The sequence below is a fragment of the Anastrepha obliqua genome, chromosome 5, assembly GCF_027943255.1.
Source record: "Anastrepha obliqua isolate idAnaObli1 chromosome 5, idAnaObli1_1.0, whole genome shotgun sequence".
NCBI classification, from domain to species: Eukaryota; Metazoa; Arthropoda; class Insecta; order Diptera; family Tephritidae; genus Anastrepha; species Anastrepha obliqua.
The window spans coordinates 44,477,114-44,621,292 of NC_072896.1; positions in this window are offsets into that span (position 1 = coordinate 44,477,114).

The window sequence follows — 144,179 nt, forward strand, 5'->3', positions numbered from 1 at the left end:
TTAACCCATTATCGTTTGGAAATAATTAGGAAACATCGATTTTATCGATTAATTGTTCAAAATTGGCCTTCTGTGACAAAGTGCGTACAAAATCTGAAAAGGGGATTCCCACATTACTAATTTTAGCGAATTCAGTGGAAAAAAGTGTTTGTTTGTGCGTAGTTGGCATTTTTGCTAGAATTGTTCCACAAGTTCGAAGTTTAGATAAATGGCTGGTAAAAGGAAAGTAACTATTTAGTTTCGGTGAAAGAGACATAATCGTTAAGCTTTGGAAAGAAGGAAAAACATTGCGTGAAATCGGGAATACCGTAGGAAGAACTCACTCTTATATTCAAAGAGTAGTTTCTAATTACAATTCAAGAGGTTCTACCGTTGCTAAGCATCGTTCTGCACGCCCTTCTAAGCTGAGTAACCGAGAAAAGAGGTTCATTATTAAATAAGTTTAGAAAAATCCCCGACTTTAATCTTCCCAAATAGCAAAAGATGTTCAAGAAAGGTTTAATAAGTTTATTTGTAGTGATACTGTATGCAAAATCCTCAAAAGAAGCGGATATCATAGTCAAGTTGCTCGAAAGAAACCGTACATATCACTTGTAAAAAGGCAGAAGCGAATTGCTTTGCCAATGAGCACATGAATAACCCAACAGAGTTTTGGGAAAATGTGATACTCGAATTTTTGGATGAGAGCAAATTTTGCATATTTGGAATCAAAGGACGTAAATTGGTTTAAATAACGAAAACTTAGTACCTACCGTTAAGCACGGTGGTGATGGTGTTATGGTATGGGGGTGTATGGCTAGTGGTGGTGTGGGCAACCTCGAATTCATTGACACAATTATGGACAAAAGATTGTATCTCGACATTCTTAAGGCGAATTTAAAGCAAAGTGCTCAAAAATTTGGTTTGGAAAATGTGTTTTACTTTCAACAGGATAATCATCCCAAACACACCGCAGAAATAATCAATCTATGGCTACTGTATAATGTGTCAAAAGAGTTGCTTACACCACCACAATCCCCAGATCTCAATCCAATTGAGCACTTGTGGGACTTATTGGAGCGCAGGATTCGGGAACACAACATTTCATCCAAACCCGACTTGTAGAGGGGCATTCTCGAAGAATGAAATAAAATTAAAAAGATTAGTCAAATCGATGCTGAAGCGATTAGCAGAAGTTCTAAAACGTAAAGGATACCCGACAAGCTATTAAACATTATATATATATATAATTGGCGCGTACACCCTTTTTTTTGGGTGTTTGGCCGAGCTCCTCCTCCTATTTGTGGTGGGCGTCTTGATGTTGTTCCACAAATGGAGGGATCTACAGTTTCAAGCCGACTCCGAACGGCAGATATTTTCCTTTTTATGAGGAGCCTTTTCATGGCAGAAATACACTCGGAGGTTTGCCATTGCCTGCCGAGGGGCGAACCAACGTTCTCTCTGTGAATTCTGAATGGTAATCACGCACTAACCCATTCGGCTACGGCGGCCGCTATTAAACATTGGTTTCCTCAATTTTGTGGTATTAGAAAACTCGTTAATTTTTTTGTACGCAAACTTTTTCTGAAGGGTTTTTTGCTGGTCATAGTCTTTTGTTATTTTTGTTTTTGTTTTTGTATTATTGGATTCAAAACTTTATTTGTTTTAAAACTGGATTTCAATATGTAAATAAAACCTGCTTTTCTGATCGAAATAAATTATTTTCAATCTACTTTTTAAATAGTTTAATGCCCAGTCTGCCTGTGCCCAAACTTTTTCTGACTAGTGTATTTAAAAATGTTGATTCATTCAGGCCTCACTATTTTCTTTTAAAATAAGGCTCTTAACAAATAAACGTGAACAATGGCATCATCGAACTGTCCACCAAAAGCACGACTAGAGGTAAAATTCGCTGTCCATTCATGAATGCCTAATTGTTGAGAACGTCGATTGTACAGCAACGTAGGTTGTACAGCAAAATTCTGCACAACAGCAGTAATACACCCCATGAAACAAATATAAGACCAACTAAATTTCTTATATTTTTATTATCAGCTTAGGGCTAACAATTTATGTTTTTTAATATTTAAATATGTAATGATAAATGTTTTAAAAATATCCAGGAATGATCACACATTTCAATAAGAAAATTAAAATCTATAGAACGAAAAAAGGTATAAGGCCACTGTTGTTATCGTTGAAATAAACAAATAGAATTATCAGGGTTAGTTTATAATTTGAAGCTTAGTAATTTGTGTTAACCCTTTCGTGCCGAATGGTACACATGTGTAGCACTTAAAGATTAAATGTCACATAGGTAAATGACTCAGTGAATTTCTGCTGGTTTATGCTATTCACCTAATCATCTCTACTCTTTTCTAAATGCATACGGATAAGTTCCGTTACAATTTTTGTTGTCTATACATAATAACGGAGTTAGTTTGTTTTTTTGCATTGACAAGCAGTGAAAATTAAAATCGCGGTTCGTTTTCGCGGTGTTTTTCTAAGATATTCAGTGCTAAGGTGCCAAAAATATAAAAATTACAATAAAATAAAGGTTCTTAAAAGTGTCTACAATTTGTGCATGTAAGTATTTATAAAAAAATATAGTTTTGCACTTATTTTAGCATAGAGTACTTATGTGTACCCCACATATGTACCACTAGTCTTATAAATACTACATAATGTGACTCTTCGTTTTGATCAAAATTTATATTATTCTTAGAAAATGGACTAGATATCCGGAAAATCCTGGAAGACGTAGCTGATAGTACCAGCGACTCAGTAGACTTCTCTAGGGGAAGCTCCGACAACTTTCTTCCAAGTTATTCCGCTACTTCCAGTGATAGCGAAACTTCAGTAGACGAGGAAAATGAGGATGCTGACGAGAGATTCTTACCTAGAGGCGTCTTGAGCTCTAACAGCGATATTGAAAGCGATATTGATGACGTCGCTTCGAACCCCGACGATGAAAATTTTGTACCAAAAAAAAACTGTTTATGGACTTCGGAACTGCACGATATCAAACCACATACCAAGGCATTGATGCATAGATCAGACACGACACGAAAGAAGTATTGGTATTGAGTAATTGTCACGAACCTTCTGTGACTAATGTTACAAAAACGTTGAAAACAGGAAAAAAATTCTAGTGCAATGTCCAAGTCATATAAAATTGTATAGGGAGATCATAGGAGGAGTCGACTTGGCTGATCAGATGTCTGGGCTCTATGAATACGATAGGAAATGGGATAAGTGTTGGAAGAAAGTGTTTTACCGTCGGATAATGATGACAGCACTGAACGTTTTATAACAACCTCAACCGGAAAAAGGTACCATTCAAATCGTTTTTAGTTACTTAGGCATTGATCCATGACGGCTTACAAACTACAGCCGTTCGTCGGTCAAAGCATGGACGAACACCACAAATTGCCAAACCCAAGGCAATACACCTTCCTGTTGAAGGTACTACACGACGTCGTTGTACCAATTGCAGTTCTCAAAAAATTCAGACTCGCACTAGGACGATATGTAAAGAGTGCCAATTACCGCTTTGCAAAACGTGCTTCACACCTTGCCATACTTGAATTTTATGTATAAAGATATTTTTCACTAAAATTTTCTTGAATAATATAACAATTAAAAAAATATATAGATATTTCACCCGGCTTTGAATCTCAATAAAAAAGGTTCATGAACCGATTCCACTAAAGGCGGCAGTTTTGAACCAGATAAATTTTCTGCTGGGAATAAAGCAAACAGATTTTGATTATAATAAGTCATTCAACCACTTTTCAAGCCAAGTAACACCATTGTTTATTGTATCTGTCTAGTCTTCATTCGTTGTCACTTCAACTATTCAAAACTATATTAATATTCGTACACTAATATTATGCAAAAGTCTAACGCCACGTGGCGCCGAGAATGTGCGGCTGACATTTTAACTAACTTGACGTGAACTGTAATGTTGGCACGACATTTGCTTTCTTTCTACTTCTACCACAATGCACGCAATGTGTACGAGGTGTGTTCAAAAAGTATGGGGATTGAACAAATTTCGCGATCAACGATTATATTTGCAGGTTCAGCTACATATATGGCATATTTCGGGTTTTTTTTTACAGATACCAAGGCTAGACGTTAGTTGGTGTAGTTGGCGATTTTCTGCTGTCTGTATGTATTAAAAAATCTGAAGTTTTTGACCAAAAATAACACCGTAACCTTGCCTAAACAGTACTACTCACTCGAATTGCCACCTTACGCGATCTTTTTCTCTTCCAAATAAAAAAAAGTGCGTTTAGCGTAATACTCATAACATAAGTCAAACTTTCAAGGCAGACAAAGAAAGAGAGAGAGACCCGAGAGAGAATGAGAGAGAAAATGACAGAGAAGGAGAGAGAAAGAATATATATCTAAATAAATTTACAGCATTTACAGAGAATACAAATAGACAAAATTTACAAAAAACGGGGAAGGGTCGACCGGTGTAGGTAAACGCCGGACGCAAACCGTTGCAACAACGCGCACCGCAACGGCACAAATTACCGCAAGGCAGTACCAATAAATCTGTCGCCGGAATGGATAGCACTTTATAGTACGCACAAGTAGTAGCCAGGAAACGGAAATAAGCGCCAAAAAGTAGGTACCAAAAAAAAACCCCAAAAAAATTCGGACCAAAAAACGCCCCAAACAGTAGGCACCAAGGAAATATAATGGGAAAAAGTAGGCCCCAAAAATTTATTTCCACAAGTTTTCACCAACAATCAAGCGCCAAAAAGTAGGCAGCGTTATTTCTCACTAGAAATTAGCAACCACAAGGAAAAACTCAGAAAAAAATATCTAAGATACTATATATATAAGGCATAGCTCTCTCTCTCCTTTTCCTCTACGTTATATCTTTTTTCACTCTCGCGGAACGAAAATGCCCAAAACGTTGCATGGCCTTGAAATTTTACTCTCCATTCTCGCTCGTCCATCGACGTCTAAGAAGTTTCACTTCAAAAACAAAACAAAGAAAGGAAAGAGATTAGCCGCGATGGTGGAGATAAATTTCGCATAGTTGGAAATGCTCAGACCATACGAAAGCGTTTTTGGAAAAAGGTGGTTCGAATATTAGTAAAAGCGTTGGAACACGTGTATTATATCTGAAGGGGATTATTTAATGGAACGAAATAAAGTTTGATTTATGTATGAATATTTTTCGAGAAAAATAAAAAGTCATTCTACTTTTTGCACCCTCCTCGCAATCGTAAGCACATACCTAAATTAGTTTATACATATTAATGTATTTTGAATTCAAAGCTATAGAATTCTCATGCTGGTAATACTTGAAAGATTACATCGTATATGTTATTGCTTGGAACCGCTCCTGTTCCTCCATCACTGTAGTACGTAGCTGTCATTCAACGCCTTCGCTGTCACTTTATTGTGTTATACTTACCTGCGAAAAGGCGAAATATTATATAATAGTTAGTTGTGTATCGTCAGTTGTTGTTGAAGCTTTGACTAGCTGGCTGCCCCAACGGAAGCGCAGAGTAAATGTGGTAACTCGACAGCAGTGTTAGCAAAATGAAAGATAACTCAAAAGCGAGTATGAATGGCGAGCCGACAGTAACATGCTGGGAGCGAGACAACAACAACAACAACAACAACAACAGCAACAACTACAAATCAAGTAGTCGAAGCAGTAATACACAGCCACTGTGAGTGTACCTCGACTGACAGCGCATAACACGATGAATTGCATGACATATCCCGCCACAAGCAGCCCCACAACTACTCGCATAAGTACAAATACATTAATTTACAGGCAACTACCACAGCTGGTTGCCATAGCCACTTGCGGCGAAATGCACACCTTTTTTTTGTTCAAATAACACGTGAGAAGAAAATCCAGCAAACTGCAGACAAATAATGAACGAAGGAACGCAGACTCGACAGGGGCAGTTAAACCAGCCGCCAATCCGTACCATTGACAGGAAAATGTGAGCTCGCTCACAACAATAGATTTTGATGGTAATTGCCAATGACATTGTTGTCAAGTCGGAGCTGAACTGTTGCTGCTAAGTCTGTCACGTCTGACTGATCCATGCGTATTATGATAAATGAAATAGAGTGTTGAATTAGGCGTTGCCGCGCCACATCCACGACTACAAATCCTGAACAAATACTTCCACCCAATTCACATGCACACATACGTGCATATTTGTCCATTTATTTATGCTTAGCAAACAAGAATAAATACAATAAAATTCTTAATTTATTTGCACCGAAATTCTCATTTTTATTTTCTGACTGGCAATCAAATTGCTTGGCATCGGATATTTCTGCTACGTAACTCTTCAATTAAATGGCATGAAATTTGATATTTTCCAACATTGTGCAGTGCACTAAGTGTGTACGCCCCTCTCTGCATTGAGTTTGCTGATGATTAATTAAAGTATAAATTTTCAATGACGCAGGAAATGATGATTAAATGCATTGAAGAGCATTTTTTTGTAATGACTGGTTGGGTTTTTTCTTCACACATTTTGAAGGTAAAATGATCGTTGTGAAAAGTGGAATGAGACATCGCAAATTATTTAGTGCCAGAAATATTTTTACCTGACACTTATATGTACATACATATGTATTTGTAACAAAGCAATAATTTCATAAAATTTTGTTTGAGGTTGTTTGGTTTGGAGGATTTTGGGCAGAAGTGGCAGCCGCTGAAGCCAACGCGATACTTAGAGCAAAGGTAGAGGAAGCCTGTTGTGAAGGAGTGTATTCCTGCGGCCTTACCTCACTTGTCCATTTACATCTGAAAGTTAGTGTTTGGCAACGATCGTGAATAGCTAAGCGCTAAGTGCTCAGGCTATCGATCACTGTTGTCATAATGTGCGTGCCGATAGACATAGAACATGAATTTGCGTGCGTACTCTACAAAGACAAGGACGATCTTTGCTTATAGCGGTTTAGGTATTTAGTTATTAAGCGCTGGACTCTTAAATTGGCAGGATGAGCTTCTGTGAAACGAGCAGAAGCAGTCACATTATTGAAATCGTATTTTAAACGTAAATATATGTAAACAGTGGGAAATGCTGCGGCAAGTGGGGTGCGATTTAATAAATTTTGATCCCTAAATAATATAATTAAAATTAAAATACTAATTAATTTAAAATACCAAGAAGTCTACATACTTACCCTACTTACGAGGTGTGTTCAAAAAGTGTCGCGAATTTTGAATTTTCGCAGGTTAAGTATATTCGAATTTCGATTTTTGTTGTTTTTTGACGAGTTCGGCCATTTTGAATGTTCAGTTAATTGTGACAGCTGCTTTGCTTGCACATGTTTCGGTCCGTCTTCGATTTTTTCTTATTCAAAAAGATGGATCAAAGAACCAGTATCAAATTTTGTGTGAAAAACGAAATTCAGTGCGCGGATGCATTCCGAATGTTGACTTTGTCACACAGAGAAGCTACTTTGGACCAAAGCAACGTTTAGCGGTGGTACAAAATGTTTTCAGAAGACTGAGAAGATGCGAAGGACGAAAAGCGTACCGAACGCCGGAGCACTTCAACAACAGACGAAAAAATTGATGAAGTGAAGAAAATGGTATTGACCATTCGTCGAATCACCGTTAGAGATGTTGCTGAGGACCTAGACGTATCGATTGGCTCATGCCATTCGATTTTTTTCAATGATTTGGGCATGAGACGGGTCGCCGGAAAATTCGTACCAAAACTGCTCAATTTCGACCAAAAGCAGCATCGCATGAACATTGCTAATGAGATGTTGGACCCTGTCCACGACGACCCAAATTTGCTCCAGAGGGTCATAACTGGTGACGAATCATGGGTTTATGGTTATGCATTGGAATCCAAAGCTCAATCATCTCAATGGAAGCTGCCGCACGAACTAAGACCGAAAAAAGCGCGTCAAGTTCGGTCGAATGTAAAAGTTTTGCTTACCGTTTTCTTCGTTTGCAGCGATTCCAGGCTGTTGTGCATTATGCGTTCTTGCCACAGGATGAAACGGTCAATAAGGAACATTGCCTGCAAGTTATGCGCAATTTGCGGGAAGCAATCCGCTAGAAAAAAGAAACGCCCGGATTTGTGGAAGAACAAAAATTGACTCTTGCATCACGATAACGCCCCTGCTCACACATCGTTGCTTGTGCGTGACTTTTTGGTCACAGCCACCGCATTCCCCAGTTCTGGCCCCCGGTGACTTTTTCTTGTTTCCGAAACTGAAAAGGCCGATGAAAGGACGACGCTACGCTACGATTGACGAAATAAAGACGGCATCGAAGGAGGAGCTGAACCAGATAAATGATGATGATAATGACTTTTGCTGAAGTGCTTCGAAGATGACAAAAAAGTATCTCGTGGGGATTATTTTGAAGGGGAAAAAATAGATATTAATGAATAAATAAATAATTTTTGAAAAAATACCAAATATGCGATACCTTTTGAACACACTTCGAATGTGTATAAGGATATTATATACCAACTGTGGTCAGAAGCCTTAGCTTGCCAACATAAAATTTATAAAACGGAAAGGTACAATTTATGTTTTTACGGAGAAGCAGTTACTTTAAAAGTGTCTCGGACGTGCACACTATCCGAGAGGGCGCACACGCCTCTCTGCAGAAAAAAGGGTGTCGAAGATTAAAGACTACCGTCAATGCACTACTAGGACCTTATTTGCATGAATTTAGACCTGGTAAATTAACCATAGACTACATATTCACAATACGCTAAATTGTGGAAAGAACCGCGAGGTTGGACTCGATACACACTTCTTTATAGATTTCAAAGCCGCCTGGCAGTCATAAATTTGCATAAGTAGCGGACTTCGCTACTTGGAAACTAGCAGTGACAACGACAACAATATCAGCCTTCGACAAGTGCTCCTTGGACCAAGTAAGCAACTGAACATTAAAGTCCTTTTGACGAACTAATATCACGCCTCTATAGGCCGCCGTAGCCGCTTGAGTTGGTGCGTGACTACTATTCGGTAGTGCACGAATTCGTGACTCGCTCTGAGCACGATAACCCAAAATGATAAAAAATTTATTTTCTTAAAAGCGATCGTTCAAGTGTGTTTCTGCCATAAAAAAGCTCCTCATAAAAACCATCTGCTGTTCGGAGGCGACATAAAACGGTAGTTTCCTTCATTTGTGAAACACCAACAAAGGATACGCGCGTCAATTAAACATAAATGCACAGCCCCTCATCATCCCCGTTCTTTATATGGCACAGAAGCTTATACGATGACAATATCGTACGAGGTGACCGTTGCAGTCTTTGAGAGAAAGATTATGTGGAAAATTTTTGGAACTTTATGCGTTGGCGATGGCGGATATTCTCGACGGTAAAACGATGAGCTATACGCATACATGGATATAGTGCAACAAAGTAAGGTTCAGTGGCTCCGCTGGCTAGGTCATTGAAATGAACAAAAATGCTCCGGCTCTGAAAGTTTTCGATACGATGCCCGAGGGTGGTAGCAGAAGAAAGTGAAGGCCTCAACTGCGTTGGAAGGACCAAGTGAAAAAGGACTTAGCGTTTCTAATTGGCGTCAGTTGGCACGGGAATAAGGCTACAATCGCTTAGAAAAATAAAGAAAGGGAATACTGCCAAAATAAAAGAAATAAGTCCCTTTAACAATTTTCGTCTAAACAAGTAGCAACCCCCTGGTATTTGATAAGAAGCTTCATGGTCAGGAGGCTCCCGCGGTTGACCCCTGCTAGAAAACCCGTTTTTGCACTTGTTGTGTCATGGCCAGCGTGGGTTTCGTACCCAGACTATTCCGAAGGGCAGTCGCAAATAAATCCATTAAACAAGAGTGACTCATTTATATACTGTATGTAGATTTATATGGACCCTATTCGCCTTGTTCTGTACTCATATTTACTATAGGGTTCAGCACTCGAAGTGTAACCAATTCAAAGTAAAAAATGTGTGAAAATAATACATAATTAAGAATCAATTTACTTTTGCTCGAAATGACCACCTTTTGCCTTGGCCTTCAGACGGTCCAGAAACGAATCGCAAGCTGCCCGAATGTGACTTGCAGGTATTTTGGCACATTCGCAGACAATGCCTTTTTTCTGCGCCTCGAAACTGATGAATATTTTATTTCGGATCTTCCTCTCCAAAATGGCTCAATGAAAAAAATCCATCGGATTCCCGTCTGGTGAATTTGAAAGCATTGGCTGTTATTGAAGTTCGGAACGTTGTTTTTTAGGTTCACTCGAGCTTTGTGAGACAGTGCCGAGTACTGTTGAAACGTCCATGGTCTGTCACCGAAATGTTTGTCCGCTCCCTCCAGGATTCTTTCTAGATAATATTTCGCATTTACCTTGACGCCAGGCTCGATGAAAACGATTGAAAGCGCCCATCTGAGCTTACAGCGGCCTAAACTATTACCTGTGGCGGATGCTGCCTCCTGGTGGCCAATCGATGACTCACATTCTCGTATGAACGTTCGGTCAAATAAACTCTATCGTTTTGGGAGTTTACGAATTGCTCAATTTGAAAAATTTTCTCCCGAGAAAACACAATTTGCGGTAATTGACCGCTTTCCGCGACGCAACTCCCTCGCTCTCTCAAGTCTGTCTTGTTGCTGCTTTGGTGTGAGATCATGCGCCTTTTGCATCTTGTAAGGCTTGACTTTGAGATCATTTTTAGTAAGCGGCGGATGCTACGTTCAAATATTTTCGGTTCTTTCGCCATTTGATTGGCACTTCATCGGGGATTTCGCTCAAGTCGTTCCTTCACTTTTTGAACCATTTCACGTGACGTTTCAGTCTTTTGATGACCACCTCCATGATTGTGATGTTCCTGGCCAATAAAGGGTTTTTCAATAAGGGCGGGTACGAGTAGATGTTGAAATGGAATAAAATGGCGTTTGCTGTGTGGTTCAATGGGGCCATAAGAAATTGGTTATCATCGTTGTGTAGCGCTCGCTGTTGACGGTGACCGCCTCACCAACGTCGTTTTCAAAAAAGTACGGACCAATGACGCCGCCGGCCCAAAATCCACACCAAACGGTAACTTTTTGAGGATGCATTATCACCTGGTGAACCTCGTGTGGATTGATGTCGTCCCATATACGGCAATTTTGTTTGTTAGCACAGCCATTCATCCAAAAATGCGCCTCGTCACTAAAGATGATTTTTCGCCCAAAACTGGGGTTCTCTTCCAAACGATTCGAAGCCAAGTTCTTGTGCACGGCGAGGAATAGACTGCCTCGGGTTCTGCTGTACACTTTCACGGACCGCGGCAATGTTCTCGGCAGATCTTGCGTTCCTTGAACGTATGGGTGTTGGCTGATTGTTTACTGACCCGGTCGTCTCAAATTTGGCCACCAACCGTTGAAGAGTCGACTTTGAAGGGCCACCACGTCTACCGAAAAGTGGGCGCAATGCGCGCAACGTTTGCGTTAATGAACACTTATTTTGATAATAAAGTTTTATCATTTGAACGTGCTGTTCAATCGTGTAACTTGCCGTGATGAAATGGCATAAACAACTGAATAATAAACAAAAGATTTGACAGACGTCGCCAAAACAAAATGGCTGCCACAGGGCGCCAAAATCGACCCGCGCCAATTGAAAAATGCAATCACACTATTACGTTTGAAATCCATTACTTTCTCCATTTCCATTTTCTTTTTTCGCGTTTACTCTCGACAAAATGCTTCCGCGCGTTTGTAAACAATACTCTGGACTGCCATTTAGCGAATTAACATACAGCTTATGCCCGTCTGAAGTTGGTTACACTTCGACTGCTTGACCCTGTTCACTAATGCCATTTCTGAACTAACCTCTAACTTCACAAGCCAATTTATCAAGTGCTTAGTGAACTCACAATCGATATACTCGTATGTAGGCCAGTTAAAATTTCCATTAAAATATTTTAACTGGGGTTAAAATGAGGCATTGCCAATATTTATTTATTTATTTAATATAATGAAATGTACTTAAATAATATATTACATATTTGTGGCAGCACTAGCAACCATGCCTTCAGCTGCTTAGTGTACATAATACATGCTACTATATTGGTATTGGTATAGATAAGTATAATTTGTATATCCCGAACTAAAGTTGATAGTTTAAGTTCATTAAATTTAGTTACTTAATTTAGCTTTGCTGATATATTTGAATATTCTTGAAATCTTTTCTGCAGTAGGGGCTTATAAAAACTCTGATGGCGTGTTCGATGAAGATATTTCTCCTCTGATCTTACTGAGTGCTGGGTATGTAACCAGGATGTGTGGTGTAGATGTTGATGCGCTGTTACAATAAACCCAACCTGGGTCGTAGAACTGATCTCCAATTTAGTAAATGATTATTTGTAAAATACTTTTTATTTTGGAGAAACGTAAGGAGTAGATGCCCTGTTGGTGTGCTCAGTAGACTCCCCTGAATCTTTAAATCAGTTTCTTAATATTTTTTTATTAATGGACTATGAATAAGTTCGTGCGGTTTTACAACAGATGGCGTAACTTGATTATTATTCCATCGATCCACATTTCCAAACATTCATTGGAGAGCTACTGTCGTAAGGCACAAACGTCAGTATAAGTTTTTTATTTGAAGCGTAAACAACAATATTTTTACCACACTTGAAAATGTCGAATTTCGTGCCAAATAATGTGTTTTTGCGGGGAATTCTTCTTCATTATTTTAATATGAAGAAAAAAGCAGCCGAAAGTCATCGTATCTTGGTGGAAGTTTATGGTGAGCATGCTCTAGCTGAGCGAACGTGCCAGAAGTGGTTTGCACGCTTTAAAAGTGGTGATTTTGGCTTGGAAGACGAAGAACGCGAGGGTGCGCCGCCAAAGTTCATGGATACCGAATTGGAGGAATTGCTCGATCAAGATCCGGCTCAAACGCAAGAAGAGGTTGCAAAAACTTTGGGAGTTGATCAATCAACCATTTCCAAACGTTTAAAAGCCATGGGAATGATCCGAAAGGTAGGCCATTGGGTGCCGTATGAATTGAAGCCAAGAGACGTTGAACGCCGTTTTATGGCATGCGAACAACTGCTTCAACGGCACAAAAGAAAGGGTTTTTTGCATCGAATTGTGACTGGCGATGAAAAGTGGGTCCATTACGACAATCCAAAACGTCGGGCAACGTATGGATACCCTGGCCATGCTTCAACATCGACGTCGGCGCAGAATATTCATGGCCTGAAGGTTATGCTGTGTATCTGGTGGGACCAGCTGGGTGTTGTGTATTATGAGCTACTGAAACCGAATGAAACGATTACGGGGGATGTCTACCGACGACAATTGATGCGTTTGAGCCGAGCACTGCGAGAAAAACGGCCGCAATACGCCGATAGACACGACAAAGTTATTTTGCAACATGACAATGCTCGGCCACATGTTGCACAAGTGGTCAAAACATACTTAGAAACGCTCAAATGGGATGTCCTATCCCACCCGCCGTATAGTCCAGACCTTGCGCCATCCGATTACTATCTCTTCCGATCGATGCAACATGGCCTGGCTGACCAGCACTTCCGTAATTACGATGAAGTCAAAAAATGGATCGATTCGTGGATTGCGGCAAAACCGACCGAATTTTTCACAAAGGGAATCCGTGAATTGCCAGAAAGATGGGAAAAAGTAGTAGTAAGCGATGGACAATACTTTGAATATTAAATTTGTAACCATTTTACGTCAATAAAGTTTCAAATTTCGAAAAAAAACCGCACGAACTTATTCATAGTCCTATTTTTTAAAGTTTCTTGTATTTTTTGAAATAAATATGCGTTAGTGCGATGGTTTATAAAGCATTTCTAATGGAAACGTTCACAATATTTAGCAAAAAAGCTTCACTTGCTATTATCGAAAATACTTCTTGAATGCTTAGTATTATGTAAATCTATGTATTAATTGACTAACAGCAAAAGTTTCAAACCAACAGAAAAATGTTAAAATATTGAAAATTCCTATTAAATTAGAAGAAAAAAAACCATTTTCAGCTTGAATAAACAATATTTTTAGCCAAAAGCAAGGGCCATAGGTTGGTACTCGTAGTATTCCAATTTTCCAAATAAAGCTTCCGGTGAAAAATTCTCTTCATGTTGCATCGGCATTAATTACCAGTTGCTTGGCGCACCACAAACATGACCTTTGACATCGCAATTTGTCTTTAGGAGATTTCATCAATTTATGCACGCAATACCGAAGCCAGGCAAAAACAATAATGCTGCCAACAATTACCACAGCAACTTGCAATCTACTGGTACTTAAAAAATGAAATGAAAGTCAAAATCGTTGACAGCTCAGTGGTCGGCAACGAAAAGTTTGCAACAGGATCAAATTATTTAAAATTCGCACAACAGAAGCAACCACACCAGTAGTCGGGCAACGTATCCTGCTGTCATTTGCAGTGACGGTTGATAGCAGCAACAACGGCAACACATAGAATACCAGTAGCACAAACAAAATTTTACAATTTCTAGCCAAATATGCAGTACAAAATATGCAGAGCACATACAAACTCGTACATATTTACTCGTACAGAAGCATTAGAAGTACCGCTGAAATGAGTGTATGTGTGGAAGTATCATCTGTGCTCATAGAAATTTATATCAACCAGACATTGACCGAAAATCGAAGCAATTTACGAAAATGCAAAAAATTCATTGAACTGTCAGAGTGACTTTGCAAAGGAAGGAGTCCATACGCGTGCATTGCACGAAGATGACCTGACTAAACAAGCTCGACAGTGAGTGCTGATCTTTTATTGAAATTGATTCTGAGCATTCATCTTTGAACTGTACTGCTTTGGGTTTTCGGAAGTGAGGAAGCAGCCGCGCACACGAGGGTCTGCGGCAGGACTTGGGAAATCGAGTTCAAGCTTACTTAGTTCCTCAATGTTTCTGGTACTCACTAGAAGGGGAGAAAGCTAGAGCAACTACATACTAACAGCACTAAATAATCTGGGCTTCTGCAGGGTATCCCGCTCATTTTTACCAACATTCAATGAACGAAAAATACGGTGTTCTCAAAATCGAATATATTATATATCTTCTCAAGGGACACTGGACTATTGGGCAAATGACAGCCATGTTCAGAGCCCGTGAAGACTTTTATAGGAAGAGCTCTCTCTGGAAAGAAGGATGAAGTAGAGTCCATCCGGCCATGCAGTGATGGGACTGGAAAAATGCTTCCACATTGAGTTTATATTATCCATTTAGTGAACTCTTTTTAACACTGTTAAAGCAAACCTAGGTTCAACTACAGCTTTGAATTATTAATAGTGTAAATATTGGCAGCCGGTGCAGCCGAATGGTTTGGTGTGTGACTACCATTCGGAAGTGCGTAGGCTTGAAACTGCGTGCACGAAACACGATTTCATAGAAAAAGTTTTTTCTAATGGCGGCCGCTTCTTCGTAAGCAACAGCAAAGCTCGGAGACTATTTCTGCCATCAAAAAGCCCCTCATAAAACATCTTTTTGCGTTCAGAGTCGGTCGGTAGGTCCCTTCATTTGTGGAACAATATCAAGACTTACACTACAAATAAGAGAAGGAGCTCGACCATACCTCCTGAACAAAGGGGACTACATAAACCAGTCAGCGAAGCCGCTGGATCTTTATTCATAGCGCAAGAATTTGTCTTAAAATTTGTGTTTTGAACGCGAATTCGTTGCAAATGTTGCAGAAAGCCTATAGCGAGTGTGCCTTATCAAATATATAGGTCTACGAGTGGTATAAAGCTTTTGCAGAGAGCCGTGCAGTCGTGGAAGATTTGCCCCGATCTGGTCGCCCATCAACGTCTTCAACGGATGAAAACGTCGACAAAGTCAAGGAAATGGTGCTGGAAAATCATCAAACCATCATTTAAATTTGAGGGAGGTAGCTCGTGTTCATAGCGTGTCTCACGAATCAATTCGCAACATTTTACACCATCAATTGGGATTGAGACGCCAAGACGCGTGGCGGCTCGACTCGTTTCAAGAGAGTTGAATTTATTTCAAAAAATGCTTCGGATGAAGTTGGCTGAAGACATGCTTGAACAAGTGAATTCGGACCCAACGCATCATAACAGGTGATGAGACCTGTGTATATGAGTTTGACGTGCAAACCAGCCAACAGGCGGCTGAATGACGCTATCCACATGAGTCGAAACCCAAAAAACCACGTCAAAGTCGGTCAAAACTGCCTGTCATGCTACTCCTTTTCTTTTATTAAAATACCAACCGAAGAAATAACAAATGGCTATGTTCCAATCCTTCAGTGATTTCTGTGGTAATGCATACGAATTTCCGTCAACTGTTTTGCTTTTAGGCGTAGTGAGCAACAAAGGACATGTCATGCCACACTACTTCTTTACTCAAAGATTTCGAGTAAGTTCTGCTGCATATATCAATGTTATAGGAGCAGTAGTGGAACCCTGGATTGGTAGTGTACGCGGCGACAGTTCACACTTCTTTTAACAAGACAAAGCGATGGCGACAACATTTCCATGATCACCTAACATCGAACTTATGGTAGCTTAACTACCCAGACCGCAATTTACTGGCTTAATACGAATGGGGCGTAGTTGAACGTGAAACAAATAAGCATCCTCATAACACCATCTCTTCTCTGAAGGCTGCAATTAATACCGTTATGGTCAATATGAATAAAACGGATTTGATTCGGGTATGCAATCGTTTTCGGCCCCGGATCGAGGAGGTTATTGCAGATAATGGAAATTTTATTAAAGTTAATGTTGTGTAAAAAATTAATGAACTTTCATTAAACTGTGTTCAGTATAAAAGCTAACTAGTTTTACTCTCAAGTTGTCCTCAAATACCGTACGCATCTGTACATGTAAGGCGTTTTTCAATAGGTGCGCTTCAACTTTTTTCCGATAGGGAGGGCGAACGACGCAATATTTTTTATTTTTCGCTTGTCATTTGTAAACTTCATTAGTATACATTTTATCATGGAACGCTACACACTTAAGCAACGATTGCAAATCATTGAATTTTATTATAAAAATGCGTGTTCTGTTAAAAAAGTTTAAAGTCGAAAAATCATCTTCAGTGATGAAGCTCACTTTTGGCTCAATGGCTTTGTCAACAAGCAAAATATGCGTTACTGGGCAGAAAGCAATCCACACGTGATTCATGAGGCACCGTTGCATCCCGAAAAAATCACTGTTTGGTGCGGTTTACATGCCGGCGGCGTAATTGGCCCATATTTTTTCGTTGACGAGAACGATCGCCACGTTGCTGTGAATGGAAATCGATACCGCGACATGATAAACGATTATTTTTGGCCGCAATTGAATGGTATGGACTTAGACGACATGTGGTTTCAACAGGACGGGGCCACAAGCCACACAGCACACGCTACAATTGATTTGTTGAAGAGTAAGTTCGATGAGCGCATTATTTCCAGAAATGGACCGGTCGAATGGTCGCCGCGCTCGTGTGATTTGACGCCTCTAGACTATTTTCTTTGGGGTTATGTGAAGTCATTGGTCTACAGTAACAAGCCGGCGACGATTTGTGAGCTCAGAGCCAATATTGAACGCGAAATTGCTGGAATTTCGGCCGATTTATGCAAAAGAGTGGTCGAAAATTGGGTTCAACGATTGGACTTCGTAAAACGTGCACGCGGTGGTCATGCAAAAGAAATTGAATTTCATACTTAAATGTATATGTTCAAACTCGATAATAAAAAAAAAATTAGTTAAAAAGTGAAACCGTTTGTGTTTTATTCAAAAAAAAAGTTCAAGCGCTCTTACTGAAAAACGCTTTATATATATTTTACTTTAACTCCGGTTGAAACGTTAAAGCCTGGTTTAAGTAATCAGTTTATTTCGAAAAGACGGGTGATTAGTCTAAATTTCCTAGCCCAAAAGTAGGGCTACTTCCTTGGTACAAGACGTTGTTGTTGTTGTTGAAGTGGTTGAGTATTTCCCCTGAAATAATCTTATTAGTGACCTGCACCGTTTTACTACCACCGTCCTCGTATAATGATGTTTTTTTGGTTATACTAAGTCAAATCCATTTAGTGAGGTCCAAGTATAGCAGCAAATTCTTTATCTCGATGTCTGAGATCTCATTAATTTGCTGCAAGAAAGGCTTACCAAAGAAGCGGAGTCGTGCCCTAGCTAGCCTCGGACATTCACATAAATAGTGGAAAAGACTTTCCTTCGCTCCTTCCGCTTGACAGCTTCTACAGATAGGATTGAAGGGTAGATTGAGTCCAGCTGCGTGATCCCCTACTTTCCAATGGCCTGTAAGGGCTGCAATGATGCGTGATATGTTTGGCCGAGAGCATCCTAACACATCATTCGTCCTTTGGATTTTGTATGACGGCCATGTGTTTTTTGTTGTAATACATGTAGTTAGTTTCTTCCATCTTCTTTCGGCTAAAGCATGATAGTGTGAAGCAATGGATGTTTTTATTGTGTTCAGTGAACCTTTTCTTCCTAGCTCATCCGCTATCTCATTACCCCGTATGTTCCTGTGACCGGAAACCCATATCAAAGTGATTTCACGCCAATGGATACGCGCTAGAATTGCTTCTCTACACTGAAAGACTAGTTTGAATGAAATCGAGTTCGAGTCTAAGGCCTTTATAGCTGCTTGACTGTCTGAGAAGATAGCTACTCTTGTACCAACTTTCTGGTGGAGTTTAAGTGATTTGCATGCTTCTCTGATCCCCAACAGTTCTGCCTGGAATACGCTGGCAAAGTCAGGAAGACGAATTGACTGAGATAGGTTGAGCGGCTCCGAATGTAAGCCAGCTCCCACCGAATACCGAGAATTATTCACTCGAAAAAAATCCAGAATTCATACCAACACCGACTTATTCTATTTACTATTTATTTCCTTCCACGGCTAAGCACCATAAAGCCACTTTTCAAGTACTTTTTTTACAATAATAATTAAAATAAATTTTCCCTTAATCTTTTTATGCATTTTATAATCTTTTTACTTAACAAACATATTTTTTGTTTTATTAAAACGTAACAAAAAACATTTCATAGTATTACAACTAGCAGAGCTAACAAGTAATATTTTTCGGTATACTTAACTGATAACATACAAACAATTAAAATTATGCAACATAATTATAACGCGTTGGCCACTAAGTCTCGAGGCTTGGTTCTTCGTAGCCTTCTTATGTATATGGCTTCTCTAAGTGCTGAAGCTTCGAGGTTTATATGCTCTTCTTGCCTTTTTTCTTATTCTTTTATATACCAAGGAACATGGCCATGCCTCTAAGCACCTTGTTTGCTTGCCGCTGGATGATTTCGATGTTTGATGCAGCGGTACTAATAAACATAAATAAAAATAATTTTGTACGTCTGCACTTTCAAAATATGACTGCCTAATTAGTTGGTTCAACGTAAGATCAAGAATGATAGAATACAAGGTTGCGCCTTCCCTAGTGCGGTAAAGTCAGTACTGAAAATAAACCCACAAAAAGAAGAGGAAACATAAATAAAAGTGAGTGGAGAGCCAGTAATATTTATAATAAATCGTTCACACATACACTCGCACTCAAAGTTTTGCTTATTCTCCGTACTGACGAGACTTAATTGTCCAACTCGCCAAAAATAAAGTAGCGAGTTTCGAAAAGCGCCACCTTCCGTATTCTCTACATAGTGGCGTATGTTTTTATTAGACTTTCTTCTCTTTTAGAACATTTTTATATTAAACTGAAATGCTTCGAATATAAATATTTTTCTAAAATGTATTCTAAAAACAAATTGTTAATCTCTTATTTATAATTGATTTATGTAATGACCGAAAACGTAAGAAAATATTTTTTTTTTCACAATATTATCACATATGTATTTTCCATAGGGAATCTTCTCTTAAAAACAGTCTAGAAAGAGTCATTAAACAAATATTTGAACTGATTAAAAATATGGAAAATCAATAAGCCATTAAATAAAGAGTCCTTCCAAAGACGCGCTTAGATGATGTTTTAAAATATTACAAAAAAATATTACAAATTTAAATTATTTCACATTTCACTCTTTTTATTCCAAATTCGAGTCTTTACAATTATAGGTATGTGAAAAATTACGTCATTTAAAAGCCCACCATGCGCACGCCCACCAAAAAAATCACGAATTTAGGGTTATGTTGTTCTTAAAGATCGGCTAATTTTATATTATAATAAATTTCAATAATTTTATTTTTTGTTTTATTGTGTAAAATTGTGCATCTGTCTGCTTGAAAAATAGCAAAGATGACACGAAAAAAGATACGGTATAGGGATTATTCACTACTAACGTCTAGGCGTCCCTTTTGAAAGACTCTTCAATTCATAAATAAAAAGCACAAAGAAAAGCTCGGCTTGGCGCCAACTGAAAATCGCTGCTTATTCTTGGTGAATTTGAGAGAAGAAGTGACGTTAGTACAAAAAATAGACTAACCCTTGTGTGCAAAGTGATTGTGAGCTTGGCAATCTGAGAGGGGCTGCAGATGGACAAAACTGATATTAACAGTCATATCCGACCGACTGTCGCAAGCCCTCCTGTCACTAAGCAGAAGGCAGTGTAGACGGCTGGCTGGACTGATGACGGGCCACTTTCGGTGGGCGAAGCATACGGAAATGGTGGTCATCTCAGACAGTGTACGCTGCCCAGCTTGTGAAGAGGAGGATGGGATGGCCGACTACTCTCTGTGCGTCTGCTCCGCCTTCGCTCGAATCAGGTTTGAGGTCTTGGCACCACAAGATCTACTCAGATTTCTTCGGAGATCGGGTAGATTTAAAGAAAATTAAAAAGGGAACCCGAGTGCAGTACAATGGACTTAATGTTGTTTGAGTGATTTACTTGCTAGGTGTCCCGACAAAAACAAAAAAAAGGCTTGTTTGGGAAACAAAATGATAAATACAGGGTGGGCCATATAGCGTTTGCTTTTTGAACCACCTATTTTTTTGAGAATGGTAACACAAATGACATGTCAAATGTGTTCATAATTTACTTAAAGGTTTGACATTTACGAAATGGGACGCCATACGCTTGAACAAAATTGGGAAATATTGAAAACCTATTTCCAAAGGGGTGAGTCTTCTTCTTCTTCCGCGGTTACAGTAAATGGCGAGCGTTACCGTGACATGCTCAACGAGTATTTGTTTCCAAAAATTGAAGAGGATGACATGGACGACATTTGGTTTCAACAGGTGCAACTTGTCACACTGCCAAAGTTACACTCGAACTTTTGGCTACCGTTTTTGAAAACCGAATAATCAGCCGAAATTCCGATATCAATTGGCCGCCTCGGAGCTGTGATTTAAGCCCGTTGGACTATTTTTTGTGGGGAGCCGTTAAGGACAAATAACGATTGATGCTTTAAAACACGAAACCGAAGTTGCCATTCATGAAATTGGAGCCCAAACAATCGAAAATGTGCTTAATTTTAATTGGGTTGATCGAATGGCCTACTGTAAAGCCAGTCGTGGCAGTCATTTGAACGATATTATTTTTCATTGTTCAATCTTCAAATTAAAAAAAAAAGTTTGAAAAAATATTGATTAGTTTTTTTTATAGCCGATTCAAAAAGCAAATTTTACATGGACCTCCCTGTATTAAGAGCCGCGTTTTGAATTATGAAATCACGAGTCATAGTTAATCCTCTAAATGCTGTTTTTCTCTTGGTTTGTACTTCTTTTCGTTTATACTTCCCCTTCACCCTGTTTATTTTGTTTCCCTGCTGACGTCACGAGCTAATATGGCGTTATTTTGTATTCTTTCATTCTTGACGTCAAGCCTTATTCATATGTGGATATATTTGTGAAGTGTACAAAATAATACTAACATTGCAAATAAACTAACATTACAACTAAATAACAGTTACGCACGCAACAAAGGCACCAGTGACTGGAAAACCAGAAGCTCCAATGGTGACAATAACGGTGTTGTCTCAGCGGGAGACATTCGGCCGGCTCGCACGTTACTTTGATCGCTTTGAGCCTGTCACCCGTACAATGCATGCGGAGTCGCCAAAGCCTCTTTCTACTCGTTGCTCTAAAGCCATATAAGTATGCACGCGTGTATAGGTGGTGGTAAGTTTGCTAGTGTCCTTACAGCTGTGCCAGTGACAGCGACAGTGACACCATTGTAAGTTGACAGCTTAACGTAACATAACGTCACCCAAATGTAACGAAAATGCAGAGAGTGGAGATTGAGCAAGGAAAGCGAAAGATGTATGAAAGTGTGTGAGAGGCTGTCCTGGTTAGAGAGAGGAGGAAGGCGTAGGGGAATAGACACAGTTGTAGGTATGTGTGCGTTGGCTCATTGCGGCACAACTTGGTGTGGCGTGACATGCAATGGATTTCGTTTTGCTGCTGTGACAGTGACAGTGACAGCTCTGACACTAGTTGAGTATGCTGTGCAAATTTCTATGCGCTTGTAGATAACTTAAATGTATTTTACGTACGATTATGTATGCTTGTGTGCCGAAATTAATGACAACACAACAACGCTGACATTTTTCGTATGCCGACGACGGATTGCAGCTGCAGCATGCGAGCTGCTCTCGCCGTTGTTGTTGCATTTTTATTGCTACTGTCACGTGATGCATGCGACGCCAAGTGGTTGCCTTGCTGCAGCCCCATTTGTTGCTGGCAAAAAATGTGCATCCATCCACTGCTCTTGTTAACGTTTTTGTTGTAAATACCGCTGCCTCTACTTGGACTACTGTTGCCACCGTTTCCGTCTTGCCAACGTACTAACTCACTGCCAACGAATGAATAAGCAACACAAGTCCGTACAAACAAACATCTCCTTCCATTCCCCTTCCATTGCGGCAGCACACATCCTCCTGGCATGGCATTCCTTTGCCATGACTGCACTTGAAATGTCATTTGTTTACTTTTGCATTTGGTATTCCACTCAGATTTTTCTCCCGGTGTACGAATGTATATCTTACTGTCAGGCTGTCAGCAACGCGCAAGGATATCATCGTTCTTTTTTCAGTTGCTGCTGGCATAAATGCACAACAGTACAAATGAAAACATTTCCAAAATTAATGACAATCTATGACTGTGATATACGAGCTTTACGCTTGCGCCGCACCCAACCTCAAGTGCCCGAATGTGTGTGTGTGTGTGTGCGTGTGTGTATGTGTTAGAGCTTGTTTGCTCTTTCAACTGATTGAATGCTTTTGTGTTAGCTATGCCATGCATTGTAGTCGTTCATGGACGTGCCAGTATCCTTGCTGCATAGTAATTTTGAAATGTTTGCTCGCTGCATTCGACTCAGCACAGTAATACATTTTAAGTGACATAGTCCAAATGTCAAATGGCAATATGTGGTGTGGGATAGTGGCCGAAATCAAAATTGCATTTGTGAGTCGGGTTACATTAATTTTAAAACCCCGTAAGTGAGGTGTCTGTCACAACAACATTTTGGAACCTTTGGATCCCCCCTAAGAATATTGAGGTTTTGTAAAGTCATTTCAATTCAGAATTTGTGTGTGACATAAAGCCTCGATCCACTTAAAGGTGGAGTGGAGGTCAATGCAAAATGCCCGCTCCACACAAAGAAAATCCAAATATTGGTTAAAGGAAGGAGGATGCCTTCGTGTGCAAAAGTCCATAGAAATGGGGATGGCTTTCGATTGCCATTCGTCGGCGAGTGGCCTCAAAAGTTTCCCTTGGTTACGATTTAAGCATCTTACAACTTTCTACTGATTTGGGTGAAGTTTCCTAGCAGCCTAATGGAAAGTGGGTTAATATGGGAAGGCAAACTATGGGGCCATCAGTATAACAGACTTCTAGTAAAAATCTGTCCAATATGGAATGTGTGCGAGGGAATAGTGATTGGGAGAGTGGGGAACTGAGGATTGTGGAAGTATTATCCGAGCTTCTGAGTGAGCTCGCTTTTAGGGGTTTATTGATTTGAGATTTATAGCTTGTGGGGCTTGTCAGCGCCCACTAGTGAAGCGTGGCTAAATCCTTATATATATAAGTAAAGGGTTTTCCAATAACAGGTGTTACAGGTGAATGGATTGCGCTATCATTGCGCTATCGAGAGATGATTAACGATTTTTATGGCCGAAATTGGATAGTATTGATCTGGACAACGTTTATTTTCAACCAGATGGCGCTACATGTCACACAAGCAACGACACCATTGATCTTTTACGGGAAAAGTTTCCGGACCGTGTTATCACTCGAAGAGGTGATCACAATTGGCCACCGAGATCTTTTGATTTAACACCTTCTGACTTTTTCTTTGGGGCCACGTGAAGGAGCCCTTTATTGGGAGCCTGACCGAGCTATGGTACTCCTCATTCTTTCTCAAATGCAGGGGCATAAAGTTTTAAGCCGACTCTGAACGGCAAATGGTTTTATATGAGGAGCTTTTTCATGGCAGAAGTACTATCGGAAGTTTGCCATTGCCTGCCGAGGCGCAGCCGTGGCTAAATAGCGTGTGCCATGTCTGTGGAGCCTTGTGGCTCGACGCACTCTTGAAAAAGTCGCTGTTAAGAGCAGAGGTTCGGGATAACCGCTTGTTTGACCAGTTGGTGCATTGTATGACTGTAGTATGCACGCTGTGTACGCTTTAACCTTAGAAAACTAAGGTGCGCCGATTATGACTCGCTTTTTCTCTTTGCTACGTGATGTAATTAGGAATAGATTTTATGTGTGATTTTGATCTTTATGTTCCTGAAAGATGTTTTTAAATCTGTTATCAAACTATTTAAGTTTAATAAAAATAATATTTTACTTCTTACGTAAAATATGGGTGGCACTCTAGGGTTTAACTTACCAGTTCTTATAGCATTTGAGAGATGCAGCGATCAGCTCGGAAAATGAAATGATAAACTATACATTATTTACCTATAGGCGGGAAGAAAATAACGCGAACGTCACTTAAAAAGTGAGATAAAAATCACGACGAAGAATCGCAGAGGAAGAACGACAAAAACCCCAAACTATGAGCTCCGTAAATATGGGCGCGCTAGAGTTTATGTAAGTGAGCAATGGAATCATTCATCTTTATGTCTTCATATATCTCTGGAAAGCTTTTGAAACCCAACTCATGATCAACAAATAAAAACGAGAGATCTGCAAAGTGACTGTGCATTTGGTTACAATACAAAGCATTATGAGATCTCAGGTTGTGTCATTAGCGACCGTTCAAATGGCATGCGCTTAACGCGTGTTCGGATAACGCGTTTCCTTGCATTTTGTCCAAGGTGTCCATTTGCTAAACCACACTTTTATGAAATAAATTCAGTGATAAGCCCATACATCAAATTTATAGTAAATCAGCGTTATTTACAAGTAAAGGCGAAATACAAGGTTATCATTATTATTTCCTTTATCTTCCACTACAGCATAGAGCCCCAATAAAGCATTTCCACCTGGTTATGTTTTTGGCTAGCAATTTTAGTGCATTTCACGATTTCCCGCATTCATCGATTTCTTTTTGTAGCGATCCCATCCATGTAGTCTTAGGTCGCCCCCTCTTGCGGCTTCTTTAGGGTTTCCAAACAAGAGTTTGCCGACTTCCGTCGCATCTTTTTGTAGTGTGTAACCTAGTTACAATTTTTATATAACTCATCGTTACTGATGACGTTTGGCTTCCACATTTTGAGAATACTCCAGAGACATCTGTTGACTAAACTTTGAATTTTTCGGGTTAGATGATCGGTGACAAGCCTGGTCTCGCATTCATAGAGCATTAGTGAGTTGGCATTTGATTTAAATAGTCTAATTTTGGTTTAGGAGGATATTTGTGATAAGTTCCAGATTTGGCGCAGTTGGGCATATAGGCCGCTTGCTTCATTTATTCTGGCCAGGGTATCCTTTCCCGTACTGGCTAGGTAGATAAAATCTTCGACTTGCTCAATTTCTTTGCCATGAAGCATAAAATTATTTCCTTTTTTGGTGTTCAATTTTATTGATTTCGTTTTTTCGATAACCAAATTTTAAGACCCAATTTACCCGACTCGGCGCACAGAGCGTCGAGTTTTGCTTGCATCCCAGAGTGCTATATTGATAATTAGCAAATGTCATCCGCATGAGCTAGGTCTTCCAGAGGTTCGGTGAAGTTCTAGCAGATGCGTCTTGCTAGTGGCGCTGAATTAATCATCCAATATTTTTTTGAATAACTTTTACTAGTTCGAAAATTTATCTTCCAGTTCAAAATATAAAACGAAAAGAACTTAATAAAAGAGGTTAAATTCAGTTCGGAGCGAACTTTATTTATTTTAGAATCAAACAAACTCATAGACATTCAGAGTTGTAGCTATTAACATCATCAGAGCGACAAACGGAAATTGAGTCTGATCATATGAAAGCGAACGTGGTTTTTATCCGATATCAATAAATATTATGAAGGATCTAAACGAGGAGAGTATACGAAGTTTGGACGAGTTTCACGGCATTTATCCAAACCAGTTCATGGCACCATGGTGAAAAATATTCAGAAGGTGTGGCCAATATCAGACCGTTAACCGGCTCTCAGCGACTTTGAAAGAATCAGCTGATTGGCTGATATAACTGGGATCATGACAGCGGTTCGTTTACGAAAAAACTGAGATTGTATGGGTGATATACGAAAAAAAAATCACCACAGTCTTCGCTCATATTGCTTCGTTGCGGTCGGAAGAACGACTGATTGGACGAGAGTGTGTGAATATGTAAGAACTGAGCAGGCACCGATCTGCTGCCGAGTACCTCGTGAAGTTACGAGCTCAATATCGTTTTTCACCACAGCTAAAGGCCAAATCTAGTAATCGAACATCCTTGCGTGGCACTGTAAATTGTTTTTAACTTTACTTGAGTCGTTTTTTTTAATTGGGTCCACCATTTGTAAATAGTGTAAGAAATTTTGTTTTATTTCTAATAAGTATATCGCGAGTTTTTCTCTTTTGTAAATTATCGTCAGGCTTCATTGCACGGACAGACGGGCAGATGTCTCAACATTCTAAGTCTTTTGGCTTAGATATGTCTGAGCCTAACACTATTCCTTTATGGAATCAAATTTATATGCCCGTCCCAATTTTAGTAAAATGTGATTGGACTGGTTGTTAATTTTTGCAAGTCAACCACTGCGTAGACCTACAAGAAAGGAAAGCATTTCTCCTAATATTTATTATGCGCGCGCCCAAATTGAATTTTACATGGAATGTGGGCGCTTATATAAAGTTCATTGCAGACCCAATCATGCACTTGCTTTCTGGTTTTTTCACTGCTGCTTTTTCTTAGTCTGAAAGGATCAACTTTTTAATTAAATTTCTTAGCTTCTTAGATGGTTTGAAATCTGGATGAAAAAAAGCGGTTAATCGCAAACTGTTTTTCTTTTGGGCAGTGTTCCAATTGTGTCCATAATGCGTCATTCAAGAGCCATACTCGACTATATACAAAATTAAACATCGAATTTGATTTTGAATCACTTTTTTGACTGAATAAAAAAGTTAGTTTGAGTGATGAAAATCATTATTTGACCTTTATGCGCTCACATTGCTTGCCTGTTTGCATACTACAGCTGTCGAGTTCACAAGTGTCAAATATGATTGACGTACGCCGCCATTTACAAAAATTATAAATCGTCCAATGGGGTGACTAGTTTTGAGCCACCTTATAGCAGCATTTGGCGAATTTAACACTAGTTTGAAAAGCAACTGCCAATGCTGTCATCTCCAGTTCTTCTATAGTAGTATGGATTGAAGTTTTTACCAACCTGAAAATAGCCGAATGGATAATCGAGAGGAGATGGAACGGGAAACAGATTGAAGTTTTCAGTGACAGTCAGGCTGCACTGAAGGCCCTGGAGAACGCGAAGCAAACCTCAAAGATTATTGAAGAATGTAAGGAGAAGCTTAATTCTGTCGCAAAACAAAACAGGCTTGTACTTATATGGGTTCCGGGACACTCCGGTGTTCAAGGAAACGAAATCGCCGACGAATTGGCCAACCGTGGATCAGCGGTGCCCCACAGGGGACAGAGCCAATAATCGGAATCAGTTACGCGGGAATCATGAATTGCATTAGCGATTATGTAGGCAATCTACATAAAGAGCGATAGTGCGGTCTAGAATGCTGCAGAACTGCAAAGTGTTTTGTGACAAATCCGAACAGAAAACTGTCAAACTTTCTACTAAAACTTAGAAGAAAGATATTCGGTACAGGACACAACCCATGGGGTCAGCATATGACCCCCATTGGAATTATTGAGGACCCAGTGTGCCTGTCATGCTTGGAGGAGGCGGATAGCACTAAGCACTTTCTCTGTGAGTGTCCTGCCTTTGCTAGAGCACGGTTACGAGTTTTTGGTTCCGATGTCATGAGAATGAGTAATATTCGTTCTCTAAAACTGGAGGATATTTACAGATTTGCCAAAGAATCTGGAAAATTCTCACAGGACTAAATATCTCCATCTCTGTCTCTATTCTTTCCTATCTCTTTCTCTTATACTTCTCTCTTTCCCTCCAGAGCTTTAAATACAATGGGCTTTTTAGCCTGAGTGTTGTACGAGCCACCAAATCTCCTGGTGCTCTTTGGCTCGACCTTTTCGAATTTCAATTTCAATGGATTGAGAATGCAGAATGAGCTAAACATGGTTGCCCAATCACCACTAGAAACGTAACAGCTTACTTAGAACCACTGGATTTCCCTGCAGGGTAGCTGCACACACATGAACGTATAAATTGAAGGCAAGTAGAAGTATCAACTTGGGAGACAGACATGCACTTTGACCGTCCTCGATTCCAACAAATCTCAAATGCCTATGTAATACAGTTACAGCATATCCTTCAAGAGGCATGCAACTCCTATGTACGTTTCCATATGCAAGTGATCTGCTACCTCTTCCTCTTACACACACACATACTTACATACACATATTTGTTGAAGTGGGTGTATGTGAGTAGAATCCACTGACAGGATGCCGTTGACGATGTGTCCGATGACTTTTCGCCCTAAACTTCTCAACTTGCAAACATGTGGCCATGCTTACATACACATGCAAGTGGTATGTGGCTTGGTCCTACTGCATGCTGCTTGCCACACAAGCACTCTTGACGTTGCACTGAGAAATGTCAGTGAATGTCAGCACTGCATGTTGCATTTTATGACAATGCATTTTGATTTATTTCTCGTAACATTAGCAGTTGTCACAAGCAAAATACATACACATGTATGTACACACATGCCATGGAGACAGTAAGGATGTCATAACCTCGTCTACCAAGTGCGGCTGGCGTTGCTGTCAGTGCTAAGCACGCCAATTTCGTATGCATATGTTGTAGGATTCAAACGTCCCGTCAGTATACTTGTCCTTCAACTAGATTTGTGTGTATGCACGCGTGCGTTGCTATTTTATAACCGACTGTACTTCATTCCCATTTCCGGCTGGACGCACTGTCAAGCTTCTCCTCTGCCTTGCTAAGGATATGCACATACATAAGTACCAATACTGTTATACATAGTTGTTGCTTTACTAGTTTATGCCATATTGTTATTATGTTCACTTCGTGTGCATTTGATGCCCTGTCCAACGATATGCGTCACTTGACTGCGTGAACCACACAGATGACGCAGGTTTGCAGGAGTCTTTGTCGCTTCTTCTGAGCTTAACAAACATCCTGCTTTGCTGCGTTACCATTCGGTAGCCAGTGCGATTTGCGAGTGTATGCCTTGACTTTGATGTAATAGACTAAGCTCTGTGTAAGGAATTAATGCAGGTGAAACTAATAAATATTTTCTGTTCAACAAAATTTGCTAGTTTCTCGGTGAAAAACATTTCTTTACTTTTTAATTTAAATCATTTTTTTCTATAAAAAAAATATAGTTCATTCTGCACTAAAGTTTCAATCTTGGATAATATTTTGTAATAAATTGAGTGAGAAAATTTGTAATTTTGAATGTGAAGCAACTAGTTTTTAATCAGTTGTCCCCACCTCAGCCGTCGAAACCCGCTGGGCCTTGTTAAAGGGAAACTGCTTAGTTTCTTCCTTAAAAAAGTACAAGGCAGATGGTATCGTAGCTATCTCAAAAACACTTTCGGCTCAGTGCGGGGAACCCGCGCTATTCACCGGTGTTCACCGGTCACTAGCCGATCGGGACTTCTGTACAACCCACATTTAGTTTAATTCTTCTTTGTAAATTCCATTAAAAATTTATACTCAACCAAAGAGAGCTCTTAGATCTTGTCAAGAGCTTAATAAATATGACTTGCAGACTTTGTTTATATAAGCGTTATTCGACCGAGGTAAAACCGGCCTCTCATTTTAGTCTATGAATGCAGAAAACTCATCTAGTAAATGCATACAGATGCTAACATCCTGCTACCATTGCATTCTATAATTGTTTGTCAGTAACCGCTCAAACTCAATAAAATAAATTTAAAATATAAAATTTAAATTTCATAAAAAATTGTAGATATATCTTTATTACTAACGAATATTGACTGCTTAATCAGGATAGGCCAGTGAATTGACGTACATTCAGCAAAACTAAGCAAAAGTACGCAATCACTTGAACAAAGTGTCTGATTTACAATTTCTATCAAATCGCTGTGTTTATCTATCGGTTTCCTTGTGCCGCTCGGAAAAATTTTACTGAAATTTCGCTTTTTTTACAAATGACAGCATTGCCTCATGGTGAATTCAAAAGACCCGTTATATTATTATCAACTAAGTCCTCGCTTTTTTCATGAAAATACAACTTTATTCTGAAAAAATGGTTACAAGTGAATCACTGAAAGTATTGCCCATCGCTGGCTACTACTTTTTCCCATTTTTCTGGTAGATCCCGTAGCAGTAAAAGTGTTCATCTTTGGAGTCTCCACGGATCTACGGATCAAGCCATTTCTTCATGTGGAATTCCTGGTTAGCTAGACCATGTGCCATCGCTCGGAACAGGTGATAATCGGACGGCGCAATATCTGGAGAATATGGCGTGTGGGGTAGGATTTCCCATTTCAGTGTTTCCAGGTAGGTTTTAACGGGTCTGGCAACGTAACGTTGTCATACTGTAGAATCACTTTTTTATGCCTATCCGCTTATTCGGGCCGCTTCTCGCGCAGTGCTCGCCTCAATCGCATCAATTGAAGTTGATACCGATCCCCAGTGATGGTTTCGCTTGGTTTTAATAGTTCATAATAAATAACACCAACTTGGTTCCACCAAATACATAGGATAACCTTTGCAGCGTGAATATTCGGCCGAGGCGACAACGTAGAAGCATGACCGGGCAATCCCCATGACTATCTTTTCTTTGGATTGCTGTAATGAATCTATTTTTCATCACCTGTCACGATGCGATGAAGAAAACCCTTCCTTTTTTTGCCGCTGGAGCAGTTGTTTACAGGCGAAAAAGGGACGTTCAACATCCCTTGGTTTTAACTCATAAGGAACCCAAGTCCCCTGTTTCTGAATCATTCCCAAAGTATGCAATCGCTTGGAAATGGATTGGCGGGTAACTCCTAATACTGAAACAAGCTCTTCTTGCGTTTGACACGGATTCTCATTGAGGAATGCCTCCAATTCAGCGTCTTCGAAGGTTTTTGGCCTTCCTTCACACGGACGGTCGTCAACATGAAAATCACCGTCTTTGAAGCGACAGAACCAATATCGGCACGTTGTTTCCCTTAAAGCAGCATCTCCATAAACTTTTTGTAGCTCTCGATACGTTTCAGCCGCCGTTTTTTTCGAATGAAAGAGGAAAACCAACACTTACCGCTAATGACGATTATGCGGCACAAAATCAGACATTTTCACAAAACCAAAAGTATATGATACCAAAACAAAATCACTAATATGTCAAAGCAGTTTCTTTACCATATGTCTAAGCTTGGTTTATGACGTTTAGGTTACGTTAGAATCGACTAGCACACACTGCTGGCGGCATCTATTGACAAACAGTGGAAACTTAGTTGCGCACCTAATAAGTTGCGTTAGTGGTTGTACGGATTCGTTTACTTTCATAAAGAGAAATTTTGCATGGCCATTAAAATAGGTACTTTGCGCATAACTCTTGCATTTTAATTAACTAAGTGAAAAATATTAAATGTAACGTAAGCAGCGAAGAAGATAATTCACCTAATAACTAATAATTAATATGAAGAGAGGAGCGACGGCTTGTTGTAAATCTTCGCATGCAAAAAGATCTTAAAAATTTATCGCTTGGACGGTACAAAAATTATGTTGCAAGCGCTCGAGGGAACTTCTGAATCTAACAGAGACTCAGCTCTCGATCGTTGTGGGTGTCATATACAGGACTTGTTCATTAGACTTTCAAACGGTAAAGCTTGGTACTACTTCAGGCCTTTTTTCCAGCAGATGTCTGGAGAAAAAGATGAACTTATCTCGACATCTTCTAAGCAGTTGGCCGGCTTTTGCGTGACCTAGGCACATACATTCGTTTTCTCTATTTCCATACGACAGCGGAAATATTAGGTTTTGATACCACCGGCGTACTGAAATTTAACAGGAGCTGTTTACTCAAAGGTAAGTAATAGAGGTTTGGTCGTTTTACTTTCTTACTTACTCCGCTCCACTTCAAAATGAGCCGTTGTCTTCTTAACTAACAAACGAATTCACATACTCGTACTTATTAAAACCGAAATCAACCAACTCGCTAAATTTGACTTCATGCTAAGAATCCGATTGGGCTTCAGCTCATTATACACATGATGGCCGAAAAGTTTCTGTTCCTACGCCAGTTGGCTATTACATACCATCTTGATCAAAATGATCCAGGAATATGTTCAAAACACAAGTTTAGTCCTCAAAAGTGATATTATCGCCTTCTCCCCAGTACTCTCCATCAACTGCAACGCACTTATGCCAGCGTTTGATTCACCTCTCGAAATATTTCTGCAACTCTCTTTTCGTTGTAGCCATCAGAGCCGCCTTCAATTTTCCCATTACTTCATTTCGGTTGTTAAAACACGTTCGTTCTTGGTCAAAAATTCATCGGATAATGACGATACTGTGCGACGGTGCGTTATCATGGTTCAAAACCTACGAGAAGTTTTCCTAAAAATTTTTTTTTTCGCGAATTGCTTTACGTAAACGCCTCATAGCGCCCAAATAATAGTATTTGTCTGACCTTCTGGCAAAAATTCGTGGTTTATAATACCGTCGTAATCCAATAAAGATCAAGAGCAACGTTTTCTTTTTTGGCCGACGGATTCAGCCTTGGAAGTCATGTCTTTGACGATATCAATCCAGTCCTTTTTTTTGCATGAAACTCAGATCCTTTGGAACCATCTTTGCAGCAACATGGCGCAAACCCAAATCATTAACTACAATGCCCTCAAAGGATCCGTATGCAATTCTCAAGTCCTCTGAGGGTTAATTTACGGTTACTGATCAACTTTTCTTCACTTCATTTCTTTCCCAGCACTTCTAAGGTTTTCGCACTGTTTAATGCATTTTTACCGCAAAATTTAATACAAACTCATTGTTGCAAAGTCAAATCCATTTTTAAAACTGTAAAAAAACGAAAACACACGCAGATATAGATTTACTCAAGACGGCATAACTTTTACAAACGTCAAGCAATAGTGATAAAATATTGGTGGGCATGTTAATCACAAATTTAGCATTGTAACAAAAAGCACTGGCGGTTGTTCCTGGAACAAGGAATGTATTTCTTCAACATCTTGAACATAGGTAGCGATCAAAGATTTTGTGAGCATTATTTGAAATAGAACAGGATTTGTCTTTAAGACACATTGGAGGTAAACTTTTCAACATTTTTTTAAATCCAATGATGTACTTTGGATCACCATCCAAAACGTGGGGCTCTCTCTACTCAAGCTCAAACGGATTGTATTTGAAAGTACCTCCCACCTATAAGTATTTTCGCACACAACCAAATGGTGTCCGTTGTGGCTGAATCGGTTATTGTGCGACTACCATTCGGAGGTACGCAGGCTCAAATCCCTGTACATGAAACACCAAATGATAGAAAAAGTGGTCGCTCCCCTCATAAAAAAAAATCATCTGCCGTTCGGAGGCGGTGTAAAATCCATATGTGGAAAACATCAAGACGCACACTACAAATCGGAGCAGGAGCTCAGCCAAACACGCAAAAAGGGTGCAAGCGCCGACTACATATAAATCTGTTAATCCTATGTGCATTTCCACATGCACCCAGTTAGTTTTGCTTTAGACATAAAAAATTTCTTATAGAGAAATAAACTTGCAAACTCTGTGATATAATTTCAGTTAATAATGTGGCATACGAAAGGGTTTTCCAATAACAGGTATTATTTAAATATATAAAAGGCTATCGAGAGATGATTCACGATTTTTTATGGCCGGAATTGTATGGTATTGATCTGGACAATGTTTATTTTCAACAAGACGGCGCTACGTGCCACCCAAGCAACGAAACCATTGAACTTTTACGGGAAAAGTTTACGGACCGAGTTACCTCTCGAAGAGGTGATCACAATTGGGCACCGAGATCTTGTGATTTATAAAGGGTGGTTGAATTTCAAGGGCCGATGTTGAATGTAAACCACATCTAAACGTCGAGGTTTTGTCTGCATTTCATTTGCTATTTTGCAATTGCAGACCAGTTCAATTTGAACCATGGAAAGATACACAATCGAGCAACGCGTTATATTAAAGTTATTCAAGCTTATTATGAAACCGGGCGTTCAAATCGAAATGCATATCGCCCACTTCGTAATTTTTTCGGTCAATTTAATCGTCCAAATGTGCGTACAATCGGAAAAATTGTGCAAAAGTTTGCGAAAACCGGGTCTGTAGGAGATGTGAAAACACCAGTGCATGCTCGTACAGCTCGTACTGCAGAAAATATTGCTGCTGTTCGCGATAGTGTGGTTGAAGAGCCGTCCACCTCAACTCGACGTCGTGCCCAACAATTGCACCTCTCACGCTCGTCGTTGATGAAAATTATGCATAAAGACTTGCATTTACACGCTTACAAGGTGGAATTGACTCAAGAACTAAAGCCTCTTGACCATTTGAAGCGTCGTCAATGGTCAGAATGGTGGCAGGAAAGGCAACAGTGAATGACCAATTTTCGAAGAAAATCATCTTCAGTAATGAGGCACATTTTCACCTCAGTGGATTCGTCAATAAGCAGAATTGCTGCATTTGGGCGAATGATAATCCAAGAGTGATTGCCGAAAAACCAATGCACCCACAAAGAGTGACTGTTTGGTGTGGTTTATGCCACGGCGCCATCATTGGGCCGTATTTTTTACAAAATGCGGCCGGTCAGTCAGTTACTGTGAATAGTGTTCGCTATCGTGAGATGATAACGAACTTTTTATGGCCCGAATTGGAAGATATGGATGTGGACGATATTTGGTTCCAACAGGACAAAAAATTTGGACCATCGGATGGAGGTGTGCCGCCGAGGCCGCGATAGCCATTTGGTCGATATTTTGTTCCATATGTAATTGAGTCATACCAATATTATCATAATAAAGAGAAATGATAATAATTTCTTAAAAAAATTGTATTTTGTTCAAAATCATAACCGGCCTTTGAAACTTAACCACCCTTTATTAAAAAATAGCATATTTCTTTGAATATCAAAATAACACCTCTGTTTGGAAAACCCTATACGTACATATTTACTTGCCAGTGGCATTTCATCTCACTGATATTCTGCCCGCCCACCACTTAAACGGTTACCGAGGTTACTCACGTCCATTAGTTGCCACCTTGTAACCTTAAAGTCTTTAAGTTTATTTGCTATTAAGTTTCCTTAAGATTCGTTGCCTATCCATTTTTAGCACATTATTAGTCTAATCCGACGAGACGACTTACAAATCTGAATATATGCGCCTTGGGTCATATAGAGATGCATCCGCCACAAATAAACAAGTAATAGTTAATCCGCTCTTCTACAGCCATTTACACCACCACTTTCAGCTACCACACACATTCTCGTTCCGTGTGTTCACAGCCGTACATAAGTTTGCCTTTCCAATTTCCTTTGCAGTAAAATTGGATTTTCTCTGGAGATTAAAAATTCAAATGGCAAACAGGCAAACTCTTTTCCTATTTTATGTTGTTTCCAAATAAAGGAATATTCCATATCCTTCTCACCCTCCTCTTAGCACTCCTTTTACATTCTTTGGCTGAGTGCTTTTTATTTCATATCCCTTAAAAGTCTACTTGGTCGTTTAGATAAGACAAGCTAGTCGTCTGCTTCACAAACCTAGTAGATGGAACCGTCATAAAAACTGAAGTAATGACATAATTTCTGATGACAGCACAATTTGCGTTTTATTGGACATTTTCTTAGACAGGGAGTTCGCAGTTCCTTTTCATCTTTATTTTCTTTTTTTTCATGTATTTACATGTCTGCATGTGCGCAATTTTGAAGTGTTGAAGTTAAACTGCTTCTTTCCCTAAGAATTCTTGCGGGTAAATATTAAATGCAAGCATCAAAGTCGTGAGGTCGCGCAGCGATGTTTATGGTTCCGAAGTTGTTAAAAAGAAGTGAATTTCAGGCAGCAATGTTTTTCTTATGATATCTCGTCTTCATTTTAGTCAACTTCGTTTATAGCGGAATTTTGTTCTTCTTTATTACTTGCAGACTGCCCACTAGCCCTTGTTAGGACTAATATTTTCACGTTACATAGAATCAAATTTTCAAATGATGCTGAGAGGAGCCACCCTAAATCCTTAAGCTCGAAGTGTCGTGGGATGTATCAGTTCAGTATAGTATCTCTATCCATAACTCATCTCCAATTACCTACCTACATCTTCAATTATTTTATTATCTCAATAGAAGTGCTTTCCCTTAAAAAGTTTTCTATAAGGACAGAAAGTGTGAATTCGAATTTGCCTCAATAGTCTGCCATATATCCATAATATTCGAACACATTTTCTTCTGAGAAATTCAATGCAGCTTAACATACCAATACAAAGTCAACACATGATTCATCACCAATCAATTATTTCTCGTCTCTTATCCTGAACTCGGACTTAAATTCATTTCACTTGAAGAATTTCTAACAAATCTGAGTAAATAACCGCAACAAGCAAATAGCCCTTACCACTGCTGCATGTTCCCTCACCTGGTGTAAGTTTTTGTTTTTTTCTTTCGCATACTGATATATGATAAAGCTTTGGTTTAAGCAAATGAGACGATGCCCAGACATTACTGAATTTCATGTCGACATCTACACAATAATTACAAAATTATCCACTACCATCTCTATTTGGTTTGGCTTTTCGCTCACCAAAAGTTTTTAGCCAATAACCCTTTTCAGATAACCTCTACAGTTGTAGCCTTTAACGTTGGGAGTAATTTGAGCTCCATCGGGCTCCATTCTTACCCTAAACCTTATTAGTATGAAAACCGTGGTATATTTCGAGCAAGTAAGACCCTTGGGGAATGGCTGTAACCCCGACGCGTTATGGCGAATGCTTCCCAGACATGGATGGTAGGAGAGAAATGAAATATCTCCCGCGAACCAAACAAGTCCGAGGAAGGAAAAGTTCGTTAAAAACCATTCTTGACCTCAGCGTCTGTTCACCATGTTAAGTGCAGCTGAAGCGGGCGTCGGCCTTGAATCAAGCGGCTTACTATGTAAATCTGTCCAACGGTCCTTGAACTCATCAAACATTGACTGTTTACCCAATACTGTTGTTAGGCCCGGATCCAAATCCTAATGGAAATATGTTCCTATGAGGTAATCGATTAATTCCCGAAAATCCGGCACAACGGATATGGAAGTGCCAAATTCATGTAGAAATGTCAACATGATGAATGAAGCCATACAGGTCTTGTGCTCCACGAGGAGACCAGGACAGCAGAAAGTAAGTAAGTAAGACCACCCATCATTAGTCCTGAGATGTTCCTCATGCATATCTGGCAACTCTTTCCATCAGATGGGCGGTGGGCATTTTGACAGATAATGTCAAGGTTGGTGGATCATGACTTGTACTGTTACACTACGTTCGTTGCGTTTAGGAAATTTATAGAATATATTACAATAGTTTGGGGAATAAGTTCGTAGCGTTTTAGCCGAAGACTTTTATTTAAACAAAAAACAATAAGTTAATCAATTATATACTCGCTGTCGCTGTTTACAACCTCTTCCCACCTCTCGACCAATTTGTTGATGCCGTTCCACCAAAAGTCATCTGGTCAGGTGTCAAAGAAGTTGTTGAGCCAGTATTTAACGATCTCTTTGTTGTCGAAGGTAACGCTCTTCATATGGTTTAACAGGGAGCGGAAAAGATGGTAGTTGGTTTGTGCAAGGCCCACAGAATACGGCGGATGCTGAAGGACCTCCCATTTGAGCTGTTGGTGTGCTGATTTGACTACTTGTGAAACATGTGGCCTGGTGTGGTCGTGAAGGAGTATGGTTTGAATATGTGGATCAGGCCTTTTCAGTCGATTAGCCTCATTCAAGCGGTGTAGCTGGGCAATGTAGAACTCCTTGTTGATCGTGGCATTCTTTTCGAACATTTCCCAGTGTACCGTACCCTCCCAGCCCCCCCAAGCACATATCATGATCTTCTTTGGATGAAGATCCGTCTTGACTCTCGGCTTTGGCGTATCTCCCACTCCTGTCTTTGCTTCATATTGAGGCACCATTTCTCATCTCTCGTGACGATTCGGTACGAAAATTGCTGTTTATGACCGCGTGTTGCTCGATGATTTTTGGATCCTGGGTATTCATTTCTGAGCATTAAACCTAATCAAAATTTACATAACTCAAAAATAGAATTAACATAGTTTTGTATAGCAGAAAGAGTTCTATCGAATGACTATTTACCCTTTGCCGAAGAGCACACAAATCGTTGTAAAATAATAGAAAATGTAAAAACGCTATGAAATTATTTTTCAACCCCATATTTGAGTGCTTTTCTTGAAACTCCTTCGTCTACTTTTCTTTTACCACCTTGGGGACAACTTTTAACCCACTGCAAGATATTTGGCATAGATTTTTCTGTTAACAGTATTTCTCTACTTTACACCAGATTGGCGGTTTCGCCACTGCACCCAGTGTCTTGCTTCAAGAAGGTTAGGTTAGGTTAGGTAGTGATGGTTGCCCAGAGTATAGGGCCCACTTGGACGAAAAAAGTTTGGTTCATCCTTTGTGAAACCATTGCAAGAGGGTGAAGGAAAAAAGGGGAGAAAGGGAAGGGAAGAAGAGGCCTGATCATTTTCCACAACCTCGTTACATCATCTTACTTCGAGGTTAGTTTGCACGCCTTGAACACTGCAAAATCAATAGATAACGAACTTCGCTGTTCCCCACTACCTCTCCATTAAAATGCAAATCGTTTCCATGCATTGACGAATCTCAGTTGATGCCCCATGCGGACATAGTCTCAAGTATCCATTATAGATTTTTGTTTTCCACATATTCAGTTGACGTAGTTCCTATCAATCGTTATTAACCGTTATTTTTACGTACGTATCATATCGACTTGTTACAATTTTGCATGCCTCAAATGCCTTTGTTTTACCCAGCGAGCTCACTCAAGACTTATTGCAGCATAGTTCAAGCAATAAACAGTTGCATTTCCTGAATGGATTTTTCACACGTCATTGTCTAATTAAGTTGATTAATTTATTTAATGGCGTTGGACAAATGTCAAAAATTGTCGTGCTCAGCAAGGAAGTCACACAGCCACAGCCACATGCAATAACAATAAACAATACCAGTGCCCACTCATGCTGTGGCATGCCACAAACTAACTTAGCTCACTTCACGTCCCTATTTCATACCATCTCGTCCGTCGTTATTTTCCCCGGTACTGCGGCAGACACTTGCTGCTGCTGACTTGTCTACAATTTCCTCACTAATTGCGAGCGTAATTTTTCTCGCATTGTGTTTGACGTGGCCGACGACGGTCAACGATAGCGGGGTGACTAATTGTGTCAACAAGCTAAAATTATAATAATAAAATGTGCAGACGACTGTTGTAGTTAAAACATTAGCATTGTGTGTATGATTGTAATTATGTGTGTGGAGAAGCAATAAAACAAAATGCGTCACATAAATGACAAAATGACAAATCTTATTTACAAACAGGCGAGCAAGTAGGGAGCTTTGTTCGCCAGTCAACGGAGAAAGTGGGTGAGTAGCGCTGTGGTACAACACACGCCTTAAGGATCTCACAAAACGTCCCACTCTTGGTAAAGCGATGCGCAGTGGGTAGGGGAAATTATAAAGGCACTCATGCATATTTCAGTATTTATTGTTATGCAGACGAGTATGTGTGCTTTAATTGACCATGTCATCTAAGCAACAACAATCGAAAAACATTTTTAGTGCATTCTTTGGCTCGCACGCGCTTCCCATCGCAAACAAAGTGCATACATATATACTAGGGTGCACCGAATGTTTTCTCTGGTTTGTTTCGGAATCTGAAGTGGAGATACAGTGAGCCACATTCAAAATGGGACACTTCCTATATAAGATCTTTTAACTTAAATAGGTAGGTAGGTGAGATGGTTGAAGTGCCAGTCTGGTACTTCTCAAGTAGCACTAAAGGGCCGTTTTGATACCATTATGAGACCTCCAACAGGAATATATCTATAGCCAACCAGAGCTGTTGCTATAATGGGGAAGATTGATGGGATTTAGGTTGGCGCACTGACCCAGGCTGTCGAAGAAACGAGCACCCAGTGACCTTAATTGTCTAGCTGCCAAACCCTGGAAGTAGAATTTTAGGAATTAACTGCACTTAAATCAAAAACAATGAGGAGAATTCCATTTTGTATGAAATTATTGCCATATATGCTGCTCACACTCAAAAGGGGACACTCCGTTTATAACTCGCAAAAGCAACAATTTCATAAGGATTGTCGTAATTCTTTCTGTCGATTTCCCTTTGTCTTTTATTACCTCCTGTAAGCACCGTGGCATACTTGCAATGAGTTTTCAGCAATGGCTGGGCTCAATTTTTACCCATCCCTCCAATACTGCATGTTTTAAATCTGACTTACTGCTCACGCAGTTTTCACGAATGCCAAGTTTTCCTGTAGTGCTGAGAACATTTTGTTTTAAAATGTCAATATACCCTTTACCATCCAAAATCCCATCAATATCGAGTAGTTTTCCGACTCCAGCCATCGATATGCAACCCCATATCATTATTTTGTCCTCCAATTCTTTTCTAGGCAGGCTTGTCGTCTGATCCAAAATTATTAATTTTGGTTTCATCCGTAAATGAAACGGAGAATTCAGATAAATTCTAGCGACATTTTGAACGCAATATTGTTAATAGGACTATGAATAAGTTCGTGCGGGTTTTTTCGAAATTTGAAACTTTATTGACGTAAAATGGTTACAAATTTAATATTCAAAGTATTGTCCATCGCTTGCTACTACTTTTTCCCATCTTTCTGGCAATTCACGGATTCCCTTTGTGAAAAATTCGGTCGGTTTTGCCGCAATCCACGAATCGATCCATTTTTTGACTTCATCGTAATTACGGAAGTGCTGGTCAGCCAGGCCATGTTGCATCGATCGGAAGAGATAGTAATCGGATGGCGCAAGGTCTGGACTATACGGCGGGTGGGGTAGGACATCCCATTTGAGCGTTTCTAAGTATGTTTTGACCACTTGTGCAACATGTGGCCGAGCATTGTCATGTTGCAAAATAACTTTGTCGTGTCTATCGGCGTATTGCGGCCGTTTTTCTCGCAGTGCTCGGCTCAAACGCATCAATTGTCGTCGGTAGACATCCTCCGTAATCGTTTCATTCGGTTTCAGTAGCTCATAATACACAACACCCAGCTGGTCCCACCAGATACACAGCATAACCTTCAGGCCATGAATATTCTGCGCCGACGTCGATGTTGAAGCATGGCCAGGGTATCCATACGTTTTCCGACTCCAGCCATCGATATGCAACCCCATATCATTATTTTGTCCTCCAATTCTTTTCTAGGCAGGCTTGTCGTCTGATCCAAAATTATTAATTTTGGTTTCATCCGTAAATGAAACGGAGAATTCAGATAAATTCTAGCGACATTTTGAACGCAATATTGTTAATAGGACTATGAATAAGTTCGTGCGGGTTTTTTCGAAATTTGAAACTTTATTGACGTAAAATGGTTACAAATTTAATATTCAAAGTATTGTCCATCGCTTGCTACTACTTTTTCCCATCTTTCTGGCAATTCACGGATTCCCTTTGTGAAAAATTCGGTCGGTTTTGCCGCAATCCACGAATCGATCCATTTTTTGACTTCATCGTAATTACGGAAGTGCTGGTCAGCCAGGCCATGTTGCATCGATCGGAAGAGATAGTAATCGGATGGCGCAAGGTCTGGACTATACGGCGGGTGGGGTAGGACATCCCATTTGAGCGTTTCTAAGTATGTTTTGACCACTTGTGCAACATGTGGCCGAGCATTGTCATGTTGCAAAATAACTTTGTCGTGTCTATCGGCGTATTGCGGCCGTTTTTCTCGCAGTGCTCGGCTCAAACGCATCAATTGTCGTCGGTAGACATCCCCCGTAATCGTTTCATTCGGTTTCAGTAGCTCATAATACACAACACCCAGCTGGTCCCACCAGATACACAGCATAACCTTCAGGCCATGAATATTCTGCGCCGACGTCGATGTTGAAGCATGGCCAGGGTATCCATACGTTTTCCGACTCCAGCCATCGATATGCAACCCCATATCATTATTTTGTCCTCCAATTCTTTTCTAGGCAGGCTTGTCGTCTGATCCAAAATTATTAATTTTGGTTTCATCCGTAAATGAAACGGAGAATTCAGATAAATTCTAGCGACATTTTGAACGCAATATTGTTATATTATTTTTGATTGAATATCTTAGACGAAAAGCCTATATTCTCAAATTGGAACGTCTTCGCAAACTCCAACCTAGCCTTTTGATTTGTTTTTCGAAATATGTGGCTTTCGTCGTGACATGCCTACATAAAATTTGTTTTTTTTAAGTTTTCGGCGAATCGTTTCTCCAAACTTTATCAAAAACAGTTCTAAAAAACTTTACGAATAAACGGTATCAACCGCTGGGGCACAGCTTAACGGGGAGTGCTATCAAACACAAAAACCGCACAGAAACGCCAAATTACTTGCCCAGTAAGATTGCGCACACTTAGTACAACCCTTTTTCCTCCCAGATATGAGAACGTATTGCCCCACTGGATGCAGCACGAAATAGGTGATATCCCTTATATTAGTGGCGTGCAATAAAATCAAGTCCCAGAAAGCTCCAGACCCAGACAACCTACCAAATAGGGCCCTGAGAATGGCGATTTCTAAACGTCCAGACATATTCTTAGCGGTATTCCAAATCAGCTTAAACGAAGGCACTTTCCCAAGGAGGTGCAAGATGCAAACCATTGGAAATAAAAAGCCGTGCCGACCGATATGCTTACTAGATACAATGGGGAAAATTATTGAGAGAATTATCTGCGACAGTCAGAGAATCTATCGCAGAAGGTAGAGGTATTTTATCCACACACCAGTTCGGCTACAGGAAATCCGTTCAACAGTGGACGCTGTCAAATGAGTGATGGATTAAGCAACAGAAGCCATTTGGAACAAGAGATGGTGGTGGCAGGATAAAATAATACTGCGCCTTGGTAACTCTGGACGTTAAAAACGCTTTTAATACAGCTAGCTGGCAGCATATAATAGAAGGCCTTATATTATCGGACTAATTGGGAGCTATTTCTCGGACCGTATACTGAGGTTTAGAACTGACAAGGGCATTCAAGGGTGCAATGTAACAGCAGGGTTGCCTCAAGGTTCAGTTTTAGGTCTACTACTATGGAACTTTATGTATGACGGTATTCTTAGACTGGATATGCCTCCTAGAACCAAAGCCATTGGATTCGCGTATGATATCGCTGTGGTTATAGTGTCAAAATCCAAGCTATTCAGAGGGTCGCCAGCGAATAAGTAGGTAGGACCAAGGACCCTGGCCATAGCAAAATCATATTATATTAGTTGTTAGCTCGATTCACCGATCTGGGCTGAGGCATTGAATATAAATAGATATGAAAAAAAAAACTAATAGCCATGTATCTGCTAAGCGCCTTGCGACCTATCTGCAGCTTCCGAACAATTTCCGATGGCGCACCCTTCGTCATTGCAGGACTACTCCCGTTAGACATTGTGGCAACAGCAATGAAGTAGGCATATTTAAGGCTATCTGAACAAAACGGTAGAGCAAGGCACAAAAAAATTGCAGCAGAGGAAAGGCGTTGTTCGATCGTCCACTGGCAGAACCGATGGAGCAGGTCACCCAACGGTAGGTGGACGCATGAGCTAATACCTATCCTTACGACGTGGCTAGAAAGGAACTATGGGGTTGAATACTTCGAATTGCTCGCCATACACCGTATTCGCCAGATTTGGCTCCCAGCGACTACTAGCTGCTCGCAGACTTAAAAAAATGCTCGCCGTAAGAAGTTTCTTTCGAATGAAGAGGTTATCGCTGAAACTGAGACCGATTTTGAGGCAAAAAATGAATCGTTTTACAAAAGTGGTATTGAAATGTTAGAGCGGCGCTGGAATAATTGCGTTGTTCTTGATGGAAATTACGTTGATGAGTAAAGCTAATTTTGAACAAATAAGAAAGTGGTTTCTTTGTTAGGCCCGGGACTTTTAAGCCCATTTGTTATGTTAAGTACAGCTGTATAATTGGATTAGGTTCGGTCGAGGTAATACTGGTAGAAATGAAAATGACGTGTAATTTATTTTGAGAAATCTAGAAAAAATAGCTCAGTCATTTCTAATGTTCACAGCGCATCTTAACCTAACAAAGACTAACTAACCTAACCAAGCCAAATTTAGTACAAAAGCTAAACCTTCAAAAAGGGCAAACAGCAAATGAAGTAAAGAGATGAGGTTAGTTAGAGACTAGTAGGGAAATGACAATGAACGTGTGACAAGCGGGCAGCATTTAGTGGAATAGTAAAATGGGAAATGGAGATAAGTAAAGAGGAAAACATCAACTGCTGTATATGTAAATCTACAAGCATTCAGAACACAGTGCATTCGCTAATAATTAAATTCAAACACAGCATTGCAAAATCATATCTGTGTATGCAACTGTGCTTTATGTCCACATTTTTGGTTTTTTGTTAACTTCTATATACTACAAACGTATATGTCCTACCATATGGAAGACTACCAACAAAGCTGCATACTGACGTTCTTAGACTTCACCTCTGAGTATGGGTCAGCTTAGCTGGCTGTTGATTTTGGGGCAAGAAGAGCACGGACTACTTGGTTTGTCTCGTTGGTTCCATATTTTTGGGGTTCACAGCACGCAGCGACCGCCAGCCTGGCACGCCATTTATCATTTAAGGTTTAAGGGTTGCTGATGGCACTCATAAATTATTATGCGCTTTCGCCTATGAAGATAGGTATAGACTCCTGATATTCCATGGGCAAACATATTTACACACGAGCATACAAATATGTAGTACATAAATCAATGTGTTTGCTGTGATAAATGCGGCAAGCAAAAATCTACGTAAGTATGTATGTATGCAGAATATATATTACGTATGCAAAATGCATACAGGCATCGGCAAGTATATATACATACAGACATTTCTATGCTTGCTTGACTATAATTCTCGTGCGAAACAACTCCGCAAACGAGTTTTGACCTTGGAAAGTCCCATGAGACTTATAATATATTTACACTGTATCAATGCTCAATATTCAACTAATTGAAGAGGGTTTCAAATCTCTATAGAAATACTCATGGTGACAAGATTTAGAAAGGTGTGGCCAAGATTATCCCGTTAGCTGGTTCTCAGCGAACGCGAAAGAATCAACTGCTGGACTGACGTCACATAGGTTTGCTTACGAAAAAGCTGAGATTTTGTTAGTGATATACGAAAAAAGTGAGCACTGTATTCACGTGTGTGACTTCGTTGCCATTTAAACAACGAGTGATTGGAAGGGTGAAAGAATGCGTGTAGAATGAGCAGGCACAATTCTGCTGACGAATCCTCTATGACGTGTCAGCCGAAGATGAAGACGAAGCCGAAAACGAAAAACAGTGCAGTAAAAACACATGAAAGTGATAACAACGCAGCGAAGCCGAAGACGAAGATAAAGACGATCCCACGACCGTCGGTTCCGGACGGTAAGCGAAGCGAGCCGGCTTTACATCCGACCAAGGACTGTTACAGAAGCTTGGACGATGACAACATCCGATGAAGCGACGCTTGGAGTGTTTGAGAGAAAGATTCTGCGTAAGATTTTTGGATCTTTGCACGTTGGCAACGGCGAATATCGCAGGCGATGGAACGATGAGTGGTATGAGCTTTACGACGACATAGACATAGCCCAGCGAATAAAGATCTAGCGGCTACGTTGCCTAGGTCATGTCGTCCGAATGGATACAAACGATCCGGCTTTGAAAATATTCGATGCGGTACCAGCTGGTGGTAGTAGAGGAAGAGGAAGGCCTCCTCTGCGTTGGAAAGATCAGGTGGAGAAGGACTTGGCTTCACTTGGTGTGTTCAATTAGCGCCGGTTAGTACGAGAAAGAAACGACTTTATCGCGCCAATTAAGAAAAAGAATTACTGTCACTTCAGCAGCATTCAGCAGTATATGAATGAGGAATGTTTACTATGCTACAACAACAACAACGAAGATGAAGACATTGCGCTAGAGCTTAGAACTGTGTGGTACCGATTTCAAAGATGAACCGCTTGCTATAGTGAATTTATTTATTTTTTTGCAACTGTTTTACTTTTGAATAATATTTTTATTCACAGCTTTTATTTCACTTTCGATGCCATGATCCCCTATATCGTGGTTTCACTGAGCCTGAAGATTCCAGTCTAGTGCTTGCCTGCTCTGATCTCCGTGCCTCCTTTGCGTAGTGTATGGCCCAGCCACGTTCACTTGTGCTCTCTGATTTCTTGAGCGAGAGGTTTTTGTTGGTATCGTCGGTGTAAGTCGGCGTCATTTCTTATATAGTATCTGGTAAATCCAGCCTTCTTCTCATGAATGACTACATTCTAATGTCCCTTGTCACTTGCATAGACCTTTTAGGGACTTCCTTCGTTTTGATGCTTCTCGTGCTGGGTTAAAGAAACCTAATTTGAAGTTAATATAACGTACGGGTCAATACTACGCAAGCTAGATGTTAGGTAGTCAAGAGAGCTTAGCAAAATGAAAATGATAAGCTGAAATGTGAATACGAAATTTTTATGCACTAAATCCTTGTTATTTTCTCAATAGAAAAAAAAGGAGTAAAAGAAAGAATTCGGAGCAGTGCAGCCTCATCAATTATCTTTACGAAGGAGAATTTCAAAATAAAAGCGATATAAAGTGCGATTTGAGCCTCGCCCATCCAAAAGTAAAAAAATATGTGACAGAGTGCTGAGAAAAAAAAAACATATAATAATATATTCGGCAAGGGCTGGTGCGTTAAATGATAGCGCAACAATGCAAATTACAATAGTTTCTTCAGCAACCTATTACGCTTCTTCCAAACTATACCTATGTAGGTAAAATAGCAAATGTTATTCAGAGAAAATATTTCATTACTATGAGGGCATATAGGTATAAATATGGGGAAAATACTGGCCTAATTGTTCTACTTGATATCGATTCATTCGCCTCTCAGGAAGGAGACCAACTTTCGGAACTACAACTTGCTTCTCTCTGGCCAAGGCGCATTCATTAAATGTGGTGGTACTAGACCAACAACAATGTTTTTTGTAGGTTTGCTTGTCACTGCAAAATATTGGCACAGTAGAAAACAAAGAATGAATTCGCCTTGTTTCGTTTTGTGCTGACAGCCACATGGACACGGCGAAAGAAAAAAAAAAACAAATTAGCTGATTACCGATACCACCTTTAATAGATTTGCCTTGTCTCTGGCTCTACTCTTATAAGTTATGGCCGTCAGTTTCACGCTTGCAGAAATATACTTCACAGACTAGACTTGACATGACCTTGTGCACAATCCAAGAAAGCGTGATGCTTGAGAAGAATGTAAATTTTGGACCAAATTGGGTCCAGAGAGTCTATGCGGAGAAGAAACGATCATTTCAATGAGGTTTTAAAGAAAGCAAAAATTCATTTCATTTTATATCACACAATGTATTGCATATAATGAACCGGAAATAGGGAAAATATACAGTGAAAAAGTCTACATACACCCCCCATTTCCACTGGATTGAAAGTTAAAAAACTTTACTGAAAAATGTGTTTACACAGTTTTATTTGAAAGCTTTTTCTAATCATTATAAACTTAAAAAAATCCATACATTAACATAAAATAGCAAAGCTATGGCAAAAAAACCTAAAACCAACGTTGACAAAAGTCTACATACAGTACACAAATATCTCACTCCAGTGTGAAAAACTTCACTTAATTCTACCTATGTAATATTTCTTCTTAGTATTTAGTTGGTTCACCATTAGCATCAATTACAGCTTGAAGCCGTCGTGGCGTCGCGGTAACTAAATTTGTTAACTCTGCAGAAGTTATATTGTTCCAAGCTTCTATTAGTCGTTCTTCGAGTACTGAAGCGCTTGAAATCGGATTTTTTCTAATTTTTCGATCTAAAATGGTAAAGCAGCCAATCTTTCACAATGTGTGCTGTTTGCTTTGGTTCGGAATTCTGTTGAAAAGCCTAACATGGACCAAGCTCCAAATCATCCACCGAAGATTTTAGATTGACTTCCAATAGTGATTTGTATTTATAACGATCCATATTACCTTCAATAAATACTAATCTTCCAAAGAGTTAAGTAAACGCTGCATTGATGAGGCAACAGCTGACCTGCGAAAGACATAGTAGAGGATTCATCGGGAAACCATCACCACCTTCCTAAACTCCCGACCACCGAGTGCCGAAATCGGAGTCTAGCCTTCACTTTCAGCAGGTGAAGAGCTCCAGCTTCCTCTAGAGATCCGCGTAGCACTGGCACAATTTTGTTCTAGATATTGCAGCAGATTAAACTCCTACTAATCCAGAATTGACCCCTATATACGGCATGTGAAGGCACCCCGCACGACACTAACCGCCTTTTCACATGCCCCTCTAAACCCACTCATCTAACACCCATCTCCTTCTGGACCCAACCTGTCGAAACAGCATTTTCCTGGGCCCACCTTTAGATGAATTAGACGAAGACGACCGGTGATTCACACTACATGGACAGGGCTTGTATTGCTGCTACAACAACAACATATGTGTTAGAGAATCGATCGAAGTAGAGAGCTGTGGTTGCATATGCAATGGCCTGCACAAGACTGTAGTGCTAATGGTGATGATGAATTTGAATATCGCGGCCGCCATAGTCTAATGGGTTGGTGCGTGGCTATCATCCGAAAATGCAGAGGTTCGAAACTTCGAGCACGAAACACCAATTGATCGAAATTTTATTCCTAATGGCGGTTTCCCCGCAGCAAACAATTACGCAGCTCCGGGTGTATTTCGGTAACGAAAAAGCTCCTCAGAATAAGAGAAACCATCTGACGCTCGGAGTCGGCTTAAACTGTGGATTCACCCATTGCCAGAGGCACACCAGAAAAAAGTGTAAGCGCCACTTTATATATATATAACGGGTGATTTTTTAGCCATCATCTTTTTAAACAGTTGGTTTAAATAGCTGATACACGCGCTTAAAAAATCACCCTTTATATATATTCACATGACAGTAGCATTACTGTCTATACATTTGTAAAGTATATTCCCACCAAATGAATTCGCTTACTTTTCCCAGCAAAGGAAAAATGGATAATCGCAGCAGCAATAAAGAGGGGACTGATTAAACAGACTGCTTGACACGTGGTTTGACACCACATAATTCAAGACGCTTACGAGAAACCCGGCTAGACAATCACATATTAGAAGGGAGTGAAGTCGTACGATGTAAAACAAAGACTTAAACTAACTTAAGAAAAGCAGCAGGAAATAAACAACAGCATTTTCTGAATTACGTTAAAAGTTCACTTTATCTCGTGAGGTTGAGCACAGAATCCGGAAGTTTTCGTCTAACTTTCTGATTCCTACTCTCATTCTACATGTATTCATCTATCTCGTGCTTTATTATTTATTACTCGACCACATCACACGCTTCAGATTTTATTTATGTTGATCTTAAACTATTTGAACGCCACCACCACCAACCAAACACACAGCGAAGAAAGCCAAAGCGACGGCAGTCGAGCCATTTCAGCAAGGAAAATCTTGAAAAAAACAAAAATGATTGCAAAGGACAAATGTGAATATATTGTGTGCTACTATGAATTATGAGCATTTTAGGCAATTTTCCATTTTCCATACTACCGAAAGCTATACTTCGCAGAACGTACGGATTCAGACTGACGACGGCTTAACAAAGCCTTACGCTGCTGCTGGCTGTAATCGCAAGCAGTCGGTGTGGGTGTTCGAGCACTCTTGTGTCTCGGCTAAGAATTATGACTGCCTTCACTTGGTTTGCCATAGTTTCATATCTAAAATGCTGCTCTGTTGGTTTGTGTGCTTCTTATTGTTGTCGCCTTGCCTTGTCACCCTGCTTCATGAAGCGTTAAAGACATGCTGTGGCAGGATAGCCAATACAGGCGAGGACCGGCATTTCTTTGTCAGCATATTTATTCCCCCATGCATCATTCTTGGGGCTAATTAGGTAAACATTGCTTATAAATTACAGCATGTTAAGTGGTTTTAATTTCTACTTTAGCTTCCGTCCCCTTGCTGAGTGGCCGATGGAACTTTTGGGTGGGTGGGGCTGTTGGTTTAATATTTTATGCGGGACAAGTTAATAGCTTCGCAATTGAAACTTTATATTTTTCAGATTAAGTTGTGTTAAAAGTTTACCAAATGTATGAACTATGCGTGTATTATCTAGAATGTTATGAAGCAAGTATGTTGATGGGTATTTTTGGACTAATTTTTTTGTCAGTTAAAGTAGCTCGAAACTTGCGGTGATTATTGAAATTTTTTATGTTGACGGTGTTATGCACTTTCTTGCATATAGGAAAAAACATAAGACCATCAGCAAGAAAAAATTCTGAAAAATAAACATTTTTCTAAAAATTCTGAGTAGAACGTTAGAAATTTTGATATAAATTCATTGATTTTTTTGTTTATTTTTTACAAAGTTTGAAACTTTAAGTCATATGGTTTTTCATGCTGTATGGTAATGAGCTGTAATTCGCTATTTTGAGTATTTTGTAGCCTAAATGCTTTTATTTGCTAGTTTTATTTGCTTTGTTTTTTCGAGTGAGTTGAAAAATTCATATCGCCCAAAAGATGAAATCAACTCGTGAACATTTTCGTGCGATGCTTTATTACGAGTTTCGACGTGGATTATCGACACAGGAGTGTATTGATCGACTTACTTCGACTTTTGCCGATGACGCGCCCCATTAGGGGCTGTGAAATGCCAGTATAACGAGTTCCAACGTGGCCGTCGATCATTTCAATGCTATCGTTCCCATGGATCCTATCCACATGAGACGGAAACAAAACAGCGATCGAGAAATAGTAAATCCAGAAAAAGTTGTGCGCGGAAGAAGCACGTCAGAAAATCTGGTTCATGTCGCAATTGTGTCACTAGAGAAACTTAAAGCAGTCACTTCTGGGCGGCATTCAACCATTTGTTTGCCAGAAGTTTTTGGAGAATAAAGGAAAGCCGACCGCCGAAGACGAATTACCATTCACAAAGACAATGCGAGCACTCACATATCAGGACACGACTAACAGAAAAGAGTTTTTGAGCACTCAAGAGATCGAAGTATGCCATGTTATACCGAGAGATTTCATTTATGCATCCGTGGAGCATTGTGAAGTGGTATGCGGTCTGCCAATTCCTCGACCGGCTTGCTGAAAAGGATTCCAGCGCAGAACCTGTTTACCAATGTGGTAATCGCGCTTTCTCAGCGTTTGGCCGATCCACTGACATTTCCTTTGTCGCATTTCGGTTGCAACATCCACTTGTGAGGCTGTTCTTTTAGTCAGAAGGCTCGCAACTTTCGCCGAAGACTGCGGTTGATAAATATTTATAGCTGCTTCGTGATCGTCGCAGTTACTTTCCAGGTGATGCAGCCATACAGAAGCACTGACTTGACACTGGAGTTGAATGGGGCATACCTTTATGCGAGGGCCGAAGTTATGGTTTCGCTATACTGGAGCTACGATGTCACAGGCCGACTTTACGAATGCTAATTCTGCATGAAATATCCACTCCAGAACCACCGTCTGCAGTGACCATGCAGCCAAGGTAGCAAAATTTATCAACGTTTACAAACTGGTGCGCATCCACTCAACATCCGATGAAGCGTCCCTTGGAATGTTTGAGAGAAAGATTCTGGCGAACGTTTTTAGACCTTTGCACGTTGGCGACGGCGAGTATCGCAGGCAATGTACGCTATCAAAGACTTTTTGTTGACAGGGATTGGTGCTAAGGTCTCTAAATGAATGAAGCATTTCCAAACTAGACCGAGCAAAGGTGCTAAGAATAATTGAATTCTATAAGAGTCTGAGAAATTTTAACTAGTATGCCTATGAAGACTAAGTTTGAGTATGATTTTGAGATCACATAACAAAGTTGATATGCTTGAAAAAGAAAAATGTTAGTAAAAAAATTTCTGCAAGACCTTTGATCTTATGCACGAATTGAATGACATTATTAGAGATATTATATGATGACTATTAAATATCACCAGATTTGCAGTAACTCACTTCAATTAATACTAGTTTTTTTTTAATTTATAGAAACATGATACATTAATACGTACACCAGGAAGAGAGTTCATTGAGATCAGCCTGAAGTGTAAGTACATCCTCTGAGTTTCTTATTGCGGCAAACTTCCAAGTCGTCTGCATATAATAAGTGCCTAGCAAAGGAAAAGCAACTACAAGTATCTTTTACAAATACTTTATTCAGGTACACCAAAAGTAGCAATGAAGGGAGCAAAAGATTCGCCCTTATATTTTGGTGCAGCTTTCACATAGATTCAGCTCATATTAATTTAAATAATTTCCGAAATATTCAGCTGAGGTCTTATAATACCCATCGAAAAACAGTATATTCATATGGAGAGTGATGCACTTTCCCAATATACTTCTATCAAAATAATATCGGGAATTATTCATTTAAAAAGCGCGTGTCTACATTTTTTTTGCTGGAATGTTGGTACAATTGTCCTCTATAGTGTCGCAGAGTTTGAGCCTGATCTGTCAATTAGCTTGTTTTTGGCATTTAATTATATCAGTCAACTGCAGGTGTGCTCTGCGATTTTCACTATGGATAAAAATATCGAAGAAAGAATTTTTCTTAAATTTTGTGTTTCGAGCAGGATTTCTGGTGCCGAATCGTTGAAAATGTTGCAAAAAGTCTGCTTTATCAAAAACACGGGTCTACGAATGGTATAAGGTTTTTGCAGAGGGCCGAGAAGTCGTGGAAGATTTGGCCCAACTGGTCGCCCATCAACGTCTTCAACGGATGAAAACGTCGACAAAGTCAAGGAAATTTTGCTGCAAATCCATCATTTAAGTTTGAGGGAGGTGGCTCGTGACCTTAGCATGCCTCACGAATCATTTCACAACGTTTTACACCATCAATTGGGCATGACACTCCAAGATGCGTGGGGGCTCGACTCGTTTCAAGACAGTTAAATTTCTTTCAAAAAATTCATCAGAAGAAGATAGCTGAAGACATACTTGAGCAAGTGAATTCGGAGCCAACATTTATCCAACGCATCATAACAGGTGATGAGACGTAGGTATATGAGTTTGACATGCAAACCAGCCAACAGGAGGCAGAATGGCGCTATCCACATGAGCCGAAACGCAAAAAACCCCGCCAAAGTTGGTCAAAAGTGAAAGTCATGCTACTCGTTTTCTTTGATTATCATGGGGTTGCGCCCTCGGAATTCATTCCAAATGGTTCTGCGGTAAATAAAGAATATTATTTGGAAGTTATGCGACGTTTGAGAGAAAATATGAGTAGTAAACGGTCTAATTTGTGGGAAAAACTCATGGATCTTGCACCACGATAACGCACCGTCTCACAAAGCTCATATTGTGAACACTTTTTTGGCCAAAAAGTTTACAAATATCATCGAACAAACACCGTTTTCACTGGATTTAGCCCCTTGGGACTTTTTCCTTTTATATATACATATACCTATAATTGGTGCGTACACCCTTCTTGGGTGCTTGGCCGAACTCCTCCTTCTATTTGTGGCGTGCGCCTCGATGTTGTTCCACAAATGGAGGGACCTACAGTTTCAAGCCGACTCCGAATGGCAGATATTTTTATGAGGAGCTTTTTCATGGCAGAAATACACTCGGAGGTTTGCCATTGCCTGCCGAGGGGCGACCGCTATTAGAAAAATGTTTTTCTTAATTTTGGTGTTTCACCGAGATTCGAACCAACGCTCTCTCTGTGAATTGCGAATGGTAGTCACGCACCAACCCATTCGGTTACGGCGGCTGCATTTTTCTTTTACTAAAACTTAAATTGCCACTCCGCAGACGCCGCTTTGTGTCGATAGAGGCCATTAAGGAGAATTCGCTGAAGGAGCTGAAGAAGATCTCTTCAGACGCGTTTAAAAGGTACTTTGAGATGACTGGACTAATCGTTGTCATATGTGTATTGCTTCGAATGGAGCCTATTTTGAAGGTGACTAAATAAATTTTGATGATTAAACAATTATTTTACGTTGTATTGAACAATTCCCGGTACTATTTTGGCAGAATGTAAGCACACAAATTTAGGGTAATTCTACGTAATCATACCATAGAAGTAAATCATAATCATAAAACTACTTTCCTTTGACGTGTGTTAAAATCTGCTTAAGCCTAACCACAAGATGAAAAATGTATGGGTAAGCGACTTCAATCATCGAAAACAGACGCAAGGTAAAGGTTCTAAGAGGCAGTGCGCGAACGCATGCCCTAAAAGCAATGTTTGATAGCCAATACAGATCTCTCTACAAATACGGGAAACGATCTTGCTGTACGGAAAAGTAAATTTGGTCTCTAATCTTCCACGCCAAGCGTAGGATGCCGCCCTGAAGAACAACCTTCCTGAACTGTGTAGGCTGAGCCGGGAGCTCACTGGCAAATACGGAAGCTCAAGCCGCCCTTTTAAAGAAGAAAATGGGGCCCTTATTACATCGGAACCTGAGCAAATGTCTAGATTGTTTATGCACTTCTCCGAAGTCCTCAATTCTCAATTCTAATATCGATCTCTACCTCGTCACCTACCCAATTACCACACTCAATAGCTGTTCATTGATATCATCCTTTTCTCCAACTCGAGAACAAATAAAACATACCAGTAAACAGCTCAAGCCCGAAAAAGCATCTGTCAGGAATATGATCCCTTCTAAAATGCTTAAAGTTGACCCCGCTCTCTCGTCGCTATATTTTTCTTCTGCCTTTGATGCGATTTGGCGAGTCGAGAAACTGCCTGACGATTGGATGACCGGCATCTTGGTGAAAGTCCAAAAAAAAGGGAGAGATCGCCTCTGTAAAAATTATAGTGGCATCACACTTATCAGCATCCCATCTAATATTTAACTTTATTCCTGCTTAATGAAAGACAAGCGTGTCTTGAACTGCATCTACGTAAGCAGCAACCCGTTTTCGCACTAACAGGTCCTGCTCCGATCATATCGTCACTCTCCGCATAATATTAGAACATACCAAATAATGACAGTCGGATATCCATATGACTGTTTTTCAATTTAGGCACAGCATTTGACAGCATCGATCGAAATTCCAGTTGGATTTCATTGCGTTCTAGAAGCCTTGAGTGTAAAATTCTACACATCGAGCAACTCTCGGATGAGATGCACCCAAAATCCGGTGTAATACAAGGATCTTTCATATCGCTATTATTATTTCCTGTAATCCTCGACGATTTGTTTAATAACTGGTTAAGAAGCAAACGTGGCGAACCCTGGAACTTCAATGAACACTTAGAAGAGTTAACACTCGGGGATGGCATAGCGCTTTTGTTCATTAAAGTGTTAGAATTCGAAAACGCCAAGACAGAAAATTCCATTGACGGTTTGGTCCGTTGGCATGAACTCCTTGGGGACAATTCCTTTGGAATCGCAAAAACAAATGCGCATCGACTTGATCTTTGACTTCTCCAATCGCGATTTTTTGGGTGGTGGCTCGTCTGGAGCCTTCCATTCGCCACTTTGACACTTAGTTTCAGGCTCATATTGGAAGCACCACCTTTCATCACCAGTTACAATGTTGTAAAGGAAGTTCTCGTCTTTTCTCGCCTCTTTAATGAGGTCTCTCGAATGTTGAATTCTGAGCAATTTTTGGTCCTCTGATAGCTTTTGCGGAATGAGACGTGCACAGACCTTTCGTAAGCCCAAATGATGAGTTAAAACGCGATAAGTCGATGTTTTGGAGATATTCAACTCCGATTCCATGAATTTCAATAATGATTTTGGTTCATTTTTCATAAGTTTACGAACAATTTCGATGGATTTTTCGGTGATTACTGATTTTGTGCGGCCCGTATATTCATTGCCACTCATGAACTCTGGCACGAGATAGGTAATCATCGCTATAAACTGTTTTCATCGATTCAAATGTTTCGGTAAACGTTTTATCGACTTTGAAACAAAATTTGATATTAGTCCTTTGTTAAAAACTCATTTTTGTACCGATGGCACAAACATACTGACACTTTAGACGCAATAACTTCGCTTCCCCTGAGTCGAATGTTACCAAGCTTTCACTGGATGTCAGCTAGAGATGTAACTTCCAACGCAGCAACTCATTAAAAAGATGGCGCCATCAAAAACATTTTTATGACACCAGTCTTCTTTATTTAGGACTTCACCTTTACATTTACATGTATATTTTTAAATTTATATATATTTAAAATTTAAATAGAGTAATATTTTTATCAGGGCAGTCATTCTAACATAAGTGGAACGTCAACGATTTCTGCTTGAGAGTTTTAGCTTAGTTAGGACCCGTTAATAAGTTAAACTTTTTCCTTCTCGAGTATCCATTGAGCCCTAAAGCCCCAGCTCTTATGATCATTTACTTGCTCTCTAGTAGAAGTATTATTTAATTTATTCGCAAAGTTTTCAATATTTCCCCATTTGACTCTGTTTACATTTTCTGAATACCACCCTTGTCGACGACCATGGTTTCTTGACCACTTGGCATATTTCTACTTGAATTTGAGTGCTTTATGAAATATTTGTTTGTCTACATTTTAGTGGTTAAGCCTTTACACAATTATTCATCTACTTTCATTCAAGTGCTTTAGATGCGCTGCACTTTTGGGCACCCTCAGAACTAAAAATTGATTCTTCTGTTTGTACTCTCCTTTGAAGTTGGTTAAATGCGTAGTAATAAACACTCAGCCCCAAACGCATTCAACTAAAATATACATTCACATGCGCATACATGTGGCTCTAGTCTTTATTTCGCAAAAATTTAGCCATGTGGAAAAATTCTTCGACTTCAAATGCCACACAAATACTTGTCTAATGTACGACCCTCACCCCACCTCATAAATTTTCTGATTGCTGGTCAGTTTGTCTGTCACATTACCACAAATTCATTTGTGTACGTTTTTGACACTTTGTAAAATCAAACCGCAAGACCTTTTAAATGAAATTTTCATGCTCAAGCACACAACAACAACAAATGTACGAAATGCATGCTGGTGGCAGTGACAGCGGCAGAGAGTCGGCAAATGAGCGGAATGGTCACTTTGCGTCCGAAACTGACAACATGTTGACAGCAAAATGCCAAGTCTCGAAGCTGTCACGACAATAAGAAATAATGAAGTTACGAAAGAATTTGCAGGAATAAGCACGTATGTAGGTACTTATTTGTTAAGGTGCGCTCTACTTGGCCAAATCAAAGAAAAAAAATTTAGGAAATAAACGCACACACACACGATGCTGTCATAGATATAGAGACCTACAGTTTTACATCGCCTTCAAATGACAGACGGTTTTTATGAGAAGCTTTTTTGTGGCGGGAATGCACTCAAAGGTTTACGACTGCTTCCGTGTGGAAAAATTCCGCTATTAGGCAAAATTGTATTAGGTATTCTATGTTCTCAGTTGGCAACCAGTAATCAGCTCGGTCTGAATTAGGAAGATGCTCTCCATGAAATTTTATGCCAAATGATGTTTTAGATAAGACTGACAAGGCAGATTGTCTGCCGTGTGACCGGTCGAAAAGCGGTGAAGCTGCCCAGACGGTGGCCAAGCATGGATTGACGGCCAGGAAGGTTCTTCTGTGTGTTTGGTGAGATTGGTAGGGAATCATCTACTATGAGCTGCTCCCCTATGGCCAAACGCTCAATTCGGACCTGTACTGCCAACAACTGGACCGCTTGAATGCAGCACTCATGCAGAAGAGGCCATCTTTGATCAACAGAGGCCGAATTGTCTTCCATCAGGACAACGCCAGGCCACACACATCTTTGGTGACGCGCCAGAAGCTCCGGGAGCTCGGATGGGAGGTTCTTTTGCATCCACCGTATAGTCCGGATCTCGCTCCAAGTGATTACCACCTATTTCTGTCCATGGCGAACGAGCGTGGTCGTGGTGGAGTTGTCCAAAAGAGAGTCCTGTGAAAATTGGCTCTCCGAGTTTTTTGACAATAGGGAAGCGAGCTTCTATAAGAGGGGCATTATGAAGTTGGCATTTGACTTAAATCGCATTATTATAACCAATTTTATGAACAATTGAAAATTCAATAAAAATACCGCAAGACTTTTTTGACAACCTTATATATATTTGGCGCATACACCCTTTTTGGGTGTTTGGGCGAGCTCCTCCTCCTATTTGTGGTGTGCGTTTTGATGTTGTTCAACAAATGGAGGGACCTACAGTTTCAAGCCGACTCCGAACGACAGATATTTTTTATGAGGCGCTTTTTCATGGCAGAAATACACTCGGAGGTTTGCCATTGTCTGCCGAGGGGCGGCCAGTATAAGAAAAATGTTTTTCTTTATTTTTTGATCTTTCACCGCGATTCGAACCGACGTTCTCCCTCTGAATTCCGAATGGTAGTCACACACCAGCCCATTCGGCCACGGCGGCCGCCCGCATTGCAGAAATGAATGAGCCTAAAAGGAAACAAAAAAAAAATGAAGTAGTTTTTATTTTTGCACGAACTTTTGGAACGGCACTCGTTAAACTTTTACTAGTTTCTATTTCTTCTAGTCTAGTTCAAGTACGAAGAGTGAGCACTAACACTTAGTGTTTTTAAGTCCATTAGTAGTACCAAAGAATGTGCGCTTGAGTCTTTAGATATAACCGAAACAAGTGGGGCCCTGCTATAGACAAGGTGGCGTAAAATTAGTCACCCTATCGGAAGATTTATAATATTTGCAAATGGAGTCGTACGTCAATCATATTTGACACTTGTGAACTAAACAGCTGTACTATACAAACAGATGAGCACTGGAGAGCGTAAAAGTCAAAATAAAAATTCTATCACTCAAAATCCTTTCGTTATTTATTTATTATTTATTTTATGAATATAATAAGCTTTATTAGTTGTTTTACGGAGCTTCTCTTCCAATTTGTGGTGGTGTGCGTCTTGGTGTTGTCCCACTGTTAAGCGGATGAATTTTAAATATTCTTTCTGCATATTTCATTCTTTATGCACTCACCAATTCTGACGCTGATAAATATTTTAAATTTCAACGTATTACACCCATTAATCTCAGCAGATATGTTTTTACATGCATACCTACACACACACATACACGGTAAGTACATGAGTGTGTACATATGCCCATAGCTACTACTGTCGTTGCTTATCCCTTAGCTTGACGTTATGTATCTTTTCAGTTTAATTGAATTTTATTGCCTCACGTCAACATCAGCCGACAATATGGCTTGCTACCTCAGTCTGCTCGTCCTACCTGCCAAATGCACCAGTTTGTTGGGTGTATGTAAGTATCGCCTGAGTGTACCTTCATCCAAGCGCCACCGCCGTCAGACTGTTTCAATTCGCTTGACTGCCTCCTTTGTGTATGAAATGTGGGACCCGACAGCGTCAATTCCTTGTAGGCTATCTTTCTTTGTACGTGTGTATGTACTTATAATATTTACTTGGTGATTTACTATTTTCCGTGTGTTAGCTTCAGATCTTTTGCGTTTGCTTGGTTGAGTTTTCGTGGTTGCATTTCGATATTTATGATTATTATATTGTAGCGATTTTGTTTTATGTCATTCTTGTGTGTTAATTGCTTGGATGAGCATCTAATTGGTGGTCTACGCAGCCACTTAGTATATGTAAAGGGTGTTTATTACAGTATATGGAACTTAAGATGGGCATATTTTAATACAAGAAAACAAATATTTTTAGCATTTCTGTTCAGCAAAAATGCGCACATCCAAGCGCATTTACGGCTATCTTCCCGCTTCTAGTACTGAAAATTAATTCTGCCCTTACAATGGCAAGCTTAAGCAACACATTTTTTTCTTCCAAAATTAATTTCTTCATAAACTCAAAATCGATGTGTTAAAAATTCCAGCAAGAGTGCGCAACATGTCTGACATCGCGTAAAAACCATCACTTTATAGGAACGAACTTTGAAGCGCAAATTTCAGGTGGCTACAAAATACCCTTCAATTTAAATTTTTTTTTATTCATCAAGCTATTATTATGCTTCCTACAGATCGATAATGTCTTAGTCATACGGATTATGTATTCTAATTTTTACTTTACTACTTACTTTCATCCACCATTATCATTGTTAGAGTGACGGTCTGGGCTGAACCTTGGCCTCCCTCAATAACCTCGATCAAGTATCTCCACTCTTTGCGGACATCCTCCAGTTTTTCAGTGCAAAGAGCTTGGCGCCCAATCCAAGTTTTCCTTGGGTGACCCCTTTTATAAAGCACAAGTAGACGTGAACTACCCACACCGGTCCAAGAATGCGGCAGAGAATATTTCGCTCAAATATGTTAAGCTTTTCTTTATTCCCCTTCGCAATTTCCAGGTTTCAGGAGGCGGTTAGTTGTCCAAAGAGTTTCACGCGGTTTTCGCTTTTTGAAAGTGCCATTTCAACCAGCCTTACAAGATTAGAAGGCATATTAAAATCACATAGTAAGTTGCATGGTTTCGTCTATCAACAGAATCAAATGCTTGCTTGAAATCAAATCTTAACATTCTAACACCACCTAATGTAACCCGTTCACATTTATACAGGGTGAGCCAAATAAGAGCTACCACTACTACTACGCAGCAGGTCCATAGTTTGCCTAGCAGTATGCGCAGTTGCTCCATCTTGTTGAAACCACAAACTAAGATACTGCTCCGCCGTTGGGCGCAAAAAGTTTTCAATCAATGTTCTGTAAGAAGCTCCTGAAATCGATTCCGGCGTTTCATCCTCATTTTCGAAGAAATATGGACCGATAACTCTAGTGTCCATAACACCGCACCAAACAGTACATGTAGATGGGTGCAACTGATGTTGGTGTGTTGCCCTTGGATTTTCAGAGCCCCACAATCTACAGTTCTTTTCTTAATCATGAAGGCTGTGGGAACTGATCTGGAATTAAAATGTTGCCGATATTTACGCTGCGTTAAAACAATTGATCGTTGACAAGAATAGAAAAACTCGATAATTTTAACGCGTTGTGTTGTACTGTAGGGTTCCATAATAAATTCCCAACAATTCAATTATAACCTACAATACAAAAAGAGAAAAATAAATATGTCAAAAAATAAAAAAGTTATTTGTGTTTAACATTAGTAGGTCTTATTTGGCCCACCCTATACATGCGAGATACAAATTATTAAAGCTATCTGTTAGACAAGTATTGGAAGTGTTTTTATTACATCTTAGTTTCACTGTTCTCGGAACTAAGGGAATAATCATGCTTTAATCTACTTGATTATGACAGGTAGCCTCCTTCTAAATTCCCAGAAAAGTTAAAACTCGGAGCGCACTTAATGAAGCTTAGAATGCTAGTCCGCTGAGCATTCAAATAAACATTTTTGTATAAGTAAATAAACGTACTGCGTCTTAGCCAGTACAGGAGCGCTACAGCATCAATTTTGGAAACTCGTCACTTCCTCCTCGTCTTAAAGTCTTCTTCTTCCTTCATAGCGTTACAACGCGGGGTGCGTCAAAGTTTCCTTCAAAATGCTCCTCCAAAGCGGTCTATCTTGAGCTGTTGCTTCGTAGTTACGTATTCCCAACTCCTTAAGATCGTGCTCCACTGCGTCTATCCAACGGTTCCCGGGTCTGCCTTTGGACTTCACGCCCATTAGATTTCCTTTCAAGGCTTTCTTCACGGTACAGTCAGCAAGCATACGGATCACATGACCTAGCCATCTTATGCGCTGCACTTTAGCAAAACGTACAGCTGCCTCGTTCTGAGTTAGATCGTTAAGTTCAGAGTTCAATCGAATTCTTATTGGGCCAAAGATCTTTCCTTAAGGGGGGTAGGGTTAATTCCACTAAAAATATGCACTTATTTATGAATTTTTTTTGGAAAGATGATTCATGTAAATTTATTTATCCAATTAGTATACTGTAAACTCATATTTCAAAAATATTTTCAAAAATTTTCACAAGAAAATATACAAAATTGAGCCGTTGACAGCAGATCTACGCAGACGTCTCGAAAAAAAGGCAATTTGCCGTGGACAGTTTGACAGACAGCATTGGATCATCTGAAATCAAAAAATCAAAGAGTTTTCATTAGGTAATCAATTGTCCGAGGTAACCCTGTCGAGTTTTTATTAAAAATTTTTTTTTTTTTCAATTTTTTTTAACATTTGAAGTAGAAGTGCGATTTTTAGACGATAAATCGCATAATATTGTTTATTGTAAAATAAATAAAAATTGAAAAAAAGCCTCCCAGCGTTACCTCGGTAATTATGTAGAGAAAGTGTGTACAAAATTTCAGGAAGATCGGTCGCGTAGATTCAGAGAAAAAGTGTCCACCGACTTAAAAAACGTCGTTTTCCAGAAAATCGATTTAAAGTTTTCTATAGCGAGTCGGAGCGGTTATAATGCTCTAACTTTGTGAGTTTTGCAACGATTGACTTAAAATTTGGACACAACATTCTTGAGATTATGTACATTCATTTTCTCAAATAAACCAAAATCGATTTTTTTTTACCCTAAAACCTTAAGGTGAGCGTAATACGTCTTGTTGACGGCATTGATGCGATCCCTGACTGTGAACGTTGAATCACCGCTACATTCGAACATAATTCCTAGGTACTTAAAATGCTGCCCTGTTTCAAAAGTAAAGACGCCCACATGGAAATTTTAAATCTGAGCAGGCCGCCTCGATTTCAACAGATATTTGGTTTTGCCCTCGTTTACAAAAGGGCCAATACCGTTCGCAATTTTGTTAGTTTTTAGGAAAATTTCTTTTAAATCATTCCTATATCTTGACAGAACAGCGATGTAATCTGCGCAAGCACATATTTCATCTAAAAGTAATCGGCTGGAAAGTCCACTCTCTTTTTAAGACAGTATCCTCTTATGGAACCGACTTTTTATCTCATGGAGAGCCAGTTAAAATAGGTTAGTAACTTAGAAATGTTTTCATCTACCTCTGGCTAGATGGACCATCCGCCATTTACCCGTTCAAGAGAAGCATATATAGAAAGCAGATACTAAAATAAAAAAAAAAAAAATAAATAATTGGCGCGTACACTTCTGTTAGGTGTTTGGCCGAGCTCCTCCTCCTATTTGTGGTGTGCGTCTTGGTGTTGTTCCACAAATGGAGGGACCTACAGTTTCAAGCCGACTCCGAACGGCAGATATTTTTATGAGGAGCTTTTTCATGGCACAAATACACTCGGAGGTTTGCCATTGCCTGCCGAGGGGCGACCGCTATTAGAAAAATGTTTTTATTAATTTTGCTTTCACCGAGATTCGAAGCAACGATCTCTCAGTGAATTCCGAATGGTGATCACGCACCAACCCATTCGACTACGGCGGCCGCCAAGAAAGCAGATACTGGCAACATAATAATAGGATGCTCTCTTATCGGCCTGTAAGGTGCGCCACGCCGGTCTCTAAATGCTCTTGTAACCAGGAACCGCTACTATGGTTATAGTGTATCTCTTTGAGGGGCCTTTTATATGTATTGTAATAAATACAACTGGTCTAAGATTTCCGTCAATTTAGCACAAAATAAATTCGTGAAGAAATTGGAAAAAAGGAATGGATTTGTGGAAAAACAACTTGTGGATTTTGAACCATGATAACTCACCGTCGCACAGTGCCATCATTATCCGTAAATTTTTGACAAAAAAAACGAAACGAATACTATGCAAAAGCCATGGGATTCACCTGCTATGGCTCCCTGCATTTTTTGCTGTTTTGATAGGAGAATTTTTTTAACAGCCGAAAATAAGTAATGGAAAAAACGAAGACAGTTCTGTACCAAAAATAAAGTTCCCGAAATGTTTCGAGATCTAACATAAGTGGGTTACAGTAGACGGGGAGTATTTTGAAGGCGATAATATCACTTTTGAGAGATACTATAAGCTTGTGTTTTAAATTTTCTGAACATATTCCGGAAACTATTGGTCAAAGTGGTATGTTCTCATATCACTCAATTATTATGTAGCTTCTGGAATTCACTTTTCATATCCAAGAGTTCTCTGTAAGAACCCCAAATTCTGAGCGCTCCGTATATTGTTTGCTGGGCATGTACGTACATATGTACGCCCGTGTGAATATGGGTGTAATCGTACATGTCAAAAGAGTAAAGGCTCTTTGTGCAATGCAGTCACATAATTTGAGGGCGTTTTTGTGGCATTTGTGAGTGTTGGGAAGTTGTGTGTATCTGCTACGTAAATTTTTTTCTTCGTTTTCTGGTGTGGCGTGATGCGGCTGATATTATAATACCTAAATATTATACAATATATTTATGTGTTGTACATATAGATAAACCGCACAATCTACTTATTGTCTTCAGAATATGTGTTTGAGTTTATTTCCGTAATATAAAATTTATGGTTGACTGATTGCACTTCATGCAATTAGTTAAAACGGAAGCTAATTTATGTTGTGGCAGTTATGGCTAAATTAATGTAAAACTACTAAAACACCCATAAATTGCAATATCATCCCCGAGCTCTAGCGCAGCTTGCGAACCTACTTTAATATCTTTAGATATGTAAGGAAATAAGCTAAATACCATAGGGACTCACACCAATTTCGTTCCTTTGAGGGTTTGTTAGTTGGCAGTTTGGCAAATGTGTTTTACGGTGAACGACGCTTTTGGTTTATACTAACTGAATCACTTGCGAATTAGCTTCGATTGGAAGAAAATATCTTAGAAATCTCAAATTTTTTAGTGCGAAAATAACTTAATTACTTTTTTCTCTGCACTTTTTGATATGTTAACTTAAATTTTCCTCCTGACCATCAATTTTCATTCTATAAAATTGCCAACCTTGCTTCCATGGGAAGATGTCTTCTCAAGAATGAACAAAAAGGATGCTTACAGACTATATGAGAGTCTAATCATATCGGCCGCCGTAGCCGTATGGGTTGGTGCGTGACTACCATTCGGAGTTCAAAGAGAACATAGGTTCGAATATCGATGGAACACCAAAATGGAGAAAAATTCTTTTCTTATAGCGATTGCCTCTCGGCAGGCAATGGCAAACCTCCGAGTGTATTTCTGTCATGAAAAAGCTCTTCATAAAAATGTCTGCCATTCGGAATTGCCTTGAAACTGTAGGTCCCTCCATTTGTGGATGAACATCAAGACGCACACCACAGATAGGAGTACGATACTTGATTACTGTGACACGTCTATACTAAATGGCTTGGAAACAAAGAATGAATTAACAGATTAAGGGGTAACACCACTGTACACGCGTAAAATAAACACGATTTTTAAAGAATTTTTTTGTATAGAAGAAAAGGGAAAACAATCACTCTGATTTGGAAAGTTATTACTTATATACTAAAATACAAAACTACAAAGTTTGATCGAAAAATTTTACAAAATGGCGGCATAGGAGACATTTTTGTAATGTGGTCTCTCTTGAAAGAGCTCCGCGGCACGCAGCACAGAGGGTGCAAATTTTAATCTGGAACAAAGAAAAATTTTTTTTCTTAATCTAGATAAGAATAGCTAGAGAAACACGTAGGGGATTTAAAAAATATTTATTTTTGTGGAATTAGCAAGCATTTGAAGGAAAAAACTCTATTTTGGACTAAAAAAACGGCACTTAAATAATTATAACAATCGTTTAAATTAATCTATCGAAAATCCCCTACGCTCTTCTCTTAAGAAGGTTATTATACAGACGTAGTGAAAAACCTGATTAAAAATATTTAAAATTGTTTGAGTTATGCTGCGTGCCAATTTCAGAAAACGTGTTTTGAGAAAAACGCGTTTAAAGTTTGGAAATTTGGAGAAGTCGTTAGGTAGCAGTCACTAACGCTTGGGTAAAAGCTTAAAATATTTATGAAATAAACTTCGGTAACGTATAAAACTTTTTGTTCTGTATTTTAAAAGGTTCAACGAATTTTTTAAGCTTATAAAAAAAAAATCTATTTTTTGAAATTTCTACAGTGGTGTTACCCCTTAAAATGAAACTTCACATACGTTCCCAGGAAGAGTGTACCAGCATAACATGCAACAAACATTAGACTAGTACAAACGCCCTCTCTTATCCAAACTCAAAACTTATTGAACAACCCAGCAGTATTTTGAGCTTTGAAATATTACATTTTAACTCAAATGCATTTTTATGAGTTTCCGTTTCGCCACATACAGTTTTTTAACTTGTTATGCGTTTTAACAATCCTATCGGGAGATTTAAAATTTTTTCAAATGGCGTCATACGTCGATCATATTTGACACCTGTGAACTAGACAGCTTCAGTGTACAAACAGAAAAGTGATTGAACTTGTAAAAGTCAAAATAAAGACTTTCATCATTCAAAATGATTTTTTTGTTTATTTATTAAAAAAGTTATTCAAAAACAAAATTGATTTTTTTTATTTTATTTTATTACTATTGCAATATAGTTAACAAAACTAATAAGCAATTCATTTTACATATATTTAATTAAATTAAAACATCTCAAGTAAAGACAAAATTTTATTATATGAAAAGAGATCATGCGGTTTCGTCCTTTTTAATCTTCTCGTGATGTTATCAGTTACAAGTAGTTTGGCTGCTTCATTATTGATGTGCTGCTGAAGTCTCTCTTTATGTTTATTTGCGAATTTTTTTATGATATCCGTAATGGTGTCTATATTAAGACCCTTATCTAGATTGCAATTTCGAATGTACCACGGCGCTCTAACGATGTCGCGTAATACTTTATTTTGGAATCGTTGAATGATGTTTTTGTTGCTTTCACTGGTGCAGCCCCAAAGCTGTATGACATATGACCACACTGGTTTCAGTATTTGGTTGTATAAAAGTATTTTGTTATAAATAGAGAGTTTAGAATGTCGGCCTAACAGCCAATACATTTTCTTGTATTTAAGAATTAACTCCTCATGTTTTTTCTTGACATGTGCTTTCCATCTCAGCTTAGCATCTAAGGTCATTCCTAGATACTTTGCCGTATTTGCATGCGGTATATATATTTATAATTTATATTTCTATTAGTGAAGTCAAAATGCACAGACTTGGTTTCATTTAACTTGACACGCCATTTTTGGTCCAATTTTGAATTGCATTTACTGATGCTTGTAACTTCTGAATTGCTTCTAAGTGTTTTTCATCAGTTGCTAATACTGCAGTATCATCGGCAAATGTTGCAGTTGTTGTATTGCTGCATGTGGGTATATCGTTAGTATATAAGAGATACAAAACTGGCTCGAGTACACTGTCTTGTGGGACACCTGCATTAATATCTTTTAGGATATAGGAATACCGCAGAACAGATTTGTTTTTCTTCCAGTGATTTTTCAATTATATGAGTAATGCGGTGCACTAGATCAATCGTTGAGTGCTCATTTCGAAAACCAAATTGATGGTTTGGTGCAAGGCATTTTGCATCTAACAATGGTTTTAATCTTTTTAGCAAGATTTTTTCAAAAAAAACATTTTTTTAAAGTATAAGATATGCTAAAATCCTAAAAAAATATTTTCCAAATAAAGATTTGCATTACTCAAAAACATTTATTTTGTTTATTGGGTATGGCCATAAGTTTCCGTCCTTTCTTAGTCAAAGTTACGAATTATTTAAACAATTCAATAATCCCTGCTACTATGTAGAGTATGTGCCATTAGAAACTACAACTTTACTCCATCTTTCAGGCAGCATACGGATTCTTCTAAGGAAAACTTCGAGTTCTTTTGATTTGATCCAATCATTGAGCCAGTCTTCGATGCTCTCGTAAGAAGTGAACCGCTCTCCAATAAGTCCTGACTGCATTCATCGGAACAGATGGTAATCCAAAGGTGCAATGTCTGGGAAATACGGCGGATGGGGTTAGATTTCTCAATTTAGTTCCTCTAAATATTTCTGGACCGATTTAGCAACGTGTGGCCTGGCGTTGTCATGCAGCAAACTCAGTTTGCCATGTTTACCGTCCCATTCCATCCTATTCCGGCCGCTTTTCTTTGAGATATCGATTCAAACGCATTAGCTGCAATCGGTAACGATCATCAGTCATGGTTTCAGATAGTTTAAGGAGTTCATAATAGATGACACCCTTCCGATCTCACCAGATGCACAACATAACCTTTAAAGAATGAATATTTTTTTTCGCTGTTAATGGACCTGGTTCACCTGACAGACTCTAACATTTTCGACGCTTAAGGTTAGCATAATGATCTATTTTTCATCGCCAGTGACGATGCGATGCGGAAAACTCCTTCTTTTCTGTCATTCAAGAAACATCTCACACGACACCAAACGTCTCTCGATATCCCTCTCCGATATCCTTCAGTTGATGTGGCACCCAGTTACCTGCTTTCTAAACTATTCCCATCGCGTGCAAACGTTTACCGACAGTTGATCTGTCAATATTCAATTCTTTAGACATATCATCAAGGGTTTGACATGCGTCTTCTTCCAATAAATGTTGTAGTTGAGTATCTTCGAATTTCGCATTTTTCGGTGACCCTTCGCGACCTTTATCACTCACGTCGAATTGCCAATAGGGAGCACTGAAACCACTCTTTACAAGTTGAATTTGATGGCGCGTGATTACCGTAAATATTGATCAATATACGAAACGCTTCAGTCGCATTTTTCTTTAAAAGGTAATAATGAAATAATGAAGCCTGACTTCCCGCAAATGCTGTTTTTTCGGGACGAACGTACACATTTTTGACGTCAAATAAAAAAGGATCTTTACGCTTCAAACAAAAGTCAACTGCTGCGATCGACACCTCACATATACAGCTTCAAATAACCAGTAAATTACTAGAGCGAACACAAAAATAGTATCGGCAGCGACACCTGTTTTACGAGGGCGGAGACTTATTCCCATGCCCAAACAAGTTCTTCAGAAACCAAAAAATTCTTTTCTTCCATTCAGCAGCAACCTAATCATTTTTTTGAATCACAATTTCTAAACTTTTTCGAAAAGTGGCTTTATATATGATTGTAATCAAACAATAATATCTCTGAAATGAATTATATGTGATTTAAATCTCCATTGATTAAATCATATTACAGCTTTGTTACATACATACAACCTGGTCACAGTGAAATTGCTGGAAACTGCGAAGCCGACGAGCTGGCCAGACAAGAAGCCTGTGAGGCAGTGTGCCCGCGAAAGGAGAAGATCGGGATCCCCTTGACAACCTGCGCTCTACTCCTGAAAGGATGGGCTTTGCACCAACTCAGCGAGCGCTGGGCAAGTACTCGAGCGTGTATGGTCGCGAAGTCCTTCTGGCCATGTTTGGATAGGAGGCGTTCGAGGGATATTCTGAGGATGACAAAGTCTCATCTTTCACATTTCGTAGACATCCTCACGGGGCACTATCCGCGGGATATACATGCCGTGAGACTCGGAATTACTTTGAGTCCTTTTTACGCCAGCTGTATTGAGGAGGAGGTGGAATCATCTCAGCACCTGCTTCTCAGCTGCCCAGCTCTCGCGGGACTAAGATTCAAGCATCTTGGTTCTCATTTCTTTTCTGCGCCTGCTGATATAGCAGGTCTTGATAACAAAAATCTGATGAACATCATCAGCAGCATAAAGAGGTTAACACAACCGCAGACTAGTCACCGTTCATAGTCCATAAACACTCAACTCTCCCCATTGCTTTCCCTTTCGTCCTCTTTTCCTTCACCTCTTTTCCCCCTCTTGCAGTGGTATCACAAAGGATGAACCAAACTTCTTACGTCCAAGTGGGCCCGCTCTTTGGGCAACCATTACTACCTAACCTAACCTTACCTACTTACATATGCACATAGGTACATATCTTGCTAAAGCATTTTTTTGTTCACTGAGCACAAACCATTTTTCCATCACGCTTAAGCATAAAAGAGTCGCAGCACAAAGTGGACTGTAGATACTCTATGATGTTGATATTTAGCAGTCTAACGTTCATATACACTTGAAATATTATTGAAAACAGCTTTTGTTCGACTTTGTGTCACCCTCCAGATGTGCGATTGACAATTTGTTGAAATCAATTACTACTTTGATTGTAGATAAAAGATATTAAATCATATTAAATATGGTTAATTTATTTTGGAGGGGCTGACATACCTACAAGCGGTCGTCCTCCTTGTATCTTGATTGGGTGTGCTGTCGCTTAGCGATAAGTGGCAAATAAATGTTTTGAGGTTTATTTTTTTTCGTTTTCAAGCGTAAATCAATATTCAATGAGCCAGATTTTAGTGGGAGATAAAGACGTTAAATAAGTATAATATTGCAGATATAAAAGTAAAAATACGTACGTATGTATGTATGCGAATATAGGCACGTAGGCTTAATCGATGTGAAGCGTAAAAACCACAACTGTTATTCAAGTCCATACATACATACATAAGGCAAGTTATCAGTGCTTAGTTGAAAAGGAGAGTGGCGCCCGGTTGTTGAGAAAAGAAGTGAGGAATTGTTGTGAGGTATGTAGATATATATTTCTTTAGTTATTACAGGGTGGGCCAAATAAGACCTACTATTGTTAAACACAAATAACTTTTGCAATAATCATTATTTTGGTTAATTGTTTTTATACATTGAATACATTTTATGGAAACTACGTATGAAATATTACATCAGACAAATGTCCACCATTTTTCTCAATACAAAGATTGGCTCTTTTTAATGCGGTTTCCGTTACACCACATAATGTTTCTGGTTGAGGCTGGCTCAGTATTTCGTCTCGAATATTTAGCTCCAGCTGTCTAATAGTCTCTGGTTTATTAAGATACACTTTGTCTTTTAAATATCCCCATAAAAAGAAGTCGGGCGCAGTCAAATCTGGTGAACGAGGTGGCCAAGGGAAATCTGAATTTTTGCAAATCAGAATCGCCAAAAATGTCACGCAGCAAGTCCATAGTTTGCATAGCAGTATGCGCAGTTGCTCCATCTTGTTGAAACCACAAATTAGGATACTGCTCCGCCATTGGCCGCAAAAAGTTTTCAATCAAAGTTCTGTAAGAAGCTCCTGAAATGGATTCCGGCTTTTCATCCTCATTTTCGAAGAAATATGGACCGATAATTTTAGTGGTCATAACACCGCACCAAACAGTACATATAGATGGGTGCAACTGATGTTGGTGTGTTGCCCTTGGATTTTCAGAGCCCCACAATCTACAGTTTTGTTTGTTGACATAACCATTTAAATGGAAATGCGTTTCATCCGACATATGCCGATATTTACGCTGCGTTAAAATAATTGATCGTTGTACTAAAGGGTTCCATAATAAATTTCCAACAATTCAATTATAACCTACAAAAAGAGAAAAATTAATATGTCAAAAAATAAAAAAGTTATTTGTACTTAACATTAGTAGGTCTTATTTGGCCCACCCTGTATTATTATAATCATGGCTAAAGATGATAGATTTACCAGTTTTGCTTTTTAATTATGGTGAAGAAGAAAATTGTGAGGGAAACTTCGGCCGCCACGTCACTTCGGAGATTCAGTTGCATCCTGCACGATCATTTCACTTGTATTCATACACTCATCCACTCTGTCATTGTTCAGACGACAACGAAGTAGAGTTGACGAAAACTGTGTCGATTTTTTTCGTATATCACCAACGTAACCTGAGTTTTTTTGTAAACATGACCCTGGTTACGTCAGCCCATCAGCTGACTCTGTCAAATTCGTTCAGAACCACCGAAAAACAGTCTGCTAAAAAGCACTCTTCTAAAAACTTTTTCACCATGGTTTTTGGCTTTATCAGAGCTTTTATTTATTGTGTGTTGATATCCCTAGGCGGCCGCCGTAGCCGAATGGGTTGGTGCGTGATCACCATTCGGAATTCACTGAGAGGTCGTTGGTTCGAATCTCGGTGAAAGCAAAATTAATAAAAACATTTTTCTAATAGCGGTCGCCCCTCGGCAGGCAATGGCAAACCTCCGAGTGTATTTCTGCCATGAAAAAGCTCCTCATAAAACTATCTGCCGTTCGGAGTCGGCTTAAAACTGTAGGTCCCTCCATTTGTGGAACAACACCAAGACGCACACCACAAATAGGAGGAGGAGCTCGGCCAAACACCTAACAGAAGTGTACGCGCCAATTATTTATTTTTTTTTTTTATTTATCCCTAGGCCACTGGCAACTGGCAGCAAGTCTACTGCTTGGGGTGTTAATTAAAATCTGTTGTGCATCACCACCTCTGGGAAATGTCGTACAGCAGGACCTTGGAAATAGGCTTACACTTGTCTGGTTTGCAATCAGATACAAAGCAAACTAACTATTCCTTTTATTAGCCTAATGCAAATTTTAGCATTGGCAGAGTGAATTAATAAAGGGAAAAAGGCCTGAAAATCAAGTGATAGTGAAGGGTATGAAAAATAGTATAGCCTAAGTGATCCAAGTACATACTTTGCAAAACTGTAATATGTAGAAGGTGGTGATTGTTGTTTTGGATGACTTTAAGCATAACTTTATTCAATTTAACCTAAAATGCCGAGGGGTTCAATATCATCACAAGAGGAGCGTGGAACATTTTTGGCACACAGATTCAGGCTTGCCAATCAAATTAATTGCAAAAAACAGGCAGAAGCCGTTGCGTTATCCGGAATTTTTTACGGAATCCTAATAATTACAGCATTTTGAAGCGCGTTGGAAGAAAATTATCACTATCAAGTCGAGAACAGCGAGCAATCATAAGAAAAGCATCTAACTCGACTAAGTCTTGCGCCAACTTGGCTGCTGTTGTTCAAAATAAGGTTTCAAAAACAGCAGTTCGGCGCACATTACAGAGGTGCAATCATTTAAAATTATTAAAAATAAGAAAAGGACTCCATCTTTTGCCACGGCACAAGCTGGCGCTTCTTCAGTTTGCAGAAAAACATCTAGACACCAACTGGGACGCAGTAAGATATTTGGAATATTTTTAATGTTCATATTATTTTTTAAAAAGGTAATTTTTTCGGATGAAAAAAATGGAACTTAGATGGACCCGATGATTTTTTAAATTAGATTTGCGCAAGAGCCCCCTCTTATTTTCCAAGTGCAACTTCGGTGGAGGTTCTGTTATGGTTTGGGGTGCATTTACATCGAAAGCAACTCTTGATATACAGTTTACATCATCGCAAATGAATAGTGGGGACTTCAAAAACGTTTTGAAAAATAGTCTCCTTCCTTTTATTCAGGATTATCGGGAAGTACCCTTCGTTTTTCAGCAAGACAACACCCGAATCCACGTAAGCAAGGAAACAAGGCAGTGTTTGACCGATTGTTCCATAAAAACAATGGACTGCCCGGCGTGTTCTCCGGATCTAAACCCAATAGAAAACATTTGGGGTATATTAATCAGAAGAGTTTACGCCAACAATCGCCAATTTGACAACACTAACGAGCTTAAACCAGCAATTAAGACAGAATGGGCTTCTCTAGGTGTAAATTTACTTAAAAAGTTAGCAGAATCGATGGGAAAAAGGTTATTTTGTGTCGCTAATGCAAATGGCGCTTCCATAGAATACTAAAATATTCTAGTTGACAGAAAAAACAATTCAAAAAAATTATATTTTTGTTGAACGTTCTTAAAGTTCTATATTCTGTAATGAAATAGAAAACTTTTGGTACTTTAATCGATGTGTTAGGTTAGGTTAGGTTTGGCAGCCGCATCGTACATAGAGACAACGATGCCACTTAGACCACGAAATAGGTCCGTTGTGAGCCGCGGGGGCTGGGCTACATTTCCCTCTCCATATTGAACCATCCTGAGCTTTTGACAAAGCGTAAAAGGTTGTTGATACCTAAAGTGTATAGATTATCTATATTCGTTAAGAAGTAGGATTTTAAAAATCGGTTTCTGCTTCTGGCTAGAGCCGGGCATGTGCAAAAAAGGTGTTGAATTGTTTCCAATTCCTCCTCATTTCTGCAGTTACGACAGAAATCATGCGTGTATACGCCTAATCTCCTTGCATGATTTCCTATGAGACAATGTCCTGTGAGGGCCCCTACTAAGGTCCTGATTTGAAGTCTACTCAGTTTTATAATACTCGTGGACAGACGTAAATTTAGCCTTGGCCATGTTTGCCTAGCAATTTCGCAGGTGTTAGCGCTAATCCATCTCTGATTTGCAGAATTGATTAGTGCATCCTTAATGAGAAGCTTACAAGTTGCGAGAGGTATCTCCATAAAATTACTTATGTCTGGCATACAGGTACCTTCTCTTGCAAGTTGGTCTGCCCTACAGTTCCCTGGTATATCTCTGTGGCCTGGGACCCAGCATAATATTATACGATATTGTTTGGCCATCTCATTTAGAGATTGGCGACAACGTAAGACACTCCTTGATGTTGTTTGGAATGCATCCAGGGCTCTTAGGGCAGCTTGGCTGTCTGATAAAATGCAGATATCCGTTGATGATATTCTGTTTATCTTTAACCATTTTAAGGCTTCATGAATAGCGTTTATTTCCGCTTGAAAAACACTACAGTAGTTTAAAAGATTCACTAATATTATAGAAAGCTCTTCGTAAAGTAACCGTCCGTATAGATCTTAACGGGAGTGACTTCCAATGACTTGAGTTTGACATGGATCTTATGTAATGCCTCCAATTCTTCGTCTTCAAACTTTTTTGATGGACCTGATTGCTCTTTGTCTTCTGTGTCAAAGTCGTGCAAACCACTGCTGACATACTCTAACCTCTGGAGCATATTCAGGATAAGCTTCTGAGAATAAACGATGTGCTACTGTTGCATTTTTTTTTTTACTGTATTAACTTATACTTACATTTTGACTGTAATAAAAAAAATTTGTGTGTTTACTAAGATTTACTGTGACATATCAAATTTACTGGCGGCCGCCGTGGCTGAATGGGTTGGTGCGTGACTACCATTCGGAATTCAAAGAGTGAGCGTCGGTTCGAATCTCGGTGAAAGATCAAAAAATTAAGAAAAAGTTGTTTCTAATAGCGGTCGCCCCTCGGCAACCAATGGCAAACCTCCGAGTGTATTTCTGCCATGAAAAAGTTCCTCATAAAAAATATCTGCCGTTCGGAGTCGGCTTGAAACTGTAGGTCCCTCCATTTGTGGAACAACATCAAGACGCACACCACAGATAGGAGGAGGAGCTCGGCCAAACACCCAAAAAGGGTGTATACGCCAATTATTTATATGTATCAAATTTACTTGATTTTTTGGCGTGCCTTAACATAGAATAGCTGTCACCTGTAAAATATTGACTGCATAAATAGATATGAGGTTAGTAGCAAATACGAAATTAATTAGTTGTACACCCGGTATTTTGCTCTGAAATCTATAAATTAACAAAAACAAAATATTAATAATAATTCCATATTTCATTTTACACCCCTTCCTTGTCGTTCTGCGAACTTTCTGACCTCATTCCGTTCTTGTATCACGGCAAACAGCCACCCAAGTATTTAATTTTTCGAATTGACTTTTAAATGTATTACAAATTGTCAGAATCCACTTGAATAAATTTATGAACATTAAGTGCTCACGATATTTTCATTTCAATTCGACAGCACATAGTAAAAACTTTCTCATGTCATCAATTGTAACTCGTTTCTGTGTTCATTCGCTTAATTGTCGTCGAATGACAATACGAGCATGCAAGAATGACAACGAAATATTTCACAATCATGGCTGTCAATTTGTGTTTCTGATTAAAGTCGAACTGCAATAACTTCATGCACACATAAATGTCTACATACACATACACACAAACTTGCATATCCATATACAAGTTCGCATACATTTGGGCAGAGTTAATTTTTAATAAATTCTGATTTATGCGCGTCCAACAAAAGGTTAAATGCAGAATTATTAATATTTTACAACTACAACATCCATGCATGTGCACATACAAATGCATACACGACAAAACTATTCGTAATTGTGTAGTGGAACTTGTGTCAATTTTCATTCCATCCTTGATTGGCGGCCGCGGTTGAGGGACTTTGCTGTGGGCTCGAAGTTAAGTTGCAGTGAAAATCACTGTTTGCGCATTGTAATACAATTTAAATTAATTGAATTGACAACGTCGCAATTGAAATGATTTGTACGCTGTCACTCACTGATGATTGTCGCTGCATTTATTAGTTTATTTATTTGTATGAGTATCAATTGAACAATTTATTGTGTGGATGTGTTTTCACATTGGAAAATAAGGAGAAAAAAACGAAATCACTTTACATGAGCCTCTTGTCGTTGGGAATTGGTAGGCGAAATAATGCGATTGCGCAATAAATTTCAACAATGGTTTGCAGCGATTGCTCAACTTAAGGATGTCAAGTGTGAACAATCACCATGGAGAGTATTCTCAAAAGTATGAGTATGTGCACACAAACTAACATATGAACACTTGTGCTCAAAATAATAGTAGCGCGATGAATTGCCAGGTTTCAACTATAAGGTGGCGCAAAATGAATCACCCCATCGGAAGATTTGTAGTTTTTGCAAGTGGCGACGTACGTCAACTATATTGACACTTTTGAGCTAGGCAGCTGGAGTATACAAACAGACAATCAATGTACAGGGTGAACGATATGAAGTGTTACCTATTCAAGACTTTTTTTGTGAAATTAGTTTTTATTGATTTCAAAGACAAAATTTTCAAAAATGATTACAATTTTTACATATATTCACTTTAGCTCGATATGACCACCTTTTGCCTTGACTATAGCCTTCAAACGGTCAAAAAATTAGTTGCATGCTGCACGAATGTGATCTTGACGTATTTTGGCCCATTCTCGTATAATCGCTTTTTTCAGCGCATCCATACTGGCATATTTTGTATTCCTCACCTTGCTCTCCAAAATGGACCAGATGGAATAGTCCATCGGATTTGCGTCTGGCGAATTTGAAAGCCATTGTGTGGACGAAATGAAGTGTGGAACATGATTTTGTAACCATTCTTGGTTTACACGAAATTTATGAGACGGTTCCGAGTCATGTTGGAACGTCTATGGTCTGCGACCGAAATGTTTGCGTGTCTACGGCTCTAAAGCAGCTTCTAAAACATTTTCCCGATAATAAGTCGCATTCACTTTGACACCAGGCTCGATAAAAACGATTGGAGAGCGTCCATCAGCGGTCATTGCGGCCCAAACCATTATTTGCGATGGAAAATTGCTTCGAGTAGCCATACGTAGGCTTGTCGTATGAGGGTTCGGTCACGTTTATGAACTGCTCAATTGGGATTTTTTTTTCATCAGAAAACACAATGTTAGGAAATTCGCCACGTTCGTGCAAGCGCAAAAACTCCTTTTCTATTTCGCACCGAACTTTTTTTGTTGTGGGGAAAGATCGTGTGCTTTATGGAACTTGTAAGCCTTGATCTTGCGCTCATTTTTCAATATGAGTCGATATTCTTCCACTTCGACGTGGATTTCGTTCAAGTCGAGCCTTCACTTTCCGAACCATTTCTGGCGTTGTTGCGGTTTTTTTTGGTCCACCTCTATAGCGTTTTCCAATGCTACCAGTGTCATTGTAACGTTTTATAGTGCGATACACAAACATTTTATTAACTTTGAGGTGACTGAGCTCACGAACAATGGTTGGTTGTGATTTTCCTGCCAAATATAACGCAATCACACTATTACGTTTGAGTTCCATCACAGGAAAAAAATTCAACAAAACTGAGACGCAAGTGCTTTTGATGGCTTATAAACAATATATTGAACTGTCATTAGAACAATTTTGACGTTGATGTCATGAGTTGTTTTACAGATACAAGCAGTGTGAAGTTGGTAACACTTCATATCGTTCACTTTATATATCCCTGGTAGCACAAAGGACGGTTCCTTTACGTAATTACTTAACTGTGGCTATTGAAGACAGCCATATGCACTAGGTGTCATAAGGGGTTAGGGGTAGTCAGAGGCCAGAAAAAATGATGATTTTCAATAATTTTTTTTTGCTAGTCAATTGCTTCATTTTACAAAAATAGAAACATAGCACTTATACATCTTATTTCGACTTGACTTTAGAAAACTTAAAAAAAAAATTAATGATTGTAAAACTTATCGCTGTTTGTGTGGAGCCCGTTTCTCCAGAAGTCCCTTGCGGCGATCATCACAAGACCTTGAAAATTCATCTATAGGGTGTTTTTTTAGAGGTCAGGTTTTCAAGATGAAATAAAACGTATATAATTTAATGTTATGGCCAAGAATTTAGCTTTATTATAAAGATAAGGGTTTGCCATTATGTTTTAAAAATGATTTCGGGCAAGTGGCCGCCGCGGCTGGCTCGAATAAATTCCAGCCGAGAGGCCCAATTTTCGACCACTTTTTGCAGCAATTGGGACCGTATATCAGCAATAACGCGCCGAATATTCTCTTCCAAGACGTCAATCGTCTCGGGCTTATCTGTGTAGACAAGCGACTTCACATAGCCCCACAAGAAATAGTCCAGCGGTGTTATATCGCACGATCTTGGAGGCCACGCCACAGGTCCACGGCGCGAGATAATGCGCTCACCAAAAGTTTCCTTCAATAAATCGATTGTTGCGTTGGCTGTATGGCATGTAGCGCCGTCTTGTTGGAACCAAAGGTCGTCCACATCAACATCGTCCAATTCAGGCACGAAAAAGTCAGTAATCATGGCTCTATAGCGCTCTCCATTGACTGTAACATTATGGCCGGCTTCATTTTTAAAGAAATATGGACCAATGATTCCCTCTGCCCATAGAGCACACCAAACAGTGACTTTTTGAGGATGTAACGGCGTCTCAGCAATGGCTTGTGGATTATGTTCACTCCAAATGCGACAATTTTGCTTATTGACATACCCATTCAACTAAAAGTGAGCTTCATCGCTGAACAAAATTTTCTTCGATGCGTCGCGCGAACCGAACCATTATTTTCGTAATAAATTTGCACGATTTGCAAACGTTGTTCAGGTGTAAGTCTATTCATTATGAAATGGCAAACCAAACTGAGCATAAATCAAGTGACAGCTGTCAAAAAGACCATCTACGAAAAAAATAGTACCAACTTCAAAACCTAACCTCTAAAAAAACACCCTTTATAATCAATCGGAGAAGAGAAATTAGTTTTATTAATAGATAATGTTGTACCTGATCGCAGTTTTTTTTTTTGCTGTTGCCTACGTAGCACTCTACCTTCTCGAGTGTTATCGTTAGAAGTCGGTTGCTTGCAGCTGCTGCTAGCAACTTGTTTTCGGACGCTCCGGAGCGCCCTTTGTTAATTGTTGAATAACTCGAAAAGTATTTGTCGAATTCACTTCAAATTTTCACACAATATTTTTAAGATTTTATACTTTAAGAAAAGGAAAATTTTTTGAAAATTCTGACTACCCCTAACCCCATAACTTTATACATATATAATTTTCGCAAGGATTTAAAGTTTAAATTTAGTTTGTTTAATAAATTTACAAATTAAGTCACAAATTGTCATCTGTGTTGTTGAGTAGATTCGAATGTTCAAGGTAAGGATGAATTGCATTTCTAGTGTATCCCAACCCTGGGCAGGTATCGCCAAGGTATGTTGTCGTTTGAGTTGAAGAAAGGGCAGTCTGGTTTGACTGTGCCGTTTTTGATGTGAACATGGGTGGCTATAGTGCGACCGATTCGAAGGCGTGTAAATATGTATCTTGAGGCTATGAGAGGACATGTGTGTAGGAGATATGGGTTTGATACCAGTAGGATTGTACTTTTTGTAGTGGTGTTGGTAATTAATCCATTGACTATTGTACGATTCCTGAAGCGATTTTTGTACAATTTTACGAATATCTTTGATGGTAAAATGTGCACTGAAGTGAAAGGGCTCTTGAGCAGCTTCTTTGGCTGTGGTATCAGCGCACTAGTTGTCTTGTATTCCGTTTTGACCCGGCACCCATATGATCCTTATGGAATTATTATTTAATAAATATTATTTCGGATTTCGATGACTAATGGGGTTTCGTTCGAATGGCTCAATAGAGCGTCCAATGGCAGATTTACTATCACTGCAAATAATGAATTTGCCGCCTTTGTCGGAAGCATAAAATACCGCTTCAAGCAATGCAGCTGCTTCCGCTGTGAATACTGAGCAGTGGTAAGGTAAAGCACCGACTGAGATTGTGACATCAAGCTGGCTTGTGACTGCTAACGATGTACTGGTGTCTGTTTTAAATCCATCTGTATAAATGAACTTCCATTCGTTTTTTAAAGGAGCAACGATTTCATTGAAATGTTGGACCTATTCGTTAGAGGAGGTGGACTCTTTGGGAAATTTTAGCCAATCCGCGATCAAAACAGTTTTTGGATTCAAGCCTGGTGGGAGCACTGGAATTAGTGGCAAAATCACGTCTGATGTGACATTAAGTTTGTGCATTAGTTCAACACAACGTTGTATGGTGGACGGTTTGCGGCTATTTTTATATTGTTGCTTCGCTGAGTTTACCAGTCCAAGTAGTATTGTATTTCTGCAATGAAGAATCTTGGGTAGGAGCATAAGGCGCCTTATACTCCCGTAGAGTTATTTGTAGGAGTATAAGGCGTATGACTTTTTTCGCATTACTTTTTCAACTATCCACAAAGAAGCGTAGACTTATGACACTAACTGTACTTATGTCCACGTGCGTAAGTAAGTTAACCTAACACGCTTTTTCTATATATTGGATAGCACACAAGTTATTAAGTGCTGTTGTTTATAGATACTCATAGATCGCACAATTTCACAACTGTTGTAGCAAGATATGCCAGGCTGTTATTCGAAAAAGCTGATTAAAGTAAATAATGAAAGTGTTTAAGTGTTAAAGTGTCCAGTTCACTTGATTAGAGGTAATATTTTTTATGGAATAAAATGGTTATTACAGCAACGGTATTTGATCTAGAAACACAAGGATTTCTGATAATTCAAGTGAAGGCTGTACTTTGTTCAAATCGCCAAATTGCCAAAAATATTAGTGGAAGGCCAAATGCTGTGGATGCTTACGTGAAACAAGTTGCCTCCTATGGTAGGAGCTACAAAGGCAGAACTGCTACAGATGGCTTTAACACCGCAGAAACCCTACAAAGACCTAAGGATTGCATCCAAGTGTTCCGCACTTTCAACACCAAAAACTAAAAAAATGGCAAATATTGCAGGTAGAAAATCCACTGCTCGAAGGTCTATTTTAAAAGCACGCATCTGAAGCATAAAAAATTGTAAAAAAAAAACTTTAGAATAAATTTCACAAAGAATGTCGCCTCGATTTTGCAAAGGACCATATGGCTTGGAGTTCTGTTACAATTAACAAACCCGGTGAATGGAAAAAATAGTATTTAGTGGCGAAAAGAAGTTCAATCTGGATGGGCTGAATTACTATTTCCATAATTTTAGAAAGGGAGGAAGGTACTTCAGTCGACATTACGGCCGTGAAGGTGGTGTTATGGTATGGAGAGCAATATCGTACTATGGCGCGCTCGTATTGAAAATTGAGGACTACAAAAGGACAGGAAACAGCTATAAAGCTCTGTTGGAATCAACTTTTCCCGAGATTCGTCAAACATCTGGACCTATTAATTGAATCCCTCAACAGAATAATGCACCTCTACACATTTCAATTGACGTCAAAACTTGGATTGTGTCGCAAAACGTTGAAACTTTAGCATGACTACAGTATTTCCCAGTTCTGAACAGTATTGAAAATCTATGGCTTGATTGTAAGGATTATGAAAAAGGGCAACAATTTGAAGACAAAAATGCTTTAGTTCGAATCATTAAAACGGCGTGGCCTGCAATTTCATAAGGCTATATAGAAAATTTGTACAAATCCATTCGACAACGTATTTCCGAAGTAATTTTCGTTTTAATTTTAGAGCACAATTTTTAGTAATTAAATCTATTGACCTGTAACAGGCTTTGCAAATTGGCATTTTATGTATTACATACATACATACATATTATATATTAGTATATCTTCAAGTGCTTGTCAAATGTCGCAGTTGCAGATATGTGAAAAGTTTTAAGTTTAATCTGGTATTTAATTAATGATATTACTGACAGCTAAAAGTGCTTGCACAGGTACTTGATCATTGCACGACAACTGACAACCGTTCCATTTACGAAATATGAATAAATAACACTTGAGAGTACTCGTAAATATTTGTTTCTATGCATGCTCGAGATCTTCGATTTAAGCACTTGAATGACTAGAATAGATTCACTTGTCCGTTATTTTGGCAGGTCTGTCAAGTTGTTAAGGGGGTATTCTGGTCTAGAAATTTAAAAGAATCGATTTTTTTTGCATATTCTCAAATCTTATACCTTCTAAAATATGCCCTTCAACGGATTTTTCAAAATTCGAATTATTTTCGGAGATACAGCGGATTTTGTCACGTGGCGTCTAAGCCGGCCGAGTGGAGCGAATCGCACAATGACGGCAGATGTTACCGCACGACTTGAGGACTCGTTCTTTCCAGAAAATCTTTTGTATCCCACACAACCTTTATTTATTCTATACATATATATATACGGTGCCAGCTCGCTAATCCGAATTAATGATTGCAGACCCTGATTCGGATTAACGAGATATTCGGATTACTGGATGTGCTGTTATTATGCTTATAATTCACTATATCCGAAAATAAAACAAAAGCCAGGATTTCAAAACAAATTTATTTGATTTTTATTAATCAACAATGAAAAAATTAAAGATTTTTATAAATAGGTACATATGTACATATGTATGTATGTATTTACATATTACGTTTTTTTTTTACGTAGATAATTTGTGATATAGGTTTGCTTGTCTTTCAGTGCACATGCTTCTAAAGCCTTGTTCCGCAATTATTTTAGCATTAATATGTAATCTGATTTCAGAACTCGTTCCTTTGCCCAATCTATTGAAATATTTAAGGCCTGCAGAGCTTCACGATATTTAACGTGTTTCGTAATTAAATGCTCTGGTTCTACATTTGCTGTGTCTGACTCTGAACTACTACACGAAGTATTGTCAGAGCTCATAATCCAGCTAAGAACTTCATCTTCAGAAATATGCACTTCATTGTTGCGGTGAAATAAGTTGGTTATTGTGCGAAATTCTTCTGTTTCTTCAACACGATCATTATCTGGCAACTCTTGTTGTAACAATGATAGAGGGATGTTATCATCTGAAGCCCACCTCTGAGATTGAATATGCTTCCAACAAGACTTTATAGAAGAATTGGGCACCCTGTCCCAAGATCGTTTAAGCAATTCACAAACTGAATTGTTTCAAAAAAATGTCTGAATCATCCGCTACAGAGCTTACCCAAGAGATCTTTTTTGTAAAACAGCTTAGTTAGTCGTATCGCGTTATGATCCATAGGTTGAATAATACTAGTAGAATTTAGGGGAAAAAACATAGTCTTATATTGCCCACATTCAGATACCAGCGGCTCTCCATGACACTTCGCATTATCCAGTAACAATAAAGCTTTTTTGGGCAAATTATTTTCAATTTGATAGTCTTTTACCTGTGATATAAACGATTTAAAAAACCATTCAGTAAAAATATATGTTGTCATCCATGCATTTTTCGATGCGTAATATTCAACAATATGTTGTTATTTAAACGAACGTGGATTTTTGGATTTCCCAACCACAGCAATGTTAAGCTTGTGAGTTCCAGATTTGTTGGCACAGCACAAGAAGGTGATTCTCTCTTTGCTCATTTTGGTACCAGAAGCAGACTTTTCTTTACAATGCACTAAAGATTTTCCTGGAAACATTTTCCAAAAGAGTCCAGACTCATCAGCATTGTAAATTTGGTCGTCAATCAGGTTTTCAGTCTCGATAATGTCATAGAGCTTATTTTGAAAATCAGGTACAAGATCAAGTCTAGCAGATAAGGATTCGCCGCATATTTTCAAAGTTCGCACAGAAACTCGCTTCTTAAAATTTTGCAACCATCCGTCACTAGCGTGAAATGATTGATTCGGATACATTTTTTGATGAAGTGATTTAGCTTTTTGTCGTAAAATTTCTGCGAAAATGGTTTGATGCCGTGACCGCTTCTCTTCAAACCAAGCATACAACTTAATCTCTAATTCTTCATTCTCTCCCGATTTGAGTGTCTTGCGCTCTTTTAAAAGTTTGGCATCAGAATTCTCAGCAATTCTTATAAAAGAATAAATATGTATGTACAGTAATATTTACAGAATACATTTTTTACACAGGTTTTTTACCTTTTAATATTTTCAGCATTTCTTTTTATGTCGCAAATTGTTGAAGCTCCTAGACCAAATTTCTTTGCTAAAACTTTTCCTGATTGTCCACGATTTACTTCTTCTATTATTTTAAGCTTATCAGCTAATGACAGTGTTTTATGTCCACGTTTTTTTGCCATGTTATTATATTTAAATTGATGTTTTCGCGACTAATACCACAACCAAACTATTTGCAACAAGATAAATACGCACTTACATACATTGAAGGCTCTGTATTTGAATAATGTCCCGTTAGTTTTAAAATTCCGTTCATGGTTTTGTAAAAAACAGACTCAAAAATAAAAAAACAAAAATTCGGTTTAACGAGCTTGCAACGAATGCGGACTATAGAGCACGTAATGCGTCATAAATTCAATTCGGATTACTGGATAATTCGGATTACACACCTTCGGATTAGCGAGCTGGCACTGTACTTTAAATAAATAAAAATAAATAATTGGCGCGTACACTTCTGTTAGGTGCTTGACCGAGCTCCTCCTCCTATTTGTGGTGTGCGTGTTGATGTTGTTCCACAAATGGAGGGACCTACAGTTTCAAGCCGACTCCGAATGGCAGATATTTTTATGAGGAGCTTTTTCATGGCAGAAATACACTCGAAGGTTTGCTATTGCCTGCCGAGGGGCGACCGCTATTAGAAAAATGTTTTTCTTCATTTTGGTGTTTCACCGAGATTCGAACCGACGTTCTCTCTGTGAATTGCGAATAGTAGTCACGCACCAACCCATTCGGCTACGGCGTACTTTATATATATGTCTATAATATATACCTGGAAATATATCGCCGATTAATCCAGAGTGAGTAGTAAATATTATGATCTAAGTTATTTTATTGGAATTGTTGCTCAAACTTCAAACGCGAATTTCTCAAAACTACCCTTTTTGAGATGATCGTCAAGATAGCTCAAGTTCTACTTGACCGATCGCTTTGAAGTTTGATAAGAATTTTTTTATTATGCATCTGTGTATCGCGCCTGCCTCGGATTTTGAAAAATTTAAGTTTGAACTATATTTAAAAAATTTGAAAAGGGATAAAAAGAAAGAACAAAAAATTTTATTTTTCAAGTTGACGCCATTTTGAGAATTTTTTTTCTTTGATCTGGCGTAATCCGATAGCGACAGCCCAACTTATGAAGAATTTTTTTAAATTGTTTGTTTTAGATCACTACAACGCTTCGAATCAGGTCAACCATGGAGCACCGTTTTTTATATAGCTCCCACTCCGCCAGCCTGTAATTCCAGAATTTTTTTATTTTTTTTTTTTAATAATAATTTTTTACTGTTCCAATATTAATAAAAACCATAAAAAATGGATAGTAAAAATGTTTTTCTTTTTTTTATCTTAGTTTTAAAAATACCTAAAATTAAGGCGTCTAGACCAGAATACCCCCTTAATAATATATATTTTTAAATTATAAATAACCAAATTATTATTTTCGCCACAAATTGCATAACCACTGATTTGTATCTACAACTGCTCGGTTAAACCATATCCTACAATCTGATATTTTGAACAACTTTGCCTGTCAACCGATTAAGTGGAATCATATCAGCGCTTTTTTCTTAGCGACGCTACAGATATCTGTGATTTCCCTTTTTTGCTAGCAGTTTAAATATCACTTACCCGATGAATTTCATCAGTAGCTTGAATGTAATTAGTCCCCGCTAATTGTCCTCCTCCAATCCAAACTCCTTTTTTTGGTTTTTTTCCTCTATTTTTCCTCCGTATGGCATCACATGGGACGGAACTTAATTCTTTGTCAAAGTCTAGACAACAGAGCAGGTGGAGGGGTTTACTCCGATAAACTCGGAATTAGCCAATCTTTTCGTCTACCTGATCATTGCAGTGTATTTCAGGCGGAAGTCAATGCCATAAAAGAGGGATTTACGGTATTAAAAACGAGAGTATTATCCACAAATGAAGTCTTCATATACTCGGACAGTCAAACAGCAATAAAAGCGCTAGAATGAGGCTATTCGACTGAAAAGACCTGATCGACATGGTCAAACCATACTCCTTCACGACAACGCCAGGTGCCATGTTGCACAAGTCGTCAAAGCCCTGCTCCAAGAGCTTGACTGGGAAGTTCTTCAGCACCCGCCGCATTCTCCTGATCTTGCACCGACCGATTCTCATTTCTTCCGCTCTCTGTCAAACCATATGAAGGGCATCACCTTTGATAACAAAGAGGTCTTTGAAAACTGGCTCAACAACTTCTTTGACGCCAGAATTTTTGGCGGAATGGCATGAACAAATTGGTCGAGAGGTGGGAAGAGGCGAATATGAAGGGTGGTTAAATTTTAAGGGCCGTTGTTGAATGTGATGCACACCTAAACGCCAAGCTTTTTTCTGCATTGGAGCTGACATTTTTTAACCTCAGACTAACTCAATTTGAACCATGGAAAGATATGCAAATCAAAATACACATTTTCACCTCAGTGGATTCGTCAATAAACAGAATTGCCGCATTTGGGCGAATGATAATCCAAGAGTGATTGCCGAAAAACCAATGCGCCCACAAAGAGTGATTGTTTGGTGCGGTTTACGGGTCGGCAGCATCATTAGGCCGTATTTTTTCAAAAATGAGGTCGGTTAGGCAGTTATGTGAATAGTGTTCGCTATCGTGAGATGATAATGAACTTTCTATGGCGCGAATTGGAAGATATGGATGTGGACGATATGTGGTTTCAACAGGACGGTGCCACTTGTCACACAGCTAACGAAACAATGGCTCTTTTGCGTGAAAACTTTGATGGCCGAATAATCTCACGTCGCGGCGATGTCAATTGGCTGCCAAGATCATGTGATTTGACACCGTTGGACTTCTTTCTTTTGGGTTATTTGAAAGAAAAGGTGTACGTCGATAAGCCAGCAACAATTCAAGAGCTAAAATATGAGATAATTCGGCACATTAACGGCATAGAACCTCAATTATGTCTCAGCGTCATCGAAAATTTGGACCATCGGATGGAGGTGTGCCGTCGAGACCGCGGCGGTCATTTGGCCGATATTTTGTTCCATACGTAATTGAGCCATACCGATATTATCATAATAAAGAGAAATGACAATAATTTCCTAAAAAGATTGTATTTGATTCAAAATCAACACCGGCCCGTGAAGCTTAACCACCCTTAAGAATTAGTTAACTTATTGATATAATTATTGTTTTTTTGTTTAAATGAAAGTCTTCGATAAAAACGCTACGAATTTATTCCCCAACCCAATAGATTACACAGACATACATACATACAAACATAATTTTCAAATATTATTGCCTATGTCTCATGTTGCAAATAATCAACCGCCACACTGAAATGTTATGTAGTTCGATTTTCTTCACTTTTTCAACCTTATTTCAGTGGGAAAACGAACTCCAACGGCAGCCGCTGCTGCACAGACACTACAAAATTGATATGCACTCGTAAATTTTAATATATTGCAAAAAACTGTCATGACGATAAATTAAGAAATAAATTTCAATTTCACTTTAACTTGAAAAGTTGTTAAAGTCATTACTCTGTTTTTTTCTGGCTCTATCTCATTTATTGCAATCATATTTTTTCACTACCCCATACATATGGACTTTTGTATGAATGAATGTGGTCATTGCTGCCGCCATCACACAACCACTATGCCAACCGAAAACAAAAAAAAAACAAAAACTATTACTATTTGTTTACCACTACTACCGCATTGTTGGTATTGTTGTTGTTATTTTTTTTTTTGTATTGAAGTAACAATTTTATTGCATTGTATTGTAGTTGTTGTTGTCTTTATTGCCATATCTGTGTGCAGTGTCGTTATTGTGTTAAAAATTGTGTGGCGTTTTTCATTTGCCTCGGCTGAGTCGAATTCGTTTTGGTTCGTTCGTTACGCTGCAGCACACAAATTGTGATAAATTTATTTTAAAGTGAATTATATGCCGGACAGCTGGACAATAATAAATTTCATAGACATTTGTATACCCAATAGTCGTACAAATGGATATGCATTCAGTGAATATGCACACACACACATACATATGCATTGTATGTTGTTTTGTGTTTGAATGTTTGCTTGGCGCTCACAATGGGTGCGCTCAGACGAATGACAGCCAACAAATAACAATTGCAGGCACACGAGCACGAGAATATGCAATAGACAAGGCAGCTCTCTCTGTAACGTTATTTCTGATTTCCAAAACTACACTCAAAGAAAGTAAATGAAAGGTCAGAAATCCCAGGGCGACCAATTAACAATGATAATTTTTCCAAATGTTATTTTTCAGCAGCAGTCAAAACTGCAAATGACATCCAACTGTCAATCTATCACCTTGATCGAAAACTTTCAGAAAATTCAAAATATAAGTTTATTCCTCAGCGAAGATATTGTCGCCTTCAAAGTACTCCCCATTAACTGCAACACACTTACGCCTGCGTTTGATCCAGCTCTCGAAACATTTCGGGAACTCTAGTTTCGGTAGACCCACCAGAGCCGTCTTCGATTTTTCTATTACTTGCTTTCGGCTGTTAAAACGTTAAACTACGTTCCCCGTAGTGGTTTTTTGACTCAATCAAACAGAAAAAGTTCACAGGGAGCTTAGTCAGCTGAATTCGATGACTGTTGGTTGGTATTCGTTTCGTTCTTGGTCAAAAATTCACGGATAATAATGGCACTGTTTGATGGTGCGACAGTGCGTTATCATGGCGCAAAATCCACGAGTTGTTTGCGAACAAATTCTTTCCTTTTTGGCGAATTTCTTCACATAAACTTCTCATAACGCCTAAATAATAGTCCCTATTAACTATCTGATCTTCTGACAAAAATTCATGGTGTAGAATACCATTATACTCGTAATCCATACAAACCGTGAGCAAAACTTTCTTATTTGACTAAAACTGAAGTTGTTTTTTGGTTTTGTTTCATTCGGAGCTCTCCACTCACGCGCCTGATGTCTGAATTATGTGTCGTATTCATAAGCCCAAGCCTCGTCTCCAGCATTGAGGAGTTTAATGAATGTTGGGTCGGATTCAGCGTTAGCAAAAACGTCTTTGGCGATATCAACGCGGTCCCTTTATTTCCTGAAATACAGGTCCTTTGGGACCAACTTCTCAGCAACACGGCACAAGCCCAAAACATTAACTACATAGTCCTTAACGGTTCCATACGCAATCTTCAAGTTCTCTCTCAGCTCTCTGATGGTTAATTTGCGGTTATTGACAACTTTTCTTTCACTTTCCACTTCTTCGATGCCTTCATCAGTTTTCGATGTCGACATCCCGCCACTACGTTCAGCATCCAGTTTTCCAAAGATGATGGGCGACAATTATTAGAAAGTGGACTTCGATCTCAGACTAACCGAATGTTGGTCAAGTATAAATAACTTGGTTACAGCGGCCGACTACAAGTATAGTGTTTGGTTGTTGTAATAAGGTGAACGCCAAACAACTTTTGCCACAGCTGCAAGGATGAGGAAGAAAACTTTAGGGGTTGAACATAAGCTATGAAAAAGCTCCTCATAAGATAGACCCTCAAGTAAAAGGTCCCTCTATTTGGGTAAAAAACTTCAAGACGCAGGAGGAGGAGCTCGGCCAAATACCCAACAAAGGTATACCAGATTTTACAAAATTTCCCCCCGCAAGGGATACTCATTAGTTTTTCTATTAAATTTCTATTCTATTCCGTGGGAGGACTTAGAAAAAAATATGGTGAGAAGAACGTCAGCAAATAAAAGCGATCTATTAAAAGTTTTTAAAGAAAAATTAGTCAAGATACCTGAAAGGGCTAGAATTTCAGATTAGGAAGACGAGCCGAAACGCTTACCTTTGCCTTCTTACAGTAGACGCCAAAGCCAATTTTATCGTCAAGCTTTGCGCCATCTGTAAAGAAACGTAAGCAGGTTTTTCGATCAGGAATATTGTGAACCCACTCACGTTTAGCTGGAATTCTAGTACTAAATAATCCATTAGAATATGGTTTCCTCAAGAAATAGTCAACAGGATTAGTTGAACCCGGACCCAGTGTTATGGTCGAGTAGCCAACACGTAAATCGCGCCATTGATGAGTTGCGGCAAGCCGGGCAGCAGTGTTAAGGGGACAGATACCTGTAAACTGCCATATTTTCCCTGATTTGCATTAAAATTATTTAAAATGAAGAAGTCAAGATATTTTTTTCAAAATTGGCAAATTTATTATTTATAAATACATTAAAATAAATTTTAAAATTTAAAAATTTTTAAAATTCTCTAGTTGTAAATTCACATAGAAAGTATAGTAATATCATAAAAAAAATGTGTGCACAATTTCAGGGAGATTGGTCAATAACTTTTTGAGCTATCGTGTACGCTAACTCGAAAAATCTAGTTTTGAGAAAACGCGACTAAAGTTTGAATATATGAAAATTCAATGAAAGAATAGAGTCGTCACGGTTGATGATCTATAATATACAATAAGAAATACTTAAATTTGCATTCTAAAATTTTTTTTTACATATTCTTAAAGGATTATATTAACATTTTATGAAAAAAAATTTTTTTTTCGAAATTTTACAGGTATCTGTCCCCTTAAGTGCATTCAGTTTACCAACTAAATCTAGGGGAGGTAAGAAGAAAAAAGTATGCAGAGCAACAGAAGCCTGTTTCTAATCATTGTCTTGTTGAGAGCCATCCGCCATCCACTACGATCCCGTAAAGGAGGATAGGTCTATACAGCTAGTGAGTGTTCTTCGGAAAAAACCCCACCTACGTCCTATGGCATTTTTGAATGAAAATAAAGTTAGAGGAGCTTTCCTTACTCTTTCTCTATGTCCACGTTCCTCTTTAGTTTCTTGGCGAGAACATATTTAATTTTCTAATATTTGGCGCTACCTTCTACTTTCAGCCTTACACCCTCTCTAATGTTGGCTTCACAAATTGTGAAATTTCGTATTTCTTCGAGAACAGCACTAATTCTGTTTTCTAAGGGTTCACACCCAAACCGTTATTTAGAGCCCTTCTAGATAGCTTACTAAAAGCGGTTTGCATTAGATCGCTTAGAATTGAAAGATATCTGCCCCATGAGGAAACAACTATGGCATCTGCATAAGCAATTACTTTACAGCCCCGACCATTGAGGAGCTCCTCTGAAAACTGTGCAAACGGTGCAAGAAGCAATTAATTTGGAAATCGGAAAGATTTCTCAATAGTATCCAAATCAATAGTTACACCTATCCTTAATGTAAGCATGTGGAGCTGTCGAGAAGTTTCCAATGTACCTGTATGATTATGACCTTAAAGGACTAATTGCTTCTATGCCCAGGCGACCAAAAGGAGTGATTGGGTGTCCACAAAAAATTTAAGCAACGCCTATTTAATTGAAGTTAATATGATATTTTTTGTTTTTTTGTAAAATTTAAAAAAAATTATAATTTTTTCTTAGTGTTATTCATCAGCTAACTAAAAGTTTATTACAATTTTTCTTTTTATTAAGGGGTTACATGGGTTTCGTCGGGTGAGAAAAGGCCTATTTTCAATATTTTTTTTTTCTATGTAAAAAATTATTTATTTATTTCAAACTTTTTTCTGTCTTATACCTATATACATATTTAAAGAATAATTTCTGAAATTTTCAACAAAAAAAATTAAAACTCCTCCATTGTGACGTCATTTCCGGTGACCCCTCGAAAAAAAGGTGCGTCCGCGTTCTCAGTATAACTCCTGACAGTATCATCAAAAATGAAAAAACAAAAAAAAGTAAAAATTGGAGTTTTGGCAGACATTTTTCCAAAAAAAAAAATGAAAATTTCGGTCAAATTGGCTTGACATTTTGTTTTTTTTTTAAGAGTTGTAAATGAAAAAAAATCCTTCGTTCAAGCAGGAGTAAATTGTATCTGGAACACCTGTGTAAAATTTCATCAAGATCATTTGAGTAGTTTTTGAGAACATTTGACAACCGACTTTGAAAACCCGGTTCCGAGAAAAACGCGTTTAAAGTTTTGAGTAACAATAAAAGTGGCTTGAAGCCCACACATTCCAAAAGCTGTATCTCCGAAACTATTATTCGGATCGACTTGAAAATTTAGGATAACATTTTTGAGATGTTATAGAAATTAATAAGCAAAAAATCGATTTTTTGAACCGACGAAACCCTTGTAACCCCTTAAGAAAACATTTTTCTTTGTATTGACATACTGCACTTAATAGAGTTGGATTTTTTTGAATAGTCACTGAAATGAAGCATGTTTCATATCGAAAGTGATGCCCAAAGTGAAAGCAATAGTTGGTACAAAAACGAAACTTACATGTGTTTTTTTTGCATTTTGGTATTTTGAATGTCAAAATTTCAATCTGAATGTAAATAAACAAAACTACCCAAAGCAAAGGACAGATAGCTGTGACATTCAGATCACCAAATCCCAGTAAACAAATCAACTGTTCTAGAGATGCCAGCTTATAAATACAACTACTGATTTGTTTTAATGGTGCTCCCTACTCCTTCGGCTTAACGACATAGCAGCGCATGCCGAGTATTTGGTATTCTCTTCTCTTCTTGATTGGCGCGATAAAAAAACACGAACAAAACCTCGGTTGAGAACTTCTTATACTGAGTATTTGCTAGTACTGTGTATAAAATTCAGCTAATGAAAAGAAGAAATTAATTATAATACAACCTACTGTGATGAGATGGCGCCTATCGTGGTACCGTTACTTTGCTCTCACCAAATTTGACAATGAGTGATCGTCGCATTAGCACCAGTATGGCCAGACTACCAGTTTCGTAACTTGATTTAGCATTTTTTTGTTATTTGGTCTCGGAGTTTTCATTACAGTTTTCTAGCTTGTTGTAATTAAAATGTAATGTTATAATTTTGTAAAATATACATATTTTAAAAATTACTTTAATAATTCACTCAGTTTTATTTAGCTTTACTTTTTTTAGCATCTGATCGCATTCCCGCGATTGCGGTAATTGTTGGTGTTCTTCTTCTTTCAGCAGTCAAATCTCTCTCTGGCTACTGCAGTGTTGCCTAGCTGTGGATATAAAAACGCTCTGAAATGCTCATTTAAAGAAAACAAAATACCGAACTTTTATTAAATTACTTAAAGAACTTTGTATGCGTGACAAATTGTCTTTAGAATGTACGTTTTTTTAATAACGTGTTATACAGGGTTTCCCAATAAGAGGTGTTATTGGAGATCTTTTCCCGTAAAAGATCAATGGGTTCGTTGTTTGTGTGGCACGTAGCGCAGTCTTGTTGAAAATAAACGTTGTCCAGATCAATACCATCCGATTCCGGCCATAAAAAATTGTTAATCATCTCTCGATAGCGCAATCCATTCAGCGTAACTGTTGCTCCAGCTTCATTTTCGAAAAGTAAGGTCCAATGACTCCGCCGGACCATAAACTGCACCAAACAGTCACACGTTGAGGATAGAGAGGCTTTCCAACAATAACTCTTGCATTTTCTGAGCCCCAGATCCGACAATGTTGCTTGTTGACGAAGTCACCGAGGTGGAAATGGGTCTCATAACTTGAGATGATTTTTCGTTGGAATTCCGGATAATTTTCATGCATTTCAACGACCCAATCAGCAAAGACACGACATTGTTGATGATCGGCCGGCTTGAGTTCTTGTGTTAACTGGACTTATAAGCCTTAAGCCCCCAAATCTTTATGCAAAACACGGTGTAATGACGTTTGTGGAATGCCTAATTCCAAAGAACGACGAGGAATGGACAAACCTGGGTTTCCGCAACACTTTCGGCTACAACAGCAATATTTTCGATTTTCGGCTCTTCGTGAGCGACGTGCACGGGTTCTTCACATCACTAACTTGTCCCAACAGCTCGAATTTTTTCACCAATTTCTGTATTGCGGTCCGACAAGATGCTTCACGATGACCCAAAAATGTTCGAGTTTTACGAACCGTCTCTGCCAAATTTTCACCATTTTTATAGGGAATTTTAATAATTTCAATGGCGTGTATCGTTCCATTTTTGTTAATGGCGTAGTTTCTACTTTTCTCCTCTCTCGACGAACAAAACCAACACTCTACACGGCTCTCATCATACCCGTCCTAACGTATAGCGCAGAAGCTTGGACGATGACAGCATCCGATGAAGCGACGCTTGGAGTGTTTGAGCGAAAGATTCTGCGTAAGATTTTTGGACCTTTACGCGTTGGCAACGGCGAATATCGCAGGCGATGGAATGATGAGCTGTATGAGGTTTACGACGACATAGACATAGCGCAGCGAATAAAGATCCAGCGGCTACGTTAGCTGGGTCATGTCGTCCGAATGGATACAAACGCTCCGGCTTTGAAAGTATTCGATGCGGTACCAGCTGGTGGTAGCAGAGGAAGAGGAAGGCCTCCTCTGCGTTGGAAAGATCAAGTGGAGAAGGACTTGGCTTCACTTGGTGTGTCCAATTGGCGCCGGTTAGCACAAGTAAGATCCGACTGGCGCGCTTTGTTAAACTCGGCCAAAATCGCGTAAGCGGTTATCGCGCCAATTAAGAAGAAGAAGTAAATTCAAACGCTTTTTAAGATGTGTAAAAGGGTTTTGCAATGTTAAGTAGAATTGAGAGAAGAAGAACATAATCTTATTAAGAGTAAAAAATTAAATTTTCACTAACAAAATATCAAATTTTATAAGAACCAACAAATTTTTATTAACACTAAAATCTTCTCGGTCACTCTGAGCATTTTGAACATTCCTTTGTTTAAAAATACAGTTTTTTTTAACTTACAGTTTCGGTAGCAATACATTTTTTAGGTATAGAAAATCACTATATTTATTGCGAACCATATCCTTGGCTGGCTACACTGCACAACTCAGCTGATACGACGTCATGCACTCTCTGATGGGCGCAATCTTGTCTCTCTCATTCTTGCACCTACTCCCATTATTTCCGTATGTCGAAGGGTCTTCAAGACTTGGGTAATTTAAAGATTTTATAGTTAGTAGTTGAATTCAATCTCCCCAGTTGGCGGTACTATTCGCTTTCGTACTTCCCCATGTAGATATTTAATTACTGTAACCACTGAACCTGGTGAACACTTGCAAGATTTATTGGTTAATCTGTAAAACTACAACCACGTAATTTATGCTGCTATATTATCGTAAATTAATTTACTGATTGATGGTTACAGCGCATTTGCCTGAATTTGTCTGGTTTAGAGGTGAACGTCAACACGTTGAACACTAAATGCTGAACACAGCGCTGGCAGTGACTTATTTTTCCCCTTGTACACTTTCCAACTGCCGCCCATAAATCAATTTAACAGCTGGTTTTGTTCCTTTTGACTCTCGCGCTTTTATTTTTACTTTTATGCATTATACATACGCACATATTTACTCGTATATATTATTTCATCGCTTCCTTTGCGGCGTTCAAAGTGTCTGCGGGTTATTAAAAACTCAATCACAGTCAGGGCACTATTAAATTTTATGGGTGACTTTGGGTAAAGTTTTATGTGCCGCAACAGACAGCAAACAGACGAGCCGTCGTTGCGAAAGGGCGCATGAACCATTGGCATAAAACTTAACATATCGCGCACATTCCTGGCAAATTGACATTTTATGGCGTGTTCGGGCGACGCATGATGGTGTTGGTGACAGATCAGCAAACGCGTACATAATAGCGCGGAATATTCCAGAGCCAAAAAAAATATATAATATTTGGGTAAATGGATTCCAAAAGAAACAATCAAAAAATTAGCACCCCTTCAAAATAATCAGAAAGGTGTCATGGCTAGGACTAATATGCGTTTATCTACATATAATAAATATACAGTGAGTCACAGTCAAAGTGAGCCACACTTCCTAGTCATCAGATTTAGTAGAAATTTGTTTAAAAATACCACAGATTGGAAAAAAGATTTATGTGTTTTTATTGTTTGAATATATTGAAGCTAATATTTAGCTCTTACATGAAGAACTTTCTTTGTTTATTATAAAAAAAAGAACAAAAACTAAAATAATTCACAAATCTATCTCACAGTGAAAGTGAGCCACCTTAGCTGAACTGAACTTAAATAAGAAATTAATACTTTGTTGGGCCACCTTTGGCGGAAATAACGGCTTTTAGACGTCGAGGCATTGATTCTAATAACTTACAGATATATGTGGAAAGAATTGCATGCCCCTCGTCTTGTAAGGCATCTAAAAGACTTTGTTTTGAAGAAATGCTATGTTTCCGTAGGTTTTGGTCAAGACGGAACCATAAGTTTTCAATTATATTTATATCTGGAGACTGCGGTGGTACTTCCAATACGTGGGGGCAGTTATATAATAGATATTCCCGCGCAACAAACGATTTGTGCTTAGGATCATTGTCCTGGTAAAAATAGAAGTCGCCTTCGATCCTTAGTTTTTCGACACTTGGCTTAAGATTTTGCTTCAAAACGTCTATATAAACGTATTTATCCATTATGCCTGGAATATGTTGAAGATTTCCAGTTCCACCACCTGCCATGCAGCCCTAAACCATGACGGAGCCACCGCCGTACTTCATACTGGGAGTTAGGTTTTTCGGCTGAAAGTCAGTGTTTTTTTGTCGCCATACCATCTTCTTACCGTCAGAGCCAAATAAGTTAAATTTACTTTCGTCTGTAAAGAGAACCTACAAAAATATTATTATAGCCTCTACGGTGCATTATACCGTTATGAACCTTTGCCAGAAACTCATATCCTTGTAGACATATTTCAGCGCAAACTCCAACCTTTTTTTCGATTTTTGCTGCTAATAAATGGCTTGTTTCTGGCCGTACGACCATTATAACCATGCTTTCTGAGAACTCTTCTTACAGTTTCGGGGTTAACGTGGATATTTAGCTGCTCCTCAACCATCTTCGTCAATTTTGGAGCACTAAGATGAGGATTTTTCTTCACATCCCGCAAAATAAATGCCTCGTCCCTTTCTGAAAACGCCTTTTTTTTGCTTTCTTTCTGCTTGTTTCCTACTCTTCCTCCTCTAGTAAAGCGATGTATGATGTGCTGGACAGTTCCTCGACTTTTATTCACATATTCCGCAATTTTTCTTTGGGATTTTCCTTTTTTAAAAAGATCAATTACTAACTGTCTAATTTCAACACTTGTTTGTCGACCCATCTTTATAAGCCGCTTGATAATAAACAACTAAAACTCTAAGAATAAGATGCAAGCGAAAATTAATATCCAAAAATACATATCCCGTTATTTTAAAGGAAACAATGTTAGGTGGCTCACTTTGAGTGTGACGATAGTTTGTGCGTTTGTTTTTGTTCTTCATTATTACTCCTACTTCGGCAGCAAACAAACAGAAAAAATACAGTTAGATTACACAAGCATGCTCACTTGATAAAGTTGACAAAAAATAATGGGTGTTTGAAAGTATTTACAAAAGTTGTTTAAACAAATATCTTCAAGGAATTGGTGGCTCACTTTGACTGTGACTGTGTATAAGATATCGCTGCTGGTCGCATTGGCTTTCAATGCCTCAATCGAAGCTAGTTTATCTACAAAGCATTTAGACCTTAGATACCCCCACAAATAAAACAAATAAAAGTTCAAAGGTGTGATATATGACACGATCATGGTGGCTAATCCACTGGACCGAGACGAGAGATAAACTGTGGACTATATGGCAAGTTTTGTTGGAACCAAATATGGCGGAGATCATGGACTTCAATTTCCGGCATTAAAAAATCGTTTATCGTGGCGCTATAGCGTTTGCCATTCATTGTTACATTAACGTCAATCTTGTCTTTGAAAAAATATGGACCGATGATTCCTCCAGCTCATTGGCCGCACTAAACGATTGTTTTCAAGGGATGTAATAGCTGTTCTTGAATGGCTTCGCGTTGCTCTTCAGTCCAAATACGGCAATTTTGTTTTCGGCGTAGCTATTAAGCCAAAAATGGACCTCATCGCTGAACAAAGGTCGGGTCCCAAATTGCGGATCTTCGGCTAGTTTTTCAAGAGCCCAACGATGGAAATTATGCCATTTTAGAAGATCGGTCCGCTTAAAATGTAGGACTAGCTGTATTTTTTGCGCCTCCAACCGAAGATCATTGCGTAAACTTGCCCAAGTATTGCCATAAGATGGGCCAAGTTGTTGAGATCGGCGCCAAATCGATTCTTCCGGATCTTCGGCAAAGCTCTCATTTACAGCCGCAATAATCTGTTTATTTCGTTCCGTAAGTAGTCTAATCGGTCGAGTATTGTCCAATAATATAAAATCATTCTCAATTTTATCAATGGTTTGCCGAATATTGCTTTCGGTAGGATAGTTATGTACACCGTATGTTGGTGGGATCGTGCCATTTACACCTTTCACTGAGCTTCGACTTTCATAATACATTGTACGATTTGTAAGTGTTGTCGAGGCATAAGTCTGTCTATGATGAAATCTCAATGAATACTGAAAAAAGTTATGTATTTAGTTTGCCAGGAGTCACGCGTGATCTATCAAAAAGCTCTATTGGAAAAAGTACCGAAATCTGATCACTCTTTATAAAAGAAACATCTCTCCGCACATATTTTTGCTCGCAGTCGGAGCATTGAACGGAATTTTCGTTTCTTGAGTGTTTTGACTTTTACGGACACGTTACCGGTCCCATGCAACCTACTGTTCGACAATAGGGTAAGTGATGGAATTCAAGGTGCAACAACTATACAAGCAGTTAGGTACCACATTATTTTTACAGCCTGGCCGGCCTGTGGTTGTCGCCTTCTCACATTAGTTCACTTAATGATAGTTATCAAGAAGGTTTCCAGGGAATAAATTTTGTCAAAAAAGTACCGAGAATTTTTCAATAAAACGCAAAATAATTGTTTGATAATGAAACTTTATTTCATTGCCTTAAAAAAAGGCTCGATTCGAAGCAATTCAAATATGCCAACGATTAGTCCACGCACCTCTTAAACGCGTTTGAAGAGATCTTCTTCAGCTCCTTCAGCGAATTCTTCTTAATGGCCTCTATCGACTCAAAGCGGCATCCGCAGGGTGGCAATTTAAGTTTTGGGAAAAGAAAAAGGTCACAGGGGGCTAAATCCGGTGAATACGGTGGTTATTTGATGATATTTGTTGAGTTTTTGGTCAAAAATGTGTTCACAATATGAGCCTTGTGAGACGGTGCGTTATCATGGTGCAAGATCCATCAGGTTTCTTTCCGTTTCCTGAGCATATTCTCTCTCAAACGTCGCATAAATTCCAAATAATAATCTTTATTTACTGTAGAACCATTTGGAACGAATTCCGGGTGCACAACGTCATGATAATCAAAGAAAACGAGTAGCATAACTTTCACTTTTGACCGACTTTGACGTAGTTTTTTGGGTTTCGGCTCATGTGGATAACGCCACTAAGCCGCTTGTTGGCTGGTTTGCATGTCGAACTCATATACATACGTCTCATCACCTGATGCGTTGGGTCCGAATTCACTTGCTCAAGTGTGGCTTCAGCCACTTTCTTCCGATGAATTTTTTTTAAAGACATTCAACTCTCTTGGAACGAGTCGAGCAGCCCCGCGTCTTGACGTCTCATGCCCAATTGATGGTGTAAAATATTGCGAATTGAGGATTTGATGGTTTTCCAGCACTATTTACTAGACTTTGTCGACGTTTTCAATCGTTGAAGACGTTGATGGGCGACCAGATCGAGGCAAATCTTCCCCGACTTCTCTGCCCTCTGCAAAAGCCATATACCACTCGTAGACCCGTGTTTTTGATAAAGCAGACTTTCTGCAACATTTTCAACGATGCCGCATACGAAATCCTGTTCAAAACACAAAATTTAAGACAAATTCTTTGTTCGATATTTTTATCCACAGTGAAAATCGCAGAGTACACCAGCGGTTGACTGATATAATTAAATGCCAAAAACAGGCTAATTGACATATCACGCTCAAACTCTGCAACACTATAAATGACAGTTGTACCAACATTCCAGCAAAACAAATTTGGACATAATGCGTTTTAAATGAACAATTCTCGATATTTTTTTGACAGAATGCATCCAGCCGAATTTGGAATTGATGAGCTGCTTCAACTATTCAACAAAGGAGTCGCTTCGGATCATGCTCAAGTGCCTGGCAGTCAGAGAGCTTTCCGGAATATGCATCTCTGTGAGCAGCTGCATCCCCAAAAAAAATGTACCATAGTAAATATGTGATTTAATGTAAGTCAAATACTCACAGGCATCAGAGAGTGACTACCGTCCCTACCGACAATGTGGAGAGGTCAAAAATATTCTTCTAAAATTTTCAAATATTGTTGTGATTAGCACGAAATCCTACACAACAAACGCTTTTATAAAAAACTGTCTTATCCACCAAATGATGTATCAATATTTTGGTTATACGAATGACGTCAGACCTCTCTTAGATTTGACCCACTGCGAATTCGGTTAGTAAAGAAACTACGTGCTTACTTTATCTCTGTATTTCTACTGCGTCGGCATTTGTATCGAAACTTATGTGGCAGGCCATGTGCTCCATGTTCCATTGCTTCTTGGCGTGTAAAGCAATAAGGTTGGAAATAAAGTTGTGAAAAACTAAACTTTTTTGCAGTTCTCGATTACTTGTTAGTACATCAGTCAATGCGTTTGCGGTGGTTGCCTTTTTGCAGCTGAAGAAGTTTATATGTATGGGCATATGTATGTATGTATGAAGGCACGAGAATGTTGAATGCGCAGCGCAAAAGATTTACGATTATGGTTTGGCTATTAAAAGTTTCATGCGATTTTTTCCTTCAACATTCAACTACACTAAACGTACATACATATTTACAAGCTTCGTATTATTCGACATTTTTCCTTTCAATTTAGCTGGGCTAAGAGCGGGTAGCTGGCTGCCGAACTGAGCAGCTCTAAGTCGTAATGCCTTCTACGCCACTATTCCTTTGCCCACTTCTATGTGTACTCGCATGAATGTAAATATGTTTTTATTACTCGCTTAAAGGGGCTCACCGAGGAAGTGAACAAATGGGGATGAGCGCGACAAGGCAGGAGAGGTGGCAGGGTGCGCGCACAAGCAATCGATTAATTATGTGCGCACGAAATTTTGTTGCTGTTTATTGAGTACGAACCCCAGCCTTTTAAAATTGTGGCGGCAACATTGTAATTTATTAGTTTTGCCATGATTTTCAACATTTACGCTGAGTTGCGTGCGCATGCAATATGACAGTTTCAGACGGACATGCAGGCGGCTGCGCAGCGACAATCAGCGTACGGCATGCGCGCATGCAATACGGAAACACGAACAACAACAAGTACAAAAGGCAAAGCCGAGTTTGGCGTTTGTCAGCAGGGTGCAGCAAGCGTGAAACACAGCCCCTCCTCTTGATTGTTGTTGTTACTGCTTTCGATTAGACTGTTAAGTTGTCAAGTTTAAATTGATTTGTGGCATTTTAATAAATACTTTGTACGTAGGCAACTAGAAAAAGAGAAAAAAAAAAACAGCAGAAACAACAAAGAAAACGCAAATTATCAAAAGTACTAACAAATACAACACAAACTGTGCTGGCCAACAACAACAACAATTCACCCTATTGTGGCAATAACAATGCAATAGAGGTAATCAAAAAAATATAAATTGGTCGCTAGAACAGCAACTGCATTCTGCAAGCACAAATTGACTAGTTGTATACTACTCACTTTAGGACATGCCTCAAACTAGTCCAAACTGCTGCAATGCTCCACCAGCCTAATAAAGTTGAAGATACCTTAAAAATAAATAGGACTGGAAAGGATAAACTTATTTCAGCTTAGGTTTTCAAGATCTTTTGCAGAAAGAAAAAGTTTTAACATCTGGAGTTTAATTTTACAAGTCAAACCAATTCTTCTTCCATTATTGTCTGTTATCATAACTCAAGGACTGCCACTCTAGCAACGTTCACAAATTGTGGACAATTGTTCCGTAAATCAGTCTTCGGCAAACAAATTTAAAATTGTCCATAATTCAAAAATGTCGCAACGGCAGCTTACTGATAACTCAGCAAACAGCAATGAACTGCAAAAATGCAATCTTTGGTTCGGTACGTGAGCTGGAAGTATAGTAAGGCAATACTTCATCTCTCAAAAGCAAAGAAAATCGAGTTGTCATCACCAGTGGGACCGACAGGGATCTGGAGTGTCACACCTGTGATTTCAGTTGGACGGTGTACCATATACCGCATGGTCCTGTAAGTGAAACCATAGACTTTATGTAGAAAGTGCTCCAACGGCACAAAACTAATCACCCAATTAATTTTTTCTATAACTCCCTCTTAAATAAACAAAAAATGATTTTGAGTGACGGAAATCTTTGTTTTAACCTTTACGCGCTCCACTGCTTGCCTGTTCGTATACTGCAGCTTTTAGTTGACAAATGTCAGATAAAATTGAACGAAGCCATTTGAAAAAATATATAAATCTTCCCATGGGGGACTAATTTTGCACCCCTCGTATGATTATCTCTAGAAACCAATAAGTGGACAGACCTCAAAGATTATATGCTTTAAAGTCTCTGCACCAGTGACTGCAATCAAAATGAACTTTATCAGAATAGTAGATAGTTAATAATTAGGTGTGCAACTAAGTTCTCGGTTTTTGTTTTTTTTATGGAAATACAACTTTATTCTGAAGAAAATGGTTACAAGTGCCCATCGCTGGCTACTACTTTTTCCCATCTTTCTAGTAGATCTCGTATAGCGTCGCGGTAAAACTGTTCATCTTTTGAGGCCATCCACGGATCAAGCCATTTTTGATGTCTTCATATGAATGGAACTCCTGGTCAGCTGGACCATGTGCCATCGATCGGAACGGGTGATAATCGGACGCCACAATATCTGGAGAATATGGCAAGTGGTGTAGGATTTCCCATTTCAGTGTTTCCTGGTAGGTTTTACTGGTTTTGGCAACGAGCGTTGTCATGCTGTAGAATCACTTTTTCATGCCTCTCCGCGTATTGCGGCCGCTTCTCGCGCAGTGCTCGGCTCAATCGCATCAATTGAAGTCGATGCCGATCCCCAGTGATGGTTTCGCTTGACTTTAACAGTTCAAAATAAATAACACCAACTTGGTCCCACCAACTACATAGCATAACCTTCGCAGCGAGGCGACGCCGTAGAAGCGTGACCGGGCTTTCTTTTCTTTGGATTGCTGTAATGTATCCATTTTTCATCACCCGTCACGATGCGATGAAGAAAGCCCTTCCTTTTTTGCCGCTGGAGCAGTTGTTCACAGGCGAGAAAACGACGTTCAACATATCTTGGTTTGAACTCATAAGGAACTCAAGTCCCCTGTTTCTGAATCATTCCCAAAGCATGCAATCGCTTGGAAATGGATTGGCGGGTACCTCCTAATACTGAAGCAAGCTCTTCTTGCGTTTGACACGGATCCTCATTGAGCAATGCCTCCAATTCAGCGTCTTCGAAGGTGTTTGGCCTTCCTCCACGCGAACGGTCGTCAACATTGAAATGATCGTCTTTGAAGCGACGGAACCAATCTTGGCACGTTGTTTTATTTCAAGTAGCATCTCCATAAACTTTTTGTAGCTCTCGATGCGATTCAGCCACCTTTTTTTCGAATGAAAGAGGAAAATCAAGACTTGCTGCAAATGACGATTATTCGGCACAAAATCAGACATATTCACAAAACCAAAAGTATATGATAGCAAAATAAAATCACTTATTATATTTTTCGAAGCAATTTGTTTACCATATATCTAAGCTTGGTTTATGACGTTTAGTTTATGTTAGAATCGACTAGCACACACTGCTGGCGACATCTATTGACAGGCAGCGGGAACTTAATTGCGCACTTAATATTTTTTTGAGATTTTCAAATTTGCAATCAATAAGAATAAGAAACTTCTAAGTTTTATTGTACTGTTCAGGAAAAATAATGAAATGTCGAGTTACATTTGTTTGATCACAAATAAAAATAATTTTTCGAGGCGCTAATTTTTCGTGGTGAAATAATGATTATATTGTGAGTTTTGATTTTTAAATTATGTTTTGAGTTTTATTTTTTTTTATTGCTGACCTACAAAACTGCAACTTTTTTCTGATGATTGTTGTTCACTTGTTGTTTACTAATTGGACGTCGGTGATTCTAAATATACCTCAATTAATTTGTGACAGCTCTTATTTACGAGAAATAACTTTCGTGAAAATATCTTGTTGAAAAATTAAAAAAAAGGTTTATAATTAAAATTTGATATGGCATCGTTAAGACGAGTTTGTGTAAACGATCCGATTCATTTTTTTTCATTTGCGGAGAGTATATGTTTAAAGAGTACAGATTAAATGTGACACCGTTCGAAATTGAGGCTTACAAAAAATACTTTGGTCACCCGATGGAAACAAAAAATATGTCTTGGAACCTCAAAAGGCATGCAAAATATGCGTTGATTTTTTACGTTTATGGAGAAATAAGAAAAGGAATAGATTTAGGTACGAATCTGCTATGGTCTGAAAGGAACCTGTGAACCACCACGATGACTGTTATTTCTGTTTGGTTAACTGGCATTAACCGGAAAAATGGAGCCACATGGGAAAATCCTTGCATACAGTCGGCATATAGACGTATTTTAAGCCTTAAGATATCACCTGAATCTCAAGTTGGTACATCACAGGAGGAGTCCATGCATTTAAGGGTGAACGCTGACTGTAGGAATATTGACTTTGAATGTGACTAGGAAACGCCAAGACCATTCAACCAATAAAATAATTAAAAACTAAATAAAAAAATATTATCTTTAAATATTAGTGATTTTATTATAAAAGCACTTGGGGAGGAGTTACAGGAGTTTACTAGTTTGGTTCTGCACCATGGCGTTGTCAGAGTCTTCATCGCGGCTTGACAAGCATTTTGCATGCCTGCAAGATCGCAAAGACTTCTGCTTAAAAACACTAGCAGAGTTCGGCAGTTTAAAAGGAGATAGATAAATTGGCTGATTTAGAGAAAACCCCTGCTCTGACTTCCGATTCCATCTTGGAGCCGTCAGCGAAGACAGAGGTAGAATCTTTGGTGCAGATTTTCCCCCCGATCCGATCCTGCCTATTTGGAAAGTTTGCCCTAGCATGACCCCCGTGCTCCAGTTCGCGGATAAAGAGATCTGTTCGAAGTTCGAAGAAATACGGTGTTAACCGAAAATGCTTCCATGTCCCTTAAGAGATTGTCTCCAGAGGCCGACCTCCTTTAACCTGATTCCACTTTGCGCAGCGATGGAAATAACGTGAAAGCCGACGGGAAGTAAACTTAGAACGACATTAAGGGCAGCACTGGGGCAAATTTTACATGCTCCGGTGATGCCAATACATGCAGTCCTTTGCATCTTCCTCAGTTTTGTGATATTTAAAATTGGCAGAACTACTACGTTGAACATCCAAAGCACGACCTGTGGCTTGAGTTCACATTTTTTACCGAACATGGATTTGCACGAATAGGAGGCTCTACTGGCCTTCTTTACCCGATTTTCAGTATGCAGCTTCCAATGGAGTTTGGAGTTAAGTATCACTCCAAGATACCTAACTTCCGATGAAAGCGGGAGAACGTGGTTGTTTTACTTGGAAAGTCGAAAGGGTGGGGGCTTACATTTTCCGGTAAATAGCACCAGCTCCGTTTTGGCAGAGTTGACTCGAAGGCCGCAAGTCGCAGCCCAGCGACTGAGTACAGCCATCTGAGGGAAACGGCCATTAGGACCAAGTGATCGGCGTATGCTACTACCTTAACCCCACCTTTATTTAACATTTACAGAACTTCGTTCGTAGCAACTAGCCAAGGTAGGGCGAAAACGGGCCACCCTGCGGCGTCCCCCTAACGGCATAAATGTTGAATAGAGAACTATACAACACGGGCAGAATATATAAAGAATTGGGCCATAGTGTAGGCCAAAGTTATTTTAAGGATGACATAGAAAAATTTTAAATTATGCTTAATGACCTTTACAATAAAAACTAATTTTTATAAATATAACTTAAATGAGAGGGAAACCATTCAATATTTTCTTGGACGATGCCCAATATTAAAACAGTACCGTTGCACCGTCCTTAATATCATAAAACGAAAATAGTTCATGTTCTAAATGGTTTAATTGATTTTTAATGGAAAAAAATAATCAATTTTATTACTGGTGCTTTAAAGAACAGACAATTCATTATAGATGAATAGTTTTGTAAATAAATATCTACCTATGTTTTCCGGCAGACGACTTTCAAAATCATTGCCGTTGTTCATTTCAATGAAGTAAAAAATATTGCAAATAGTTTTGAAAAATAAATTAATCTACCTATCCATTGCTTCACACTATCATGCTTTATCCGAAAGAAGATGGAAGCAACTAACTACATATATTACAACAAAAAACACATGGCCGTCATACAAAATCCAAAGGACGAATGATCTGTTAGGATGCTCTCGGCCTAACATCTCACGCATCACTGCAGCTAGACTCAACCTACCCTTCAATCCTTGCGGAAAGAGCGAAGGAAAGTCTTTTCCACTACTTATGTGAATGTCCAGGGCTAGCTAGGGTACGACACCGCTCCTTTGGTAAACCTTTCTTGCAGCAAATTAATATTGTAAGATCTCAGGCATCGAGATAAAGGACTTGCTGCTATACTTGGACCTCACTAAATGGATCTGACTTAGAACAAAAACAAAAAAAAAACCTCATTATACGAGGACGGTGGTAGTAAAACGGTGCTGGTCACTAATTAGGATTATTTCAGTGGAAATATTCAACCACTTCAACAACAACAACAACAACCTATCCATAAAAGTGTCGCCTAATTTTGTAAGCACAACAAAGGCAAAAACAAATATCTGTGGACTTTTGACACAAACAACTTAGCTGACTTCAACAAATTTTATTTATAGATAAATAAATCAAGACTTCCTCAAAATTTCTGATAATTTTATTGTTTTATTAAAATTTTATTGAACGCGATTTTTGATTTAAGCTAATAATTATTAATAGTTTGGATATTGCAATTTTGTGCTTAACATATATGTAGAAAGTGCTAAGCCGACTTAAGCTGTTTTGTCAAAAGTCCACAAATATGAAATGCACAGAGATAAGAGGTGAATGAGCATTGAAAGCCTGCGACCGAAATGCGCGCCTTGATTAAAATATCACTTTGCCATATTTATTTTGACACAAAACTGACGGGCCCCATTATATGCAATGCCGCTTTTCATTGTTGCTTTATTATGGGCGATGATTATTATGAGTATGATTGAGTGAATGCTTTCTGGGTTTAAGTTCGTAGGCAACTACTCTCGATAATGTAGCGTTTTAACACCTAACATACATACATACATGCATACCTATACTCGCATATGTACCATACGTATGGATGTGTTTAGTACGCATACTTCACCATCACCTCGATCGAGCCACTTCAACACAACCACACAACCGGCACCACGACGTGTTGATGATGAGGATTACAAAAACCACTTGAAAACTACTCTTTAAGGCACTTCAAATGCTGCCAACAAATGTCTAACCGACGGACATGCGGACATGCAGTCGGACCTACGGACAGCCACTGTGACGTTAAGCTGGGCACGCAGAGGCTAATTGTAAACAGGGAAAATACGAAATAAAAAATCTATTTTTTGTATGTCTGTTGGTTTTTTTTGTTTTGTTTTTAATTCGTTTGTACTCCTCTTTGCGTGCTCTCGGCGCTGTCTATGCGGCTCATTCAGCTCTTGTGACTCTGACACGCACTGACAGTTGATACTGACATATAAACTGACAGTTTCAAATTGAGGCTGTTACTTTGATGGCATGTCATGTCACTTTTTAGAGTGGAAACATATGAAATGTGCAGATAAAATAAATGCGGCGAAGGCAACAGCGGCGTTAAAGCGCTAAAGTGACTGTATACTTACGAAATGAAATAAACCGCACTCCTCCTTGACAGCAGACAGTACGGTTAGTAGGCAATGTGTGTGTGTGTGTGTGTGGTGGTTAAAGAGCCGCTCAATGTGAGTCACTGTACGCGCGCGCACGTTTTGTACTAAATGGGTTTTCTTGTGTAAATATGTATGAACTTATGCTCATTGTTGGGCTGTTGGGTTTATAAATGTGCTGCTTGCGTGCATTAACATTTGACAACTTGACGTTTAAATGTCAAAAGATACGATCATCGCCTTGCGGTTTCAGTGATCTCCTCAAACAAGCGCGCGAACGAGAGTGAAAGTATAAGTAAATCTGATAGCAGTCCGTTTAAAGTTAAGTCATAGGAAAAATTATACAATATGTATAGGTTAGATTTTCTGTTAGTTATTTCATTTAGCCGTAGTGCAATAATTAGTATGGCTAGAAAGAGTTTCACGTAAAGGGTAAGAACACCCGATATTTTCTTTGTTTTTGCTTAACTTTAAAGTACGTAATCTCTGGAAGGCGACCGCCGTAGCCGAATGGGTTGGTGGTTCGAATCTCGGTGAAAGACCAAAATGAAGAAAACGGTTTTTCTAATAGCGGTAGCCTCTTGGCAGGCAATGGCAAACCTCCGAGTGTATTTCTGCCACGAAAAAGCACCTCATAAAAAATATCTGCCATTCGGAGTCGGCTTGAAACTGTAGGTCCCTCCATTTGTGAATCAACAGCAAGACGCATGCCCAAGTAGGAGAAGGAGCTCGGCCAAGCACCCAAAAAGCGTGTAAGAGCCAATTATATCTAGGTATGTGTAACGCGCAATTTTTAAATGAGAAATTCCTGATATTCTTTTGACACAATGCCCTTTCTTTAGAAACTACGCCATTGATAAAAATGCAGCGGTACACACTTAAACAACGAATTGAAATTATTAAAATTCACGACGCTCACTCTCTGAATTCCGAATGGTAGTCACTCACCAACCCATCCGGCCACGCCGGCCGCCGCCTGGGGAGTTAGGTAGCCATAAATACGGTGTTATGTGGTCATAAAAGTTTACTGAGATCCCATCTTTAATCGCCATTGCTTTGTGTGAAGAAACAGAGTCTTACTGAAAGATGTATGGGCTGTCACCGTGTAAAGTTCCAGTCCATAGTTTCAATACTGTCTCTAGAACCTCGATATATGTAGCAGAATTTCGCGCGAAATCCTTGAGTAAAGCGGAGTAGTGGCTCGAAATGTCCATTTTTCCTCAGAGCACATAAAACCACAACAGTGGTTGGAAACCGCAGGTACGTGACAACAGGAACTCTCTAGGTTTGGATGTTCTATTTGTCGTTCTGGTCATTTTTGCGGTTGATCTTTTGGCCTTGGTTAAAGTTTTTATCGTTAACATCTTAAGCGCTTCAGGGTGTTTAATTTTGTTTAGAAGGCATTTCAATCGAAAAATCGTGTTTGCCCCAACATAAACTGAATTCTGTGCATAACGAATGGATTTATACCATAGATCTTCATGTTTCATATAACTCAACAGATAACACAGTCAGAAGCCTTCAGCTCCCTTGCAAAGGCCCTCATTTATTTTGAAAGGTCCTCGTCAATGACCGCTTGCACTTGTTTAATAAATTCTGCATGTCGGACAATTTCAGAACGTTTCTCGTGTTTTGTTTTGCGTTTCGTCATGGATTTTGCATCGCAGAATCCTGATTCTTTCACGGCGAATCTTATGAACAAAAGAACGGGCACACTTAACAAAATTTGAGATTTCTAAATCGGTTGGATTTGTTCATATGGTGATTATAACTGCATCTATCTTCATTTCTTGAGTTAAGTTGTTATCCTTCATGTCTTATCTGGAAAAGAGCAAAAAGACAGATAATGCTTTCGGGAAGTTATAGCCATCCCTGTATGTATGTCGAGTATTAATGATGTAATTGCCTTATTGCTTACATTAATCGTGTATTCCAGACTCTTTCTCAATTACTCAAAATTACTGATTTTTCCTACTATAGGACAATTAATCCGCCGCAGCGATCTTCACTAGTTTATGGTGCTAAGTCTTTAGAGACGGCTCATAATTCCTCCAGTACGCACAAATTCCTAGCATATATAATATACTTATAGAGTGCAAACTAGGGAATGGAAGGGGAATATAGTATATGAAAGAGGGCAAAATTTTTTGATAATTCTGATTTTTGACTTTGCTTAAATAAAGTCTTGCACTCGTCCATTAACCCTCCATTAGGCGCGGGGATTACATATGTAATCCACCCCCATTTAATCAATAGCCAATTTAAACTTAGCTTGAAGATGTGAATTCCCGTTTCCATAGATGTCTATAATATGCAGAACTACTAATTTAGTGCAAAATTAAAAGGGTAGACCCACGATTAGGCCGTTTATTTCAAGTTAAATACGAGTGGACTACAATTGTAATCCACGCGCCTAATTACGTAACATTTTTTAAAAAAGTTTGTCTGTTGGAACACCTAGGTAAGTTATATTATTCCAAAAATAGAATTTTTTATAAATCTTAGTATTTTCATAATTAGAGACTATTCACTTCAACAAATATTTGAGTACAGAAAGTAATATTTTTGTTTTATATAGAGATTGAAATGTCTAATGCAAAAAAAAAATCGTTTGGAATATAGCACAGATCCTGCTGTTGGACAACATGGTTAGATGAGCTTTCTTGCGAAGAGGAAGGTTCAATAGATGAAGCAGATGAAGATGAGCTAGAGCACAACGTCGTAGAAAGTAGCGATCATCAAACAGACTCTGAACAAGAACTTTCTTCGGCTGAAGAAGAAGCTATTATAAAGCAAGAAACCTACGCAGAGAGAAAATCAGATGACAATGAAGATGAAAAAAAAGTTTTAAGATCTGATTTTATTGAAACGATTGCTTGGAAGCTAATAACACCTCAAATTGAAGAACGATCAACCATTCCAAACGTGTCAAAAGAAGGGCGGCGCCGAACCCTGCATTTACTTGGCTTAAAATACCCCTCACCGCCTCCACAACCCGAGGTAAATTGTATTCGGCGATGCTATATTTACTCAAGGAGTCGTAATAAATCCACCAGAAAAATTTGCCAAAAATGTAGTAAATAGGAATGCAAAGAAAATATGAGAGATATGTGTGGCAGAATAAAATATGCTCTATATTTGAACTATGTTTACTCTTTTGTATACCCTTGTATTTTTTTACTGGCCAGTTTGCATTAGATATAAGTTTACTTTATTATTATAAGAATGAATTTGACTGATTTTCTTTAATTCTGCAAACATTGCCATTAAACAACTCAAAAGAAAATGAATTAACTGTTTTCATTTTTTTATAACGAAAGCCACTTAATATATTTTAGGCGTTTAAAATAATATAAATAAGCATTTATTAGCAAAAAAAAAAAAAATAAATTTTTATAAAATATTACAACAGAAAAATAAGTTGGGCTACGAACGAAGTCCATGCGCCTAATGGAGGGTTAAAAATATTTCAGCGCCATCATCAATTAATTATGCTCTCATATCGACACAAATTTTATTGTACATGTATTTATCTCTAAGTTAAGCGTACGTATGTATGTGTATATGTATAAGACGTCCTACTACGCAAGAACGATTGATAAGTAAATAACACTCTCTGCCTTCCAGTATATGAATACTCGCTTGTACCAACAGATGTACGCCTCCGTGAAATCGCTCTGTTCATGTTCATCACACGCGCTCTGGAGAAATCAATTAAATTTAAAAAGCAAAGCGAAGAGATGGAACGACCCGCATGCAACATTTCAGCATCGCCGCAAAATGTGCATGCGAGTAGTCACTTATACCACATAGCGCAAAAGCCAAATGAACAGCAACAACGGCAAACAACAAACGACGCGCGGAAGTTTCCGCTGTGCTGCTAAAAGGGATGCTCTTAATCCCGGCATTCCTGAATCGCAGCGTTTGTTAAGTATTGCAAATCTCGGGATTAGTTGATTTGAGTGCGGCGATAATTTGTTAATTTTTTCAAGTTGACGTACGAGTGGTGTCTTTTATTCTTTTATATTTTGCGCATTTGCAATACTACAAGTGATGAGTTGTAGTTCGATATTTTTTGGGAATTAACTAATGAAAATTTTCGTACGATGATTTATTACGATTTTTGACGTGGATTATCGAAACAGTAGTGCAATGAGGAGTACAACTTACTTCAACTTTTGGCGTTGAAGCAGTACACTTAGCCCTTGTGTAACGCTAGTATAACGAGTTCCAACGTGGCTGTCGGTCCTTCCAGGCTTAATTTCCTAAAGTCCCTCCAAAATAGGTTCCTGTGTTAGAAACAATCGATGCTGTGCGTCAATTGACAACGCAAGGCCGTCATGTGGCATACGAGTATAGTGAGATAAAGACATCCTTGGGTATTAGTAAGAGAAAATAAAATTCAGTACTGCATGTATAGTTTGTCGTCAAGAAGATTTGTTCTCGTTGGATACCGCATAATTTGACAATTGCCCAAGAAACGGCCCATGTCGATTGGTGTAAGGAAATGTTGAAGAAATTCAGTCGCGGTTATCGAAACAGGTGACAAATCTTGGATCTATGCATATGAGCCGGAAATAACACAGCATTAGACAGTATTCCTGTACCGGGACGAGCTTAATCCCACATAACTATGTCGCAACTGTACTACTAGAGAAACTGCAAACAGCCAATTCTGAGTGGTATACAACCATTTATTTGCCAGAAGTTTTCGGAGAATTAAGGAAAACTAACGTGAACTTAAATTGCAACGTGAACTCTCCTCTTATATACGGGTGCCAAACCTGGAACCTTCCATCCTTTGACTTCCAAACGTTGCAAGTTTTCACCAATTGTTGTCTCTGCAAAATATTCAGAATTTTCTGGCTCGATACGATATCAAACCCTAACCTGTGGAATCGTTGTAACCACACGCATTGCTTGGAAATCCTGAAAAGTAAATGGAGCTGGCTCGGGCACGTGTTAGGAAGAGACCAAACCGGCATCACCCGCAGCGCAAACAACCGGGACTCTCAAGGCACCCGTCGTAGAGGTAGACCAGCACTGACTTGGAGGAGGAATCAGGAAGCTGACTGATTCAAAACCAAAAAATCTTGGAGAAAAATCAAGAGGTTAGCCTTTTGCTCCCCCGTGGAGTCGTAGAACCACATACATGTATGTATGTATACCTATAACCGACGAAGACGAACCATCCTTCACCAAGACAATGCGAGCTCTCAGGTATCTGCTCACGCAAGGTAGTTTTTGAGCACTCAAGAGATCAAATTAATAGGTCATCCGACTTACAGTTCTAATCGCCAAATGATTTCTGATTTGTTATTGTGCCAGCTTATCAAAAATAAAATGCCAGGCCAGCAACGTTTTTCAACGTCTGACAAATCTGTAGAAGCCTTTAAATAACTTGTTTTGGAGGTATCCATTTCTGAGTGGCAAAGTGCTTTGAATATTTGAGCACCTTTCAGGTCTTTGATTGTCCCAAACTGCCGACCATTTTAATACATACGGGCCGACAATATTCCCCAGAGGCCCTCAATTGGGTTTAAATCTATATTTTGTGCTGGCCAATCCAAAACTGAAATTTTTCTTGTCGACAGGAAGGCCTTAGTTAAACGAGCCGTATGGATTGGGGCATTGTCTTGCTGGAAAACCCAGTCGTCTTCGTATATATTTCCCACAAACTCAATGAGAACATCCTCTAATATTTCAACATAGCATTCTGCGTTGGTTCTTGTCGGAATAAAACAAATTGGAGACTTTCCTCCATGTCCGAAAACGGCTCAAATCATCAAAGACCCACCACCGTAGTTTTGCTTATGGCGCGTTTGCCGTGGCTGCCTAAGGTGCCACCATTATCTCTGGCAACCATCTGGACCATCTAAGTTGCACTTTTTTTCGACCGAAAATACAACGTTTCGGAATTCGTTAGTCCCAAATTTATATTTTTCGGCAAATGCTAAACGAGCCTTAATGTGGCGTGCTAATAGTCTTGGTAACGGCTCCCGCAAACAATATTTAAGTGTTCCGTCCTCGACCAAAATTTGATGTATTCGTCTATCGGTGACCTTAAGACTTATGTAAATGGTGTTTGATTTACGTGCGAGACATTTCTTTTTGAGCAGCCAGACGACGAATTTCTCGTTTGCATCTGCTGTCGATGTTAGTTGGCCTGCCGCTTTGTTTGAGTTGACCATTTGTTTCTGGATTTTTAAGAAAGTTGCTGATGGTATTCCTATGCCGATTTACTCTAGCAGCGATTTCATAAATACTTCTGCCACTTTCGCATAGCCCTTTAATCAGACCACGCTCTTCATCGGATAAATGTCTTCCACGTGGCATTCTACAGATTAACCCATCCATAATTCAATTATTCTTTGTTCAAAAGAAGTTACCTATTTTACTTACATTTTTCTTTATGCTACCAATGGAAATAGTACAAAATTTTTTGATAATTTGCTCTCTATGCTTGCCAAATCAATACTGATCTCTGACTTATTTTATATGAAATCCAAATCTCCCAACACAAATTTGTAAAAATGGCTCTAAGAATAAGGACTAGTTAAGTTGGACTGCAAATTTTAGCGAATTTTCATTAATATCATATCATAGTGTTTTAAAACGCTTATAATCTTTATAAAAAAAAATCAAGTATCAAATTTTTATTGAGTTTAAAAAAGTTATATATCGGGATTATATAAAAACCGAGGATTACCTTAAAATTATCCCGAAATGAGGGAATCAATCATCACCACTATGATTGGCGCATCTCTAGTCGATAGCGCATCGAATAGACAAAGAGACATGCATACAAATGGAGTGAAATGAAATAGTTGCATTGCCATAGTGGCAGCAACATTTATGTAAATGTCACTTTGCCACATGTTTACAAATAAATTTAATTGATCAATCAAAGTGGTTAAAAGAGATCACAGCGTAAAAGAGATCAAAGCGTTGCGATTGGACTTAAAAGTGCAAAAAAAAAAGTTTTTGAGTTTCGAGTGATGCAGATTTCGAAACAAGCAGCAAATCGGGCATACTTCGCCCGTACATAGCTATTCAAGCCCAAACTCCTGTCAAGAAAGCAAAAGTTGGGTATGCCCAATCATGGCATACGGTTGTGAAGTGTGGACGATGGAGATGAATGACGTGAACCAAATAGCAACATTCGGAAGGTTAATAAAGGGTGGTTAAGTTTCAAGGGCCGGTGCTGATTTTGAATAAAATACAATTTTTTTTGGAAATTATTTTCATTTCTCTTTATTATGATAATATTGGTATGGCTCAATTACATATGGAGCAAAATATTGGCCAAATGGCCGTCGCGGCCTCGGCGGCACACTTCCATCCGATGGTCCAAATTTTCGATGACGCTGAGGCATAATTGAGGTTCTATGTCGTTAATGTGCCGAATTGTCTCATTCTTTAGCTCTTGAATTGTTGCTGGCTTATAACATACACCTTTTCTTTCAAATAACCCCAAAGAAAGAAGTCCAACGGTGTCAAATCACATGATCTTGGCGGCCAATTGACATCGCTACGACGTGAGATTATTCGGCCATCAAATTTTTCGCACAAAAGAGCCATTGTTTCGTTAGCTGTGTGACAAGTGGCACCGTCCTGTTGAAATCAATTGGGTTCCAGGCCATAACGGCTTTGAAGAGAAAGAGATAGTAGACGGTATAGCGAAAGTAAAGGTCTCTCTATCCTCGGATATCCGCAAGCTCGATCAGAAAATTTAGGACAAGCTGGGAGAGTCTGTCCATTTGCAGACATGATAATATTCATGTAGAGCATCTCCTTTTCGGATGTCCTGCGTTATTCAAAACACGCTTAAAAAATTCGGGGGCACCACAGTTTGACGGATTGGAAGACAACTCAGCAGTGGATCGGAAATGTCTCCTTAAATTCGCGATAGAAACAGGCATTAGGCATCAGGTGGACTATTTCAAAACGTATAACTAACGAACACCATCTAGTAGCGCTATGGACCGTTCAGCCTAACTTGAACCTATTTATTTATTTAATTTTAGTAAATAGCTCAGCATTTACAAAATATTCGCTTAAAAAAAGTTGGGCAACACGAAATCGGATAAAAAATATCGAAATTTGAGTAATTACTCGAAACGGGGATGTTAACTTTCCGCTTTGAAGCTGCAACACCAAGCATACTGAGATGATTCAAGAGTAGAGATATGAAATCGAAGCTATCATGAAAAAATGATGATTTTCAATAATTTGTTTTTTTTTGCTAGATTATTTTATTTTTAGGGTTATTTTACAAAAATAAAAACATAATTAATACATCATATTTCGACTTGACTTTAGCAAAATTAAAAAAAAAAATTAATAATTGTAAAAGTTATCGCTGTTTGTGTGGAGCCCGTTTCTCCAGAAGTCCCTTGCGGTGATCATCACAAGTCCTTGGAGATTCATCTATAGGGTCCGCCATATAACTTTACGGAATTAAAAATGCTATAAAAAAGAAACTACTCAATATTTTTCCAAACTTTTTTTTTTATTTTAAGGACAATCCTTCCGGTTAATGATGGAACACAACTTCATTCATATGGCCTTTGTACGGCGTCATACCAAGGTCTTTACGCAAAATTCGTCTGAATGATGTCTCCGAAATGTCCAATTGTTGAGAACGACGGTGAACTGATGTTCCGGTGATTCACGAACACTCTCGGCCACAGCAGCAATATTTTCGGGTGTAAGCACGGTTTTTGGTCGGTCACGCGTTGGTTTGTCAATAAGCAACCCAGTTTCTCTTACTTTTTTCGCAAAGTATCGCACATACGCTTCATTCGGTGCTTTTCTTCTTCCCATTGCCGTACGTAATTTTCGTACACATTCTGCAACATTACCATGATTTTCAAAGTAATGTCGCAATATTTCCCAGCGTTCTTTGAGCGTATACACAACCATTTTCGTTCAGCGGAAGAATAAAACTAATTTTCTGTCAAATCAGATGACAGCTAAGTGTTACCATTCTTCAAATAATACCTAGTTCAAATCCGTAACGATAGATGGCGGGCCCTATATAATCAATCGGACAAAAGAAATTAGTTTTTTAATAGATAACTTTGTGCATGATCGAAGCTTTTTTCAAAATTGACAATATGGTGGTCTCAGAAAATATTTTTCAGATTTTCGAGATAAAAACCGACAATTAATTGTTTAAAAAAAAAATGAAATTTTTGAAAAAAAAATCTTCGATCAAGCACGAGTTTTTTATGATTTTCAAAAGCAGTACAAATTTTTTTGAAATCTATCAAGTGGTTTTTAAGTTACAGTGATCACCAACTCAAAAAACCTAGTTTTGAGAAAAACGTATTTCAAGTTTTGGCTACTTGCTCTCGAACACTCCGGAGCGCCCGAGCGCCCTCTGTTAATTGTTGAATAACTCGAAAAGTATTTTTCGGATTCACTTCAAATTTTCACACAATATTTAACACAATTTATTATATTTTAAGGAAATACAAAAAATCCAATTTTTTGATAATTCTGACTACCCCTAACCCCGTAAGTACCGATACCTTCAAAAAAGTCCTGAAAAATTGGGTTGACATATCTTTGTTTCAGTTCACCTTCGGCCTCAAAACTTAGGATTCGATCGTTCTCTGGAAAACAATTCTTCGAACGAAGGTGGTATAAGGCCGCATGCAATCGCTTTCTTTCCTTGCGCTTTAGAATTGATCTGATTTCTCATCAACAGCGCAAAGCAAAATCAATCTTAGGCAAAAATCGGATAAGCAATTAATTCGCCACCACAGAAAAAATCGATGCAAATTTTTGTCTTCAATAATTTGCATATTTTTTTAACTGTACTGTAGCACTGTGCAATGGAACCCTGTGTAGCAGCAGTGTTGTTGACATACGAATATACATACATACATACATACTTGCATTTGTACATATACATATACATATGCATGTATTACCTAAGATATTCTCAATTGTGTGCTTTATTGCTCGTTGCCACAAATTGTATGCAAATACAAATTTCTCTTTCTCCAATTTGATTTTTCTTTTCAAATAGTAAATCCACACTTCCTTTGAAGTTTCTCTCAGTCTTTCATTATCATTCTAATTACCTATGCGGTGCATATTGATTGGCTTCTGTTGCTTGTTTTTATTACAATTGGGTTTGTTGGCGCATGTGTATGTACGAGTATGTGTTGAAAATTGAGATAAATTTGGTTCAATCACAATGTTTTGATTGCTATCATTCTTTCAGTGCATTTGTGATTTTATTTATTATTCTTTCTCACAGTTACAGCAGTTGTAATTAATCACTTTCGGCTCACACCCAAAATTACACTCATGAATACATAAGTAATATATGTATGTATATATGTGTGTATGCTTGTACATGTATGGATTTAAATTAAAGTCTGCTTTGCTTGTATATATGCCATGTGTCCATTTTTACGTGTGTATGTGTGTATGTAGGCTTTTGTATCAGGTCAGTCCATAAGTTCGTGCGCATTTTACCCATAAGTTCACTTTTGTACGATTTTTGCATACAGAAAATTATTCGCGGAATATAATGGAACTATTTATAATTTCTTTGATATATTGAGCATTCAACAAGTGATTTTAATCGCGGATAGGAGCACGTGTTGTTAAAAAACAAAATGGATAGCATATTTTCGATTTTTTTATAAAAGCGGTAAAAATTCAACAACTGCTGCTGCAGAAATAAACACTGTTCACTGAGAGGATACCGTGAGTGTAGGGACCGCGCAAAAGTGGTGTTCAAAATTCCGAAGTGGTAACTACGATGTGGAGGACACCCCGCGCGCTGGTCGTCCTGAAGTCTTTAACTCCGACGCCTTGCTCGAACTCGTGGAGGCTGAGCCAAATTTCAAAGTCGATATGATAGCTCAGAGGTTAAGTTCATCGCATGGAACAGTTCACAGTTGGGAAAGGTTTCAAAGCTGGGAAAATGGGTTCCGCATAGACTTTCCGCCGCCGACCTTCAGCAGAGAGTGAATGTGTGTTCTCAGCTGCTGCAATGAAAGTTTTTTTAACCGTATCGTTACTGGTGACAATAATCCTGTTCGTAAACGTCAATGGTTAGATAAAGATGAAACACCAGAACCGACCCCTAAAGATGGCCTTCACTCCAAGAAGATTCTCTTGTCTATTTGGTGGGATATGGCCGGTATTGTTTATTATGAACTTCTGGAACCAAACCAGACGATAACTGCTGATTATTATTCCCATCAGCTATCAAACCTGAATGCGGCACTTAACGAAAATCGACCGTCTTTAGTGAATAGACGCAAAGTTTTGTTTCACCACGACAACGCAAAACGTCATACCGCAAGGCAAACATTAGGCAAGCTGAACGAGCTCGGATGGGAGCTAATGCCGCATCCACCATACTCTCCGGATATTGCACCTTGTGATTATCATCTTTTCCGTGGACTTCAATCCCATATGAGCAACAAGAACTACTCCTCAAAAGAAGCTATAAAAAAGGATATTTTGGCTCCAAGGACAACAAATTTTTTGAGCAGGGAATTAAAAATTTTCCTAAACATTGGGAGGACATTGTTAATAATGAAGGAAAATATATTATTGATTAATAAATACTTTAAACATCTTTTTATTAATTTTAAAACGACCTTTAAAAAACGCACCAACTTATGGACGGACCTGATTCATGCTATGTATTTGTTAATGCGTTTATACATATCGTATGCATGTTTAGGAAACCTGGGCTCGCCATAAACAGCATTTGAGCTATGTATGTAAGTATGTTTGTGCCATAAATATTCCCCGTATTGAGTCATTTGTCTCGCCTTCACAACAGCAGCAACTGATAAAATTCAACACTTCGTCAAGGAAAACTTTGATTACATAAAAAAGCCCAAGATCAATTGCAGTCAAAATAAATATGCACAATGTCAGCGTTGAAAAGCAATTTACATGCATACCTCTTAGGCTAAATAGATTTTTCTAAGAATGCACGATTACATATGTATGTGCGTATGTATGCGTATAAGGTTGTAAGCATATAATTAACCACGCGATATTTTCTTCAGTTTTGACCCCATTTTCGTTTGGTTTCTTAGTTTTCATTAATTGTTTATTAAAATATTTTAAATTCCACCACAAACATTAAATCAAAGTTTCAAAAAAATTTCATAAATATTTCAAATCCTATACAAATTTCATAAAAAACCGAAAATTTGCATAATATTGTAATTTCAAACTTATGTTAGGTTAGGCACATAGAGACAGCGATGCCACTTAGACCACGAAATGGGTTCGTTGTGTGCCGCAAGGGCTGGGCTAATTTCCCCTTCCATATTGAATCATCCTGAGCTTTTGACAAAGCGTAAAAGGTTGTTGATACCATTTTCAGATCTCCTACGGGCAGATATCTACTCCCCACATTAATCGTCTAGCAGCCACACGCGGACATTTACAGAGAAAGTTCTCAGCACTCTCCTTCTCTGACAGGCCCCACAGCTTCTGCAATGGGAATTAAATAGTAATCCGGATTTTCTGTGTATGTGCCAATCGTTTAATGACCGGTAAATACAGCTACGAGTTATTTATTTTTATTTATTTATTTAAAAGAGTAACAGTTATTAATAACTATATATATAAAAGGCCTTCGGCTTATGGTATCTTAAACTAGAGTAATAATATAGATAAGTAACTATACAAGAGGATGGGAGAGGGTAGTTGAGGAAGTATTAGAAGATTAGTGGGTAGTGTGAGTTTGATCGAAGTATAATTTTATACATATATAGTTAAGTTAAAGTTTTAATTTAGTTAGTTTAAAAAATTTACAAATTAAGTGCTATTGTCATCTGTGTTGTTTAGTAGATTCGAAAGTTCAAGGTTAGAATGAATTGCATTTCTAGTGTATTCCAATCCTGGCCAGGTATCGACGAGGTGTGCTATCGTGTAGTCGTCTGAGTTGCAGAAAGGGCAGTCTGGTTTGACTGTGCCGTTTCGGATGTGAACATGGGTGGCTATAGGGCGACCGATTCGAAGGCGTGTAAATATGTGTCTTGAGGCTATGAGAAGACATGTGTGTAAGATATTATATATGGGTTTGATACCAATAGGATTGTACTTTTTGTAGTGGTGTTGGTAATAAATCCATTGACTATTGCCTATACGCCTTTGTCGGAGGCAAAAACTACCGCTTGAAGCAATGCAGCTGCTTCCGCTGTGAATACTGAGCAGTAGTAAGGTAAAGCACCGACTGAGATTGTGACATCAAGCTGGCTTGTGACTGCAAACGATGTACTGGTGTCTGTTTTAAATCCATCTGTATAAATGAACTCCCATTCGTTTTTCAAAGAAGCAACGATTTCATTGAAATGTAGGACGTATTCATTAGAGGAGGTGAACTGTTTGGAAAATTTTAGCAAATCCGCTATCAAAATAGTTTTTGCATTCAAGCCTGGTGAGAGAACTGGAATTGATGGAAAAATTGCGTCTGATGTGACATTAAGTTTGTGCAACGCAACGTTGGACGGTTTGAGGCCATTTTTATATTGTTGCTTCACTTAGTTTACCAGTCCAAGTAATGAAGAAGCTTGGATAGGAGCAATATTGTGTTGCGCTTGACTCTGTGGGATATATCCGATAATCCGGCTTCTGCAAGAACAGCTTTTGTTGGTGAAGTTGGAAACGCGCGGATACTCCTTCTAGCTGCCGCATGGTAAGGAGCATTTAATAGTTTGATGTTTTCTTTGGCAAAATGTCCGTAAATACAAAGTCCAAAATCCAAATTTGGATAACAGTAGGGCCTTTGTTACATTAGCAAGTGTGTGTGGATGAACATAGCAATGCTTAGAAGATAAAAACTTAATTATGTTAAGTCTTAAAAATAAGCTTATTCTAATGGCTTTACATGTTCCTAATATGTAGGTTTTTTGTCGAATGCTATGCCTAAAATCCTTAGTGTGTTAGAAAGTGGGATTACATACATTGGAAAAGGACAAACTGGGGAAGCAAAATTTATGTTTTCTACATAAATGAAAAGTAGCGCCTTTACTTGCTGAGATGTTGTCGCCTGATATTTCTGACCATTTGCTTATACTTTTTAAAATGTTCAGGAAAGTATAGTAAATGACTTTGTTAAGGTTTTTTAATTTGGAAACTACCAAAACATCATGAGCATATTTAACATGTTCCACCTCGGCATTAGAGGCGATAATTAAACTAATTTCATTAAAAGCTATAGTGAACAATGCCACTGAGAGAGGTGAACCTTGTGGTATACCATTAAAGAGTCTATGAGCCTGTAATTTACAATTATTAAAGCTGACTGAAAACTAGCGATTACTTAAAAAAGATTTTACTAATATAATTTATAAACTTTGTTTCCGATTTACCAGCGCTTGAGTTGGTTAAGAACAAGATGAATTCCGATTCTAGCGAATGCTTTCTCGAAGTCTAAGCTTAATGCAGAAACGTGATTACTTGACGCTAATGCCGAGGATGCGAAATGTTCAAAGTATAAAAGTGACTGGGTCACTCCTATGCCTTTTTGGAAACCAAATTGGTTGAGGCTAAGAAGTCCCTTTGCTTTAGCGAAGCACAGAATTCGAACGGAAATGATCTTCTCAAGGATTTTGGACATGCAAGGAAGTAAGGAGATAGGTCTAAGGTTCGTAATAAGGGTAGACGATTTATTAGGTTTAGAGATAGGAACAATTAAAGCAGTTTTCCATTCTTGAGGAAAAATTCCAGCATTGAAAATTTCATTGTAAAGATTCACAAGTCGGATTTTAAGGATGCTGGGTAGGAAGCCCGGTGGCTTTCCTGTCATTTTTGAGATCGGGAATCGAATTCATATAGAGAAATTTGGGATTCTATGAGCGAGTTATTAAGCGTCGTAAGATAAGCATACAAAGAAATTGCAATTCAACGAATCCCTCAAATATCTAATTTAATCTCTGAATTAGGTAAATATTTCTTATCATAAGTGAGAAACTGTCTTCCAATGTATCCGTACATCCATCTTCTAGTCCGGAATATTTTTCAAGCACAAAGCATACAACTTACAGACAATTTTCCAGATTTCAACACCAACATTGGAAATGTGTGCAGTTTCGCAGATTCTGCAATCAATACTACTCTCTTTTCAAACTTTTTTTTTCTTCTTCAACGTGAAGCCACGCAAAAGCCCTATTTCGAACCAACTCAGAATTGGTTTTAACACCCCCTAAAAGCACTTTTTCAAAACGCGCATATGCATGTGTCTGTTCTCATTTCCTCATTGTGAGCATTTCCAAGCGACGATAAATTGCCTCCTAAAATGTATAAATTATAAATACGAGCAATTATTTTAACTCTACTTAACAAATTACCAAAGAACGCAAAGGCAGCTGCGAGCCAAATGCGATGAGGTGGCGGCGGGTGTTGCTGTACGAGCATAGTTTGTCCCTTTGTGTGTGTGTGTGTGTGCGCGCGTATAACACGTTTCATGGGTTAACTTTCTTGCGCGTTTGTGGCGTAAATTACCAGCAAGAGACATTTACGACAAAAGGGAGGAGGCCACATACGAGTGCGAGCATGTGCAGTGAAATTTGCGCGAAATGTAGAAGCACAACCTTTTTCGCATATAAATAGAAAGTTCACCTGACGGATGCAGCTGCCGTGGCTTGTATATGGCATGTTACATACCACAATAGATAATACTCACACATATGGATATGTAAGAATATGTGTGTGTGCTACATGCACAGTCAGTCGTATGTATGTGGTATGTCACGTTGTGGCAGCGTTTAATTGAGTGGAAAGGTAGTGTGAGTGTCTGTCGGTCGGTGTCAGTGTGCTGCTCGTTTTAAGGACTTTACACGCTTTTTGCGGCTAAAAAGTTTTCAAATTGCCAACCCGTATTGCACATACTAAGAGTCTAAACTTTTACTCTTCTGCTCATCCTTGGCACATGCAGTTCATAGATAGGACAGGAAAGTACGAGAGATTCATTGCGCTGCCGTTGCACAGTTTGTCGTCTGATAATCTGCCTTTCACACATGCTAAGTATTATTACGGATTGAGTGCTACATATTTACATATATAACTTTTAAGTGTTCTTAAAATACTTTTCGAAGTGGTTCTTGCACATTGCTAGGTTTCATTTAATGAATAATTTGCGCGTACTTGTATAAAAATATATACCCCTGATCAAAAAGTTCCCGGAATATATTCAGAAAATTCAGAGTAAAAGTTTAGGGTATTCCTCAAAAATGATATTATTGCCTTCAAAGTACTCCCCATTAACTGCAACGCACTTATGTAAGCGTTTGATCCAACCCTCGAAACATTTCTGGAATTTTATTTTCGGTATAGAAATTAGAGGCGTCTTTGATATTTCCATTACTTGCTTTCGACTGTTAAAACGCGTTTCCCGTAGTGGTTTTTTGACCCGATTAAACAGAAAAAATTCGCAGGGAGCCCAGTCAGGAGAATTCGCTTTTGTTGGACGGTATTGGTATCGTTGGTCAAAAATTCACAGATAATCATGGCACTGTGCGACGGTGCGTTATCATGTTGTAAAATACGCGAGTTGTTTTCCCACAAATCCTTTCGTTTTTGGCGAGTTGCTTCACGTAAACGTCTCATAACGCCGATTTTAACTTTCTGACCTTCTGGAAAAAATCGTGGTATAAAACACTTTTGTAATCCGTGAGCATCAGTTTTTTTGACGACGGGATTTTTTGTTCTTTAATTCGTTCATTCGGCGCTGTTCACTCACTCACCTGATAGCTGCGTGCCGTACTCATAAACCCTCGTCTTCTCTTCGTTTGATGAATGTTGGGTTTGATTCAGCCTTGGAAATCATGTCTTTGCCTATATCAACGCGGCCCCTTTCTCGCATAAAATTCAGATTTGTGGGATCAAGGACCAACTTTGTAGCAACACGGCGCGAACTCATATCATTAACTACGATATCCAAAGGCAATGTCCAAGTCATCTGCCAGCTTTCTGATAGTTAATTTGCGTTTTAATCAACTTTTCTTTCACTTTATTAATGTTTTCGTCAGTTTTCAATTTCGACGGCCTGAGACTACGTGGGTCATGCTCGGTGGACTCACGATCTCTATTGAATATACATAGGTATTATCCTAAAAGTGTTTGAAAGATTGATTGATTATCATATCCGAGAGCACATTGAATCTAAATTATCTCCAGCGCAACACGCTTACCTTTCCAAATAGGCAGGATTGGATCGAGGGGAAAATCTGACGGTTCCAATATGGAATCGGGAGTCGGAGCAGGGGTTCTCTCTAAATCAGCCAATTTATCTCCTTTAAACTGCCGAGCACTGCTAGTGTTTTTCAAGCAGAAGTCTTTGCGAACTTGTAGGCATGCAAAATGCTTAAGGAACGCGGGAGCGAGGGAGATATTAATATTTTCTCCGATAGTCAAGCCGCGATTAAGGCTCTGACGACGCCGACGCGGTGCTGATCCAAACTAATCAACTCTTGTAAGGAGGATATCAAATATCTTGGCTATGTAGGTAACTTTTCTCTGATCTGGGTTCCAGGACATAAGAACATAGATGGGTTTGACAGGAAGGGCTCAACAGAATTAGTTTCAGACGTCTCTCACCCGGTCATCGGTATCCCCCTGACTGTTGTTAAAGGGAAATTGCACAACTTATTTCTCAGGAAAGCGCACATCAGATGAAGCTCCATTTCTTCATGTGATATTTCGAAAATTCTATGGCTCCAGAACAATACAAGCTGGACTCGGAAAGTTCTAGGGACTCCACGTCATTCAGTTTCTACTTCAACCATTTCACCTACTTACTTACCTTACTTTATCAGGTCTAGATTACACTGATAAGATTTAATCAGCTCAGACTGGTTGTTCGAACTGAAATTCTGTAGTATTTGGGGCAAATTATTGGCCTTGTTGTGATAGTTTTTAGTCATCAATGCAACATACGTCAAAAATGGGGTTTTACAGACATAAAATTACTTGAGTTTTTTTTAATATAAACTATTTTTATTAATTAATTTTTTGTTTTTTTTTTGAAAAATAATTTTTTGGGATAAATTTGATTTAATGGTTAAAAATTAAGTTTAAAAAATTTGTTGGTAAATATTTTTTTTGTCATTTATGAAAAGAGTCAGAAATGAATTACTCAATCCCAAACACCAAAGAAAATACATTATTTTCCAGAAGAATTTCAGAAAAAAAAACATTGTTTGATCGAGTTTAATTAAATTTTTTCAGTGTATAGAGTATTTCGAAAACCAGAAAAACCAGATCAGGGTCTTTGTTTTTTTTGGTTTTGTCGGGACAACTAGCAAGTGCAGCACTCAGACATTAATTAAGTCCATTGTACTACACTTGGATTCCCCTTTTATTTTTCTATAAATCTACCCGATCTCCGAAGAAATCTGAGTAGATCTTATGGTGCCAAGGAGCCAAGATGGTCGCTTCTTAACACATCAGAGCAAAAGACCTCAAACCTGATTCAAGCGAACGTTGGGCAGACGCACAGAAAGTGGTCCGCCGTCTCATCCTCCTCTTCACAAGCTGGGCAGAGTGCACTGTCTGGGATGCCCACCTTTTTCATGTACTTCGCCCACAAAAAGTGGCCCGTCATCAGTCCTACCAGCCGTCTGCACTTCCCTCTGCTTAATGACAGAAGGGTTTGCGACAGTCGATCAGACATGACAGGTAACATCAGTTTAGTCCATCTGCATCCCCTCTCAACCTGCCAAGGTCGCTTGTGGGTTGTACTTACCCATTTGCTAACCGTGGCTTTGATGGCCGCAAAAGGGAGTGGCAAAACGGGCTCAGGTCTAAAATTATGTTGGGTTTCAGTTACAAGTGATTTAAACTTTCATTTACTTTTGGTTTCATTAAAACACGGAGACATAAACCTCTACTTTGTTACCAAAGGGTATATAAAAACTGACGCCTAGATGTCAAAAGTGAATAATTTCTAGACGATACATTTGTTTTATGTCATCTTTGACATTTGTCAAGCTGACAGATGCACAATTTCACACTATAAAACAATGCATAAAGATTATTGAAACTTACTATGAAAAGTGGCAATCTTTAAGAACGACATTTCGTAAAAGTTTTGATTTTTTAGTGGAGATATTCATCCGAAAGAGTCGACAATTCAAAGGTTGGTGAAAAATATGAAGAAACTTGTTTCCTCGAAGATAGAAAAAGGGCTGGCAGACTAAAAATTGGACTTTCTGTTGAAAAAATTGTAACTGTAGCGCGAAGTGTTGTTGCAAAAACATCAACATCGATATCTCGACGTTCTCAACAATTAGGCATTAATGAATCGACTAATAGACGGGTTTCACCTGTAAACTTGCCCACATTTTGCACATGTAATTTTTAGTAGCCTTATTTTGAATAAAAACAGTGAAACCTGGAAGATTCTAATTTTTAAATTTTTGATTTTAAAACCAGGCCCTTTTAAAATAGTATTTAATTGAGGGGTTTTCAAAATTATGGATGTCATGTATAATATTTGATTTATCAGGAGCAAAAAAAAAATTATATTATACAGGGTGGGCCAAATAAGACCTACTAAGCACAAATAACTTTTTTATTTTGTGTCATATATATTTTTCTCTTTTTGTAGGTTATAATTGAATTGTTGGAAATTTATTATGGAACCCTACAGTACAAAACGACGCGTTAAAATTATCGAGTTTTTCAATTCTTGTCAACGATCAACTGTTTCAACGCAGCGTAAATATCGGCAACATTTTAATTCCAGATCAGCTCCCACAGCCTTCATGATTAGGGGTTTGGTCGGTCGTTTTGAGGAACTGGATTCACTGGCCGACCGTCCTGGACGAGGTGTCCATCGAAATATTCGCACTGGACATGCGGGGAAACTGTGCGGCAGAGTGTTGCAAATGGTCCATCTGTCTCAACTCGCCGTCGTCATTGCGTAGAATTTTAAAAATGGATCTTAAGATGTACCCATACAAAATTCAAATTGTGCAAGCACTGCTACCGCAAGACCACCAACAACGACTACAATGTGCTATTGGTTTTACACAATTAGCCACACAAATTGATTTTTTAAATAATGTTTTGATGGCGTATGAAGCGCTTTTCATATAAATGGTTATGACAACAAACAAAACTGTAGATTGTGCGGCTCTGAAAATCCAAGGGCAACACACCAACATCAGTTGCACTTATCTAAATGTACTGTTTGGTGCGGTGTTATGGCCACTAGAGTTATCGGTCCATATTTCTTCGAAAATGAGGATGAAACGACGCAATCGATTTCAGGAGCTTCTTACAGAACATTGATTGAAAACTTTTTGCGGCCAATGGCGGAGTAGTATCCTAATTTGTGGTTTCAACAAGATGGAGCAACTGCGCATACTGCTAGGCAAACTATGGGCCTGCTGCGTAAAATTTTTGGCGAACGTCTGATTTCCAAAAATTCAAATTTCCCTTAGCCACCTCGTTCGCCAGATTTGACTGCGCCCGACTTCTTTTTATGGGGATATTTAAAAGACAAAGTGTATCTTATACTGAAATACTGAGCCTTCAACCAGAAACATTATGTGGTGTAATGGAAAACGCGTTAAAAAGAGCCAATGTTTGTATCGAGAAAAATGGTGGACATTAGTCTGATGTAATATTTCATACATAATTTCCATAAATAATATATATTCAATGTATAAAAACAATTAACAAAAATAAATGATTATTGCAAACGTTATTTGTGTTTAATATTAGTAGGTCTTATTTGGCCCACCCTGTATTTATTTGAAATTAATAGCAATAGTACACTATATCACAAAACTATATCATTATATCAGAAAAAATCGCTCTTGCTGCCACATATAAGGGCATCGACGTATTTGTTTTACAAACCAACTGCGGTTCCCAAAAAGGCGGCTGCGATACTCCTTAGCTTTGATGTGGCGCAAATATTTTATTTTTACAAACAAAAATGTTATTTTTCATTTATGGTTTTATTACTAGGAACGAAAGCCGCTATACAAATGTGCGTGTATGTGTGTGGGCATGCGGATTTGTTTATAGCAAAGGTGCGGTGCAGACGTCTCGTCCGCTGTCGGGATTTTCAAATCAATGCCAAAGCACTAAAACTACATACGCATAACAACAACAATACTGCTAATTATTGCAGCACACAGGAACTTGGTGCGACTCCAACCGAAGCGGCCCAATCTCAATCGCTTTGATGCCTGTGCGTGCCGTGTAACGCATTTATTGCACATTTTACGAGTTTATATCATTCCACAAAGTACTAAGAACGCAAAAACAAATACAAACAAAAACAACAAGCAGCAAATATATATACATACATGCATACATATGTTTGTAGAAAACTATCAACATCAACTGTAAGTGAAAGGCGAAAAATTCAAGGAAGTCAATTGTAAAGACAGTTCGTCGGCTACTCACATCGCCCTTTTGGGTGCACTGTTCATCTGTTTGTTTGCGTTTTCATACAAATGCACATATTTGATGCTTGGAGTAGTGTGATAATTAGGTTATCTCATGCAGCAGCAAAACGCACACAACACTTCATTCAGTCACTCATTGACTGGCTTTTTAGCAGATCCACACATCCATCCATCCATCCATCTATCCGACTTTCCGTCAGTTATGCGTCGGCAAAGATCAAAGAATTTGGCAGTATGTGTGTTTTAATTTGTTTAGCCGCCATCATCGTCGTTGTTGTTAAATAGTTTTATTGTCTAAACGCAGACGCACGCACAAACTGATTGGCGTGCCTACGCAAATACATAAAAGTGATTACACATCAACAACAAACAAGCTGCAAATGAGCAAATAGTCAATGTTTGTATATTTTTATGTACTCATATGTGCTTGCACATACCCACACATATGCACATTAAACACCGATGCGCAAGTGCTGGTGCCCAGGGGAGCTCTAAGTATGATTTATGAATATAAAGAATTACTGCATGGACATACAAATATGTAGGTATATAAACATATATATGTTGGTTTTAGCACTTTTTTATAATCATCCTATGCGGCCTTTACTTGAACATTTTCCGGTTGTTCGCAAGTTCTACTCATAAATAAATACATATCAACATATTTGTTGGAATACTTCCATGCACGCATGAGGCGACAAATTTAGGTAAGTTACAACTAAAAAAATGCTTTTGAAAAAAATAATAAATATTTTGGAAGCAAGGGAAACAAACAAAGACTTCCTTTACTTTTTACTCCCCGCGGCGAGGCTAGTACTCCTTCGAAGGCTATAAGTAACGGCTGTAAGTAATAGACTCATAATAGTCTCAATGACCAAAATTCCTTGTGGAAAGAAACAAATCTAGGATACAGCGTTTTTGATTATCTGGCGGCCAGAAATTGGAGACACATTTATGTATGTATGTTAGGTCACGGATTTAGGATAAGAAGACTAATAAGTGTTTATACTCTGTGGGCAAAATGTAAGGTGAATTTGGATGTAAAATGAAAAATCTTTATTTATTCTTGTAAATCAACTTCATCCCCTTCAAAATAATCCCCTCTCGATGAAATACACTTATGCCAACGATTTTTCCAATCCCCGAAACATGCCAAATAGTCCATTTCCGGTATAGCCATCAGCACCTTCTTCGATTCAGCTTTTATCTCCTCAATCGACTCGAAACGCGTTCCCCGGAGTGGTCTCTTGAGTTTTGGGAAGAGCCAGAAGTCACACGGAGCCAAATCAGACGAACACGGTGGTTGCGGAACGATATGCGTGGAATTTTTGGCGAAATGGTCACGAAGAACGAGTGCAGTGTGAGACGATGCATTATCGTGATGCAAAAACCAAGAGTTGTTGGCCCATAATTCTGGTCTTTCTAGACGAATTGCTTCACGTAAACGACGCATAACGCTCAAATAATATTCCTTATTAACAGTTTGGCCAAGTGGAAGGAATTCATAGTGCACCACACCACGAAAATCGAAAAAAACTGTCATCATGACCTTCATTTTTGAACGACCTTGACGTGCTCTTTTCGCTCTGGCCTCGCCTTTAGCACGATATTCGCTTGATTGGTCGGTTGTTTCAGAGTCGTAAGCATAAATCCAAGTCTCATCTCCCGTAATGATGCATTTGAGCTTGTCCTGATAGTCAGAAAGCATTGTTTCACACACATCAACGCGACGAATTTTTTCCAAGAAATTGAGAGCTTTCGGTACCAAACGAGATTTGACTTTTCGTAGGCCCAAATGGTCTTTCAAAAGGGTTTTCATAGATCCTTTTGATATTCCGATCATATCAGTAAGGTCTTTAACAGTCAACCGACGATTTTTGAGCTCTAACTCCTTCACTTTATTGACATGTTGGTCATCTGTTGACGTCGATGGTCGCCCGGAGCGCTCCAAGTCATCAACACGTTCTCGACCCTCTTTGAAGTCTTTGTACCACTTATAAACATTTTTCTGCGACATGGTCGAATCACCAAATGCCTTCTACAACATGCTAAACTTTTCCGCAGCCGAAATTTCATTCCGCAAACAAAATTTGATGGCACTTCTCTGCTCAATCAAATCAGACGTGGTAAAAATCGAAAAATGCACTCTTGGTCGTTTGGTTAACACAAGCGTAAATATATTACTGATAATGACATTCACATGAAAGTTGGCCCAGATGTTATGAACAGTGCTGCCAACTCATGCAAAAAATAACTAGAGCGAAATTTTAATCCCGCGAAGTTTGACAAATAAATTCACCTTACTTTTTGCCCACAGTATAAATAAGTTGATTCGGCAACAAACCAAGATGATGTCGTCACCTATCCGTCTGAATTTTTAAACTCGCTGGATTTACCAAGATTGCCACCTCACAATCTTCAATTAAAGGTTGGATCGGTAGTTATAATGTTGAGAAATATCAACCAACCGCGTCTTTGCAATGGCACGCGGTTAGCGATAAAAAATGATTGACGTTTTGATTCCACGCATCCCAATGATTCCGACTGATGTGCCATTTGAATTTAAATGACTACAGTTTCCAGTTTCTAATGGCGAGCGGTACCGTGACATACTCAACGAGTTGTTTCCAAAAATTGAAGAGGATGACATGGACGACATTTAAGCCCGTTGGACTATTTTTTGTGGGGAGCCGTTAAAGACAAATGCTATGCGAACCATCCAGAGACGATTGATGCTTTAAAACACGAATTGGAAGTTGCCATTCATGAAATTGGAGCCCGAACAATCGAAGATGTGCTTAAAAATTGGGTTGATCGCATGGCCTACTGTAAAGCCAGTCGTGGCAGTCATTTGAACGATATTATTTTTCATTCCTAAATGACAATGTTCAATCTTCAAAATGAAAAAAAAAAGTTTCAAAAAATATTGATTAGTTTTTTTTTTTTATAGCCGATTCAAAAAGCAAATTTTACATGGCCCACCCTATGCAAGGCAGTGTACCGGGTTCGCTTTTATAAGTAATATACACGGCTGGTTTTCCAACAAACCCGCAAATATTCACATCCACGTTTGCTGACGACACTGCAATCCTTTGTCGCTCCGAGTGCCCAATAAGAGCGTCGGGGGAACTCAACAGTCATCTGAAAAACAGAGTAAAGCGGTTGGCAGACTGGCTCATCAAAGTGAATGAGCAAAAGTGTAAGCATGTGACTTTTACGCTAAATAGAAGTGACAGCTCGAGTGTATAGCTAAACTCCACACTCATACCTCATTTTAAAGAAGTTACATACCTTGGAGTTCGTACGGACAAACGTCTGACATGAAAAAGGCACATTGAAGCCAAATGTAGACAGATGAAGCTAAAAACGAAAGATCTTCATTGGCTAATCAATTCCCGTTGCGGGCTTAGCCTTGATCACAGAGTACTTCTTTACAATACAATCATCAAGCCAATCTGGACGTATGCGTCACAACTGTGGAGTGTCGTGGTGCATAACCAATAAAAATATCCATCGAGACCTAAATGTTCCATTAGTGGCAGCAGAAATAGCAGTAATCCAACAAAACGACTACCAAAGGCTGAAACACCATCCAAATTAATTGGCTCGGTCGCTGTTGCATACCGTCAATTTGTCACTTCTCAAAAGAATTGACCTTCCAACCCTGTGACGCATATTTGAGGCCCCCACAACATCCTTAACCTTCTTCAAGAAGCTGTAGGTACTATAAGTTAGGCTAAGAGTCGAAACCTTATTGTTAGTAATAAGATTAATTAATAGATTCAATATATAGTAATAACAGTACAAAAAAAAAGTTATTCAAAACTAATGAACATTCAAAGAGATAAAGAAAAATAGTCAAAACTGGTCGGAATGATGGTCTGCTATCATTTGCTGCGCGCTCTATTTTCCTATGAGTTAGGCTAAGAGTCGAAAGCTTATTGTTAGTAATAAGATTAATTAATAGATTCAAAAAATAGTAATAACAGTACAAAAAAAAGTTATTCAAAACTAATGAACATTCAAAGAGATAAAGAAAAATAGTCAAAACTGGTCGGAATGATGGTCTGCTATCATTTGCTGCGCGCTCTATTTTCCTATGGTATTTAAAAAATACATCATAGATACATATATTCCTAAAATTTATAAATGTGTAAATCGTTTTTTATCACAAGTGCCGAATACACAGAAATTTATTGCTCATAAATTAAATGTTTATCGCCAAAAAACCGAAGCGGATGTGAAACAACCAAACAAGACAATGCCACAAAAATAATTGACTTACATGCCACACACAATTCGCAGCTACATAAAGTACAGGAAAAACAGCACAAATTCACAAATAAATAGCATTTATCTGATTGCAGTATTTAACGAATTAAAATAAACCAAAGTAAAACAAGCAAAAATTCTCTAAGCGCATTTGACATAAATTAACTGAAAAACTAATAAATAATGAAATGCCAAGCATTGCAGCAGCCTATGATTTGTTCAAATGATAATGCGGTACAAAATATGTACAAAAACAATGTACTCGTAAACCAGCAGCTTTGGTTATTACCTACAAATCTCTCCATCGAGTCAATAGCACTAAATTAAACCAATTTTCATAAATTTTTCGCCTAATAAAATGGTTGATTATTTTTTGCCCCAACTGTGTATGTGTGTATGTGTGTATGTATTTAGTCGTGAGTATTACATCTAACACATACAACTAACTCACATTGTTGACTTCCTGTTCAAAACAGGATGTTCACATTTTCGCAAAATATTATTTGCACACACACACACACACGAGCATGCATGCAAATATGTGTTTATTATTATTGCTAATAAATTATGGAAAAATATTTTAAATATTAATGTTTGAAATTTATTCGATATTGCCTAAGCGCATGGGGGATAGAAATAATGGTGATTTATTATATCCACAGAAGAGAAATTTATTGCAAAACTTTACGCTAAAAATATTAAAAATGCTAAGTCCCGGTATTTGTGATATTTATTTATTGGCGATTGCGTGCAACAAACAATCGGTGTTTTAATGCCAATTAAATACTTAATATTTGCAATTAAGCCTGGTTATACAATTAAGGCCATTTATGAACTTACGTACGTTCACACATAAATATTATAAATATGTAGGAAAGCCAGTCGCGGTTTTACATATTCCGTAAAATATAAATAAGTCATTTAGATGGGTAACAAACATACATCTTTGAAGATGTAGTGTGAATTATCGCATATACAATCTTCAAATTAAGCAATGAATTATAATTGCGTCATTAGACCTATTTAGATTCTCATTTTTGTTGTCGGGACAGACTAGCAAGTACAGCACTCAGACACAACTAATCCATTGTACTGCACCCCTTCTTAATTTTCTTTAAATCTACTCGATCCCCGAAGAAATCTGAGTAGATGGTCTGATACTAAGGAGCCAAGGTGGTCGCTTCTTAACACATCAGTGCCAAAGACCTCAAGTCTGATTCAAACGAACGTTGGACAGACGCACTGAAAGTGGTCAGCAGTCTCATTCTTCTCCACATCCTGGGCAGAGTGCCCTGTCCCAGATGCCCGCCTTTTCCATATGCTTTGCTCATAGAAAGTGGCGTGTCATCAATCCAACCAGGAGAGATTGCGACAGTCGATGGGAATGACAGGTAACATCAGTTTAATCCATCTGCAGCCTCTCTCAGTCTACCAAGCTTGTTTGTGGGTTAGAGTAACCCATGGCTTTGATGGCTGCAAAAGGGACTGGCAGAACGGGTATCGCGGTTAACGAGATCTATGTCTCTTTAGCTAGAATGGGCTAAAGGCCTCCAGGCCGCCAGGCCTCCTTGGCCAAGGAAGTTGGCCTCAAAGCCCATTCTAGCTAAAGAGTCAGAGATCTCGTTACCCGCGATACCCACGTGTCCGTGACCCATGTTAGCATCAGGCTATTATGTCTACCGACATAGTTTAGCCTGGACTTACAGGACTCAACTACCCTTGAAATGGTTGGGGAGCTGTCTAAGGCTATGAGCGCAGTTTGGCTGTCAGCAGACACATATATGTAGATCTGCCTCTCCATCGGTTTTCCACAACAAAGTTCATCGCTTCTTGAACTGCATACACCTCCGCTTGAAACACAGATGCATGCATTCGAAGAGAAAAACGCAGTTTTATCTCGATTGTTTCCACGTAGACCCCAGAGCCGGAACCGTGCTCGGTCCTGAGGCTATCCGTGAAAATGCGATAACAGTGTTTGCTGGGCTCATTTTCACAGTTTGACCGCAATTCAGTCTCTGGCAGCACCACACTGTATCTCTTTTCAAGTGCGATCTTGATGGCATGGAGTCATACCGGACAGGTTTGTGTTTCAGCTTGCAGATGTCCTTCAAGGCCTCTCCTTGGATGAAGACATCAAGTGCTAGTAGACTAACCAAATCATTTAATGCCGGGCCTTAAGCAGTGGGAAAGGCTCTGACAGAGCAGCAGATGGCCACAGTGCGTTGTAGTCTCGATAAGGTCCTCCTGACTCCCACGAGAGGGAGTCTACTTATCCAGACCACTGATGCATAAGTGATAATAGGTCTTATCATAGTCGTGTAGATCCATAGGACTTGCTAGGAGAAAGACCCCACGTTTTCCCAAACAACCTTTGGCTGTCTTTGTTTCAACGTGTGACTTCCAAAGCAGTTTACCATCGAGATATTCAAGATATTTAATTTCTTTGTATAGCTGGATTATGACTCCTTTCAGCTTAGGCAGAACGAGTTCATAAAGCTTCCTCCTTCTGGTAAAGAGGGCAGTACCAGTTTTGGAGGGGTTTGCCGATAGCCCATTCGCTCAGCACCAAGTGTCAATCATATCCAGAGGTTTCTGCACTTTCTTAAAGATGTTCATAAGGCAACGTCGTCCGCATAAGCTTGTGCGTAGACTCCCGAATCGTTTAAAGTGGTGAGCAGAGGATCGACCAGTAGTGGAATTTACTAATATATTCAAGAATAATTGCATTGTTGTCTTTCCTTAATCACAATTTTAACGATTTTGCTATTCATATTTGCGCCAGCTCGTCGAAAAGGCTATTGAATATAAAAAATCAGCACCAAGAACATCACTTTCGTCAAGACCAATAATGAAATATCAACCGCAATATCGGTGGCAACAGGGATAAGACAAGCCGACAGCTTCAGTCCTACCCCATTCAATCTGATTATGGACGAGATAATAACTGCTGTAAAATCTACACGACAAGAGGATATTTGCTGAGAAATGAAGCCATGATAAAGCTCTACGTGGATGACGCAGTAATAATGTGGGACAACGGAGACGACCTTCAGTGGATGTTGTATGCCTTCGGGAAAACTGCTTCTATGCAGCTTTCGGTAGCCAAGTCGAAGAGCATGACAATTTCTAAACAGCGGCTCAGGCGTAAGCTCGCAGTATATGGAAAGAGTATCGAAGAGGTGACGGAGTTCTGCTACTTGGGTACCATAATTATATCATCGAACGAATCCTCGTACGATTTCAATTGAAATAAAACAACGAAAACTCAAAGTGATTGGGTCGTCTTTATTATTTTTGTGTAGAACCATTCAAAATATTTATTTTTTCAAGATAATCTCTTTGAAATGTTGACCACAACTGCGCCGTAATTCGGTCATCCGTAAACACCAATTTTGAATGACTCGCTGGAGGACTTCGGTTGGTATCTCATGAATAATTTTAGTAATGTTAGCTTCCAAAGCCTCAATCGAAGCTGGTTTATCTACAAAGTATTTAGACTTTACATAGCCACACAAATAAAAGTCCCAGGGTTTGATATCACACCATCTTGTTGGCCATTCTACTGGTCCGAGACGAGAGATGAACTGATCAACGAAACGACAACGCAGTAAATCAATTGTTCCACGGGCTGTATGGGAAGTAACACCGACTAGTTGGTACCAAATGGCGTGATAGCGTTCGCCATTCACTGTTTCATTACGCCAGCTTCGTCTTTGCAGAAATATGAGCCGATGATTCCTCCAGCCCATAGGCAGCAACAAATGTTAATTTTTAAAGGATGTAATAGCTGCCCCTTGAATGGCTTCGGGTTGTTCTTTGAGCCAAATATGGGAATTTTCTTATTGACGTAGTCATTAAGCCAAAAATGGGCCTCACCGCTGAAAGAAATTGTTGGCCTGAGCGGGCAATGAACACTTTTCACAGAGCGTCGATTTTCGTAATAAAACCGTACAATTTGTAAACGTTGTTGAGGCGTAAGTCTTTTCATGATGAAATGACAATGAATACTGAAAAAAAATAAATGTAATTAGTTTAGCTGTAGTCACGCGTGATTTGTCAAAAAACCCCTATTGGAAAAGTACCTCCAATCTGATCAGCCTTTATTTCGTCTTACCGATCGAATCAAGATTAACTTTGGGATGCTAGCAGATGTTCTGAGAAGTAAATGCAGACGAAGAATGGTGGAATATGTTAAATTGGGCAAATTTTCAAATCCTCTCATGTTTCATTTTGAACCAAATTAGTTCACTTTTGTCATAAGCTCCATCAAACCTATCTCAGCTACAATAAGTTCATACACGTGCATATGCGTATGCATTTATATGTATGTATGTCTAGCAATATAGCATTTGACAACTCATTATCTCAGTTCCCTCTTTCATTATTAAGTAGCCGCTGTAGTATTCGAGATGCTCAAGAAGTAATTTTATTCAACCGCATCGCAAACAAAAAAAAAAGCTTGGAAAGCAACAACATCAATAACCCTACCAAACATTGCAGGCGAATGTCAGCAATAACAACAATAACAATGACAACGACAAAAGTAACAACAAGATCAGCATCAGCCTCAACATCATCAACAAGATGCCACCGCATGGGCTGCAACTGCCACCGAATGAATCGCTAAATATTGGATATTCAAATGCACGTATGTGTGTATGTATGTATGAATGTATATATGCTTGAATGGATGTACGGATGTATAGTAAATGCCTGTGTGGGTTTATGTGACTTTCGTGCTTTTGAGTGCTGGCTGCTACGTCTGCTGCAGTTGCTGTGGCTTCACCGCGTGAAAGATTTATGCCGAAATTCTTTCGACGATTAATAATTATCAACAGTTGCCGCGGTGGTCCACCACTTTGAGAAATCACTTTGGTGCTGCTGCGAGGCATAAAGTAGTCGCACACACGCGTGTATAAATAAAAATATGTGCACATTCAACAAATAAACATACCATAAAACACATTTGGATTGCCTGCCAGTGTCATTAGCTTCCACTTTAGTTGTTGTTATATTTGCCGCTGTTGACTTGCTTGCTGATGAGAATGGCGTTGGCGATAGTGTTGTTTGGCCACTGCCTCTTCCACTTCGATTGCAGTGGTTGTTGTTGCTAACATTGTAGTTGTTGTTGTTGCTGTTAGGTCTTCGGTGGTGCACGTGTATGTGTGTGTATGAGTGTGTTGTCGTCGAAGCGTTTGCTGCATGTCGCCTGACGCTGCATGGCACGCCATGCAATAGCAGCAGAGACAACAGCAGCAACATGCAATCTGACAGCTCATTCGTCGTCATTGTCGACTTGGTTGGCACTGTTATTGGACTGGTTGGTGTTCATAAAAATGAGGAGGTTGTGCATTCAGAGATTTCATATAGTAGTTATGTTAGTAAGGAGATAACGAATACTTGAATAAATACTTTTTTTTGATGAGAATTGAAATTGCTACTTTGGACTGAGTAGTAAATTCCTCTCTTGATGAACAAAACTAACGCTTTATAAGGTTGTCATCATGCCTGTCCCATTGTATGCTGCAGAAGCTTGGACGATGACAACAACCGCTGAGGCGTCCCTTGGAGTGTTTAAGAGAAAGATCCTGCGGAAGGTTTCTGGATGCTTCCACCGTGGCGAGGGTGAATATCGCAGGCGATAGAGAGATGAGCTGTATGAGCTTTACGACGGCATAGACATAGCCCAGCGAATAAAGATACAGCAGCTGCGTTGGTTAGATCTTGCCATACGAATGGATACAAATGCTCGGTGCGTTGGAAAGATCAGGTGGAGAAGGTGTGTCCAATTGGCTCGGGTTAGCACGAGAAAGAAACGGTTAGTGCGCTTTGTTAAACGCGGCCAAAATCGCTTAAGCGGTTATAGTGTCATTCAAGAAGAGGAAGAAGAAAGTTATCGCGTCAATTAAAAAGAATAAGCTTTTTTTGTTTTGAAAAAGCTGAATAATTTCGTGGCTTGATAGGTCTTAAACTTCACTAAGCCCCGTCTATCAAAAAACTTGTCTTTGAGTGGACAGCACGCAGAGCGTTGAAAAAATTCGGATTGGATTTCACTATCAAGCCACAAAAGCCAGCATTATTTGAAAAAAAACGTAAAAGCGAGGTTGAATTTTTGAAAAAAACAATAAACACTGGAATGTTGGCGACTGCAAAAGAGAGATATGATTTGTTGAGGTCATGAAAAAGTTGCCAAATCTTCAAGTAAAACAAACGATGTGTTATGGCGGTGGTAGCCTTCACGTGGTGTCATTTTAGTCCATTGGTACGAATGTTTGGGATAACGAAAAACAAAGACTATTTGAATATTTTACAGGCCAGTTTGCGGGATTTTATTGGCCTAAACGCATACCCAACAGAAGAGGTTATATATCAGCAAGACGGGGAAATGTTTCAGGTGAAAATTGTTCATGAAAATTGTTCGTGAAAATTGTTGAAGAGTGGTAAAAACATCAGCACTTCCAGCTTTTAAAATGGCCAGCACAGAGTACTGATTTAGGTTAGGCTAGACTTGGCTGAACTGTAGATCGCAAATAGACCAGAAATTGATGCATAGTAATACCAAGTGTTAGTGTGGGGAATTTATTTTATATTTTTTCTTTAATACACAGTTCAGATAACTTAATTATTTTGCTAATTTCTTGATCTGCCACACTTTCTGGTCTTTTTAAATGATGCAGAACCTAAGCAGTTTATTCGTGGTTTGCTAAGTGTAAGGCGGTGGCAGAGTAGGTGTTCCAGAGTTCCTCTCGCGTTGATTTCGTTACATATTCTGCATGTATCACTCTGCACTAGCTTCAGTTTGACCGCGTACGATGGAGCGAGACAGGGTCCAGTCAGTATCCTCACTGCAACTTTACACTCTTTCCGGGGAAAAGATAAAATGTAGTTTGTAGACCTGAATTTGTGCCTGAGTAGCATGATTTTCGTGACCCCGCATGAGCTGGTTCTTTCCTACCTTGTGTTGGCTTCTTAAATCAGTTCTGCATCTATATCTAGTCGTTGTTTGCAGAGTGGTGGATGTGTACCGACCGTGCAAGCTCCAGAAAAATTTTTGGCTACTTTGGTTAGTATAACCACTTTCTCATTTCCTTCCAATTTCCTTGTGTCCTGAAACATAGTAGATGGTGGCTTTTTTGTCAGTTCTTATCTCATCCATTCGAGTACCCGATTAAAAATTGTTGCGCTATTCTAAAGAAATGAAATTACCTCAAAGAACATCGGTGAACTATGGTGAAGAATTTTGAAGTAATGACGTGATCTTTCACCATAATACCCAACTATCATATATCCCTAACATTTTTGAGGTCGGCTCCACTAATCCCAGAGAGCGGGTATTCTCGTTTGCTGCCAAGCTGTCCGCGCATTGGATGTGACAGCATGCCATGACATTTAAATTAATGCCTTCGCATGTGTTTTGATAAGGCGCGCAAAGATATTAGAGTTAGCGGGAGAGGAAAGGGGAGGTGGGCGTATTGACTGTAAAACGAAAAAAATATATGAAGTACATACAATATTTTTTTGTTTTTCTTTGTGCTTATGCGCCTCATTGCTAACTCTTTCGGCCACTCTTTCTTTGGCACCTTTTGCCTTTACTTTTTCTCCTCTGACGGGTCGCACGCCCTTTGCCGCCTCGGTTTGCTCTCATCGGTGGTGTGTTGTGGCTGCTGTCACTGTTGACACCGCTTTTGTTCCATACCATTTATTCAGCGGTAGTTTTTTTTTTCTTTTCTGCTCTTTTCGTTTCTCTTTCGAAAACATTAATTAGCTGTTTTAAATATTTTATTTATGTATACACTTTTTTACTTTAGAAGCAGGACAGTGCTACCACACATACATACATACATATAAGCATACCCAAATCCCCATCTCTAGCCTCTTGAGTCCGTCATCGAATGCATGCGCTTGTATATATGTATGTGTGTGTGTGTGTGTGTGTTTCTAAGTGCATAGTTTTCTGGTTGCCACTCATATTGTTTTCGGTTTGTTCTGTTTTCAGTTGTTGTTGCCGTCGCTCTTGTCATTTCGTGTGTGTTAATGACATTTTTAACTGTCGCCTAATTTATTTCACGCTGTGATTTATGCTATTGACTCAAATTAAAAAGTATTTGCTTTTTTATCGCCGCTCAGATCAAGCTGACTTCCTTTTCTTTTTTTCAATTTATTTCTATTTGCTTATTTTCTGCTCCCCTACTTTGTAGGCCTAATTCATGTTATTTTGACATTAACAAATTTATTTTTATTAAGATCTTTTTGGTATTTATGCTTTCATGGAGTGTAAATGATGCTTTCGAAATTATCGGCAGCTTCCCTGGTAATGCAGCCGGAATTTATGCACTTGTATGTGTTTTTTTAGTTTATGCATTCAATTTTCATTATGTGGACCGCCCGTTGCGTTGGTCGTTTTATGAAAGTATAGGGTGATGATTCAAGGGTGATACAGATCTTTGACAGCAATTGTTTGTGATATGTTAATTTTTTGTTTTATATTTTTCAAGACAATTGTTGCTACGGGCATTGCCAAAATTAGTCATGGAGCGATACTCAGTGGAACAACGCGTGGAACGCGTGGAAGGGATCCAAATGTTTTAAGCAAATGGTCGTTCTGAAAGTATAGGGCACATTCTCACCTAATAAAGGGTCATTCAAAATAAGCGCCTAAATATTGTTTTAAAGCAAAACGTGTACAAATTTACATTCTTTCAAGTTTTATTTAAAATATGGCTCTTAAAAATAATATGCGAAAGGTCATCATCATCATTATTAACGTGACGATTCGGGTTGAACCTTGGCCTCCTTCATTTTCCAAGTTCCGAATCATGAGTCCTTTTTCCGTTTCCGAGGTCGTCTGCTAGTTCCGTTTTCTATCCGAGTCATTTTTGAGGGTCTTAAACCATGTTTTTTTTGCGAAGTAGCTTGTTAGTCTTACGTCCAACTTCCTATTTCGGCAAGGAATGTTGCATTTGCCCTGACCCATACCTCCACCGCGATTCGTTACCTGCTCCTTGCGTGGGTTGCTCATGTTTCCAGAAGTACCACGTGGAGGTGAAACTAGGACTGCGGTAGGAGAGGCTATGCAAAACTAACAGCTGGCGGCATCGTAGTTTGCGCGTTCACTTCCCCGTTACCCCCAGAAATTATATCATAAAAATGAAAAAAATGACATCATTTAAATATCCACCAAGAGCACGTCTACATCTCAAATCCAGCAAACAATCAATTCATGAGTGCCTCATTAAGATCGCCGAGATATCGATGTTGTTGGGTGTAGGTTGTACAGCAATACTTTGCGCTACAACAACAATAATTCCAGCAGAACGTTCAGTTTTTGGTCTTCCAGTACTTTTTCTATCCTCAACAGAACCAGGTTTTTTAAACTTTTTCACCAACCTTTGAATTGTCGACTCAATCGGACGATTATTTCCACCAAAAACATCACGAATATTGCGATATGTTATTCTTGAAGATCGAGCATTTTCATAATAAAATAAAAAAATTTTAATTCGTAGCCAAACCAGCAAAAATGGTAAGACTAATGGACTTACCTCCGGCAAACCTTGCAATTTTTTTTCACACTCAAACAGCGATCAAGGCACTGGCCTCAGCGCGCATCAACTCAAGATGTGTTAAAGAATGCAGTAGGTCCCTCTCGCTTATCCAACAACACCACAGCACACTTTGTTGGGTCTCCGGTCGCTCTGAAATAAGGGGATATGAAAGAGCGTATGAGTGTACAAGGAAAGGCTCTGAACTTGGCCTTCAGCGAGTGATAGAGGATATAAGCATTCGTCTAAGCGAACTATATACTGCGATTGACTTGAGCGTAATCGCGGAAACCAATAGAAGGTGGTCTCTGACTACTAATTGCAGGGTCACTAAAGCGCACTGGCCAAAACTGAATATTAAAAGTCACAAGTCTCCTTGGATTCAACAGATCAGCTACCAGCGTCCTCACAGGTGTTATAACGGATCACTGCATTATTGGCACCCTGGTCAGTAGAATGAGTGTACACAA